Genomic DNA, 143,360 nt, shown 5'->3' on the forward strand with positions numbered 1-143,360 from the left:
GGTGGTGGCAGTGGCATGCTGTGGGGGTGTTTTTCAGCGGCAGGGAATGGGACTAGGGCAAAGGTTCACCTTCTAACAGGACAACGACCAAAAATACACAGTCAAGACATTGCAAGAGTGGCTTCAGGACAAGTCTCAATGTCCTTGAGTGGCCCAGCCAGAGCCCGGACTTGAACCCGATCGAATATCTCTGGAGAGACCTGAAAATAGCTGTGCAGCAAAGCTCTGGAGAGAAGAATGGGAGAAACTACCCAAAGACAGGTGTGCCAAGCTTGTAGTGTCATACCCAAGAAGACTCAAGGCTGTAATCGCTACCAAGTTGCTTCAACAAAGTACTGAGTAAAGGGTCTGAATACTTACAGTACCAGTCAAAAGTTTGGACACCTACTCATTCCATGGTTTTTCTTAATTTTGGCTATTTTCTACATTGTAGAATAATAGTGAAGACATCATAACCATGAAATACCACATCTGGAATCCTGTAGTAACCAAACTTCTTCAAAGTAGCCACCCTTTACCTTGATGACAGCTTTGCATTTCAATTAACAGTTGTGCCTTGTTAAAAGTTAACTTTCTTTCCTTCTTAATGCGTTTGAGCCAATCAGTTGTGTTGTGATGAGGTAGGGTTGGTATACAGAAGACCAAGTCCATATTATGGCAAGAACAGCTCAAATAAGCAAAGAGAAATGACAGTCCATCATTACTTTAAGACAGGAAGGTCAGTCAATCTGGAAAATGTCAAGAACTTTGAAACTTTCTTTAAGTGCAGTCGCAAAAACCATCAAGCGCCAATGATGAAACTGGCTCTCATGAGGACCAACACAAGAAAGGAAGAGCCAGAGTTACCTCTGCTGCAGAGGATAAATTAATTTGAATTACCAGCCTCAGAAATTGCAGCACAAATAAATGCTTCACAGAGTTCAAGTAAGACACATCTCAACATCAACTGCTCAGAGACTCTGAATCAGGTCTTCATGGTCAAATTGCTGCAAAGAAACCACTACTAACGGACACCAATAAGAAGAGACACGCTTGGGCAAAGAAACACAAGCAATGGACATTAGACCAGTGGAAATCTGTCCATTGGTCTGACGAGTCCAAATTTGAGATTTTTGGTTCCAGCTGCTGACTTTGTGAGATGCAGAGTAAGTGAACAGATTATCTCTACATGTGTGGTTATCACCATGAAGCATGGCGGAGGTGTGATGGTGCTTTGCTGGTGTCTGTGACTTATTTAGAATATATGTTTTTCAACAGGACAATGACCCAACACACCTCCAGGCTGAGTAAGGGCTATTTGACCAAGGAGAGTGATTGAGTGCTGCATTAGATGACCTGGCCTCCACAATCCCCTGATCTCAACCCAATTGAGATGGTTTGGGAAGAGTTTGACTGCAGAGTAAAAAGCAGCTAACAAGAGCTCAGCATATGTGGAAAGTCCTTCAAGACTGTTGGAAAAGTATTCCAGGTGAAGCTGGTTAAGAGAATGCCAAGAATGTGTGAAGCTGTCAAGGAAAAGGGTGTTAATTTTACTTTTTTTGGTTACATGATTCCATAGTTTGTCTTCATTACAATGCAGAAAATAGTAAAGATAGACAAAACCCTTGAATGAGTAGGTGGCCAAACTTGACTGGTACTGTATGGAAATGTGATATTTCCATTTATTTTTAATACGTTTGCAGAAATGTCTAAACCGGGTTTGTCATTATGGGGTATTGTGTGCAGATTAATACATTTTGTAAATCAGTAATAAAATGTGGAAAAAGTCAAGGAGTCGGAATATTTGAAACCTTTGGATTCTTTGCCATCTACTGGTCATTGAGGCTTTGAAGCCTCTGGTCAGTTATATTGGCACACCCCAGTAGGACCAGTCCTCCATAAGAAAGCAACAGTATATCAATTAATTGTTAGATGTATTTTGTTGTAGTGGGGACATTAACAATCTCAATAACTATATACTTTAAGGGCAGTTTAAAGTATAAGTACGCATCGTGTCTAATAGAATACATGTGGCATAAACAAATATTAAATGGTTAGTGTTAAGATGGAGGCATGGTGGCTTCAGTGGTTAGGGAGTTAAGGAGACATGAGGGCTTCACAGTACCCCCTATATAAATGTTGTTCGGCATTACCAACTATTCCCAACCAGGGGTACTAGGCCCATCCACAGGTGGGTACTTAAGACCATAACCGCATTGGTGAAAGGCAACTTTGGGTGTACATGGGGCAGATAAACTTTCCAGTTGGCAGTAGGGAACCACTTAATGCGAGCATTAGTGCTCAGACAATACAATATTTCCCAAGGAAATCTGGTTTTCCACCATAGGTGGACGCATTTATGGTTCCGTTTTTAAAAACATGCTCATACTTTAAGACCAATAGTCCACTGCCATTTTCCATCCAAATAATTGTGGAAAGATCTGTCAGACAATAGACGTTTAAAATGACACAATAATGCAATCCCCGTGAACAGCAGGCCATCATGGCACTTGGTGGATTAGAGTCAGGAAACTGGCCCAATAGTCTGACCCATCAATACAAAAAATAAAATGGATCCTTGGCCATCATAGCATCAGTGCCAAATGAATCATTGAGAGCATGGTGGATTGATAAATGCAAGGACAAGCTCTTAAGACAATTTATTAAGACCACCATATTGTCTGTTCAACAAATCACCCTCACCGCGTACACGCTTCAGCCAAACACGGCATCAATACTCACTTTAATCTGCATAGCAAGTCAGAGGCCAACATTTTAAAACAAATCGTCCATGACACTTTATTTAAAAAAAATCAAAACAAAGTTACAAAATTCAAACTATACAGGAGCCTAAAGAACAGGATTTTGAAGGGATTACACTCAAATCATCAGTCCAGTAGGGAGACTCAAGGTCTGGAGGGACGCATTCCTGGGGGTAGTGGGCCTGGAAAGAGAATATTCAGGATTAATAGTAAAAGTGCCATGGCTTGAATAATGAAGCATTAACTCATTTTAACATCAAGTCTCCAAAGACAAAACTCAACCTGAGTTCATGCATCTGGGCTCAGAGTAATCCTGCTTCAATGAGCTTCATCAGCATCAGGTTCAGCTCAAATGAAAATCATCACCGCAACAGAACTGATGTCTCAAAGGCTGAGTGTACACAGACAGCACAAATCTGATCTTTTGCCACTAATTGGTGTTTTGACCAAACAGACCTTTTGCCAATAATTAAGAAAAATATCCGATTTCAGCTGCCTGTGTAAACACAGCCAAACAAATTTTACTCAGAATCCTGAAAGATAGTCACCCTCACCTCTCATGCCTGGGTGTGGTGGCCTCATGCCGGGAGGGGGCATGCCCATTGGACCTCCACGGCCAGGGAGCATTCCCATTGGAGGACCCATGGGAGGCCTCATGCCGGGGGGAGGACCCATCATACCTATAGTGGGCAAAGCATAGATTATGTTAATCCCAGTCAATAAATTAATGTAAGCACAAATACCCACTTCCTAAATACAAATGTTGATCATGCGAAGTTGAGTGAAGGTTCTGGGCTCAGAGTAATCCTGCTGATGTAATGTTTCAGCATCAAGTTCAGCTCTAATTATCAATCATCACTGCAACAGAACAAAAGTCTACTTTCCACTGCGAATGAAGCTAGGCAGCCATTGTGATTCAGTCCTTACCTGGAGGGGGTGCACCACGACCCATGGGAGGGGGTCCTCCTCTGCCTGGTGGGTACTGTGTGGGGGCACCAGCAAGGGTGGCACCAGCTGCTGCTGCAGCGACCGTTCCCCTGCCCTGTGGGGTCATTACCTTGGGAAGGGGGTACCGCATTTAACACTGTGGTCAAACCAAATAGCGTAGTTCCAAGGCCCCAACTCAGACATCAAAATCTCCAGAGATCGATTAATACTGAACTTGTGTAATCAAACTCATGCAATTATACAAATCTCTACAGTAAAATCTCAGACGCAGCAGAGAGAAGACCGTGCTGTTTTAAAGCACATTATCAAGTCTACGCACTTTACCATGACTTTTGTCAAACAAGATCTATACTGCTAAATATAGTGTTTATGGAATTTTCAATTTGCCTAGCATTGTTCCATCCTGAAAACATACAAAAATATTGTTTGGACTTAAGCAAAAAAATAGTACCCACCCAAGAGAAATCTGCAAGCTAATCCCCAGTAATCGTCCACCATAGCACCATTACCTATCTTTAGTTCTCAGTAAGATGCAGATGGGATAAGAGGGAACTTGTGACCCGAGACCTTAAGCTTACCTGTTGCGAGGGGCCTCCTACTCCCCTGACCGGCCCAGCGAGGCCTGCGGGTGCCTGGGGCATGGGTGCTCCGGCAGGGACGCCTCTGCCAGCAGCCCTGCCAACTCCTGGGCCTCCTGCCACACCAGCCAGGGGCACACGGGCAATGCCAGTCTGAGGGGGGGGGGACACTAGGTCAGATAACACCCCTATGAATTTCTAAGTACAGTTAAATCTCAAATGATTAAACGGCTCTGGGCTCAGAGTAATCCTGCTTCAATTGGTTTCAGCATCAGGTTCAGCTAAAATGATCATCACTGCCACAGAACAAACTAACTGGTAAACCTCCCACATTGATCCAATTAAGCCACCCATCGAGTAGGAAACCCCACTGTGATAAAATGCCTTCATTATGACAGACACTGAGCATTTACACTACAGAAACCCTACAGGTGGTGAGGAACGGCTTACATCTTTGGGAGGGGGTCCTTCCACTGTCATGGAGACCAGATTCTCTCCTCTGAGCAGCACCAGGCCTAGTACCCTCTTCTCTTCACGCTCAGGCTGTTTGGAATTCTTGGGCCTGTCAAGGGGAGAGTAGGGGTTAGAGCAAAAAAGATTTGTACCTTCTATTTCCTTGTCTGGAATACAATAGCATGAAGGATCTGATAAGCAACCATCCATTTGCCAGCTCACTTCGACATTTTTGCAGTCAGACCCAGGATTAGAACTGGCAACCATCTAGTTGATGGCTCACCTTTAACCATTAGGCTACCCCCCCATTCAGTGAATGCTTCTGGGCTCAGAGTAATCCTGCTAAAGTAATTTGTTTCAACATCAGGTTCAGCTATAATGGTCAATCACTGCAACAGAACCACTGTCAACCTTTCTAAACCTGCCCTGTTTGATAGCGGCAAATGTAATGATAGAGATCCAAAAGCAATTACTGATTGTTCTTAACAAAAAAACATTACTTACTTTATCTTCCTGAACTCGTCACAGTCACACAAGATGAGGTTCATGTGTTTGTCAAAGGCTTTGAAAGTCCCGATGAAGATACGACCGTCCTGCAGGATGCACCGCATCCTGAAGTCGATGTGTTGCAGCATCTTACTACTCTTTCCAACAGTCTGTAAAATTAGGCATAAATCAATTCTTGCAACACTATACTAAGAATTGACAAACCTCAGTAATCATGCTTCAATTATTTACAGCATCAGGTTCAGCTCAAATGAGCATCACTGACAGATCAACCCAAATTGAACCAAGTTACCCACTGACTATCGGCCATCATTGCTGGCATGGAAATTAATACATTCTTAACTCAGATCATGACCAGACCTCAAGAACAAAAAGGAGGAACCTTGATTGTAGCAACTAGAAAACTAGGTAGGTTGTAGATTGAATATATTAGTCAAGTAATGCTACCTACCAAAAAAAAAAAAACTGGACTAGCAGACAGACAAGCGGCACTTTCGCCACGACAAAGTGGTAAATTGTCAGGTGGACATTTCGATGGCAACATACAATCATGATAACGTTGACGGGCTTGGAGCCTAACGTGAATGAATGAAGCCAGGCATGAGCATGCAGCCAACCAACTAGCGTTAGCTAGCTATGCTACCTAAACAAGTTCTGGTCATGATCAACTACGGCCAGGGTTTAGTTTTGCATGGACGTGCTGGTCAAAACTATTGTATGAAAAAGCACATTACAACAGTATCATAAACGTATGCAATTTGTTTCAAATGGCGAATGTAGCTAGCCATTGTAGTCTTATAAGCTAAGAGTGAAACAAAGGCCTACACGCCTACGTTGTACTGACGTTCGTCACCCGGACAGAAAATAAAGTTTCCACTGAATAAAAAAAACTAAAATATATCATAAAATACGTAAATCATACTTCAATTGAGTCAAGAATAAAAGCCTTACCATGGTTGCAGTTCTGATGGCTCCGATGTAACTCGGATCACGCCAAGCAAACTCAAAAAATTGACCCGCGAAGCTCCCAAACTAGGTGCTGCCAGGTCCGTCTTTATCCGCGAGTTACAGGAAGTGACGATGCACTCGTGTGAACCCGTTAAAAGCGAGAAGCGCTCTTTACACGCCACTTCGATACAAGCTATGACCGGAAGTAACTTCTTAGTAGCGTGTTAGGAGAATGTGCATAACAGGTTAGGATAATTAAGTTAAATTAAGGAAAAGGTTTAGGGTTTGCGAAAATGCTCTCATTCACCTGCTACGAAAATCACCTCCGTTCGTAGTTGCAATCGAAGTTACGTGAAAAGTGTGTCCCCGTTAAAACCACCGTGTGTCATTTATTCAGTCACTCAAAATAACGGACCTTGCTATCGTGGATTTAAAATGGTTAAGGTAAGGGTGAAGGATAGGGTACAGGTTAGGTAAGGCTTATAGTTAAGGTTAGGGGCTAGGGTAAGAGTAGGAACATCCCAAGGATCTGGATAGCACAAAAGTCAAAATGACGTATCATTTATATTTTTGTTTCATAACTCAATTATATATATTTAACATATTTAAAACAGATAATGGTACACATGTATGATAATAATATAATGTACGCTCAGAATGGGTTCTTACGGGAACATAGAAAGTGAAACACAAAATATATTTTTTGCGCAAGCGTAGTTTCCGTTGGGACTCCCTGCATGCCACTTCCGTACAAGTGCATTTTCGCCAGTGTGGACTCGAGTCACATGACTTTGACACATTTTATGACTTGAGACTTCATTTGATAGAAAGTAAAATAACTTGACTTGGAGCCTCAACACTCAGGACTCGACTTTGACTTGAGACTGATTACCGGTTATTGTCTGGCCAGGTTTTGTCACTCATTTTGTGGCACAGAGTCTCAGCCAGGGACATTAATGCCCTTTTCTAAAAGGAAAATAAAAAAACTGATTGGCTTGGGAGACGCACACTCAGCCATCTGATTGGACCAGCAAACTGTCAATCTACACAGGCCGGGGTGAGCTAGTTCAGTGAGAAAGGTTTGGTGGGTTAGTTGGGTCATGTGGAATCGTTGAGGGTAACTAGAAGTGGTCTAGTGATAATTGTTTGTGTTTCTGTTGGGCAGAGGAAGAATGCACTCGAAGTAAAACGAATGGGGGCAAGAAAAGTGAATTGTTTCGTTCTCAAGAAAAGGGAACCAATGAAAGGAGTGATAAGGGGGAGGAGTGGTGAGAGTAGTAGAGATATACCAGTACAGAGGGATAGGCCAAAAAGTTAAATAAGTTAGAGTAAGATTGGATTTTTAGCATTTATAGCAATGGTTATCAATTGTACTGCAGGGATGGAACGGAAGTCTCAGAAAATGGAGGTTGTGGTAGCAGTTGCAGAGGTATTTGGGTGTGTGAGACTTGACAGCAGAAGAGTTACAGGATGTGTTAAGTGGTGATGTCCCATCCTTTCAGGGTGATGGCATGAATTAGGAATAAATAAATTTCATTAGTAGAGTAGGGGGGTGTTAATGTTATTTTATATAATATAGTATAGTGTTAGATGGTAGGGTATTTATTTAGTACATTTTTATTTTTCAAGTAAAGTATAAGGGAGTTGTACTCCAGTCTAGTAGGTGGCTGTAATGCAACAAATTGGATGCCAACCGCTGTTAAACCTTATAGAAGAAGGTTTGGTGTGTGGGTTCCCACTGAATGGGAAACATATTTTTTTCATACATATTGTAATTGGCTACATATAGCCTAACATTTGCATTTTATATTTATACCTTTGCTTATTCGATCTAGTCACTAACATAGGTCTATGCCATTGCACAAAATTCTTGTTTCAAAAACATCTAAACTGTGCTTGAGAACCAACAAGTTGCGTGTCTTGAATGTTGATCAATGACCTGTCAACATCATTTGGCGCACAAAGGAAATGCTGTCATACACTTCGATCCAGAGAATCCCAAACCTGCTCAATGGGTGACATGTCTGGTGAGCAGGCCCGGCACCACGAGGGGGCAATGCTCCCTTAGTTGGAATATTGTGCCCCTTCAGTTTTGTATCACAATCTGCCCCCACCGTCATGCCCAACCAATTTGTTGTGTATGCTTCATTCATGCAACTCCCTTGCACGCATCATACGTACGTCATACACATTTACCAGTTGATTGGCTTTCACAGAGAAGGGCGAGGTAAATTTGACCGTTTAGGTTTACTTTCAAAGTTACATACTACGAAGAAAAAAAAGTTTCACAGAGCAGCTGGATGTAATTTAGCTAAGGTTAACAGTTAGGTAGGTAGCTGATAGCATGATGGATATTAGAAAGTGGCTTCGCCAGGGCACAACGGCAGCATCAGATCAAAGTGGCGGGGAGGGGGAGAACCACAAGGCCACTGAGCCGATGCTAATCACCAAGGCCAGGGTCGTCGAGGCACGCATCAAGCAAATAACATTTGAAATGCATGGTACTTTGGACAGAAAAACAAGCAAGGAATGCACAGGGAGCGGTGATTTCAAAACTTGTGAATTCTGCACAGCTTGCAAGATATCGTATGTATTTATCTTCGATTGTGGAATTTCTTGCTGTCAACGAGCTTCCTACATTTTCATTTTAGTCATTTAGCAGACACTCTTATCCAGAGCGACTTACAGTAGTGAATGCATACATTTCATACATGTTTTTCTCCGTACTGCTCCGTACTGGTTTCTCACATACACACACAGTACCAGTCAAAAGTTTGGACACCTACCCATTCAAGGGTTCTTCTCCACTTCCACTACCTTCCACATTGTAGAACAACAGTGAAGACATCAATACCAAGAAACAGTGTAACTTTGGATGCGATGGACGCAAGAGGGGAAGGGGGCGGTGGACTATTCCTGGTGATGTTAGATTATACGCTCAGGAAAGACAAGGAACTTGCTAGTGCCTTAAGCACAATTCCCTGCAATGCCACATACACATCTCATGACATCCAGAACAAAATAATTGGGCTCATGAGTGAGGTAGTCACAGAGGAAATTGTGAAGGAAGTAGGTGATTCATGGTACACAGTTAAAGTGGATGGGACGGAAGACCCAACCGGGTGCGAGAACATTTCAATTGTACTCGTTATGTGGGCGAAAACAACCGTGTTTGTGAGCGGCTAGTGTCAATGGCAACGAGTAAAGCATGTGATGCTTTATCACTGACTAACTTGGTCTTGTCAGAGCTAACAAATGTTGGCCTTAGCACCGAGAAGATTCTTAGTCAATGTTATGAAAGGTGGTGCAGGACAAACTGAATCGGGAAGTGCCGTATGTGCATTGCTTTAATCACCAGCTGTATTTAGTCATAGTGCACGCTATGTCCTCTGAGGGTGCATTGGATGACTTTTTTTATGTGTATATTTCCCTTTACAAGTTTCTCAGGAAACCAATTGTGTCTGTGCAATATTCAGGAGAGAAACTGGCCACAGTGAGTGTCATTATAAAATCTCTGGACAGCATCATCCACCTGCTCAGAGAAATCGAGAGTACCCGCACCTATGGTACCGAGGTGCGACTTGAGGCTGTGGGCCTATTGAACGCTGTTTACAAACCGAGCTTCAGATTCATTGCCTTCATGGACCACAAAGTACTCAGCCTGCTAGACCCCCCCCCAACAAGTTACTTCAGGCTGATCAACTGATCTGTTCACTGGCATCCGAGTCGTCCGCAGTGCCCACAATTGCGTGAAAAAACTACGACGTGAAAGTGAGTTTGATGAGTTATGGGAGAAATACACGGACACCTCCGCTCCAAGCAAACGGCAAAGAGTAGTGAGTAGTAATCTGAAAGAATATGTGGTCGAAACAACAATGGGCCAGCAAGAAGAAATAAATGAGAGGGAGTCCAAAAGACTGTTTTTCAGCACTCTGGATGCTGTACTGGGAGAAATGTCAGCAAGATTTAACGAACAAAACAGTCAACTTGTTGAGGCCCTGTGTGCCTTGCACCCAGAGAATGAAACATTTATGGATGTGAAAAAGGTGAAACCACTGCTGGACTTAATCTCAGGAGATTTTGTGGAAGCTGAGTTTACTGTCACGCCAGTTTCTACAGACTGAAATCACCTGATCTGGAGAAGAAAAATGGACTACGCAGAGCATTTTGGATCGATACTCCGGGCCTCTAACAGCAATGCTTACTGTAATGACTGGCATTGAAGCTGGGATTAACATTTGCAGCATCCATGGCAACTTGCGAGAACTCTTTCAACATTGAAAAACGTATTCAGTGAGCACAGACGGAGCATGTTGCACAGGAGGAAAGTGCAGCTGATTCAACTAGCATTTGAGAGGGATTTTAGAAGCAAATTCTGTGGGGAGTGGAACGAGACTTTTGAGGAGGTTCAACACAGCATCAAGGCGGCTGCAATTCTTTTGAATCTTGGTACGAACAGGCATCCTGGCTGGGCTTGTATTATTTAGTTATTTTCTAGCTTTTGGAAATGCGTGGCAAATGTCAGAAATAGGCGTAGAAGTGATTTTCTTTATTGGAGTTGTTGCCAAGTTTTCTGCTTGATTTCTGTGATTGGATTGGAAATGTTTGGTTTATAATATAATCAGATTGTTTTTAATGTTGTTTTATATGGTAGAAGAGGTGCTTTGCATTACATTGATAAGGGTGGGCAGACCTTGGCCAATAGCTGAGTAACGATGTAGCTATAGTGTTGCCATAAACAACTAGTTGCCATGGAATACTAATTTCTCTGTTATCATATGCAGCGTAGTACGGCACTCTCGTGGGAAGACAGCTTGGTAGCTGCGTCCAAGCTGCATTGTACTGATAAATCCTGGTAGTGCATTGTACATTATTGTTTGCTTTCCGCTATTGGAAATTAATTGTATTGGCATGGGTTATTACGGTAATTAGCAACTGTTTTGCATTGCATTGATGAGTATTGTGCATCTAGCGTTGTCATAACTTGCAATTGCTCAAGTTGGTTATGAATTGTCCATGTTTGCAAAGTGGTGCAGTAGCCTGTATTCTTGCGGCAAGACAGCCGTGTGTGGCTGCAAATACATTGTGTGTAATTGTACTATCGATTATTATCCATCCTGTGTTATCAGCAAGTGAAAATGGTTGTGCCCCCTTAGTCATTTCTAATGCCCCCTTGCTGAGTTATTCCTGCTGCCGGTCCTGCTGGGAAATGTTCAGCTTCCAGGAATTGTGTACAGATAATTGCGACATGGGCCTTGCATTACCAAGCTGAAACATGAGGTGATGGCAGTGGATAAATGACACGACAATGGGCCTCAGGATCTCGTATCTCTGTGCATTCAAATTGCCATTGATAAAATGCAATTGTGTTCATTGTCAGTAGCTTATGCCTGCCCATACTATAACCCCACCGCCACCATGGGGCACTGTTCATAACTTTGACTTCAGCAAACTGCTCACACACATGACACCATATGTCACACGACACCATATGCCATCTGCCCGGTACAGTTGAAACCGGGACTCATCCGTGAAGAGCACACTTCCCTTCTTGATATGCCACACCTGTCACGCCCTGACCATAGAGAGCCCTTGGTTCTCTATGGTGTAGTAGGTCAGGGCGTGACTAGGGGGTGTTCTAGTTCAATATTTCTATGTTGGTGTTTTGTATGGTTCCCAATTTGAGGCAATTACCAGGTAATTGTTGCCTCTAATTGGGGATCATATTTAGGTAGCCATTTCTCCCACTTGTGTTTGTGGGATATTGTTTTATTTGGTGCTTGTTGCACCACGCAGTCACGTTTTGTCGCTTGTTAGTTTTGTTGAAGAAGTTTCACGTTAAATAAATATGTGGACCTCAACACACGCTGCGCCTTGGTCCGTCTCTTACAACAACCGTGACAACACCTGTCAGGTGGATGTATTATCTTGGCAAAGGAGAAATGTTCACTAACAGGCATGTAAATAAATGTGTAGACATAATTGTAGAGAAATAAACTTTTTGTGTGCATGGAACATTTCTGGGATGTTTTATTTCAGCTCATGACACATGGGACCAACACTTTACATGCTGTGTTTATATATTTTTTGTAATTACATACCTCAGTGGTGGTACTGGCTATATCTAAAGATAGCTGTAACATCGCACTACCTTCAATACTTATGGGATGAAGATGTAACATATTCTGGTGAATTAATTACAATATTTTTGAGGAAGAAAAAGGCTACAGACTGTAACAGACAGATCATGCTTTCCAGTGGTGACCTGTTGTTCAGGGCAGGTTGGGCCAAATAATACAAAATATGTTGCCTATTATGCATGTTATTTTAGGATTAATATGTCACATATCACTTCGCAAACAATGTAAAAATATATATATATATGGTAATAAAGCCGCATATACAAACATGGTCTCTTTTTTGTTTTCTTGAGTGAAGCAGCTCCAAAATACAGGTGTTTCAGCCTAGTTCAGTGCTTTCTGTGGTGGTGGGGCAGGCAGCGGAAAATACAGAGCGTAGGGGTTGGTAATGTTCTCTAATTACGCTGTGATTGGCTTAGTGTTCTGTCACTCATGTGGACACTACGTCACAGCAAAATCTACGGGGAGAGCTTGAAAATTCAAGCCCTTTAGGTGCTGCCATAGATTTATATTAGAAGTGCCCATCCAAGAAGGCTAAGGGCATTTGCCACAGATAAAATTACGTCAAATCACATATCTACTGTAGCTTTGATTGGACTAATCATGTCAACATCATACTTTCAAAATCTTAGCTAGCAAGCTAGACAAGCAGTCATCTTGAATCAAGTCAACAATCTACTGGCAAATCCTTTTCAATCCTTGTCATATGAAGATATATTATAGATAAAACGTATCAGTGCTCATCAGCCATTGGACATAAACATTACACAACAAATAAGAAATCGCAAATTCAACAATGAGTAGTTTGGAAGGAATCATTGGCTAACTGCAAGCGTTGCAAAGCAATCACTAGCTTGCTATTCAGTGGCGAGGGTGTGTGGTCCAATTCTGGGTTTAAGTGTCTCTTTACCAAGCTTAAATGGATAAACATTCACATTCAACACCATGGGCCAGAAAAGGTTGAATACATAGGCCATGCTGTCAATCCAGCATAACTTCTGCCACGTTCAAAACAACTGGAAACTCAGAACTGGGAATTTTCCAATTTCAGTGAGTTCAAGACAACTGGGAACTCTGAAAAAAATGAGCTCCAACTGGGAAAATACCTTTTGAGATTCTCATCACAAAATTGTCAAAGTTCAACTTTTCCCCCGATGCCTTGAGATGGATGAAATCATACCTTGAAGGCAGAACTCAGTGTGTCAGAGTGAGCAATGAGCTGTCGCCCACTCAGCTATGATGTGGGCCTGCCCCAAGGGTCAATACTGGGGCCCTTCCTGTTCAGCCTGTACATTAATGATCTGCATTCTGTCTGTACTGGGTCTGAAGTTCAAATGTATGCACATGACACAGTGATAAATGTGCATGCAAAGAGCAAACAACAAGCTGCACAAGAACTCACTACTGTAATGGTCCAGGTTACAAAGTGGCTCAGTGACTCGTGTTTGCGTCTCAATGTGAAAAAAACTGTTTGCATGTTCTTCACAAAGAGTGCAACAGATGCTCCTGAGCCAGATGTCTATGTGTCAGGGGAGAAGCTCCAGGTGGTATCTGATTTTAAGTACCTTGGCATCATACTTGATTCCAACCTCTCTTTTAAAAAAGCATATTAAAAAGGTCATTCAAATAACCAAATTCAACCTAGCTAATTTCCAATTTATATGAAATTGTTTGACTACAGAGGTAGCAAAACTGTACTTCAAATCTATGATACTTCCCCACTTAACATACTGCTTGACTAGTTGGGCCCAAGCTTGCTGTACAACATTAAAACCTATTCAGTCTGTCTACAAACAGGCTCTCAAAGTGCTTGAAAGGAAGCCCAATAGCCATCATCACTGTTACATCCTCAGAAAGCATGCGCTCCTGAGTTGGGAAAATTGTGTGCAATACACCGACGCATGTCTTGTATTCAAGATCTTAAATGGCCTGGCTCCCCCTCCACTCAGTATTTTTGTTAAACAGAAAACCCAAACATAAGGCAGCAGATCCACAAGGTCTGCCATGAAAGGTGACTGTATAGTTCCCTTAAGGAAAAGCACCTTTAGTAAATCCGCTTTCTCTGTGAGAGCTTCCCATGTCTGGAATATACTGCCATCAGACACACATAACTGCACCACCTATCACACTTTCACAAAAAACATGAAGACATGGCTAAAGGTCAATCAGATTTGTGAACATAATCCCTAGCTGTGTATTGTCGCTTTCCATGTTGTCTGTTGTCTGTAGCTTGTGAGGTGTGGAAACACTTTGTTGCTTTTATGGATTTTGTCTTGTTGCTCTGTCTGTATGCTACGTTTTGCTTGTCCTATGTTGCTCTGCGTGTGCTCACTGCTCAATGATTTTCTATATTGTAATTGTTTTTAATAACCTGCCCAGGGACTGCGGTTGAAAATTAGCCGTCTGGCTAAAACCGGCACTTTTACTGAAACGTTGATTAATGTGCACTGTCCCTGTAAAAATAAAATAAACTCAACTCAACAACTCAACAGTCTTCCAACTCAGAATTCCAAGTCGGTAATACTAAGTGTATGTAGTGTAGTAAGCTCTTAGTAGCCCATGTGCCTCACCATAATCATTTGGTCCCTTTCCCCCTCATAACTTAGCCTACTGTTCTGACTTGGTGGTGCACATGTAGCCTATAGCCTGTTTTAGAGAAATGTCATCATCGAATGTCATAAGAGCTTTGTCTGCTTAAATGCTCCCCTTTATTTATCCTATGGTTCTGACTTGGTGTACTAGGGCGAATACTGTAGGAATGGCCCATGTTCTGAATTCTGTCGCTGTACATTTCAAAAGTGCTGAACAAATAGTTATATTGACTACGTCTACCTTAACTCGCACATTGGTAAAACCACAGTGGTTTAAGCAAGTCAGCCATATCAGCTGTTTTTTTTAAGTCAGTAAATGAGGCTGAATTAACTGTTTCGCTGCCAGACAAGGCTCTGCTGATAGTCAGGTGTAGCAGTGGTAAGGATTCACTCCATGGTGCTGAAAAGAAAGCTCTATTGTTGGGACAGCTTTACGTAGGCCCTAACATTTTGTGGGCACCGTTTGTCACCGTTATAGTGCAATTAATGTATTGTTTAGTGTTCTGTAGTGGCTTTCCTCGCATGCATCTAAAATATTTTTGGGGAGTTTGCCCCACCAAGATTTACATACTAAAATCGCCACTGATGCTTTCCATCCGATTCTGCATCACCCGCTGCATACAGGTTGGCCTTATGATCCTGCTTGCTCTGGATTCCAGAGAAGTGACAATGTGACATATCCCGAGACGACATTGACTGCTATCATGAATGACTTTCAGCTCAAAATGCAGGTGTAAAACTCCGTTTATTTCTGTATCTTGTGTTTTGAAAATGCATCACCGTTTATGGCTGTAATTACAGGCTACATTTGCGCAGCCATTGTGCGCGAGTGCATGTGCATGTGCGGCGGTTCCAAGCTTTGAACCACTCCTTTTTGGGGCTTGTGGGTCAAAAGGTTTGAAAACTACCAAACCGCAAATAAATTGTAGGGAGAGAGTATTGCTATAAATGAAAATGCATCTCCAAAAATGGTTTGGTGATCAAGAATATGAACAAATGGGGCAACAATTGAGAGCATATGTCTACAGGACTTTACTCTAAACTCGAGCGGATCTACTTATGACTGACTTCGAACTTGTGATTTGAGACTTGCTTGTGACTCGAATAATAGTGACGTGTCCCACCTCTGATTTTCGTTAACGCTAACCATTTTCCTAACCTTAACCATATTATCCTAACATGCTACATGTATTCTCCTAACCTGCTGTGTAAATTCTAATTTGCCACAAAAAAAAAGGCGTGTTTTGTTCGGGGCTCGCCTTTCCATTGAGCGATAAAGTGGTAGTTTCCTTGGAAACGGCTCTGGCTGCAGCAAAGGCTTGCGACAAAGACACACAATTTGTATTATTACTCCCGTCTGTAGGCTATTCTTTCAGTTTCTTAGCCCATGTCCCATGCTTTTGTTTGATTTTGTGTGTGTGTGTTTACTTGTAATTTGTTTAACATGGAATGGTTATGTAGAATTTCTTGAAAATGAATAATTCCATTTATACAACCTTCCAGTGATTGGCATTGAAATGAAATGGTTCCACACAGTTCTGCCACAGGTTCTGCTGTCTCCAGCCATCACAGGCCACAGCAAAGCTTGACCGCTGAGGCTCGCGCAGCTTCAGTCGCATGCAGCTGGAGCTTGGTGTTGTTGCCACAGCAACCACTGAAGAGAAATCCGTGCAGGTCCTGATGCTACGGAGCTCGCGCTACCGCATTGAGGGGGATGTAGCAGTCGGACACGGGCAGATGGTACCTCAATATCGACAGTGACTCACCGACAACGCGCGACACTAGATAACAAGGGAGGGAGAAACGTGATGGCGATAAGCCTCGGGTACCTTGGACCTTGACGGGAAGACCTTGTCACACGGTGGGCCAGGTTGTCCTACACTTGCGGATCCAGGGTGAGTGCACCTAACTGCGGCGAAATGTGATTGCTGGATTAGTCTGAATCTAAATTAGGCTTGTTGCGACTGGGCTATATTCAATCGCAATGAGGCTATGCATTACACAATTGTCACACGGCTCACACCTATATGGTTTTGGCAGAAACATATAAAAATATATATATATATTCGTACAATATTATTAGTCTATAAGCTAGTATACAGGAGAATAGGTTACATAATGTATTACATCTTCGGGATGTTGAATTCAAATGAGGTGGTTCTAAATACTATTCCAAAGCAACAGGGCTGGCATTTGTTGTTCTTGTTGGGAATTATAATGCATACATTAATGCAGCACAACAGGCTAATAGAAACAACAACTGCTGTAAACATGTTTTTGCTGAAATAAATATCTAGCCTATCACAATAGGTTCTACGCTAGAATAATATTGGTCAGTTTAATTGCCAAAACTAAATTTGGAGTCCATTTTAAAAGGCATTTTTGATATCACCCGTAGTGATAAAAAACCCCACTTTATTAGAATAAGCTATTGTTTTAAATCCTCACAAGCCTTCAATTGGACATATGTGTTTTCACTCACAAAGTAGTTATTTCATTAGTGCCAAAATAGTGTTAACATGGTAAATATAAACAGCTCAATGTCTTGACTTTGAGAAACGTCAACAGGTATTTATAATAATTTTTTTTACTTAAGACAGGGTTGAAAAATGAATCCCCAAGAACTAGTATAATCAACAACAAAAAAGAAAAAGTGTCATTATTTGACTTGGCCATTTTTACCCCAAAAATGAAAGAAGAAAAAAAATGAAATGAAAGTCAGAGAAGAAGAATTCACTGAATTATTGATGTTTTATTATATATACTCTTTTTATACTATAACTATTTAAAAAGGGGATTTGATTAATGTTCCAAAATGTATACAGGTCTGTCAGTACAGGACTCAAAATGCCTGGCAACAACATGCATCTAAAACAATGTTGTTTTACTGCATGTCTTATACTTTAAAAGCAACAGAGCAACTGTGCATTTGCTGAACATATAGATTGGGCAATGCTGCCACTCTTAACACTGTAAGACAAGAAAAGAAACCTAGTTGTACAGCTTTTAAAAATAATTGGTGACTTCAGTCAGTCAGACCGGGAATGCAATGAGTGGAAACGAATGGTTGACCACCACTATTCCCAGTTGCATTTCTTATCAACCTGTCTGATCACATCAAATCAGAACAGAGTTGACTTTTTGCTGTGTCTAAAACCAGAAAGAAGAAGACACAATAGTGTCTGTCTCATAAAGTATGGATTCTTTTTCACTGTTCACTGCCAAGTGTGCTTATATTTCAGTATAGTTTCCAAAGTAGGAATGAAGTAGTTGGGCTAAGCTATATTTTTACATTCAAAGTGAATTAGCTTCATCGTATTATACAGTACCAAAATGCTCCTATTTTGAATATATCTCAGGTTCAAAGTGAATTAGCTTCATCGTATTATACAGTACCAAAATGCTCCTATTTTGAATATATCTCAGGTTCAAAGTGAATTAGCTTCATCGTATTATACAGTACCAAAATGCTACTATTTTGAATATATCTCAGGTTCAAAGTGAATTAGCTTCATCGTATTATACAGTACCAAAATGCTACTATTTTGAATATATCTCAGGTTCAAAGTGAATTAGCTTCATCGTATTATACAGTACCAAAATGCTACTATTTTGAATATATCTCAGGTTCAAAGTGAATTATTCAGTGTACAGCAGTTTCTTTTGGTTCTTCATATCATCTTGTCAGGTATGTGGATTGTTCCCTGCAGCACATATAACGTCAAAACTGATTGTTTGTTTGTGTTTGTTTACACTATCCTTCTTTGTTTTATAGTTGATTTAAGGCCTGTAATGCGATTGGTGCTTTCTTGTAACGGCGATAGCCCCAGTAATGGCTAAGTGCCTTGAGCAAGGCACTTAACCCTAAAATTGCTCTCCATTCAGGGGCGCTGTACCACAACTGACCCTGTGTGTTTGTCTGGAAGTGTTGGGAAATTTGCCTGACGACTCAAACTGAATTCTTCCCCTGCTCTATGCTCGCTACATACTTCAGTCTGAGACTGTCGTCGTTATAGGTGACGTCAAAATGAGAGGTGTTGTTCAAAACAAAGTGATCAGCCATTTGATCGTCTCTAATCAATCAGAATGTCAAAGCCAATGACACATTTTCTAAACACAGCTTTACCCACTTGTGTTCTGGCTCTGGCCCGACCCATCTGTTTCTGGGACCAATCAGAACAGTTAGAATGTGTTTGCGTTCTAGAAATTGTCGGGGAGGTACTCACATCCAGACTCACTGCGGAGAAGAAACTAACGTCCGTGGGTGTGGTGTATCATTTGGCCGGAGCAAAGAGTTTGGGTAGCCAGGCAATTGGGAAATAGGCAAAAGATGAATGGCCATTATAACCAAATGGACACAACATTTCTATTATATTATTTTATATTCCTTTCAGTTACGTTTCTACATTGTGGAACAGCCAGGCATAGCCTAGTGGGAAAATAGGGGATGTGTAAACATAAACAATATCTGAATGTTACCTGTTTAAAAAATTTAAAAAATCAGTACAATTTTGTTTCTGAATGAAAATATATTGTATAAAAAAAGCAATAATTCACTATAGAAATGATAGCATTTGTTTGTGGATGTAGCGTGTAGGGAACCTTGGTATTGGCACAGTGATGTGTGTCAGTGTTTGTGCCTGCCATAGAAAAGGGGCCACAGATGTTTGCCTGTTGATCTGACATCATGCTGGCTTCATAACAGGTATCTTACCTCTTACCCAGCAGGCCACACCAGCCACCACAGGCAAGGCTTGATGCCATGTAGATTTCCTAGGAAACAATGCCCAAAGCTACATAATCCCTTTTGGAAATAAAATATATTGAATAATTATTGAATTTATATATATATATATATATATATATATATATATATTTTAATAATTTCAAGCATTACATTTATTTTCTAAAATATACAGTGTAAGATATTGATAATATATTTGTGTGCAATATATCTCATGTCATAATATGTTGGAAAAATATATAACTACTTGCCACATTCAGATATTGTAATATACAATACAATGATAACATATATATTATATATATATATATATATATATATATAATATAAATATATATACACATATATATATATATATATATATATATATATATCACACACACACACATACATATATATATATATATATATAACACACACACACACATATATACATCTTCTCACTACATACATACATACATACATACATACATACATACATACATACATACATACATACATACATATATATATATATATATATATATATATACACATACACACACACACACACACACACACACATATATATATATATATTTTTTTATATATATATATTTTTATTTCACCTTTATTTAACTAGGCAAGTCAGTTCAGAACAAATTCTTATTTACAATGACTGCCTAAACCGGATGACGCTGGGCCAATTGTGCTCTGCCCTATGGGGCTCCAAATCACGTCCGGTTGTGATACAGCCTGGAATCGAACCAGGGTGTCTGTAGTGATGCCTCTAGCACTGAGATGCAGTGCCTTAGACCGCTGCGCCTCATGGGAGCTCATATGTAGGCATACAAGTGTGAAATGTTCTAGATAATTATTTGCAGTTTCTTTGTCCACTATAAAAGGCAAGAATAGACTAGCAATAAAAGCAATACTGCTGGTCAAGTTGACATTCAATTAAAAGGCCAGTCCGCAGTTGAAACAATAACAAACTGTCATTTGAGGGATGGGCCTGGAGAAATGTAACCACTCTCAAATTAATAGACTGAGCTATGGATGGAAGGACTGACAATTCATGATATCACAATTATATTTTTAACCATGTTATGAGGCTACAGTGTTTGTTTACATTTACAATGTTTACACACATTGGAGTAAAACAAGCTTATGTTTTGGGTTATGATGGGGTGTGACAGTTAAACTAAGCTCATGAGGCATTTATAAGTTATATTCTTCAAGAATCAATGGGTATATATCTTTAATTTATTTAAGTCCAAACATTTATGTAGCAACTGCAGATGTCCCTTTTAAGGAAATGTTAGGCGATATATATACTGAACCAAAATATAAACACAACAATTTCAAAGATTTTGCTGAGTTACAGTTCATATAAGGAAATCAGTCAATTTATATAAATAAATTAGGCCTTAAACTATGAAGCCGGTTGGACATACTGCCAAATTCTCTAAAAGGATGTTAGAGGCAGCTTATGGTAGAGAAATTAACATTACATTTTCTGGCAACAGCTCTGGTGGACATTCCTGCAGTCAGCATGCCGATCGCACACTTCCTCAACTTTAGACATCTGTGGCATTGTGTTGTGTGACAAAACTGGACATTTTAGAGTGGTCTTTTATTGTCCCCAGCACAAGGTGCACCTGTGTAATGATCATGCTGTTTAATCAGCTTCTTTATATGCCACACCTGTCAGGTGAATGGATTATCTTGACAAAGGAGAACATTTGAGAGAAATAATATTTTTGTGCGTATGGAACATTTCTTGGATCTTTTATTTTAGTTCATAAAAAATGGGAGTAGGACATTTTATGTTTTGTTATTGAGAGGAATGAAATGACACAGTTAGCTATTGTCTTCCTCATAATTCTACCTCTGGTGAGCAGTGATGCCTCCTCCACCTGTCTAGAACCCACCCTGGATGTATTGTCAGCCAATTAGACAAGGAAACATACTATGTATTCCCACTGGGCACACACTGGTTGAATCAACGTTGTTCAGTGAAATGACGTGGAATAGACGTTGAGGTGACGTCTGTGACCAGAGGTGTCTGCAAGCGTGTTAATGCCTTTGCAAATGATCAAACTGACACCAAATGGAAGTTGTTAAAAGCCATGAGAAGAGCTCCATTTTCTACTGGGCTCAGGTCAATGGGAATCCTGAGGATATGAATGCTCATGCATACAACACCAGTAGTCTATTTTCTCTGTGTTCCTCAAACAGCAGTATCAGTCTCTGTGTGGTAACATGAGAGGCACAGTTCCTACAGCGTTGCCGTTTGTCGCTTGGTTTGCTCGGTTTAAAAAAACAACAACCATATAGCTTAGTCTTAGTGCATATACCTATAATCTTAGTGCTAAATGCATTTTTGTTACCCTAGTTCCCCCAAGTTATTTCCAAATATTAGCTTCATAGGGACCAAGCTATATTTAGCTCATGCACACAAGCTTTTTTGAAATGAGGGCAACTTCATTTTATGCTCATTAACTAACCAAAGACACACACTCGCTTCATTAGAGTGATAAAATACGGCTTCATCAAAGTGATAAAATACAGCTTCATCTAAGTGATAAAATACGGCTTCTTCAGAGTGATAAAATACGGCTTCATCAGAGTGATAAAATCAGGCTTCATCAAAGTGACAAAATACGGCTTCATCAGAGTGATAAAATACAGCTTCATCAGAGTGATAAAATCAGGCTTCATCAAAGTGATAAAATACAGCTTCATCAGAGTGATAAAATACGGCTTCATCAAAGTGATAAAATACAGCTTCATCAGAGTGATAAAATCAGGCTTCATCAGAGTGATAAAATCAGGCTTCATCAAAGTGATAAAATACAGCTTCATCAGAGTGATAAAATACAGGCTTCATCAAAGTGATAAAATACAGCTTCATCAGAGTGATAAAATACGGCTTCATCAGAGTGATAAAATACAGCTTCATCAGAGTGATAAAATCAGGCTTCATCAAAGTGATAAAATACAGCTTCATCAGAGTGATAAAATACGGCTTCATCAAAGTGATAAAATACGGCTTCATCAGAGTGATAAAATACGGCTTCATCAGAGTGATAAAATACAGCTTCATCAGAGTGATAAAATCAGGCTTCATCAGAGTGATAAAATCAGGCTTCATCAAAGTGATAAAATACAGCTTCATCAGAGTGATAAAATACGGCTTCATCAAAGTGATAAAATACGGCTTCATCAGAGTGATAAAATACGGCTTCATCAGAGTGATAAAATACAGCTTCATCAGAGTGATAAAATACAGCTTCTTCTGAGTGATAAAATACAGCTTCATCAAAGTGATAAAATACAGCTTCATCAGAGTGATAAAATACGGCTTCATCAAAGTGATAAAATACAGCTTCATCAGAGTGATAAAATACGGCTTCATCAGAGTGATAAAATCAGGCTTCATCAAAGTGATAAAATACAGCTTCATCAGAGTGATAAAATACGGCTTCATCAAAGTGATAAAATACGGCTTCATCAGAGTGATAAAAGTACAGCTTCTTCAGAGTGATAAAATCAAGGAAGCTTCTTCAAAGTGATAAAATACAGCTTCATCAGAGTGATAAAATACAGCTTCATCAAAGTGATAAAATACGGCTTCTTCAGAGTGATAAAATACAGCTTCATCAGAGTGATAAAATACGGCTTCATCAGAGTGATAAAATACGGCTTCATCAGAGTGATAAAATACGGCTTCATCAGAGTGATAAAATCAGGCTTCATCAAAGTGATAAAATACAGCTTCATCAGAGTGATAAAATACGGCTTCATCAAAGTGATAAAATACGGCTTCTTCAGAGTGATAAAATACAGCTTCATCAAAGTGATAAAATACAGCTTCATCAGAGTGATAAAATACGGCTTCATCAAAGTGATAAAATACAGCTTCATCAGAGTGATAAAATCAGGCTTCATCAAAGTGATAAAATACGGCTTCATCAGAGTGATAAAATCAGGCTTCATCAAAGTGATAAAATACGGCTTCATCAGAGTGATAAAATACGGCTTCATCAGAGTGATAAAATACGGCTTCTTCAGAGTGATAAAATACAGCTTCTTCAGAGTGATAAAATACGGCTTCATCAGAGTGATAAAATACAGCTTCATCAGAGTGATAAAATACAGCTTCATCAGAGTGATAAAATACAGCTTCATCAAAGTGATAAAATATGTCCGGGCGTTTTCAGTGTCCCTTCAGGATATGTAGCCGGTAATTGCATTTTTTTTTATTGCAGACCAAGAGGACAACAGTGCTGCTTCTAGTGCCTCCTTGTCCTTAGCATAAACATCTATTTAAATAAACATCTATTCCTTGTCCCTAGCATAAACATCTATGCCTTGTCCCTAGCATAAACATCTATTCCTTGTCCCTAGCATAAACATCTATTCAAATAAACATCTATTCCTTGTCCCTAGCATAAACATCTATTCCTTGTCCCTAGCATAAACATCTATCCAAATAAACATCTATTCCTTGTCCCTAGCATAAACATCTATTCAAATAAACATTTCCTATTGTTTATGCAACCTTGTGTTCTTCTTCCCATCCCCAGATCCCTTAGAGACAACCTGCCACCCAATGTCATCATCATTATCTGTAAGCTATATCTGTCTCTTCGCTCTCCTCTTTTTCAGTCTCTCTATTCCATCAGCATAAAGAGAGGGCTCCCCTCCAACCTTCCTATCGCCCCGCTGTCTTAGAAGGGGAAAAAAGGAGGCATTATATAAAACACCTTGTGTATCCCTCCAGCGCTACAGGTGGGATATTTATAGGCACAGTTCAGATTCTAACAACCTGTGAGCAGGAGAAAAAAGGGAGGAGGAAAGATGAAGGAAGGAAGGAAGGAAGGAAGGAAGGAAGGAAGGAAGGAAGGAAGGAAAGAAGTGTTACATAATGCCAGAACAAGCAGTGAGGGAAATCAGATCTGTGCACTTGTAGTGTGCTGTGCTGCTCCTTCACTCTCAACTACTCTCTCCCACTGACATTCTGGTGTGTGACTCATCGTCTCAGTAAACACAGAGAGAGAGAGCAAGGGAGAGAGAGAGAGCGAGAGGAGAGCGAGACCATACATATGTGCTACAACTTGTTGGCCGATTATTTTGATGGAAGGGAAATTATTTCATGCATTTTAATGACTGATAAAAAAATAAGATACAGTTGAAGTAGGAAGTTTACATAAACCTTAACCAAATACATTTAAACTCAGTTTTTCACAATTCCTGACATTTAATCCTAGTAATAATTCTTTCATCACATTCCCAGTGGGTCAGAAGTTTACATACACTCAATTAGTATTTGGTAGCATTGCCTTTAAATTGCTTAACTTGGGTCAAACGTTTCGGGTAGCCTTCCACAAGCTTCCCACAATAAGTTGGGGGAATTTTGTCCCATTCCTCCAGACAGAGCTGGTGTAACTGAGTCAGGTTTGTAGGCCTCCTTGCTTGCACATGCTTTTTCAGTTCTGCCCACAGATTTTCTATAGGATTGAGGTCAGGGCTTTGTGATGGCCATTCCAACACCTTGACTTTGTTGTCCTTAAGCCATTTTGCCACAACTTTGGAAGTATGCTTGGGGTCATTGTCCATTTGGAAGACCCATTTGCGACCAAGCTTTAACATCCTGACTGATGTCTTGAGATGTTGCTTCAATATATCCACATAATTGTCCTGTCTCATGATGCCATCTATTTTGTGAAATGCACCAGTCCCTCCTGCAGCAAAGCACCCCCACAACATGATGCTGCCACCCCCGTGCTTCACTGTTGGGATGGTGTTCTTCGGCTTGCAAGCATCCCCCTTTTCCTCCAAACATAACGATGGTCATTATGGCCAAACAGTTCTATTTTTTTTCATCAAACCAGAGGACATTTCTCCAAAAAGTACGATCTTTGTCCCCATGTGTAGTTGCAAACCGTAGTCTGGCTTTTTTATGGCAGTTTTGGAGCAGTGGTTTCTTCCTTGTTGAGCGGCCTTTCAGGTTATGTCGATATAGGACTCGTTTTACTGTGGATATAGATACTTTTGTACCTGTTTCCTCCAGCATCTTCACAAGGTCCTTTGCTGTTGTTCTGGGATTTATTTGCACTTTTCGCACCAAAGTACATTCATCTCTAGGAGACAGAAAGCGTCTCCTTCCTGAGCGGTATGACGGCTGCGTGGTCCCACGGTGTTTATACTTGCGTACTATTGTTTGTACAGATGAATGTGGTACCTTCAGGCCTTTGGAAATTGCTCCCAAGGATGAACCAGACTTGTGGAGTTCTACAATTGTTTTTCTGAAGTCTTGGCTGATTTCTTTTGATTTTCCCATGATGTCAAGCAAAAAGGCACTGAGTTTGAAGGTAGGCCTTGAAATACATCCACAGGTACACCTCCAGTTGACTCAAATTATGTCAATTAGCCTATCAGAAGCTTCTAAAGCCATGACATCATTTTCTGGAATTTTCCAAGCTGTTTAAAGGCACAGTCAACTTAGTGTATGTAAACTTCTGACCCACTGGAATTGTGATACAGTGAATTATAAGTGAAATAATCTGTCTGTAAACATTTGTTGGAAAAATTACTTGTGTCATGCACAAAGTAGATGTCCTAACCGACTTGCCAAAACAATAGTATATTAACAAGAAATGTGTGGGTGGAGTGGATGAAAAACGAGTTTTAATGACTCCAACCTAAGTGTATGTAAACTTCCGACTTCAACTGTATGTAAGGAGGGTCCCATAACATAATAGTGGTTTCCAGTGCCACATATCGTAGGGCTTCCATCCATCCCTTTACATACCCAACCCTTGTGATGCACAACTTCTCAGTACTGTGGATTGTATTAAAGAGAGTGTGTGTGTGGAGGGTGGATTGATGTCCGTGACAGAAAGGAGGTGATGAACGGTGACGAGGTAAATTAACAGAGGGGAGGGAGGAGAAAGGCAAGTTAAAGGGGGCTATAGACCCCTTTCTGCGTTTACAAACATTGGCGCATGAGGGCGATGCGCGCAAGTTGGTGACAGAACAAGGGGGATCTCTTATAGAACACCAGCAAAAAAAAAACTCTATTTACATCTTGTTTATGAGTGCGTTTCACATTACTTTTGGATTATAACTGGATTTTTCATTCTCGTATGAATGTCCTTGCTTAATATAATGTTTGTCATCATCGCAAATCAACTGCATAATACTTAAAAAACCTTTCAACCAGTAAAAAGACTCTTTGGTTAGCTTTTTGCTATATCAATGAGCGTTAGCATTCTAGCTAAGTGCTGCCTCCAAAATAGTTATTTTGCAAAGATGACAACCAAATATAATCTTAACGACTGTTCAAGCAAGAATCAAAATATCATTGCAAGCGTATGAGAACCCCAAAATGTTATTTTGTTTAGAAGTAATAAAAACTTAAATCTAGGCTTAGTTGAATGGGAACAGATGGAGATGGCTTTCTTACTACCGCCAAGAGTCGCACACATCTGAGCGTGATGTTAGTGTGTCATGTACTGAAATAGGATCTATTACTGGGGACATTGAGGATCACCACAGTACCTATTATGGATGATGAATCATGATAAGCCCATTTAAGGTTGCAACTGGAATGACATTGGATGACCATAAAGCATGAGATGAACGCTGTCTTCCGATGAAGGATGTAGCTCTGGGGTGTAGACTATATGATAGTGATGAAGGATGTAGCTCTGGGATGGAGGCTGTATGATAGTGATGAAGGATGTAGCTCTGGGGTGTAGACTATATGATAGTGATGAAGGATGTAGCTCTGGGATGGAGGCTGTGTGATAGTGATGAAGGATGTAGCTCTGGCATGGAGGCTGTATGATAGTGATGAAGGATGTAGCTCTGGGGTGTAGACTATATGATAGTGATGAAGGATGTAGCTCTGGGATGGAGGCTGTATGATAGTGATGAAGGATGTAGCTCTGGGGTGTAGACTATATGATAGTGATGAAGGATGTAGCTCTGGGGTGTAGACTATATGATAGTGATGAAGGATGTAGCTCTGGGGTGTAGACTATATGATAGTGATGAAGGATGTAGCTCTGGGGTGTAGACTATGTGATAGTGATGAAGGATGTAGCTCTGGGATGGAGGCTGTGTGATAGTGATGAAGGATGTAGCTCTGGGGTGTAGACTATATGATAGTGATGAAGGATGTAGCTCTGGGGTGTAGACTATATGATAGTGATGAAGGATGTAGCTCTGGGGTGTAGACTATATGATAGTGATGAAGGTTGTAGCTCTGGGGTGGAGGCTGTATGATAGTGATGAAGGATGTAGCTCTGGGGTGTAGACTATATGATAGTGATGAAGGATGTAGCTCTGGGGTGTAGACTATATGATAGTGATGAAGGATGTAGCTCTGGGATGTAGGCTATATGATAGTGATGAAAGTTGTAGCTCTGGGATGGAGGCTGTATGATAGTGATGAAGGATGTAGCTCTGGGGTGTAGACTATATGATAGTGATGAAGGATGTAGCTCTGGGGTGTAGACTATATGATAGTGATGAAGGATGTAGCTCTGGGGTGTAGACTATATGATAGTGATGAAGGATGTAGCTCTGGGGTGTAGACTATATGATAGTGATGAAGGATGTAGCTCTGGGGTGTAGACTATATGATAGTGATGAAAGATGTAGCTCTGGGATGAGGCTGTGTGATAGTGATGAAAGAGTGTGTGGATACAATTCTTGGATAAAGACAATAGGCTGATATTGAAGAAATGCTTAGACTCATATTCATCGAATTAAGTATTGGTAAACTGGTGTTGACATTACCAACATTTTGACAACAACCTGACACCTTGTTCGTTCATGCACTCTGAAATGAAAAATAGAATTCGGTCAAGGTTGGTCATCTGTCGTAACTAATGTGTATTTTTTTAAGGAGTGGGGCAGTCCCAAACTGAAATAGCAGTAGGCTGGATTCAAACCCATGCAGCAACGTTATACTGTATATGCAGCGGCTTAGCCCGCAAGACAATCAAAAGGCCACTAGTGTGCGGGTTTTACATATATTTGGGATTTCCAATGTTCCCTGACATATATTCCCTTGTGTTCTTTCCACAGAGGAGGGACCATGTTGCTGTACCAAGGTCCTGGGAATACCTATACTGGGAATACCACTGCCCCTCTCTAGCTGGATCATCTGACACCAACTCCCCCAAGATTTCCTGACGGATATAATCCAATTCATCCCTCCATATTTTGGATATTCCGATCGAAGCAATAGTGGCATTGGCACATGTAAACATGGTTCCCGCCTTCTATACACTTGTGTATTTTTTCTGTTTACGCATTTTACACATAACAGGCACTTTCAAAACCGGAATGTTCTCTCATTAAATTGTTCAAATGTTTTTGTCATTGGAAACTCATCTGGAGATGAACATCTCTGATCCGAGTTGGGCATGCACTACGTTTGGGTAGCGACCAGTCATACAGCATTGTTGAAGATGTAAAGCTGTCTAACCTCAGTCCTATGCCCTCAAATGCTAATTTAGCACCATACATTGTTGTGAAAGTAAAGCCATACTCAGCATGCATGCTCAACTGTGAATACGAACTCTATTATTCAGGGTGTTCAGGATCAACCATGAACATATATCAGAGCATGATCGTTACCTGTGCAACATAGGTGTGAATATTTACAAAGTAATACAGTACGTGAATGTATTTTTACTGTGAAAAGGTGTACAAAAGTATGAGCCATCATATCAGTGTCTTAAATCATCATTTGGATTCCACTTCTTGTGAGCGTCAACGCGGACAATACCAATTAATAACATTCACTGTATCTTCATACAAATCTTTTACAAAAATCGTACAAATCTTGGGACAAAACTTTACCGGAGAGACCGCAGCTGTTGTTGAAAGTGCAAGGTGTCTCAGTGCAGGGTGTCTCTGGAACATAGCACTGCTGCATTAGTGCCTACATTTCTGGCTAGCTGGGCATCCCTCCCTTCTCTCTCTCTCTTACAATGAGCCAGAAGTTGGAGAAGTTGACCTTGGAGACGGACCAGAGCTTCCAGCCTCTGGTCTACACCGTGGAGGAGCTGGAGTGTAAGATTTGCTACAACCGTTATGACACACGCACCCGCAAGCCCAAGGTGTTGGGCTGCCTCCACCGCGTCTGCGCCAAATGCCTGAAGAAGATCGTGGAGAACTCGTCCCCCAGCATCGTCAGCTGCCCCTTCTGCCGCCACGAGACGCACGTGTCCGACGATGACATCTGGCTGCTGCAGGACGACAGCAACATCCTGGCCATCCTCACCTACCAGGACCGCGCCAGGAAGAGTGGCGGTTCCATCACCCCGAGTGGGGAGGTGCTGCTCACTCCGGGCAGCCTGAGCGGGAGCGGCGGTGTAGAGGGTGGCTGTGGTGGTTCTGGGGGCGGCTGCGTCACAACCAGTGAGCAGTCACACAGCTCCTCCGACTGCCTGGTCATCACCATCATGGAGGTGCCGGGCGAGTCACAGTCATCAGACTCCATGAGCATGCTCAATATGGTGCGCCTGTACCGGCCCGCCAGCCTGGCCTCGCTGCCCTGCCACCTGCCCGCGCAGAAGTGCGGCGCATGGACCTCTCGCACCTTCCCCAGCTTCCTTATCGGCGTCCTGTGTCTAGTCTACTTCTCATCGCTGCCGCTGGGCATCTATCTTCTGATGATCCAGCAGCTCACCCTGGGAATTATTCTGGTCAGCCTGGTCCCCTCCACCCTGGTTCTGTGTGTCTTCTACGGCTTCTGTCAATGCCTGTGCCATGAGATCATGCAGTCCATAGCCACATAGCCACGTCTCCGCTTTACTCCCCTCCCCCATCCTAATACCAATGTATTTCTATCAGTGGATGTGACATAGCAAGACCTGTAAAAGACAAAGCCAAATCACCAATGCAAATCTATACCCCCTGTCCTTTTGTAAAATACACCCCCACCCCTTCCTTTTACCTTCTTCAGATAATACCAGCACTAAAACTTCCGAGTGACCACTTGGATTTGGATGTATGGCTTGACTATTCAAGACAAATTGTGAAAGGCCCACGGCCTGATGAATGGTTTTCTAATTACACAGCTCAACCTGCATCAGATTGCTGCCGTTTGTGTTCATGCAGCTCACCGGAATGGGCTTCAGTTATTACTGTGATGATCACCAAACTGTATTGTTCAAAACGAATATGATCCTCTTAGTGTTAACCGTACTGTGGTAGAATACCCATCTGCTCGACCTATGGGCAACGGACTATGAAAACCCATAGTTTTAAGGATGTATTCAGACACTCAGCATAGTCACCATGTATACGCCATGTTCCTAGTTGCCTTTTAAAGGCATGTCTGTTTGTGCCCCTACAGTAACTTAACGTTGTAAAACCTGTTTGTGTCATTGCATTGGGAACGGACAAACCGCCTAAACTGTTACTAGATATTTCAATAAAAGACTCAAGACACTTTTGTGATCTTTGCCATTCTTTTTTTAATTTCCCCCATAACCCACATTTCCTGGGCAACTGATTCCAATTTGGACTATTAATAGGATACAATCACATTCCTTATACTTAAAAATGAAGATGGAATAAGTTATGTAAAAACGCAAAACATGCAAGTTATCATATAGGAACACGACACACAGCTACATAAGAAGCTTCATGAACACTACCCACAAGGGACTGGAGAAATCAATGTATTATCCACAGTAGTCGTTTATGCTGAAGAATTACCCGCAGTGAAAAGTGTACCATTTTGTGACGTGTGAATCAGTCGGTTCCAGCCCCACAGACCCATTCTGCTAAAGTGCTGACGTTTTGCTAACTCAAGCTAATTTTAGTGTTGTTGCTCCGGAGACCTGGCACATGGGAGCACCCCCATGGCATCGAAGGACCTCAGCTCCTAAAAGCTTCTTGTTAGCTATTACAGGAGAGCAACTCAAAGGAATATCTGGCTGGCACAATCAAATGCTGCTAATTATAAGATACCTTACCTAGCACTAGACCTTAGAAATAGCATTAATCAACCACTATATGAACATGTTAGAACCACACACTTTGTGCAGAACCTGTGTCTAATGGTAACACTCCCAGTCTATTAGATCATGTCCACCATTTTTTTACCTTTATTTAACTAGGCAAGTCAGTTAAGAACAAATTATTATTTACAATGACAGCCTACACCGGCAAAACCCGGACGACGCTGGGCCAATTGTGCGCCGCCCTATGGGACGCCCAATCACGGCCGGTTGTGATACAGCCTGGATTTGGTGTCTGTAGTGACGCCTCAAGCACTGAGATGCAGTACCTTAGACCGCTGTGCCACTTGGGAGCCCAAACTAGCAACCCTCCAGTTGCTGGCTGGCCTCTCTAACTGCTAGGCTACCTGCCACCTCAACAATAATAAGCATCCAAAAACACAACTTTAGATATGATTAGGGAATATGATTTGTCAAAATGTGTTGACATAAACCCATTTTATTTATGGAAGAAGAGCAAGGGCACAGATGGTTCCATTGGCCTCAGCTGCTAGGGTTGGCCTAATTGAATAGAGTCTCCCTGAAGACCAGTTCCTGCCAGTGCCAGCAAGGAAACAGTAAGCATGGGGGTGTGGAGGAGGAGCCCAATACTGAGGGCTCACCCTGAAGTTGCTCAGTTGTTTTCAGTCGTGTTGAAGGTTGTCAACTTGGCCGTAGGCTATAAGAAAGCATGAGACCCTGAGGAGACTTCAAAACGGAGGTGGGTTCTTAATCTAGTTTGATTGTTTGGTGATGAATAAGATGAGAAGTAGCTAATAACTCTTGATTCCTAATTCCTTTATTTTGTGTTTCATATGTGGTCATTGTAATATTTGGTGGAGTTAGTGGCACAATATAGATTTGGAGTACTGATAGTTATGCAAAGTATAAATGTTTATTGGAATATAAAAAAGGGAGACAATATAAAGCAAATACAACTTTATATTTTTACTTTGAAAATCATATGCCAATCATCAGAGATTACATTATCAATACTCAGGTCTATATTGGTTTTATAATACCAGTCCATTTACCTGGTTTAGTTAGACTGTGTGAAGAAATGTATTAATTCCAGCACAAGGGCTATTGCTTGATGGGCTTAAAGATGTCCACCAGTGATTTTTGTACTTTTACTGTTGAAAAGCAATATCCCAAATACAAATACAGTAAAGCACACACACTAAAGGGTCAAAAATATGTTTTGAGCAAAATAGTTTTTTTTTTTTTTTCTGACACAACCACAAACATCAAGGAGTATGGAATTCAAGGACTTGGTCTGATGGTAATCGGTGATGTCGACAGCCTCCCCCCTTGCTTGAGGAGCAATAAAGAACAAAAGCCACCCCCACCCACACAACTTCTGCTATGTCATGACATACCTGGACGACCTATTGAGATGTGCCTTTTGTTAGGTAAATCAGTTAAATGAGGTGAAAAGGAGACTGGAGTGCCACATTAAGGTCAGTGGCAGGGCTGGGTTGGTTACTTTCTAAACGTAATCAGTTACCTAAAAAAAAGGTACCTAGGCTGTCCAAAATTGAAATCGGTAATTTAGTTATCTTCCAAGGTTCAGATGAATCGGTGGCGGAGATCAGTGGATGAGATCCAGGCCAGGAAACGGCAGGTCACAGAGTGTGAGCGTGCCCTGGAAGCCCTGTGCAAGGTGACTGCCTGTTTCCAACAGATGGCCATCTCTATCGGAAGTAACTCAGACGGCAGCTTTCTGAGAGAGGAGATGGACGAGACCAGAGCACTGGCTCATAGAATCTGCACAGGTAAGGCCACTATAATGCTGTTGAATGTTAATGTGAGGTTCATGTCTGACCCCTTCTTATTCTATCATTTAATGGGGTTCCACAAACAAAAGGTGACTGTGATCTGACCCCTTCCACTCAAATTCAGGTCAAATCTTTAAGTGAAACATTCTCTCAGCCAATTGGTGTCTAAAAAAAAAAAAAATTGTTGACAGTACTGTCTTTTCAAAATCACAAGTGCAAGTACTTTGTAGTGTAAATCATACGCAAATTCCACTGTGAATAATTGTGTGTCGTCTCTTAATCCAGGGTTGCACAGACGTCTGGTCCCTCTATTGACAGAGAGGGTGACTGAACCTGGACAAGAGGATCGATTACAGGTGGAGCGAATGTGGGTTCTTTTCCTCACTGGGTTAGAGAACCTCCAACAGGACCTGCACAAAGCCAGTGACTTAATAGACCGCTTCCCTTTGAAACAGAGGAATGACCGCCGGGCCCTGGTGAACACAGGAGCTTCAGATGGTGTCACTGGGGTGTCTGCCCGAGCAGCTTCAGTCCAAACCCCGTGGCTAGCAGTGGAGGTGGCGCAAAACCCTGACCTAAAGACGCACATCACCCAGATTGACGCCCTGGTCAAGGAGATGCTCCAGAAAGTCAGCATTCCTTTCTGGGCAGTGGAGGCTACCCAAGAGGCCTGGGTGGAAGGCGCTCAGTCTCAGGATGCTGCACACGATCAGGATGAGACTCTGGAAGAGATGATGGTGGTGTCCGAAGATGACCAGATGTCTGGGTGTTGTCAACCTCTAAACTGTAAGTTGGGGTGTATGTTTTGTCTATCGACCTGAAGACTGGGGTGTACTCTTGAAAACGGTTAATGGTCAGTAAAACTTTGAATAAAGCCTCTTTCATACTGTACATACACTGTGCAATAACTACAAGTAGCTACGCAAAATGGCGTTCCTTTGTAAAAACTAAAATGTGCAGTCCTGCAATTTTAGAACGACAGTACACAGGACCGCCATTTTGCGTAGCGTTCTTGTGTTGCGTACAAATGGTATAAATTAGGTTTTTACATGCACAAGTCATTTCTATTTACTAATGCAAACTATGAACGTTAGACAAGTGTCTTTAGATGCAGTCAAAGAACTAACAAATGCTTTAAAGTATGATCAACTATAAAGATCTCCTTGGTAAAAGGATAGATGTTTATGGTCAAAGACCTTGTATATCTAGGTTATTGATTCATTTTGTAATATGCTGACTACACCAGGTGGGTGCATCCAGCCACACATGCAGGTTGAAATAGCAAAACAAACTATTAATTTGGTGACCGGTCAAAACAGTCACGGACATTTAGCTAGCTAATTGGTCCTGGGATATAACAATTGCGTTTTATCTGAAATACATCATGTCCTTTTTCCCCCTTGGAATTTTGACCCATTGAGTCACAAAATCATGTGTCCTCGACACAGAAAAGGGGAAACCTAGTTAGTTTCTTGTAACCGCTCCTTCTGTGGACTTTATACTGCGATTGGCAACCAACTTTAAGGTGCATTACCACCACCAACTGGACTTGAGTGTGGACCTAAATTCAGCTTTCAATCACCCACGTGGGTAAATGCTCCTAAAAACCAATGACGAGATGAGGGACTTGTGACACAAATAGAACCAAGTTCTATTTTAGCACCTGGCTACAGAGACGAGCGAGCAGTTTGGGTAAAATGATTGAACATGTATTTTGTAACAGAGCCCGTGTGGTCAGCATGTTAGAATGAAAATTGTATTGATTGAAAATGTATTATGCAAATTAAATAAAGTCAAATGTTGATTGGAAAATAACCAACAAAGCCACGATTAAACTTTATTCACATAAAGTTTATACAAACATAAAAATATTGTACAGACATACCCAGTATTTACATAATCAGAAAGAAAGAAACACTTAAAAATAAACCGCATGGCAGGATTGTAGGATCTCGGGTCAGTTCTTGTAGGTAGAGTTCAAATGGGCTTTGAATGCTATAAGAAAGACAAACACCTTTGTTCAATACCGTACAAGTTTAACAAAACGGTTTGATTCATGACAAGTATTTACAGGGTGCATCACAAATTACCTATGGGCCCTGGTCAAAATGTGTGGGGGCTATTGCAACAGACATTTGTCCATCTACTAACCTTCCTGGTTATGCCAAAGCTCAGCAGCAGCAGTGTTCAAGGGACTCTCATTGTTGGGCTCTGGACAAGACAGATTTTGGTACAAGGTTAGCAAAAACTTGACAGAGGCACATAACCTAAAAAAAATGAAATAAACGACAGTGATTTGATCTCTGTGTTGATAAAATCTGATCAGACCCAGTTATGAAAATGGTTGGGTGACAGACACCTAATAAAAAGACACCTCACCTCCTAATAAACTCTGGATGGACAGCAGGATGGAACGCACGTCGTACAGGGCTGACCATTTGTCTTTCAAGATATCCAGACAGATAAAGCCCTGATCGTCAACATTGGGGTGGAAACACGATGTGATGAACTTCACGCGTGGGGCTTTATAAGGGTAGCCACTAGGGAATTCCATCGACAGCTTGTACCTCAGGCCTTCGTAAACCTAAGAGATGGAAGAAGGCTGACATTCTTTAATATACTTTTTTTTAACTGTACAAAAGCTAATCAAGGCGAGCATTTGAATGTTGATGGAAGAGATGCGTCCGTATAACTTCTATCCGAAACAGTTCATGCATATATTCTGACGACCTTTTGGTCACCGGCAAGAGCTTGGCTGTTCATGCACACAAATTTCTGTTCAGAGGCAAGCCAAAGTCCAAGCCCCTTCGTCGGTGATTGGTCAAAAGTAGGTTAAGTGTTTGTGGTCTTTCAACACGAGACAAAAAAATTAATTCCACTGCTTCTTGACACACTGCTGGCTTAAACTGGAAGCCAGATGCACAAATGTGGCGGAGGAAACACCGTACAGCTGGCGACCGAAGTCAGCATGCATGTGCCCAGCCACCACAAGAAGTCGCTAGAGCTCGATGGGACAAGGACATCCCAGCCGGCCAAACCCTCCCATAACCCTGATGAAACTGGGCCAATTGCACGCTGCATCATGGGTCTCCGGGTCGTGGCCGGGAGTGACACCTCTAGCACTGCCTTAAACCGCTGCGCCGCTTGGGAGGCCCTGCACCAAACAGCTTAGGGTCCTTTCATAAATTCACTCTGGCTATCTACTCCAAATTTAGAGCAGTCTCGTCCGAGTGTGCCAGAGCGCAGAGAAACTGTCAGTAAACGTCAGCAACAAAGCGTAATTAAATTGTTGCCAGCAGCACAGTCACCAACGCTCTGGATAATCAGCTCTGCTAGGGCAAGTAAAATGGTCAGTGAAGCACTATCATTTGTGTCTGGAAGTAGCTAGCAAGCTAGCCAACGTTAGCCAGTTAGCTTGGGTGCTTGACTGCCATTGAGGTCAGAACGCTCAGATCAACACTACTCCTCAGCCAGAGCATCCACTCCGGCACTTCAGATTGAATTTACGAACACACCCCTAGTTTGATGTAACATTTTGTGACCAAGATCTCCTGTGCAATTTTTTTTAAAGTAATGACAGATTTATGGAGTCATCTTACATTAATTATATTTTGAGGAAGTGGCTACGCGTCTCAAGTTCGACAAACTTGTATTGTTTTTCAAGCAAAGGTCTTTTAAGGGAGTACGCAAGCACACGTGGTCTGTACACCTAGCCGAAGCATGCCGACACCTTTACCCATGTTCATCTGGCAGGGTTACACACCATCTACATTACTGGACTTACAATCTGAGCCCCTGCCAAGGATGCACTTTTTATGGTGAAGTAGAAAGAAACCTTTACTTACTGTTCCCTGAGCGCCGTCTATCGTTCCGATCCACTTAAAAAGGTTGTCAGACTCTGGGAAAGCCGAGATCCCCTTATGTCCAGACATCTATATGACATGTGCAAGAAATAACCTTCAGATCTAAAAGTAGCAGCTATTTTCCACAATAGATCAATTGACATCTCCAATTGTGATTAGGACATAGCCCTACACAGGGAACACTTACCATTAGTGTCATCAGCTCTTGTTGAAGTCTAGGGAGTAAAAAAAAACGACCTTTAAAATGTACCCAAATTTTGTGCAATGACTGGCCCATATCCCAATGTAAGTAGTACTAATCACCCATCTTAAAATCAGCTAGCATGCAGGCTATTACAGAACAATACTGTTTGGTTCACTTAACAGCTAAATGGCCATTTCTCTAGGACCATTTGTTAAGACCCAGCCTTAGTATAAAAGTAAGCAGGGAATAAATCTAGAGTATTCAAGGTAGCCTAGCATTTAAGTGTGTTGGGCCAGTAACCAAAAGTTGCTGTTTAATTCCTGAGACAACTAGGTGAAATAAATATGTCGACATGGCATTGAGGAAGGCACTTAACCATAATTGTTCCTCTGTCGCTCTGGATAAGAGCTTCTGTTAAACGACAAATGTACTCCGTTCTGCCACCTCTGCCCCACAACCACTAGCGGAGGACAGCGCTCGTTTAGCCCATTGGAAGAGCATGTCCTGGCACCCCGATGGTGTAACCAGCTTCCCCTTGAAGCTAGGAAAACAGAGTCCCTGCCCAGAAAGGGTATCCTAAATAATTACACATCCACAAAAAAGCCTTTCGTGAACAAACAGTTGCACTTAACCCCCTCCCCACCAGCCCTGACTTTGCTGATCGCTACTTTGAGGAACAAATTACTTGGACAGATGGTTGTCCCACCTAGCCATCTTAAGATGAATGGACTAACTAAGTCGCTCTGGGTAAGATCGTCTGCTAAATGACTAAAATGTACATGTAGATGACGGTAACAAATGTCACAAACCTTTTAGTGACTGAGCCCTTTGCGGCACTCCCACCGGTCTCATTGCCTTTCAGAGCGGCTGTGGATGAGGAAGCTGCAGGGTCCATATTTTGAGAGGCCATACTTGTAACTTATTGGAGTAACAGAATTCGAGAGGACGGTAAGTAGTTAGCAAAGTAGAAGGTACCAAAAAAAATATATGTTACTTGGAATACTCAAATGCACGTCGTATCTGGCATTTTGCTTCGTGCTAGCAAGCCACTAACCACAAGGGTGTTGTCATGACGTTACCTAAACAGTTACAGTTAGTTAATGTTTGCTAGCTAACTACAGTTAGAGTAGTTACCTAGCAAACATTGGATTTTAAGTTGCCTTGGCTAGTTAACAGTAGTTAGGTTTGCATTGGCTAGCCCAGAGATCCTATGACCTAGACATAACTGTCGAATTCACACGACAAGCCAATAACACATATGTGTATATTTGCTAATCATGTTAGCGCATAGCAAGCTAACGTTAGCTTAGTTAACGACGCAGTTACCCGAGTGTCGTCTCTTTAGCGTTATTTTTGCTGCAGTGCTAACTAGCAAGCGGAATGACTTTTTTGCCAAGCTAAAGTTTTTTTCGACTAACCAACACTGCCTATCACATACTTCTGAATGAATAATAAAATGTCACCATACTTGCCTGGTGTGTCGGTTCTGTCCACCGACTCTATTCTTCTGCTACTGAGTTTTTCAAACTGTATAGCTACCCGCCCACCCGTTTAAACGTCCTTTATCAAATCGGTGTCACCACCCCGTTTACGAATATGACCAATCGCAACTTCAGGTTTAAAACAAAGCAACGCTGTAGCAACCATTTGGAAGAACGCACTTACAAAACACTTCGATGTCATTGGGTGAAAGATCATTCGGAAGAGAGGTTTGCCTATGGTTGTACGGTCGCATTGAGTCTAAACACAAACTCTTGTGATTGAAGTCGCTTTCACATGCTAGTCGGAACTAGGAAATTCGGAAATGTCCGACTTGCTGATTCGTTGAAAGCGGCACGTGTGTAACTACAACCAGTAAGCAAGTAGAACTTTTTTTTTTAGTTTTATAGTTCCAATTAGCACTTAAACGCGGCATGAGCAATTGTAGGTCGGCCAGTCATAATTATGGCTAAACCGCGCCAATTTCTACAATGTATATTCTTAAAACCTAACGATACTAATACCGCTAGCCGTGTGCCTACCCCGAACCTTAAATTGAGACCAACAAGCACATTTTTGTAGTCAATTTTAAAATGTAAACATGTCACAATATATATTTACCTACACTATTATGGAAGAGGTGAGGTGACGATAGAGCCTGTACGTTAAAATATCTCACACATTCGCGTCATTATTTTAACGCAATAAACCATATAAAAAGGTAGACATACAAGGGATATTTGAATAGAATGGCTGTAGATACAATGAAAACGTTCTGACAAACATACTTAATAAATCAGACATAGACAAATCAAAACCTTTATTTCTAAGTGAATAAGGTTGATTCACGTCTTCACTAGGGAAAAAAGTATATGGTCTAAAAGTTCATGGTCTGTATGCCATGAAGTACAATGACATCAAAGCACCTGACATTGTAGAAACATATTACAATATAAAATTGAGAATACAGTTCAAGATGGGAAAACAAAATGACTGATTTTACAAGAACAGTAACTCTTTATAGAACTCCTTATATTCAATGTGGGGGGGAGGCACCCCCCCTGGCCCCAAGAACCGTTCTATTACCAAGGGGCCATAGGCTGCCATAGAGCCCCTTTAACAATTAGAGTACTGTAGGGATTGGTTAAAAATAAAATTAAAAAGGGGGGGGAGGAACATTTCTTCATCAAATAGAACTGATCAATTCCTGACTTGGCTAGTTAAATAAAGGTTACATTTAAAAAATATATATTAAAAAAAAAAAAATCTGTAATTGTATACAATGAGATCCAAAGCCACACGGGCAGAAAAGACATTGGCACTCTTGTACAGTCTCTCGTGATTTGATACGATTGATATATTCATTATTTCCGTGGTTTTCTACGGCTGTGTCAGAAATGGACATTTTACATTTGAGTCATTTAGCAGACTCTTACAGAAGAAATTAGGGCTAAGTGTCTTGCTCAAGGGCACGTTGACAGATTTCTCACCTAGTCGGCTCAGGATTCAAACCAGTGACCTTTCAGTTACTGGCCCAATGCTTTTAACCGTTAGGCTACCTGCCGCCCACAAAATGGCACCCTATTCCCTTTAGTACACTACCTATGTCCAGGGCCAACAGGGCTCTGGTCAGCAGTAATGTATTATATAGGCTAGGGAATAGGGTGCCATTTGCCGAGGTAGACTAGGACTCTATTCCTTCCCTGAACTCTGGACCTCCATGGCCTTCTGCATCTTCTCAATCATCCACCCGGGAACTGTGAAAGGCTTCAACTCAACTGGCGTCATTTTCAGGTCAGGGCAATCTCTTAGAAAATAAAAATAAAAACACACAACAGAATCATAATCTCACCCTGAAAACAGTGTAACCCCCTTTATGCTTGATTTTAGCCTGGTCATCCCGGACCTATTTGAGCTGTAGGCTATAGACAATTTATCTGGGGTGACCAGGCTAGGCATGCCTGGTTTAAGAAGTGAATATCCATCGAAGATACTCCATTCAATGACAGATGAATTGACACTTGTTGAATAAAATGGGGGCCAACAAAACATCTTCCTTACTTGTAATCATTACTCAGAGAAAGGTCCTGGACATCCTCTTCAATAAGGAGATAGGCCTATAAAATTATAAAATGTTTAGATCATGTTAGATTAGCTTACATTAGTTCATACATTTAGCATATCATACTTGTTTTTAAAAGGTGCAAATATGTAAAAAAATCTCTCCTCCATTACCTGGTTGTTCAAATTCTATAATTTTCGCCTAATTTCAGTTTGTGATAAAACAAGCAATTTATAGTGTAAAGGATCACATTACAATCTTTTCAATAATCAAAAATATTGTATTTTAAGCTGATGGGCATTCACTCACTGCTCTAGAATGTAGTGAAATGAGGGTTAAGAGGGTGCTACTAAATTAATGTCTAAACGTAGTTCTTTGCCCTATGCCATTATGAATCAAATTCAACTAATCATTAGATTGGTCTCTAAATATTATAACATTAGGGGCCTCCCGACCGAGTGGCACAGTGGTCTAAGGCACTGCATCGCAGTGTTTGCGGTGTCGCAGTGTTTGCGGTTTGATCCCGGGTCAGTATTATAACTTTAATACTCTAGTACTTAACAGTGTTGATTAAATAAGAAGGTAGACTTCACTTAGAAAAACCCAATTTTTGTCACACAGGAACCTGTAGCCACTAGCTAGCTTGTCAGTTGACGTTAGAGCCGTTCTGCCCGCGGAGCATTGACAAAGTTCTATTGACCAGCGACCACTTTCACTCTAATCATGCTAAATTCCCTGAGTAAATAGTCTAACTTATGAACTGTATATGGTAGAGAAATAGGGTTTGGACAATTGTTTTTTTTTAATGCAATTCTATATTGAATGGATATATTTTTTTAACATTGAAATAATAATGTTATGGGTGAACACCCTATAGCTGTATGAAGCTGATGTGTACAAAACTGAAAGTAAAAAGACACAAAGCTAAACTTATGGATGGGAAGCATAGAAATTACCACTTAGACTTGCTTTCAATGAGAATGACAGATCTATAACTCACATTTCTATGTGAATTTGGTCAGGTCGCCCACAAAAGATCGGTTTCTGCTTTAGCCTACTCTGCATGAAAACTAACATGACAGAGGAGTTTGGCTAAAGCAATTCTTTAGATCTAGAGATCTGCGACCAGGCTGGAGATCTGCGACCAGGCTAGAGTTGGATACAGAGCTCTTACCATCTTTCCACCTGTAGCTCTCATATGCTGTCTCTCTGCCAACCAGTGTTTGTCCTGGGCATCGGCCGCATACTGAAAACACACACAGACACAGTATTTTATTACTTTGCTCTAAGCTTTGTAATGGTTTATGGTAGGGGAGATGGGATGGTCATCTCACTCACAAGTTGGTTAGCATAATATAGCAGACAGTGAAGAAACCGTCACAGAACATGGCCACTCCGGGTTCCACATTTATTTTTGACTTTTTGATATAATTGTATGTGCTCCTTTAATTCAGTTATTAGCTCCCAATGTACAAATGAAATACAATTTATGAAACAAATATTGCATACTTTTAGAGGTTGTTGTGTAACCATAAGATAAAACATTACAAGGGGTCATCCACCTACAGGTAAATGCCAAATAAAGGAAACACCAACATGAAGTGTCTTAATATGGTGTTGAGCCAGAACAGCTTCAATGCACCTTGGCATAGATGCTACAAGTGTCTGAAACTCTATTGGAGTGATGCGACATCATTCTTCCACGAGAAATTCCATAATTTAGTGTTTCGTTGAAGGTGGTGGAAAAGGCTCCAGAATCTTCCATAGTGTTCAGTTGGGTTGACATCTGGTGACAGACGGCAGGGCATATGGTTTAGATTTTTTTTATGCTCATCAAACAATTCCTTGACCACTCGTGCCCCTGGAAGAGACCACTCCCATCAGAATATAAATTATTCACCATAGCTGATCTCTCAGAATGGCTGTGTATTTCTTGGGGTTTACCCTGCCCTCTAAACCATGCTTGGAAAATGCACTCCACACCATCAGAACCTTCATTTCCTCAAGTGTTTCCATTATTTTGGCAGTTACCTGTAGGTCACCTATCAAGCTGAAGAGATAGCAGACCTTGGCTGTGCAGAAGCTTTTTTCCAGCCGATTATGACTGCTGCCCAGATGTCCAAAGGGTGGTTTTTGAGTTGGATTATTTGTTTGCTGAGAATGTGTGCTTTCCACAGAACCTACCTAAGGGTATATGCCATAGGAGATCCGCAACAGGATCCCTACGTACATCCAAATGAAGACGGAATGATTCTGACATGGAAATGCCAGCCAACATGCACTACATGACCAAAAGTATGTGGACACCTGCTCGTTGAACATCTCATTTATAAAATCATGGGCATTAATATAGAGTTGGCCCCCCCTTTGCTGCTATAACAGCCTCCACTCTTCTGGGAAGGCTTTCCCCTAGATGTTGGAATATTGCTGCGGGGACTTGCTGCGGGGACTTGCTTCCATTCAACTACAAGAGCATTAGTGAGGTTGGGCACTGATGTTGGGCGATTAGGCCTGGCTGGCAGTCGGCATACCAATTCATTCCAAAGGTGTACGATGGCGTTGAGGTCAGGGCTCTGTGCAAGCCAGTCAAGTTCGTCCACACCGATCTCGACAAACAATTTCTGTATTGACCTTGCTTTGTGCACGGGGACATTGTCATGCTTTAACAGGAAAGGGCCTTCCCCAAACTGTTGCCACAAAGTTGGAAGCACAGAATCGTCTAGGATGTCATTGTATGCTGTAGCATTAAGATTTCCCTTCACTGGAACTAAGGGGCCTAGCCCGAACCATGAAAAACAACCCCAGACCATTATTCCTCTTCCACCAAACTTTACAGTTGGCACTATGCAGTCGGGCAGGTAGCGTTCTCCTGGCATCTGCCAAACCCAGATTCGTCCGTCGGACTGCCAGATGGTGAAGCGTGATTCATAACGCCAGAGAACACGTTTCCACTGCTCCAGAGTCGGAAAGGTGGCATCCTATGTCAGTGCCACATTGAAAGTCACTGAGCTCTTCAGTAAGGCCCTTCTCATGCCAATGTTTACCTATGGAGATTGCATGGCAACGGGTGTGGCTGAAATAGCCGAATCCAGTCATTTGAAGGGGTGTCCACATACTTTTGTGTATATCGAAATGTTCAATCAAACTGAAGTGAGCTTGTTTATCTATAATGGCAGGATTAAATTGGAGTTGATGCTTTAAGTCAATGTTTTCTACTGGTTATGCTCTTTTCAGTGTACCGACACATGTATATATCTTTTTACAATTAGTGTATATCGATTTGGATTCTGCATTTAGTGCTTATTAAACCTTCTAGATGATGCAGAGCAAATTCATTTATTTACAACTGTTTGATATACAACCACATGTACATCCTGCATTTATTATCACCTGAGAGAGAGAGCAAGAGAGATAAAGCGAGAGAGAGAGAGCGAGCGAGCGAGCAACACAATTAGACCCAACCAAATCATGAGAAAACGAAAAGAAAATCACTTGACTTTTTTGGAAAGAAATAACAAAAAAAACCAGAGGAAACTAGAACCCATATTTATGTTTATTTATTTTCCCTTTTGTACTTTAACTATTTGCGCATAACATGATATCTGCAAAGTCTTTTTTATTTTGGAACTTTTGTGGGTGTAATGTTCACTGTTAATTTTTGTTTATTTCACTTTTGTTTATTATCTACTTCACTTGCATTGGCAATGTTAACATATGTTTCCCATGCCAATAAAGCCCTTAAATTGAATTGAGAGAGTTACCTTGAAGAGGTCAGCATGTTTGATGTAAATCCTTCCTCTGGTGCCACCCATTCCTAAAGCCCTACAATGAAGCAGGGATTTCAGGTTTCATTAGGAACATAAGATACAAACAACGTAGATGAAGACAGTTGTTGGACCACGCCCCCATGTAACTCAAGTTAATTATCTTTTTTTTGTGTGTGAGTCAATGAAACATTGTTAATACTCAACTTCCAATTTCCACTTACTTATTTGCTCTGGACCCAAGAACAAATGTGCTCCCTTCATTGAGTCTGGAAGGGTCCCACTAGAATATGAAAACATTGTATTATATAGGGAAAATGTATGATACTCAAATCCATGGAACAGAATGAAAAAATAAATAAAAAATTATTATGTTGATTTCACCCAAAAAATAGTTTTTGATCTTTAAAGATGCTAGAATGCACGAGGGAAACTTGTTATAAGTGCATTGTATAATTGATAAATGACTATTGCATTCAGCCATTATCATATAATTAATAGAAGCAATAACATATAAACTCTTACCTTTGGTCCTTCACGCTTTACGGACTCTGATGTCTTGGGCTTAGGCCTAGAGAACATGCATATGGATCACAGCATTTTACATCATACATGATAAATATTCACATTAATCTAGATTTCCATTGAAGAAATATGGGACGACAATTTTTTATTTCACCTTTATTTAACTTGACTAAGTAGCATCACTTGCATGTGAATAAGAGTTTGAGCATTCATGCAGCAGTGATTTTACATGTAGGTTTTGACAATGAAAACAACTGCTCACTGACAGCAAGGTGAAAACACGTGTTGTCGAACAGGAGCGCATACTCACACATTACTATACATAGTAGGCTTGACATAGGAACCGACAGGAGCTGTCATGCGCCCTTTCCGCTGGAAAAAAGACATTGCCATATTGTCAGTTACTCTGCGTTTTGGGTTTATTATTTTTTGATGAAGGTTTATTCTACAAGAAGGGCAGACTAGTTTACCTTCTTTGGAACAGGACTGGTTCTTTGACTGGACTCATCCTCTGGTTTCACCCGCTGCAAGAAAAGAGATATTGTCGCTGAAGTGGGAGAGACAGCGATAGCATTATATCCTTATTTTCCCTCCAAGAACTTCATTCAAGATGTGGAGGCAATAAGACTAATGCAATGAGGAAAACACTCATACTTCTAGCCGGCATCCTCACTTTATTTTGGTTTTAATTTTACCTTCATTTAACTAGGCAAGTCAGTTAAGAACAAATTCTTATTTACAAAGACGGCCAAAACTCGGACGACACTGGGCCAATTGTGCGCCGCCCTACGGGACTCCCAATCACAGCAGGTTGTGATACAGCCTGGGATGAAATGAGACGCAGTGCCTTAGACCGTTGCGCCACAACATCCCTTTTTGAAAGCGTAAATCAGTGTCACGTTCACTTAAAATCTGCAACTTCCCTTATGATGACAACTACATTTAAGTTATATGAGACTTGGACTCATTCTAGATGAGTCTTTCTGCAATATATCTCACATCCTATCTCCTCGCCTCCTTCTAAACCATATTGGAGGAGAAGGGCCAAGGTTCCTACCCTCCCCTCCAATGCACTTTGAGGTAAAGAAAGAGGAATGTGAGGAAAGATGGATTGAGAAAGAGCCATCATGATCTTCACTCATTTAAAATCTTCCTTTACCTTGACTGGAGGCTCAGGGCCGGGTCTTGCCACTGCCGATTTCTCCCCGTCTGAGAAGAGCTGTTTGGCCTGACCATGGAGAGGAACATTACTCATAGATGTCTCTGTGCATTAACCACAGAACCGAAACAGTGACACTTCTTGAAACACGTTTAGTTGGCATCTTACATTTTCCAAGCAGTTTCTGCAGACTTCTCGGATCAGCTGCTCGGTCTGGACGTCCTCTTCGAAGTTCTCCTTCACGTTGCTGGCTGCTTTCTCGAAAAACTGTTGCAAAGAAAGAAAAAAAGATTCGCACCCGTTTTCAGTACTCCAGCACCTTACCCGTTTGAGGATAACAACAGAGGCCTTTTCATTTTATGAGATTAGAGAGCACATTGGAAGGGATTATAGACCATTCCTCCATACAGAATCTTTCCACATTCTTGATCTTCTTCGTCTGTACTTATGGACTGCTGAGAACTCTATTTTCATGTAATTTGACCACAGCACTGCCTGGAGTTTGATAAAAGGCGTTGGTGCTTGGACTGGAATCGGTGCTATGATCAGATGACATCTTTGGCTACACACCAGTGGTGGGTTTGGAAGCATACGGAGAAAAGTACCTCATACTTACGGTAAAATATGGTGGTGGGTCTTGTACGTTATGGGGCTATTTTACTTCCACTCGTCCTGGGGCTTTTGTTAAGGTCAACATCATTAACGTGACCAAGTACCAGGACATTTTAGCCCAAAACCTGGTTACCTCTAACAGGTGGCTGAGGAGGGTGCTAAAGTATTGAAAACAGAGGTGCCAATAATGAGGAGGGTGCTGGAGTATTGAAAACATGGGTGCCAATAATGAGGTGTGTCAAAGTATTGTAAACAGGGGTGCCAATAATGAGGCGGGTGCGAAAGTATTGAAAACAGGGGTGCCAATAATGAGGGTGCTAGAGTATTTAAAATAGGGGTGTCAATAATTTCGACTCCTATCTTTTTTTAGATGTGTTTACTACTTGCCAAACAAAATATATTCCTTGTTAGTAGAAAATATAATTTCCCCATTTTTTTGGAGCACACATATCTCAGTATTTGCATTATGTTATACAGTATTCTTTTCCTCATCTTGATCAAGGGTGCCAATAATTATGGACCTGACTGTATGTATGTACAGTGGGGGATAAAAGTATTTGATCCCCTGCTGATTTTGTACGTTTGCCCACTGACAAAGAAAGGATCAGTCTATAATTTTAATGGTAGGTTCATTTGAACAGTGAGAGACAGAATAACAACAAAAATATCCAGAAAAACGCATGTCAAAAATGTTATAAATTGATTAGCATTTTAATGAGGGAAATAAGTATTTGACCCCCTCTCAATAAGAAAGATTTCTGGCTCCCAGGTGTCTTTATTACAGGTAACGACCTGAGATTAGGAGCACACTCTTAAAGGGAGTGCTCCTAACCGCAGCTTGTTACCTGTAAAAAAGACACCTGTCCACAGAAGCAATCAATCAGATTCCAAACTCTCCACCATGGCCAAGACCAAAGAGCTCTCCAAGGATGTCAGGGACAAGATTGTAGACCTACACAAGGCTGGAATGGGCTACAAGACCATCGCCAAGCAGCTTGGTGAGAAGGTGACAACAGTTGGTGCGATTATTCGCAAATGGAAGAAACACAAAAGAACTGTCAATATCCCTCAGACTGGGGCTCCATGCAAGATCTCACCTTGTGGAGTTGCAATGATCATGAGAACGGTGAGGAATCAGCCCAGAACTACACGGGAGGATCTTGTCAATGATCTCAAGGCAGCTGGGACCATAGTCACCAAGAAAACAATTGGTAACACACTACGCCGTGAAGGACTGAAATCCTGCAGCGCCCGCAAGGTCCCCCTGCTCAAGAATACATATACATGCACGTCTGAAGTTTGTCAATGAACATCTGAATGACACAGAGGACAACTGGTGAAAGTGTTGTGGTTAGATGAGACCAAAATGGAGCTCTTTGGCATCAACTCAACTCGCCGTGTTTGGAGGAGGAGGAGGAGGAATGCTGCCTATGACCCCAAGAACACCATCTCCACCGTCAAACATGGAGGTGGAAACATTATGCTTTGGGGGTGTTTTTCTGCTAAGGGGACAGGACAACTTCACCGCATCAAAGGGACAATGGACGGGGCCATGTACCGTCAAATCTTGGGTGAGAACCTCCTTCCCTCAGCCAGGGCATTGAAAATGGGTCGTGGATGGGTATTCCAGCATGACAATGACCCAAAACACACGGCCAAGGCAACAAAGGAGTGGCTCAAGAAGAAGCACATTAAGGTCCTGGAGTGGCCAGGACCTATATCCAAATCTCCAGACCTTAATCTCATAGAAAATCTGTGGAGGGAGTTGAAGGTTCGAGTTGCCAAACGTCAGCCTCGAAACCTTAATGACTTGTAGAAGATCTGCAAAGAGGAGTGGGACAAAATCCCTCCTGAGATGTGTGCAAAAATGGTGGCCAACTACAAGAAACGTCTGACCTCTGTGATTGCCAACAAGGGTTTTGCCACCAAGTACTAAGTCATGTTTTGCAGAGGGGTCAAATACTTATTTCCCTCATTAAAATGCAAATCATTTTATAACATTTTTGACATGCGTTTTTCTGGATTTTTTTGTTGTTAGTCTGTCTCTCACTGTTCATATAAACCTACTATTAAAATTATAGACTGATCATTTCTTTGTAAGTGGGCAAACGTACAAAATCAGCAGGGGATCAAATACTTTTTCCCCCTACTGTATATATGTATGTACAGTACCAGTCAAAAGTTTGGACACACATATTCATTCAAGGGTTTTTCTTTATTTTTACTATTTTCTACATTGTGGAATAATAGTGAAGACATCAAAACTATGAAATAACACATATGGAATCGTGTAGTAACCAAAAAAAGTGTTAAACAAATCAAAATATATTTTCTATTTGAGATTCTTCAAAGAAGGCATCCTTTGCCATGATGAGAGCTTTGCACACTCTTGGCATTCTCTCAACCAGCTTCATGAGGTAGTCACCTGGAATGCATTTCAATTAACAGGTGTGCCTTGTTAAAAGTTAATTTGCGGTAGGGGTGGTACCGCAAAGGGGTGGTATCAGAGGTGTGGACTCGAGTCACATGACTTGGACTCAAGTCAGTCACAAATATGATGAATTGCAACTCGACTTTGACTTTAACACCAATGACTCGTGACTTGACTTGTACTTGAGCCTCAAACTCTTCATTTAATGGATTACAGTTTGAATCGGACAGCAGCCAATCAAATTGTGCCAGCTGAGAAAAAGTTGTGCGTGGCAGTGCAGAGGAACATCAGCGGGTGAATTCAGATGGAGCCCTTGGAAAGATGATTATGATTATCACCCAAAATGATTCTTTTCGGATATAAAGACGACGCTGTATCAACAAAAAACGGATTGCAACTTGCAAAACATGCTGGAAGACAATTACAGACGGAGGCGCCACAATTTCCAACTTTGTTCTACATTTGAAGCTGCACAAAGAATGGTAAGTCGTGGCTAATATAGCCGACAGCTATTTATTTTATTACTTTACTAGTGTATCATGTAGGCTAATGTAACATTAAATAAATGAGCCCCCACACAGTCAGCCAGTGCGGGAACATGATAATTGCACCCAAGATTAGCCTAAATCCTGCCTGATGTTACTGCTGTTCCTAAAACCATTGAATACGTTAGCGTACTGTAACCACACAGAGAGAGGGTGTGTGTGTGTGTGTAAGGATGGGCGATTGTGTACAAGCCTACATCGCCCGATTGCGCCCCATAGCGATCATCGATAGTCAATCACTATGGGGGGGGGGCGGGGTATTTCTCAAGGCAACCCATGTATTTCCATGGAAATATAACGTTTATTACTTTTGATTTTGACCCCCCCTTTATTCAGGGACACATTATTCCATTTCTGTTAGTCACATGTCTGTGGAACTTGTTCAGTTTATGTCTCAGTTGTTGAATCTTGTTATGTTCATACAAATGTTTACACATGTTAAGTTTGCTGAAAATAAATGCAGTTGACAGTGAGAGGACGTTTCTTTTTTTGCTGAGTTTATAAGCACCCCCCCAGAAAAGGGATGTATATACAGCAGACTCACCTTCATGTATTTTCTGAAGACTCCCATAATGTCCTCATTGAAGCTGGGCTGTAGAACTGTTCGCAAGAGGTCCATGGATATAACAGGGTCTGTGTAGCTAGATGCACAATGACACTACCAGCTATAGCACACCTTGTGTATAATCGGTCTGGAAAGTCACTCAACAAAACACATCTCATCACAGTTTCTGCTCTAACTTGACAATATTACACAAGCACAATATTTGGTTTTGTAACAAACAGATTCTCCTGTTAGTGCATCGTGTGCATCTTGCTAGCTGTCACTCATATGTCGAGGGGCTGATTGCTCATTGGTTGAAATCGATGTGGGGAAAAATACTGCAGTACATCTTCCAGAAAAACAGTCGCTTTTAAAACTTGGGCTTTCGTGGCTAATTGAGGTAAGACAGTAATTATTCTCATAGATGATGCATGTATGAACTACACATTGACACACCCAGCTCAAAGCGGGAGGTAAAAAAAAAAAACAAAAAAACGAAGTAATTGCCAAAGTTTAGGAGCATGTCTTTAAAAGCAGACTAACAATACTCAAATGTGTTTTTGTTGGTTTACTATCCCTTTAACAGTCAGTCAACTTACCTCATGGTCATCTGTGAGCGTCTGCCCCGGCGGTAGACCTGTCTATGTTTTATCATGATGTTCCAGGGATTCTGGAAGAGGCCAAAGGACGCCCAGTCATTTAATGCCAGCTGAGTCATCATCCCATTCCCATCACATGAATTAGGGTGTGTCGACAACTACTTTTCCGATTTTTACACATTCCCCTATGTTAAGTGACATTTGAAATGTTAGATATACATTTGAATGACAACTATAACTTGCTGAACTTGTCAACTAGCTGATAGTTAAAACGACCGCGCCACCTCATCACTTCCAGGCACGATCGGAATGAGCTCGAGCGGTCAATCCGCGAAATGTCACATTCAGTCGTTAACATTGTTTCTCGTAACATAGCTATGTAACGTTAATTGTGTAGGAATCACACTTCGTAACGGTAATAATTTAGCAATTTTAATGCATGCTCAGAGCTCACCATAGTTTGTATGGGCGGCTGTTCAACAGCATCTTGTTGAAGCCAGTCCCTCCGTCCCTCGCCTCGATGGGCACCCATTTGGCAACAGCCCTTTTGGAATCTGGCTGGATGAAGTGTGATGATTGATCCAAGCGACGGCGACCAGGACAACTATTTTTTTATCCCTTTTGACGAGGTTGTTACATTAGTGTGCAATGCTCAAATTGGGCTTACGTATTGTCTGATTATTTTTATTAAAACAGGCTAAAACGATCCAAATGCTTATTTAAAAGCGCGCTGGCAAATTACTTCCTGAGTATTCTTTTTTTTAACAGAATATTCTAGCATTCAAAAGAAACCATTAACCTCTTTTCTAACCACACTGTTGTTTTAAAGAGCCAGGGTGTTTTTCAAGAAACCAAAGTGAACTCTTTACCGCCATCTATTGCACGGGAGGTACAAACATGTATTTAGCGCAGGCGTAGAAGCTACGTGGGCGTGTCCGCGAGACGAAGGCTTTGAACCATTGCAGCCGCCATATTTGTAGGGGCTTTCAGAAGCAACTAATGACCATCAGCGTTTGGAATATACTGACTATTGCGCTCTATAACCTGTTTTATCTCTTAACATTTAGGTTGTAGTGACGCAGTATACGTTTTTCTTTCACTAAAGTAATATGTAGTAATGCAACAACTATGGCATAATGTACAGATATGTAATATTTTCCAAGAGATGGCTCTGGGGAACCTTTAGGGGGTTCAAAGCCCAAAACATGGGATGTCAGCAGACCAGTCAGCATCTTGAAGAGAGCCTAAAAAGCACAGCTACAGTATGGTAGTTTATTAGAAATGCAAACAACATACATGGTTTGACACATTTTACTGGGAACAAATATGATTCAGCGCATCTGTATGCTTGTTCCAATGGAGAAACATTGATAATCTACTCAGAGAGAAGACTAGGAAGATTAATGAATGAATTCAGCACAGACAGTATTTACATTCTCCTTATTCTTGCCCATCACATTGATAAAAACATTCATGGCATTACAAATGTTCTACAGACAATAAATTACCATAAGGGTAAACAGGGATAAATACATGTATTCATACTTTATGTAAAAAGTCTATGAACTGATTTAAGAATAAACATTTTTATGATTTAAGTGTCAAAAGTGTCATGCAAAATAAATTCCAAACATACAATCTGCTCTTACTAGAACAAAAAAAATTATACGAATTATAAAAATAAACTCAAGGAGTAATTTTGCTGGTTACACCTTATCCATTACTGATGCAATCATACACAAGTCTACTTTTAGATACAAGATAGATTTTTTTCTTCTTTTAATAACACTTTGGTTTAGATTAAAACGATTTCTATGTGATAAACTGTATAATACATAAAGATATCTTAAAATTATGTTAAATGAACTCAAATTAAAAAAAACATGGAGAAACAGACAACATTCAATTGTTTTTTTTTTTCTTTCATCAGAGCTCAATACAATTGTGTAACAGAGAAAAATAACACAATTCATACCAATTTTCTGTACAATATGTACAATTTGTTTTGCTGGTGACAGAAACATACTAGGATCAGGGTATGTGACTGGTGCTCAATGCTCAAATGACAAAGAACGAATTGCTAGAGTTTGTATCCAGGTTCTGGGGCGCGATGCCAGACTTACTGTAGTACGTATTATGTTCAAAGAGCAAGATGACCATCATACAGTTTCAACAGCATAAACAGATCTTTGTCTTATCCTACAGCCTTATGCCTGCAATCATTGTAGTTCTCTATAAAAAAAACTCACTACTAAGTATATACAAATGGGGCAAAGGCAAGTGATGCTATCTAGAAGAAACTATGTCTAAGCTCATTGTACAAAGCATTCGTGCTATAGATGAGCATATGCTGAGATGACAGTCAGTGCCTGATAATCATAGTTTACAAGGACAGAGACGCATTTGTCATACGATGGAGGAATTGTACAATAACATTTGTCTTTCATCTTATTTTTTTATACATTAATTCTCTCCCCTCGATGACTGAGGCCGAAGTGAGGCTCTTGGGGCTGCGTCCCAAAGGGAAATCTAGTCCCTATATAGGGCACTTCTTTTTGACCAGAGCCCAAAATTAGGGCACTACAGAGGGTATAGAGTGCCATGTCGGACGCAAGGCATCATGACCTTCTGTTTTGCCTTTTCAATTTTACATTCATTGTGCTGCCCAGTGATGCGTTCTAATCTCATACTGGTGTAAACATATACAAAAAATACAATTGAGATTGGAGGGATTAAAAACAACGTAACTGAATGTATTTTTCTATGCCATACTACAATGTGAAAACACCTCAACCAAGGTTGAACACAAATCAACATTTTTTCTGTTTAAAGAGGCAGATATCATTTGATTTAGTGCTTTTCCTTATTTTATAAGAGGTGGGACAGGGCTCTAAGGGAAGGGACACATTTTGCTCAACAAGCCAGTTCAACTCCTTTCGTAGTTGTTACTTTGGACTTACATATAGCGCAGGGGGAAAATAAGAATAATTCAGCTGTTGTTCGAGCCAATGATTTACAACATATTGCCATTGTAAGATGTATTAAAGGCCTGTATTTTGCGTGTATCGGGAAAGTGGTTAACAATTTGATGAGCTTTCTTCAACCGCAGATATGGAAACGGTGCCAATATGGAACTACTACTCTCAGGCATTTCTGACCTGCATAACAGTAGTCCACAATGCAATGCAGCAATATAAAGGCCTGAATCTCTCTCGTTCAGTACTCTAACTTACTGCTGGCTGTCGTATGTACAAGGGTTGCCTCTAAACTGTTTGTCGGCTTAAGGGGGTTAGAAACATAGCTGCCTTATTACCCAACGGCACCTCCACCCTGTACCTATTTAGGATTAGAAGGGATTTGGACAAACAAAACTTAAGTCTTTCAAAATACACATTTTTCAATTCCACACATCAAAACTGACAGCCAAGTCCCGCTGCTCGGGAGCAGATCACTATCTGTGCGTTCCAAATAGCAGCCTATTCCCAGGGTGCCATTTGGGACAAACAGTACTTCAAAAAGGCCAATGAACAATGACTAGAATTACCCAATAATTACTGACGACGACAGCACCAATGATAGAAAAAAGGAATCCTAGTAAACCACAACCACTAGCTACATTGATAAAAAGCAACAAGCGTTACTACAGTAAATAACGACCAGAATTATAAAAACCTAGTAGAACTAATATTAAATAGTTGAGAAAGTAAACTGATTTTAAGGGAGGAGGCCCTCCTTCGTAGTCCATTCTAGCAGTCCAGGACCAAATCCCCCCCCACACTCAGCACCATTTGTGGTCTACCCCCACCACCAAACGCTCCCTATCCTTACCTACGTCCCCTCCCCTGCTTTTAAACGCTGGCTGTTTCGGAAGGTGGTGTAGTCTTTTCCACAGGATTACTACTACTGCTGTTGTCCTGGCGAGTGGGTGATGTGTCCAAACTGGCTGATCGTTCGGGTGCCGTTTTGGCGGCAATAGAGTCTTTGTCGCCTGACCCCCCTGCACTGGCCGGGGAGGTCGTAGTAGGAGCGGAGGAGGGACCTGGGGAGCCCAAGGCTCGCCTGGAGACCTGGTAGGCTGCCAGCAGCTCCTGGATGCGCTCTGGCGTGGGCTCCCACTTGGCAAAGCCGGCGGCATTCTGCAGGAAGATGACCACCGTGCCGTGGACGGCCTTGTAGTACATCGCCTCCCTGAGAGAGAGATAGCGAGAGAGATCCATTTAAACTCCCTTCATACAAATCAAAATGCAGCTATGCTTGTGTCCTCTGTAGAGTGCATCTGGAAGCGTCATTTCCCAAAATACAGCAATGAGCACTTGGGCAAAAACATGAAGCACATTACACTTGTTGGTCCTTTATGTCAAATATTGTGCGCTATAGCTTGGAAAATGAACAGAATGTGACTCTGGGTGACAAAAAAAAATTACTGTTTCAAGCATCAAGAAATGAAGTCTGCATCATGTTTTTTTATTTTCCTTCTTCCATGCCCTGAGTATCACGACAACGGTAATGTGACAACCCTAGCCTTCTTCCATGCCCTGAGTATCACGACAACGGTAATGTGACAACCCTAGCCTTCTTCCATGCCCTGAGTATCACGACAACGGTAATGTGACAACCCTAGCCTTCTTCCATGCCCTGAGTATCACGACAACGGTAATGTGACAACCCTAGCCTTCTTCCATGCCCTGAGTATCACGACAACGGTAATGTGACAACCCTAGCCTTCTTCCATGCCCTGAGTATCACGACAACGGTAATGTGACAACCCTAGCCTTCTTCCATGCCCTGAGTATCACGACAACGGTAATGTGACAACCCTAGCCTTCTTCCATGCCCTGAGTATCACGACAACGGTAATGTGACAACCCTAGCCTTCTTCCATGCCCTGAGTATCACGACAACGGTAATGTGACAACCCTAGCCTTCTTCCATGCCCTGAGTATCACGACAACGGTAATGTGACAACCCTAGTCAGAACAATGGACCCTGTGCTGTTGGACACACTCACTTCTTGCAGATGTGCTGCGAGCCGCTGCGGTACTCATGCTCGAAGGCGGGCACCGACATCTGGTAGCGGCGGAAGGCGCTGGTCTCCATGCGGTGGAGGGCCGGGGTCAGCGGGTCTCGCCACTCCGGGACGAAGATGATGAAGGACAGCGGCTCGCTGGACTTCTCCAGCAGATTCTACAGGACACAGTACATTTGTTCAATACAAACTCTCCCAGGAATTCAAAAGTGAACAGTTCAGTTGAAAGTTAAGCTGGAGTTAAATGGTGCTAATTGTCCCCCCTGTTCATGTAGGATTTTTGTACTGCAGATTTTCTCCTAATACATTCGATGGGATCTACACAGCACGTGGTATATGGACTCATACCACTTTTGAAGTATAAACACATCGGACAGACTTTGAGGGGTGAACCGTCACTTTAAAAGCGTTTTAACGAGCAATGAGTAAATGACTAAAGAGGAGCACCTCAAAGTGTGTCACCATGGCATCCATCAGCTCCTCACTGAAGGGAGGGTTGGCCTCAAAGGAGCCACTGGCTGGTGAGAAGTCCAGGAAGGGCCTGGGAGGCAAAGAACATTTTTGAACAGGCTCAAACTAGATAACCATAGAAGAACAAATTACTAAAAGTACACGGACCATGTCTGGGGGGTCTCGGTTTAGTTGTGATAGGTTAGACCAGTGTTTCTAACATTTAAACTAGCATTGTAAAATAGACAAGAGTCCCTGGACCAGAGGTTGAGAAACACTGGGATGAGAAGCAAATATTTCTTTCTGTCTCTAAACCTACCCCCTGGATCCGAAAAAGCCATCTGTGTCGGGGAAGGCAGAGCAGAACTGCTTGAAGTAGGAGTTGAGCGGCGAGGCAAAACACTCAAAGGTCACCCCGAACTGCTTGTTGAGGGCCTCAAAGACGGGCACGGGAAGAGCCCCCTGTAAGCCCGTCCCCTCATTCACCCCGGCACCAAACATCACCTGCACGACAAATAGTGACATCAGCACAATAAAAGATGACATCAGCACAACAAATGTCAAGACGTAGCCAGACAGAAGAGATGGCGAGAAAGAGTAACGGACGGTGGTTGTCATCACGAAATGGAGGGAAAGTGGACTATAACATCGCCTCCCGACAGATGGTTTCATACTTTGGCAGTGAAGAGATTGAAAAAAATATATAGAAAGAGCAGTGAGTCAAAAAGGCAGGAGCAGAAGGGGTGAAGGAAGGGGTGAGAGGGGTGAAGGAAGGGGTGAGAGAGGTGAAGGGAGATAAACGGCAGGGGTCTAACCCCTAATTTACCAGGTATCTCTTGATAAGGCACCACACTCGTGACAGGAACTTCTCGAACCTGGGATCGTCGATGGAGCTGTATCGGTATAATAGCTCCTGAAAGAAAGCATGGTGTGGATAGAGGAGAGTCATTTAGCAGAGGTCACGCCATGTGCCAGAAGGCAATGCTAGTCAATTATATCTACCACACCTTTCAGGATTACGTCCTGGCAGTTTCTCAAACAAGAGAGCAATTCATCTCTCTGGTCATGTAGGACTTCTGATTGCATGCATTACAAACACTCAGTGGTACTGTGCTAGTATCAACGCCCAACCAATGACACCTCAGTGCACCTGCAAACATTAAGAACACCATATTGAGTTGCCCCCTTATCCCCTCAGAAGAGTCTCAATTCATGGACTCTACAAAGTGTCGAAAGCGTTCCACAGGGATGCTGGCCCATGTTGACTCCAATGCTCCCACAGTTGTGTCAAGTTGGCTGGATGTCCATTGGTTGGTGAACCATTCTTGATTCACACAGGAAATTGTTTAGCGTGAAAAACCCAGCAGCGCTGCAGTTCTTGACACAAACCGGTGCGCCTGGTACCTACTACCCATACACCGTTCAAAGGCAGTGAAATCTTTAGTCTTGCCCATTCACCCTTTGAATGGCACACACAATCCATGTCTCAATTGCCTGAAGGCTTAAAAATCCTTCTTTAACCTGTCTCCTCCCCTTCATCTACACTGATTGAAGTGGATTTAACAAGTGACAATAAGGGATCATAGCTTTCACCTGGATTCACCTGGTCAGTCTATGTCATGGAAAGAGCAGGTGTTCATAATGTTTGGTACTCAGTGTATATTTGTACTTTTAATAATATACACATTATCGCTGCTACAACATTCCTCACCAGCTTGGTGAAGTAGCTGCGGTTGACCTTGACCATCTCTCCCTTGTAGCGCAGGCAGGCGATGTCGTTCTCAAAGTGCAGCTCCACGCGTGGCTGAGCCGGCGAGGGCAAGGCCAGCCGGATGGGGTAGCAGTACACTAGCCTGTCCTGCACATCTGCTGCCTCTGGGTCTTGGAGAGGGAGGGAATGAAGGATAACAGTAGAACAAAAGGAAGTAAAAAAAACCAGTAAGTTGGGAAGTAAGAAAAACCACAACACAACCAGTCCATCATGGATATTGAACGGCTTAAATTCAGAGTAAAACCACAATATCAACGACAGACTTTGGGGATTTTTAAGTAGCTAAATTAGTTGGGCGCAAAGATACTGAACAATCAGAAAGGACATCGGCATTCAGAGTCAATCCATTTCTATGGTTGTGCACAAATGTAATCAATGTGGTCCCGTATGAGTCAGTTGGTAAAGCACGGTGCAGAGTGCGAGGCGATTTAGCACGTCTCACCCGACACGTTGCAGTCCTTCAGCAACGTCTGGTGGGCCTGGTGAATGCGTCGCACGTACTCTGCTGAGATGTGGTAGATCTTCGTACAGATCCCCTCCACAGAGTCTTTGGCCACTGCTGCTACGTGGGGACCGCACTGTTTCCGCAAGTGCTCCAGACGATCCTGAGGTGGAGGAATTGTTTTGGGATCCGTTTTTTTAAACAAACATGTGAGTGTACATTCCGTTGAAGTGAAATTTATACAGCCATGGATTATTTTGTTGTTGCCACATATACATACAGTACAGCACACTTCTAAACCACACACACACACCATGTAGTCCTCTTTACTGGCCGAGTGGTCCCTCCGTAGCCAGTTCATGGTGTCCTCTGCATTCCATTTCACAACCTTTCGGCTGTCTGGTGTGGCGTTTCTATCAGGACATAAGAGACACCAGTCATTCTTCAGGCAAGACAAAAGTATTTCAAAGCAAAGTGCCGTTCAACTAGCCAAATCAAGCTCCCATACACATGCTATGTTCAACAAGCCCAATCAAGCCTTCTTTTCTTTCCAGTAAGACAGCTGGGGAAAGTGAACGGACTGGTTTTGGTTTAGGATCTGAAGCCACGGGTTTCTGATTCAAGTTTATCAGTGGATGCACTTATAAATGCTTTCTGTGTGTGATGGCAAGACATGGTGTTGCTTTTTATGTTACGATCTGGATCTTGCCTTCAAAGCGGTGGGTGTTAAAAAAGGCTGAGCCATCACTTGAGTTATATAACGTACTTATATATATATATATATATATATATATATATATATATATATATATGTGTGTGTGTGTGTGTGTGTATTCTAAATTGTCAAGGGGAAATACTGTAAAGGTGTGCCAGCAGGTATTAGTAGCTGGAATTCTTTGAGAGCTTCTCTGACTTCATACTTGGAACAATTTCAAAGATATCAGGTCATATAAAAATGGAATTTGTCCAACTAACTCTAATGTGCCAGAAACACCTACCTCGAGTCAATCATTTTCTTGGCAGCTTCGGCGTATTTGAATAAGAGCTTTCGGGCCTCCTCTTTGTACTTGATGCGGGACAACCTGGTGTAAGAAATGACAAAACTGGTGGTCAATAAAACAAATTGTTGAAAGGAGCCACTATTGTCCAAATTAACCATAAAACCGGGTGAATTGTTAAGATGACATTTCAGTGTGTTGACAATTCACATACTAAAATGTAATCAGACAATTGTGCAAAAAGTAAACATTATTTTTGACAAGATATCGTATAATTTGACAATGTCGCAATATTATTTTTGCGCTAGTTGGCATTACCTGCACCAAGACTCAGTATTTTTCCTTCATAGCTTGTTCTCCATCTTATTTTTAAATAGGGAGACAATTTGGTTTCAGCACTTTTATTTCCATGACTGATGAAAACTTGTTTTCTCATGGCTCTCTTGACCCTCTGCAGCAGACATTTGGTGAAAAATGTGTTTGGAACATCGAATCACAATAAAATCACAGTATCGAATCGCAATAAATATTGTATCGGCATCAAAGTATTTTGAAAATATCGTATCGTGTCGTCCCTGGCAATTCTCAGCTCTATCAGACAACATAATTCACAATGAAGACCTGAACGGAATCTAGCCATACCAACCATAGTGAATCAAGTCCACCACAGGGTAGACTAGAATGGCTATCTAGATATACGGCCTTGGTTCAAAAAGTTCATTTTAAATCTTTTGAATCCTTTGAGTATTTGCGTGTCTGATGGGTGGGGTTAGCAGTTGTTGGGACTATTCCATTAGTTCCTTTACATCAGGCATGATCAATCAAGATTTAACCCTAGGACTAATACAGATTCTCTTTCCCACTGACCTGATGGGGATGTCGTTCATGACCTCTCTGAACATGGACGGGGAGATGATGGGGTCACACTCGCTGGGCAGTAGGGGGTCTGGCCCTTTGTCCAGCACCTTGCGCTCCAGCAGCCAGCGGTTGAAGGACTCCCGTGGGGGTTCGATACCTATTAGATAGGGAGAAAATCATTGATCATCAAGATCAGCCGAGAATAATAACCCCTGGGTTGTGTTCACTAGGGCATGCTTTAGGGAAAACATTTGAATCCATTTCAAAATGAGAAAAGCAACACCTGGGGCCGGGGTTGCAAAAGTTGGGCAGGAAAGAAAAAAAAAGGCTAAAATGCTTGGACGGGCGTAGCTACGACCGACTTCGGGATCAGAACTGACACCTGTTGCATTAACATTAAGACTAATCGTAGCTAAGTCCGGCATCAGCAATGCGCCTTCATGAGATTTAATGCTTCGTAAGGATGGTTGCTAGGCAGCGCCCGTTAATCGGCTATTACCATTCTCGTGGCAGTTCTAAACATTGCGAGGCATTTCGCGTCACCCACCACCACCACAGCTGGATGGATCAATCTGTAATTACTGTGGGAATTGATATCACTGAACAATGAAAACATTAGAAGAAAGTAGACTAGAAAATGTTAGCCAAATTGTGGTGAGCGTTTATGATCTTCGGTCTAGTTATCAGAACATTTTGCTAGCTAGGTATGTAGCCTACACTAGCCTAGTATAACAGGTGGGTTATTTTGCTCTTCACCCTCTTAGTAGCCTAGTCTATATCACGACTAAAAGCCCTTGACTTGTCTGATAATCAATCAACGTGATTTTGTTTGACTGAATCTCCGTCTGTATATTTGATCTCTGCCTGGGCAAACAAGTGGCGGCAGCTCATCATTTTGTTTGCCAATATCTGATCAGACACATTCAACATGCTATGTAGCATAAATCAAGTGTATTATATTGTTATTGACTCACGCATAGGTAACTCGAAAAGCCCAGAGGTTATGAAATATGAAAACTGGGCTCACATCCTTCTGAAAATATAGATAGATATTTTCTGCGCATATCATGAAAGGAGATTGTCCCAATTTATCACCCTAACCCTGCTCCCTACTAGGTGTAAAAATCTAGTCCCAATTTATCACCCTAACCCTGCTCCCTACTAGGTGTAAAAATCTAGTCCCAATTTAACACCCTAACCCTGCTCCCTACTAGGTGTAAAAATCTAGTCCCAATTTAACACCCTAACCCTGCTCCCTACTAGGTGTAAAAATCTAGTCCCAATTTAACACCCTAACCCTGCTCCCTACTAGGTGTAAAAATCTAGTCCCAATTTAACACCCTAACCCTGCTCCCTACTAGGTGTAAAAATCTAGTCCCAATTTAACACCCTAACCCTGCTCCCTACTAGGTGTAAAAATCTAGTCCCAATTTATCACCCTAACCCTACTCCCTACTAGGTGTAAAAATCTAGTCCCAATTTAACACCCTACCAGGTGTAAAATCTAGTCTCAATTCAACACCCTACGCCTGCTCACTCCTAGCTGTAAAATCTACACCCAGGTGTAGCTCAGAGAAGGGCATCGCCCAGGTGGTGCAACAAGTCAAGTTGGTCGTAGAGCTACGACCAACTTACCACCAACTGGTGCAACCGGCCCCTGGGTTGTGTTCACTAGGGCATGTATTAGGGAAAACATTTCAATCCATTTCACAATGGAGAATAAGTGGTGCTTATAGGAACATTTCAGCGAGAGCCTCGCCGTTTCAGTCCGTGGTCTCCGCTCGGTGCCTAATGAACATGACCCTGGGCTAGAGTGAAAACCTGCCCACCCTGCTGCACTCCAGCAGCAGGGGTGGATGAGTGACCACAATGGCTTAGAAAACATACACTTAAACATCTAGCTGCCTAATGGGGATGCACCTCGAAAAGTAAGACTTTTATGGTAACAAAAGCAAGAAATAAAAAGGTTTAAAAAAAAGTTTGACTTGACACAATTGCAGTTGTATGGGTAATGTACCTTCTCGTTGGTAGCAGAGCTCTTGGTAGTGCTGCCGTAGCTTGGTGGTGAGCTGGGCACGTTGGAGCTCCATCTCCGGGTGGGGCGGTAGATGGTTGGCAGGGGGTCGCTCTCTGATCACTGCGTTCGTCTGAATGTCCAGGTCCCAGTATATTCTACCACAGGATCAATAGAACTGGTTATTTCAACTTGACAGAACTGTATTATAAGCTACGGTGCAACATAAAATCCAAAACAAGACAAAGGAGACCCGCCTGCCCTGTATATTGCAGAGATCACCCACAGTTCACAACCGTGTGCACTATAGGCTATACAAATTAGGGATAGGTATTGAATCGTTTTGAAAGGGAAATATACACATCTAGATACATGGGCTCTGATACGATACAGGAACGGTACGTTTTAGTTTGAAGCGATTCGGTTTGATTGGAGAACGAATCAGAGTGAGCCGTTTCAACGCATAAACACATTCATTTTCAAAATTAAAATCTGCTGCTGAACGGAGCTCACGAGCTGACTTCTGTCGGTCCCTGTGTGGGAATGACATGTCTATGATGTATACTATGTAGTCACCTCATATGAGTCATAAGGGAGACTAGGCAACTACCACTATCAGATTAGGGCAATGTAGCCTGTTTTTTTGTTTCCACCACTTTAGTTCTGAAATCACCATCGGCCACTAATGAACTTGTCATTTTTTCGATTAAGTGTTGGAGCTTGTAATGTATCAACATTTATCATTTACAAATCAGCTATGACATAGCCAATGAATATATAGCATAACTTTGGATTTCAACACATCTGAAAATCGAATGGTTTTGACCGGTTAGAGAGCTTATTTTCTCCTCCCGCTTTGGCCATGCAGTGCGCCTCGCAAAAGTGATTCCTCGTAATGAAATGATCAGCTTTACCCTGTATATCAAAACATCACACTGATTGTTGGGCTCCCGAGTGGCGCAGCAGTCTAAGGCACTGCATCTCAGTGCTAGAGGAGTCACTACAGACCCTGGTTCGATACCAGGCTGTATCACAACCGGCCGTGATTGGGAGTCCCATAGGGCGGTGCACAATTGACCCAGCGTCGTTAGGGCTTGGCCGGGGTAGGCCATCATTGTAAATAAGAATTTGTTCTTAACTGACTAGCCTAGTTAAATAAAGGTTAAATACAAAATAAATTGTTTAAAGCAAAACTTACAAAACTATTGCTGATAGTGAACCTGAACAATCAAAATATAATCTATTGTTTCCGGTAGCTTACTTTTATTCCGGTAAAACACACATTTTCAACAGCGCATAGATAAGAACCTAGCAAATTACATAGGTTGTTACTCAACTAATGAAGCCTAATATCGAGCAAGCCATTTTAGCATTTTAATGCTTATGGTGCCGCGCAGATGTGCAAGAACCAGAAGAGGCCACCCACCATATGTTGGTCAGCACGCCAAGCTGGGCACAGTGCGCAGTTTGACTAGGCTACTGATATTCCCTAGGGTTGTTTGGCTTGCAAAATGACTTGTAGATCAATGACTGACTGTCAACACAGTTACATGCTTAGTTCCACACTGAAGGAGAGGAAGCAGCAGTTGTCACAGTAGATTAGGTATTTTCGGAATGAAGAAAGTAATATGAGCAAAACATTTTAGTGAATCAGCGGTTTGTAATGTTTGAATACTTTTTATGACCAATGCATGCTACATTTGGATCGGTTTGGGGTCCACGGACCGATGTAGTCGTATCTTAAACATCTGAATCTGGACCAATGCATACAGGTGAATCGTTACATCCCTAATACAAATATTTACAGACATGAGCAGATCAACATATGTTACAGCAGGACCCCCACTGCAATGCGTTTCGACCAAAAAGGTCTTCTTCAGCTAGTGTCCATGAGATGTCGACCGATTCTGATTTTTCAACGCCGATACCGATTATTGGAGGACCAAAAAAAGCCGATACCGATTATTATTTTATATATATATATCTATATCTATATATCTATATATATCTATATCTATCTGTGTGTAATAATGACAATTACAACAACTGAATGAACAATGAATACTTATTTTAATATAATACATAAATAAAATCTATTTAGTCTCAAATAAATAATGAAACAAGCTCAATTTGGTTTAAATAATGCAAAAACAGTGTTGGAGAAGAAAGTAAAAGTGCAATATGTGCCATGTAAAAAAGCTAACGTTTAAGTTCCTTGCTCAGAACATAAGAAAGCTGGTGGTTCAATATTCCCAGTTAAGAAGTTATAGGTTGTAGTTTTTATAGGAATTATGACGAGTCGACTATTTCTCTCTATACCATTTGTATTTCATATACCTTTGATTATTGGATGTTCTAATAGGCACTGTAGTATTGCCAGTCTAATTTCAGGAGTTGATAGGCTTGAAGTCATAAACAGCGCTGTGATTCAAGCATTGCTAAGAGCTTCTGGCAGACACAGTAAAGTTTGAATGAATGCTTACGAGCCTGCTGCTGCCTTCCACCACTCAGTCAGACTGCTCTATCAAATCATAGACTTAATTATAATAAACAGAAATACGAGGCTTAGGTCATTAATATGGTCAAATCCAGAAACTATCATTTTGAAAACAAAACGTTTATTCTTTCAGTAAAATACAGAACCGTTCCGTATTTTATCAAACGGGTGGCAACCCCAGGTCTAAATATTGCTGTTACATTGCACAACCTTCAATGTTATGTAAAATTCTGGCAAATTAGTTCGCAACGAGCCAGGCGGCCCAAACTGTTGCATATACCCTGACTCTGCGTGCAATGAACCCAAGAGAAGTGACACAATTTCCCTAGTTAATATTGCCTGCTAACATGAATTAAATATGCAGGTTTAAATAAATATACTTCTGTGTATTGATTTTAAGAAAGGAATTGATGTTTATGGTTAGGTATGGTTAGGTACATTCGTGCAACAATTGTGCTTTTTCCACAAATGCACTTTTGTTAACCCATCACCCGTTTGGCAAAGTAGGCTGTGATTCGATGATAAATTAACAGGCACCGCATTGATTATATGCAACGCAGGACAAGCTAGTTAACCTAGTAATATCATCAACCATGTGTAGTTAACTAGTGATTATGTGAAGATTCATTGTTTTTTTATAAGATAAGTTTAATGCTAGCTAGCAACTTACCTTGGCTCCTGCTGCACTCGCGTAACAGGTGGTCAGCCTGCCACGCAGTTTCCTCGTGGAGTACAATGTAATCGGCCATAATTATTGTCCCAAAATGCTGATTGTTATGAAAACTTGAAATCGGCCCAAATTAAAATCGGCCATGCGAATTAAATCCGTCGACCTCTAATCTACATATCAATTCCAGCGATTGTGATGTGGCTGTACTCACACGCTGGGACGGTATGGGGCTGGTGCGGGCATAGAGTGCTGCCCTGGCTTGTCTTCTGTGCCGGTCGTAGAGTTCCATGGCTTAGCCCCGGGAGTAATGGGTGAGATGGGAACTATCGGGGTCGTTGGGGCTACAGGTATACCAACCTCAATCTGTCAACGACACAGTCACATATCGGATTAGAATGACAATTAAGACAGTGGAAATATTCAAATAATAAATGTATGAAACAATCTACAGAGAAAACGAACTCCAGTAAATTCCAGTAAAACATGACTTTCTTCATGTCAGGCAAGACAGCACTGCGTAGTCTAATAGATAAGCTCGAAAGTGAATCACATTGGTAAAGAAGCGTGAAAATTGTCACGCTTGTATAATTTTACGGCATTGAAGTTGTAAAAAACACGTTCTGCTCAATGACTCACCTTAGCCCTCTTGAAGCTGTTAGGACCCCCCTGGGCGGCCTCCTCCGACAGGCGCCTCTTGCGCTGCCCGTTGCCCACGCCAGCGTCGCCCGTCCCCTCGGCTGGGGCAGCGTTCAAACCCAGCGGGTCAGACTAAGAAAGACAGGAACAAACAGACCAGCCGCCACGTTAGGAGCAGAACAGGAAAACAAGACAAGTGATGTCGATATAATAAAAGGAGGTTTAGCCAAGCTCCATCAAGAGACAAGATAACCTGAGGTACTTGGAACAGAACTTGAGAAGGATAATTATCCCTTCTGTCCCAAATCATTTTCTTCGATGAGGTTTAACAGCGGTTGGCATCCAATTATTGTTGCATTACCGCCACCTACTAGACTGGAGTACAACTCCCTTATACTTTGCTTGAAAAAAATAAATACCCTACCATCTAACACCACACTAACAAACAAAAACACCCCCCCCTACTCCACTAATTAAATGTATTTATTCCTACCTCATGCCAACAACCTGAAAGGATGATGGGACACCACCACTTAACACACCCTGTAATGCTTCTGATGTCAAGTCACACACACCCAAATACCTCTGCAACTGCCACCACAACCTCAATTTAAATTATAAAAATCCAACCTCACTGAAACATATCACTTGTTGGTTTATCCCTCTGTACTGGTACAGATCTACTACTCACACCACTCATCTCAGGACCCCCCCCCATTTCTTCACTGCCTCAGCATATGTCAACTTCTGCACTACTCTAACCCTGGAAACCTTAACCTGCCTCTCTCGCACAGGACATTTCTGATCCCCAGCCCCATGGGCACACCTACAATTAACACATACCACTACTTTCCCCAATGCTGCACATTCCTTTGTCTCATGCCCTTCTGCATTTCTCACACCTTATACCCTCCGTCCTACACACTGATGCCACATGCCCATAAGCTTGACACCTGTAACAACGTAATGTATTTGGCACAAAAGCTCGTACAGGATAAATTATATATCCTAACATCACTTTGTTGGGCAAAGACTAAACATCAAAACTCAAGAACAGACAACGACTCTTGTTTCACCACACACGCCACCCTGTCTGCATCTCACCAAACGACGAGCATCACAAACACCGGAAATCTTCCCCTTTAGTTGGTCAACTTTTACATTTACTGCTACCCCAGTTATCACTCCTTCAATGACGCCCTTTTCTTGAGTGAAACAATTCACATTTCTTGCCCCCATTCGTTTAACGCCGACCGCCTTTTCCCTCTGACCAGCAGAAACAAACAATTATCACAAAACCACTTCTGGTTACCCTCACCGATTCCACAGTACCCAACTCTGTTTTCATCCACCCTGAAACCACAAATAGTTCAGCCAAAAGGCAAGGGTCTATTTTTTCCAAAAACTTCACTCCTAATGTCACAGACTCATCTTTATCCTGACCCTCGATGCAAGCCTCGGGCTTTGAGAACTTCTCACCTACCACCTCCGATACATCGACCTCATTGACTTCCATTTCTCCTCCTTTCTGAAGTGCACTCTGCTTACACTTTCTACCATTCTTCTTTAACAAACCATCTCCCTTTTCCCCACCATTTTTAACCAACTCAAGCGCATCGTCGTCCTCCCCCTCTCTCTCTGACCTCCTCTCCCTCTCTTTTCCCCCTCCATTCCAAGTATAAGTCTCCTTATCATAATACTGCACTTCTCCTGACATATATCTTGTTCTTGCTTTCTCAAGGGACGCCATTTAACCAGCTGTCACAATCTCTGTACAATCAGCACGAACCCCTCGAGGATGTAGCGCTCAACAGTGCATCCCACTTATACATTTTTTATTATTCTTTTTTATTTAACTAGGCAAGTCAGTTAAGAACAAATTCTTATTTATAATGATGGCCTACCCCGGCCAAACCCGGACGGAATAATTGTGCGCCGCCCTATGGGACTCCTAATCACAGCCGGATATGATGCAGCCTGGAAAGGAGCTGCTTCGTCTTGATGTTTTTCTTTATCGAAAGTTACAGCAACGCTTTTCCATTTCAAAACAAGCACGCTCTTCCAACAACCCATCTGTCACAAAACAAGAAGCTATACCCATTTTTCACTCACAATGACATCATGCTGCCCCAGGACTGGCATCTCCCATAGCGACTGATTGGTGAAGCGGTTGAACCAGTAGGGCCTGTTCTCCCGCTTGCTCCAGCATTTCGACCAGCCTGCCTGGACGAGTTCGTCTGCACAAACAGGAAAGGTGTCAGAAATGTCGAATCTATCTCCATTCAGTTGCATGTCGTCATAGACAGAGCCAGCAATCTTTCCTTCATCAGCACTGATCTCAAGACTAGGCCTAATTTATACCCTACATATATACACATAGAACACAAAATGGCGTTGTGTAGCAAAACTACGGACGTTTGTAGCCCGCAATTCATAACTCAATGCAAGAACATAGGATCCCCATTTTAGGTAGTTTACTTGCATTGCCTACTTAGGGTATACATTAGGTTTTAAAATAATTGTATGAATGCTTGGTAAGCAGAGTGGAAAGCTGAGTTATGCCATATATATCACCAGGGCTATCTTCAGTGCTGGACTTGGGCAGGAGTACCGGCACCTCAAATGTTTTACTGCTTCAGCTCCTGTTCCACATATCGAATATTATCTCAAAAGTATTGTGGAGCTCCTACACCTAAATGTAAACAACACCAGCACCCAAAATGAGTACACGCACCTATTTTAGTCCAAGTCAAGCACTGGCTATCTTACCTGGCAACTCTGGCATTGGTTTGCTGGTTGAAGGTGAGACAGGAGACCCCTGTGTGGCAGAGCCTGTGGGAGACATCACCATAGAGGTGTCCACCTTCACTGTTGCGTGATTCTCACTTGTCATCTCTCCTCATCTGTCCTGAAAATAAAAAAGGTTGCATATTAGTAAAGGGCTATTCAGTTCACATTGCCAGGTAAAAATACTGTGGAAGTTACTTTTTTTTTTAATGACAGAACACTGTCTAAATAATTACTATTATTTTATGTGCTCAAATGTAAACATGTTCCACAATCTCCAAGGTAACCAAGTGGTGATTGGACATGCTTACCCGAAATATGACAATCAAGCAAGTTTTGATCCTCCCGGCATTTTAACAACCAGACCCTAATGGACATTTCTGCGGTTACAGTCTGGGTGCGAATGGTAGCCTAATACTACTTACTACTCATTAATTCCCTAAACGATAGATTCATCCCAGAGCCGTTGCGTGTTTTGCTGTAGAAAAAATAACAGTTGCTCCCGCGACACGGTTGAACGTTTAACAGTGAAACGTTAATGAGCGCATGATTAGTCTACAGTAGCGAGCTACAATGTGTTACTGCCAACATAGTGCAGACAAGATACCATAATATCTGGATAGATAGTCCCTATGAATAACAAAAGTGAAACCAGCGGTGGGGATTACACTGGTGAACATTATATTAGCTAGCTAACTAGTTAAGCTAACACGAATGTGTTACGTATGGGACGTGTAGCTAGTAGCTAGCTATACCTATGCGTTGTAGCTACGTAGCTTGTGGTTCATGATTTATTTAAAATGTGATTTAGATAGAACATCCCAAATTGACATCTTGGAGATGCGTTTTCTATCTTTGTCGTTGATAACACAAATGGGCAAAAGAAGGACACGCATGCGCCTGCTACACCGCCCACCCCAGTTCGAGCTGCCCGAAAACAAACACGAAGGAGGAGGGGAAATCGCTGGGTAGCTGCGCTACACAACAAAAGGCAACTGCATCATCTCGGAACCGAGGCGGGGGAGACGTGGAATAACATTTAAAATACGGTAGGATACTGTACGAAACGGGGTTAATGAGACATAAAAAGGACGAGAGTTAGTAAGACTACCCGTGTATGCTGTCAAAATAGAGATTGGAGGCGTATCTGACCCCCTTATTTCAAACACATACACAATTTTGGGCGCGCACTTTGGTTAAGACAAGATGGCGCGCGCGCTCTCGAGTCATAGCCACTGCACCCCTTGCAGGCAATATTGTTTGTTTATTTCGTGCAATGACAATGCGTGCATTTTGATTAGATAATATGATACCCCGCATATTCCACCACCTACCCATGCCCTTGCTGTAGCGCTAAATTGGTTATTCCCCTTACCTTGTAGAGGTTTGTTGAGAACACTGTATAGGCTTTGCTCTATTCAATCCGTACCCGCCTCCGCCTCTCCCTCCCCACCTTCTCCGCCATCTTGTATCGGGGACTCGGGCCTTGGTATTGCGCACGCGCCAGTTTAGTTGTCGTTTCAGGAAAACATTGCCATTGAGAAGTAGCCATATGTAGAAGGGCATTTGTAGGTAGGCATACAGAAATACTTCTTCACAACATCGCTTGTGAAAGTAATCATGCAAAAACACATTTGCAAACTCGTCTGAACTTTTTAACCAGTAATAACTTCGATGGCATGTTTTGTGCTGTGGCTACTTTTCACATTAATAGCCTTCAGCTACATGCTCATTAGTCTATGTATTTATTCTCATATTATTAGAACACTTTATTATGCCTGTGTGATATGTCCGTTATTTATGTATGTGAAGAATAATAAATGAACAACTTTCAGTTCATGTTGCTGTTCTGTCTCTTATTATGTGTGCACTGAATGGTAAATATTATTAAAAAAATAATATACATGTTATAAAAATAGAAACACATTTTGGGTCTTGGAAAAGTAGAAGTTGTAGTCCTAAAAACTGGAAGTTACCTCTGATTTGTTCAGCCATTACCTATGGGGGAAATTAATGTGGAAAGAATGGAGTTTTGGGATAACAATGAAAATAAGGTCTGAGTTTAACACAGGCTTAGGAGATCTTATGTTTTGTTTTATGGGATAATATCAGTCAGTTAACTTGACCTTTATGAATTATGAAGCCTTTATGTGCTTGTTTTGATTACATAAATGCTTCAATGCACAGAAAGTGATAGTAGCTGATGAAGATGATCTCCTAGAACAAAACGTATATGATCTCCTAAGCCTGTGTTTACCACAGACCTTCTTTTCGGGGGTTTATCCAAAAACCCAACAAAAATGTAATTTTCCTATAGGCTTTGTTCAACTAATCATTGCGGAGTTAGTGCCTACGAAAAGACGCCATTTCTATTTCAGAGGTTTCTAACAACCAACGCTATCTGTGCCTTGCACATGATCTCAATAAATAGATTTTTATGATAGTTACTGTGTCTCAGGTGTGACTGGGTTGTTTGAAATGTGTAGGCATACAGGGTTACATAAATTCAGAAAAAAAAGAAACATCCCTTTTTCAGGACCCTGTCTTTCAAAGATAATTCGTAAAAATCCAAATAACTTCACAGATCTTCATTGTAAAGGGTTTAACACTGTTTCCCACGCTTGTTCAATGAACCATAAACAATTAATGAACATGCACCTGTGGAACAGTCGTTAAGACACTAACAGCTTATAGACTTTGGTCAATTAAGGTCACAGTTATGAAAACTTTGGTCACTAGAGAGTCCTTTCTACTGACTCTGAAAAACACCAAAAGAAAGATGGCTAGGGTCCCTGCTCATCTGCGTGAACGTGCCTTAGGCATGCTGCAAGGGGTCATGAGGACTGCAGATGTGGCCAGAGCAATAAATTGCAATGAGACGCCTAAGACAGCGCTACAGGGAGACAGGATGGACAGCTGATCATCCTCGCAGTGGCAGACCATGTGTAACAACACCTGCACAGGATCGGTACATCCGAACATTACACCTGCGGGTCAGGTACAGGATGGCAACAACAACTGTCTGAGTTACACCAGGAACGCACAATCCCTCCATCAGTGCTTAGACTGTCCACAATAGGCTGAGAGAGGCTGGACTGAGGGCTTGTAGTCCTGTTGTAAGGCAGGTCCTCACCAGACATCACCGGCAACAACGTCGCCTATGGGCACAAACCCACCGTCGCTGGACCAGACAGGACTGGCAAAAAGTGCTCTTCACTGACGAGTCGCAGTTTTGTCTCACCAGGGGTGATGGTCGGATTTGTGTTTATCGTCGAAGGAATGAGCGTTACACCGAGGCCTGTACTCAGGAGCGGGATCGATTTGGAGGTGGAGGGTCTGTCATGGTCTGGGGCGGTGTGTCACAGCATCATCGGACTAAGCTTGTGGTCATTGCAGGCAATCTCAACTCAGTGCGTTACAGGGAAGACATCCTCCTCCCTCATGTGGTACCCTTCCTGCAGACTCATCCTGACATGACCCTCCAGCATAACAATGCCACCAGCCATACTGTTTGTTCTGTGCGTGATTTCCTCCAAGACAGGAATGTCAGTGTTCTGCCATGGCCAGCGAAAAGCCCATATCTCAATCCCGTCTGGGACCTGTTGGATCGGAGGGTGAGGGCTAGGGCCATTCCCCCCAGAAATATCCGGGAACTTGCAGGTGCCTTGGTGGAAGAGTGGGGTAACATCTCACAGCAAGAACTGGCAAATTTGGTGCAGTCCATGAGGAGGAGATGCACTGCAGTACTTAATGCAGCTGGTGGCCACACCAGATACTGACTGTTACTTTTGATTTTGACCCCCCCTTTGTTCAGGGACACATTATTACATTTCTGTTAGTCACATGTCTGTGGAACTTGTTCAGTTTATGTCTCAGTTGTTGAATCTTGTTATGTTCATACAAAAATTTACACATGTTAAGTTTGCTGAAAATAAACGCAGTTGACAGTGAGAGGACGTTTCTTTTTTTGCTGAGTTTATGATATTGTACAACAGACAGGTCAGGAGAAAAGTCATGTCTCACTTGTTCACCATAAATGATGTCATCACTGACATCTGGTGGTGCATGGATGTATGGATGATCTGTTCTACTATGGCCATTAAAGGTGTTACACCTAGAATTTCTCCCCTATGCGGAAGCTAGGTGAATTGCAACAGCACTAGGCTGCACTCACAACAAATCTCCCCCTCCCCTGCATCCCATAAAATGGCAGACTCTCATTTAAAAACAAAATTTGTTTTAATTAAAAATATATATTTCACAGCGATTTAGATGGTACAATGATTCCCTACACTATTCATTGCTTGTTTTCTCACATAAACTGAAATTGAGCGAAAAGTATAGAATTTTAGCAACCAGGAAATGACAGAGCGATTTCTACATTGGCCACTTGACCCGATTTCCACTAGATAACACAGCCACAAAGTAAAAACAGCATTCCCATTTTGACAACGGACGTCGCTCCGGCGGGAGAAATCAATAGGCGAATATCACAGCAAATCACAACACTGGTGGGTAAATAATACTTTGAAACACTATCATTGCACTATTACTACAGATAATACTGTATTATGGCCATTTTCTGAAATTACAATGCAAAAATTCACCATCACATTTTATGCTGTAGTCTACAATTGGTGCAGAAGCCTCACGCCATATACTTAATAAAAAAGCTCTTTTATGTTGTGTTTTTTTATACGTCAAAGAAGTGGGCTGAGCCATCATTGTGGCACGGAATCGGGAACCACTATGATCTGTGTGGTCCAGAGACTTAAATGGCACTTAACGCTGTGAACCAACCCTGGCCCTGCTGCTCCCAATTTGCTCAGTGCATTCCTGCACAGTTCAGGAGTCTTGTGCAAATGAACATGTGGCATGGCATTAAAGTTACCTAAATCGACATGACATAGCACAAAACTTACCTAACAATGCACCAGGGTAATAAAACTGGTAAAAAAGTTAAATAGAGAGAGATATGATATAGGCTTACAGTAGAAGCTTTCTGGAAATTCTCACTTTTTAAAGAGTAGGCTACAATTATATCCGACCAGTGGTTTAGCCCGATCTTTCCAAAGGTTGGTACAAGCTATTTTTAGCATTTCACCTCAGTCAGAAGAATGCAAAGGCTAACCTATTATTTAATGAACCTCGTGGCATGGAGTACCTCAAATTACCTTTGAATCATCATACTTTGAAAAAGCAAAAATGGAATTCTAAGAAGAGAACACCCATTTATAATAGAGGTCCTCACACAAATTAAAGGACAGCCTTGCCAAAAAAGTTGTCTGCAAAATGGGACTCTCAAATTTGTTTCAGGTCATGAACATGAATCACAATTTTATATTTTACATTCACACTTATTTTTCTCATGTGTATTCTGCAATTGGTACAGTATTTTGTATGATAATGATTCACTAGTGAAAATAAGCCCTCTTCAATGTCAATTATTTGGTCATTGAATGTTCTGGACATTTTACCATGATTGAAATCCGTGGTTTGGAGTTTTTAAAAAGTTGCCCTATGTCCGAAAAGTATTGTATCACATGTTTTTATTGGTATCAATCCTCATTTTGGAGCGGCTTTTGACATTGCTAATAATAATGTTATTTAAAGAAATTACCCACTGGGCACACAGGTTGAATCAAAGTTGTTTCAAATTACATTAAACCAAACATGGAAAAGGCTACATGTTGAGTTGACGTCTGTGCACTGTGGGTACTGTCATCACAATAGCCACGAGAGTCATGTGACCTATACAAAGAGAGTCACTCCCCTTTCTCCACAACTTGCCTATATAGACAAAGAATGAAGAAAGATAGAGTGTTTGTGTAGATTAGAGGGAGAGAGTCACTTCAACATCCCTCCAGTCATTGAAGCTGAAAGCAGGAACAAGTATTTGAACCGGGGAAACCCTTGGGAGCCGAGTCAACTCATTTGCCACAGAGATATTGCCAATAACACACTGTAAGTATTGCAGTTTATTGTGTAAGCCCATTTGGGGGGAAAGGAGGGATGGGGGAAGGAAAATATATTTTAAATGATGGAAAGTCTGCACAAAGGTGGTAGACAGACCAAGCAGGCTCAGAATTCACTGTACCCAGGATTTGTTGATTTGAGTTGCGAGGACAAAGACTTCTATTATTTCTTATTGTTGTTGCATCGTTGAGAAGGAACCTGCAAGTAAGAATTTCATTGGAAGGTGTATCACCATACATACGACTAATAAAACTTGAAACTTCTCTGTGCCAACTCCACAATGGCACAAGTAAAGGTGAGTGGGTATGACTTTCAGGTATAGTCTACTAACAAAAACTTGAAAGAATTTAATCATCGTTAGAAACGTATATCCTGCTGATTTTAATTGAGGTAATATGAGATGGAACAGAACTCAATGCTGCACTTTTTCCAGACTAGTTTGGATTTGTGTTTTATGATTTGGGATGACACAACAGACCGAACTAGCAAGGATTCACAAAAGTAAGGGGCTACAAAGTGGTTGTTATTAGTCAATTCAAAGGGTATTAAGTGGATGTTGAAAATACTGTTTATGTACACACTGGTTAAGCAGTCTGTATTTAAATCCTATGGTTACTGTAATTATGTCTAATTATGTCTTCTTGCATTGATTCCAACACTGAGATGACAGATGTTTGGTAAAATCTCAATACATTCTTCTGTGTTTCAATTTAGTGTATGCGACTGTGTAAGTTAAAGCTTAATTGATAAGGACAATTGATCACACCAGTGAAAATGAACATGCTGTGTTTGACTATTGATAAAATGCTAACTTTGAGATGGTCCATGGAAGATGTTGAAAGTTGAAAAAAAGAGACTGATCACTTGAAAAAGAATTAAACGCTACCCCGGCAATAACCAAAGATGGCAGTATTGCAGTTCTTCTTTGCTCAACAAAAGTAATAATTTGACCAGCAAATTACAAAGCATAAGCTATGAATAACTTTTTAGGCCTATGTTCCATCAATAAATAATCAGATCTATACAGAAACAGAGAGCTCCTTGTTTTACATTTTATTTTCTTGTATTGTCACCCCGTTGAAGTGTCCTGGGTGAAGGAATGTTTTTTGGATAGTCACCGCGTTGAAGTGTCCTGAGTGAAGGAATGTTTTTTGGATAGTCACCCTGTTGAAGTGTCCTGGGTGAAGAATTTTTGGGGGGATTTTCAAGTCTCTAAGTCGAGCACCTGATTCACTTTTTGTTCAAGCTGGGCTCAAGTGCATTTGGGGACACTTTCCTTCCATTGAAATAGGAGCTGAGGCTGTGAGTCCTCATGACTCATACTCACAGGGCCGGACCTAGCCTTTTGGGGGCCCTAAGCGAGATTTGGTTGGGGGGCCCTCCCACCTCACTGGCAAAACATTTTAGTCCCCCCCTTGACAGCGGAGAGAACATTTTGGCTTTAAAATACATTTCCTGCAATTCTCAACATTTTGCCATGATGAGTAGAGAAAATGTTAACATTTAAAAACAACTTTCTGCAATTCTACACATTTTGCCACGGGGCAGAGAGAAGTTTAGCAATTTAATAACATATTCCAGGCAATTCTACTAATTTAGCCATGGGGTGGAGAGAGAAATGTTTGCAGTTTAAAGCAAATTTTCTGTAATTCTACACATTTTGCCAATACGTATTATATGTTAAAGATTTCTGAATGAGATTGACTAACAAAATCAAAGGGGTCCCCCTAGAGATCAGGGGCCCTGGGTATATATCCTGTGTGCCCGGTTGGTATTCGGGCATGATTACTACAAATTTTAGATAGCGGGCTAGACTAACTTACCAATATAAAAATTGTTAGCTGACATGAGCTAATTGAGTGACTGCCAGTGACTGACATAACAAGAGAAAAACTGCTGATGCATAATCAAATTTCAAAATTGCACCTTGTGTATTCTACTATTCTAACACTCTAACACTGAGTTCATAAAAATATATATGTTTTTTTGGGTGGGCCCCCTAGCGGCCAGGGGCACTAAGCAACCGCTTATGTAGCTTTATGCCTGGGGCCAGCCATGCATACACATCCTTATATAGTTCTGCAGCAGGTGTTGAATCCGTCAACTCTGACATGCTCTGCAGAATGTCTTATTCAAGTGACGAAACTTGATGCAAAACACACTGTAACATCACTCGTTTGCTTTGCTAGTTAGTTGAGGGTATCTAGCAAGTTTGTTGTTTAGTTTCGTTTTTTGGCTGCTCTTTCTTGAGGGGCTGCTCTTGCCTATGTGTGCTGATTACCTGTAACTACATGAGTATGGTTAACTTTAACTAAACACAAAAGGGCATGAATACAGCACCTCTCATGAAGCACAATATGGGCTGTTGTTTGGGTTTGCGTCTGGCACACACACGTGCCTTGTTCGCAGATCTCTTCACTCAGAGTTCTCTATTGGTCACTGGCCTGGATACGACCGTACACTTATCAAAACAAATCAAATAAAAATGTATTGGTCACATACACGTGTTTAGCAGATGTTATTGCGGGTGTAGTGAAACTCTTGTGTGTATGAACTGAAGTACCCGCACTCTCCTCCATTGCGAAACACTTGTTTCCCATCAGCCAAAATAGTTGCCTGGAGTGAGATAACTGGGGGATGGTGGATAATATACAATAGATGACATGGTTTCAACACAATAACAAAAATCTGATGTTGGGAAAATAGCCTGTGTCAAACTGACACTGGAATATGTGTCATCTTGCCATCACCCTCAATAATTCTCAAACTTTGGCCACCAGCATTTTACCATTCATAAATGACTCAATTACTAACGCTTTTAAACACTTGGTGGTTTTATGATGTAGGTGCACTTAGCTTTGTGTGGTGGTCACTGTTGTTGTGAAGAAGACACTGTTTATGATCAAAATCACCTTTATTCGCCAACTACATTTACACATACTTAGTGATATGATTCTGCTAGTGATATACAACATTTAGAGACGGAGTACAGGCAGGAGTTTACACAAAGTTTCTCCCCCACACAAGCTGTTTCTTCTGGGAATCCGCAATCTTTGGCCCCTGTACAGATTCTAAGAAAGTGGTGAGGAAATTGTAAATTGTCCTTTCAAGGGGAAAGGTCTTTAGGGAGATTGAGTTTTTGTCCACTTCGATTGTTGAGTTAACCGTTTGTATGAGTTTAGACTGTGGAGAGCCTAAATTAAATTGGGTTGGCAGCGGGGTTGGGTTGTCCAGCAGTCCCTCCTAAAATCTTACGGGTCAAGGAACATCCTGCTCTCCTTCAAGCCTTTTAGTTCCTCACTGTCGGGGGTTACTAGAACTAACTGCTGCCCATGCTGTTAAACAAGACAAAGAGCTGTGCAGACACACACACACACACACTCTCTCTCTCTCTCTCTCTCTCTCTCTCTCTCTCTCTCTCTCTCTCTCTCTCTCTCTCTCTCTCACTCACTTACTTAGCAACCATACATGTTACAGCAGGACAGGGAATTAGACTGCAGCATTTGAATTGCACACTGTGGAGATACCGTAAAGAAGACAAACATTTAGGGATTTCTTTGTTTTTCTCTTTTATTTGGCTTCCACAGACCCTCCGTTATCGAGGTAAGAGATTTTGGTGCAGGATTTTGTCAGGGAGGAGAAATGCATCTTGGAATTCCTGCTTGTGATGGAGAGAAAGAGGGCTAAGAGCATGAATGATGTACAGGACAAGAAGGAATAACTACATTGACATCTGAATTACTATAAAACATCTGTAAGCAAGGTTGATGATATGAATACACAAATTAGCTTAAAATAAGATATGTTATTGTAAATACAAGGGACACAATGAGTGTAATTGTTTGAGAGGACTTTATTACTCAGAGCAGTTCGATAGTGTGTACATTGTCCCAGTACATCTTAACTGCCTATCTTTGTGAAAATGTAAGGGGGGGAAATGTACATGTTTATAAGCGACTAATAATCATCTATGTCCATTTTGTTTTGGATTCTGTGTATTTTCACTGTTGCAGGACAATGGTGAGAGAAGAACATTGAGATACGCAGTGCAAATAGTTTCTCTAAAAGGCATTCATAACCTTTAAATTTAATATGAAATGTTGTTTGAAATGAATACCCATTTATTAGATGATATATAAGTTGATGACCTCGATGACTTCTGGATAATATTGTGTAATTCAGTCTCATGGAATAAAGCACCAATAAGGTTCATAGGAACTGAATGAATTATGTTATCCCTCTAGTTTCGAGGGAGATTGATGCAACCCCAGAAAGCTAGTCACCAAAAATAAATCACTCATTTTCATTTTCACATGTGGTGAAAGGTGGCAGAGCTACATCGCTGTTTGTCAGACCATGAGACATCCCGAAAATAGTTTTTCTCACGAAAATGTCCCACAACCGTCATGAGATTCGTCTGAAGTCGGTACCACCGATCTGCCAACTTCTGTCTGTAGCATCCAAACAGTTTGGGCTTGGTTGTTTTGCTCTAGGATGCCCACAAGCTGCAACAGAATCGTCTGAAGACAGCCCGGTACCAGTTTAAAAAATGAATGGAAGCATATAGAAGTAGTTTAGTGCCTAAAAAAAGGGTGAAATATGTGTAATTTTAAACCGAATAGCTAAATTATCCTTGGTATGACCATTTGAAAACAATTCCATATGTTAGTTTAGTAAATAACCCACCCCACCCCCCGGCTTGGACTCTAGGGGGTTAATTCAATTGAAACAAAATGTATTAAAAATGATCTTAGTGCTATGATGCTTTTGGGAAACCCTGCCCTAGTATTTAGTGTTTGATCTTTGAAGTGGCTGGATCCTTCCCCACTCTCTCTTTGTCTGTCTGTTTTGACCCCCTGCAGGTTGAGTGAGTCGTGATGGCTTCCTGCACGGTGTCTATCCTCTTCCTTCTCATCGTTGCCATGTCAGCAGCAGAGCCGCCAGGCTGCAAGATCCGGATCACAAACAGAGGCCTCGAAATGTGTAAGAAATTCACAACAAAAACACTCAGTGCCTTCACAAAGAATTCATACCCTTTGACTTATTCCACATGTTGTTGTGTTACAGCCTGAATTCAAAATAGATTAAATACAGAAATATCTCATTTACATAAGTATTCACACCCCTGAGTCAATACATGTTAGAATTACCTTTGGCAACGATTAGAGCTGTGAGTCTTTCTAGGTAAGTCTCTAAGAACTTTGTACACCTAAATTGTGAAACATATTTGCACATTATTCTTTTTTTAATTCTTCAAACTTTCAAGTTGGTTGATGATCATTGCTAGACAGCCATTTTCAAATCGTCATAGATTTTGAAGATGATTTAAGTCAAAACTGTAACTCGAACATTCACTGTCTTCTTGGTAAGCAACTCCAGTGTAGATTTTGCCTTGTGTTTTAGGTTCTTGTCCTGCTGAAAGGTGAATTTGTCACCCAGTGTCTATTGGAAAGCAGACTGAACCAGGTTTTCCTCTAGGATTTTGCCTGTGCTTAGCTTTATTCCTTTTCTTTTTATCCTGAAAAACTCCCTAGTCCTTGCCGATGACAAGCACACCCATAACATGATGCAGCCCACCCCCATGCTTGAAAATATGAAGCGTGGTACTCAGTAATGTGTTGTATTGGTATTCATGACAAAAAGTTAATTGCTTGGCCAAAATGTTTGCAGTATTACTTTAGTGCCTTGTTGCAAACAGGATGCATGTTTTGGAATATTTGTATTCTGTACAGGTTTCCTTCTTCTCCTTCTGTCAATTAGGTTAGTATTGTTGAGTAACTACAATGTTGTTGTTCCATCCTCTGTTTTCTCCTATCACAGCCATTATCTCTGTAACTGTTTTAAAGTCACCATTGGCCTCATGGTGAAATCCCTAAGCACCGCTTGCCTCTCTTCCCAGACTTATCAATGAACGGTCCGGGTCCCACCTCGGTGATCCGGTCCTACATAGACTTTCAGGGCCAGGCTAGCTAACAAGCGCTGCACAGCATGCTAGCCAGGTTAGCTAACTCGCCGAGACGAGCTAGCTACTTCTAGCTATTCTGGCTTCCTAACGGTGGAATTGCTTGGGTAGCTATCTTGTTTAGTACACGTAGCTAGCGTTAAGTCACATGGTTATTCTAAATGGACCGTGCTGCAGTCAAATATTCTAGCTAGCCTAGCATAGACTACAAGCCTCTTGGCTAACATCAACTAACATGCATAACTTCTGGCGAATGAAGCTTACTAGCGTTCCCCTGGCATTAGAGGCAATCCTATTCCTATTTACAATTCCTGAAGTTGGAGGGAGTGGAGGAAGCAGGGCTTGCATGCACCTCCGATAAGTTAGCATGCTCCGAGCACTTGCACGGGTAACCCCCCGGAGCGAGCGACCAGTGCTCTTCCCTGGGTCTATTTTGTTTGTGTGCGGTTCAGCGCTGGGTTCCAGGTCGCATCTTAATAATAATTTGGGTGTTGCTTATATTTAACTTGTTACACATGTGTGTAATGGAAATATGTATTTTGTGTATCTCAACTCCCCCTGAGGGAGTGGGGTCACAGCCAGGGTCCCCATTGTACAGCGCCCCTGGAGCAATTAGGGTTAACTGCTTTGCTCAAGGGCACAGCGACAGATTTTTCACCTTGTCGACTCTGGTATTCGAACTAGTGACCTTTCACTCTAACCTCGAGGTTAACCTGGCTAGCACGCTACGGAACACTTGTAAGCTAGCCTGGTCTCAAAAGTCTACGTAAGTTCGGATCACCGAGGTGGGACCCGGACCGTACATTGAGAAGTCTAGGAAGAGAGGCAAGTGGCGCTTAGCCAAGGCAGATACAGGCGACAGGGGGATACCCACAGAACCTGGTCGCCCTCTTTCTTACCGCTTAAACCGAGTGAAGCTTGTTGTGACAGAAGTAACTCTAAGTGGGACTGCCAATCAGGGTACGTCATTGATTGACGGAGCCCCCGAACCCAGACTAGACCAGGCTTCAGGCAAACACAGTTGTGTCAACCCAAAGTTCCACAGTGTGCCCGGGTGTCAAAAGTGTTGCGTCTCCCACATGTGGCTTCAATGAAAAGTGTCCCTTCTCCACATTCAGACACATGGTGGCCGTGAGTGGTGGAAAGGGAAAAATAACCAATCTCTTTCTACAAGGTGGCGTTCCTCCCCATCAGATGGCACTTGGTGCGCATGCGCGGTATTGATCTGGATTGTGCGAACATGATTTTCCAGCGCTGAGTGCTACTCTTTCACTTCTCTCACAGCCTAAACCGTTCACTTCGGGTGTCCTTGTCAGGCCTACGGGCCCGGGCCCACAGGTGGGACCCTCTGCTTTTGTCAGAGGGTTACCATGGTTTCAGTTGTACCCCACAGAGAGGTCACGACAGACACATTCACCCCGAGGATGGCGTGAAAAGATTTGGCATGGGACCTCAGATCCTCAAAAAGTTCTACAGCTGCACCATTAAGTACATCTCGACTGGCTGCATCACCTCTTGGTATGGCAACTGCTCGGCATCCGACAGCAAGGCACTACAGAGGGTAGTTTGCGTATAGCCCAGTACATCACTGGCACCAAGCTCCCTGCCATCCAGAACTTCTATACCAGGCGGAGTCAGAGGAAGCACCTCAAAATTGTCAAAGACCCCAGCCACCCAAGTCATAGACTGTTCTCTGCTACTGCATGGCAAGCTGTACTGGAGCGCCCAGTCTGGGACCAAAAGGGTCCTGAACAGCTTCTACTCCCAAGCCATAAGACTGCTAAATAATTTGTTAAATAGTTAACCAAATAGCTACCAGGATTATCTGCATTTACCCTTTTTGCACTAACTTTTATGACTCATCACATACTGTTGAACTCGGAAGTTTGCATACACTTAGGTTGTCAGTGTCATTAAAACTTGTTTTTCAACCACTCCACAATTTTCTTGTTAACAAACTATAGTTTTGGCAAGTCGGTTAGGACATCTACTTTGTGCATGACATAAGTAATTTTTTCAACAATTGTTTACAGACAGATTATTTCACTTATAATTCACTGTATCACAATTTCAGTGGGTCAGAAGTTTACATACACTAAGTTGACTGTGTCTGTAACCAGCTTGGAAAATTACAGAACATGATGTCATGGCTTTAGAAGCTTCTGATAGTCGTCTAATTGACCTCATTTGAGTCAATTGGAGGTGTACCTGAGGATGTCTTTCAAGGCCTACCTTCAAACTCAGTGCCTCTTTGCTTGACATCATGGGAAAATCAAAAGAAATCAGTCAAGACCTCAGAAAAAAATTTGTAGACCTCAAGTCTGGTTCATCCTTGGGAGCAATTTCCAAAGGCCTGAAGGTACCACGTTCATCTGTACAAACAATAGTATGCAAGCATAAACACCATGGGACCACGCAGCCGTCATACCGCTCAGGAAGGAGACGCATTCTGTCTCCTAGAGATGAATTTACTTTGGTGCGAAAAGTGCAAATAAATCCCAGAACAACAGCAAAGGACCTTGTGAAGATGCTGAAGGAAACAGGTACAAAAGTATCTATATCCACAGTAAAACGAGTCCTATATTGACATAACTTGAAAGGCCGCTCAGCAAGGAAGAAGCCACTGCTCCAAAACCGCCATAAAAATGCCAGACTACGGTTTGCAACTGCACATGGGGACAAAGATTATACTTTTTGGAGAAATGTCCTCTGGTCTGATGAAACAAAAATAGAACTGTTTAGCCTTAATGACCATCATTATGTTTGGAGGAAAAAGGGGGATGCTTGCAAGCCGAAGAACACCATCCCAACTGTTAAGCAGGGGGGTGGCAGCATCATGTTGTGGGGGTGCTTTGCTGCAGGAGGGACTGGTGCAGGAAAATTATGTGGATATATTGAAGCAATATCTCAAGACATCAGTCAGGAAGTTAAAGCTTGGTCGTAAATGGGTCTTCCAAATGGGCATTGACCCCAAGCATACTTCCAAAGTTGTGGCAAAATGGTTTAAGGACAACAAAGTCAAGGTATTGGAGTGCCCATCACAAAGCCCTGACCTCAATCCTATAGAAAATTTGTGGGCAGAACTGAAAAAGCTTGTGCGAGCAAGGAGTCCTACAAACCTGACTCAGTTACACCAGCTCTGTCAGGAGGAATGGCCCAAAATTCACCCAACTTATTGTGGGAAGCTTGTGGAAGGCTATCCGAAACGTTTGACTCAAGTTAAACAATTTAAAGGCAATGCTACCAAATACTAATTGACATTCTGACATTTCACATTCTTAAAATAAAGTGGTGATCCTAACTGACCTAATACAGGGAATTTTTACTAGGATTAAATGTCAGGAATTGTGAAAAACTGAGTTGAAATGTATTTGGCTAAGGTGTATGTAAACTTCCGACTTCAACTGTATGCTGTTGCTACTGTTTATTATGTCACTTTATTCCCAGTTAGATGTACTTATCTACCTCAATTACCTCATACCCCTGCACATCGACTCGGTACTGGTTCCCCCTGTATATAGGGAAAGTTATCGTTACTCAGTGTGTATTTATTATTACATGTTTTACTTTTCTATTATTTCTCTATTTTCTTTTTTGGTTCACTGAGATCATTTGCCTTTTAGGCGATGACCTGTGACAACTCCGGTTGTGCAGGGACCTTTTGTCCCAGGGGCACGAGCAGGTTTGGAACGCAAAGCCGGAGATTTTATTTTTATCGGCCTGGCCCCTAGGAGGGCCAATCAAATGACTAGATCTAGAGCAGGCCTGGGCAACTCCAGTCCTCGGGGGCCTGATTGGTGTTACAGTTTTGCCCCAGCCCCAGCTAACACACCTGACTACAATAATCAACTAATCATGATCTTCAGTTAAAAATGCAATTAGCTTAAATCAGGTGTGTTTGCTAGGGATGGGGGAAAAGTCTAACACCAATCAGGCCCCCGAGGACTGGAGTTGCCCAGGCCTGACCTGGAGGGTTACCGCTGAACGTTATTGCTACTATTTAGTCTGCAAGGGCGCCCTCAACAGGGGGCTGTGAATGTATAAAGTGGCAGGGGTTGTAGCTCTGGTGCCAAGATAAAGGGCTGGTTCCTTTTTCAGTGCTATGTGAGGGACATCTTTATGTTCCTATAGGAGCTTTTCGAGCAAAGGGCGGCCATTCTCCACACTAAAAGTGTACATGACGGCTATTTCAGCATGTCATGTGAGAATTGATGTTGCCACTCCCCTAGTAATGCGGTTTCTAAAAGGGTGTGGTCTCTAAACCTATTGCGCCCACTAGGGATTTAGCTTTGGTTTTGGATGCTCTGTGAGGCCCCCTTTGAACCACAGGAGGCTGTGGATCTGAGTATCCTCTCCTACAACACCTCCTTGCTTGTGCCTTTGCCTTTGGATACGCGTGTTGGTGACCTCCACGTGTTATCTGTACACCCTTCCTGTACTCAGTTCACCTTGGGTGACTCTAAGGTGACATTGCGTCCAAATGGGTCCTTCAACCCCAAAAGTCATGGCTATGTCCTACAGGTCCTTAACTTTTGAGTTATTTCTCTTTTCGCCTCCTCTTTTTGCTTCTGAAGAGCAACAGAGGTTACATGCCCTGTGTCTAGTACGAGCTACAGATGTAGGTTCATAATTTGAGCCAGTTTACTACAGCAGGAAAATAATCCTACAGCAATAGGATATGTGAATTATTATGTGGATTATAATTAATGGGCATTTTTTTCTAGGGGTTGATAATTTTTTGTTACGGTAAATAAAGTCTACAATTTTAAAGTGGAAATCACTAACTTTCGAAGCCTTTATAAACCTTAATACACGACAAGTTTATGTTTCCTGCTGTGCAGGAAAATACTTAGCAACAAAAGAGTGGTCAAATTAAGATCCTACATCTCTATACGCACGTACATTGAGGGACCCGGGATATCCGGTTATGTGACCAGATTTATGTCTGTTTTGCTAATCCAAGTCGAGGCAGGGCAGCATCTCCCGCAGGATTGTGGAGGCTATCTCCCTGTCATATCGCAACAAGGGGCAAGGGTTACCTAGCAGTGTATGCGCTGACTTCACCAGGGGTCTGGCAGTGTCTTGGGAGTTTGGTATTTTGGAATTTTATTAGGATCCCCATTAGCTGTTGCAAAAGCAGCAGCTACTCTTCCTGGGGTCCACATGAAACATAATACAGAATGACATAATACAGAACATCAATAGACAAGAACAGCTCAAGGACAGAACTACATAATTTTTTTTAAAGGCACACGTAGCCTACATATCAATCCATACACACAAACTATCTAGGTCAAATTTAAGGGTTGACTGTAGGAAATACAGTATTTGTGCTGTGGCGAGTTGGGCATCACCACACACTGTTGTGAGGTTTTATCGCTTGGATGTCACTGCTACCAGTGTAGCCCACAGTGTGCTTACAGCTGGGACAGGGGAAAATCACTAGGCAGCATGTCGTGTACACAATACCCAGGTCAGTTCTGGGTGGTCTGCAATGGGCCGTTTTATTTACTATCCATTGGGGTCGGCTTAGGGTGGGATTCCATTTCCCCATAGTATGTTGTACCGTAGTTGACTGACTGAAAGGGAACGTAACGTTATGACTATAACTACTGTTCCCTGGAGGAGAGGTAAAATCCCTGTTTGGCCCCGCACCACCCGTTTCTGGGCTCTGTGAAGAGCTTCCAGCGAGGTGCAGATTCATTGGCCTTGTCAGGCATAATTTTAGTTCCTTCAGTGAACAGCAGCTATAGTCATAACATTACGTTTTCAACAGTACTGAATGGTCCTGGAACGTCTTCAGTCTTGACCAAAGGAAGACATCACCTCCACTGCATTGTCACTATCAGGATTTTGCTCTACTTTAGCCTCCATTACCCAAACAAAGCACCTTAATCCACTTAGTTGTGTGGGCTGTCTTCTTAAGGCATTGCCTATGTAGCTTTAGACTCTAAACTTAACTCTTTCAAACCTGCCTTTCAGTGAAGTACGAGACCCAGAAGTTTGTGGTGGAGGAACTGAGCAACATCACCATGCCAGAGATGAAGGGCAATGAGGGCCGCTTCGAGTACACCATCAATGAGTAAGCCCTGAGCTGGGATTCATCCACCTTAACGATCCAAAGTTGCTGCCGCTATGTTACATTTACATTTTAGTCATTTAGCAGACGCTCTTATCCAGAGCAACTTACAGTAGTGAATACATTTCATACATTTTTTTTTTTTTTCCCCCCACGGGTACCCTGTGGGAATTGAACCCACAACCTTGGCATTGCAAACACCATGCTCTACCAACTGAGCCACATGGGACTATGTTCCAATGGCTCCAGATCCTTTGATATCTGTGCCTATTAATGAACTGTGGGTAGTGTCTGCCTGGATTTCTAGAAGATGACCTATAAAGCTCAGCAACTGAATACTCCCTTTTGAAAGATAAAGACCAGATGGCTTCGCTCACCACATGAAGTGAAAAAAAGGGAACTTCTAGTGAATTTCAAATAAATTTCTAGCATCAGCCCAAGCATTGATCCAATTGTCTTCCTTCCTGTGGTTCAGGGTGAAAATAAATGAGTTGAACCTGACCTATGCAGATCTGGCATTTCAGCCTGGTCTGGGACTGCTCTTCGAGGTGCAGAACTCGTCCATCGCCCTCAGCTTCCAGAGACGCATCCTATACTGGTTCTTGTAAGTCCTTCTCTCTGTCCTCTACGGTCTCTCTAGTGCATTTTACAAGAAAATAATGGGTTTGTATACAAAATAATGCCCGTGGTGAAATACTCACAAGAGTATATTGTATAGCCTTGAGGAGTTCAGTCATACAGAGGTAGGCTAGATTGATGACTTATCTTCTTTGACGTCAAACTTCAGAGATAATCGATGTCCAAAAAGAGTGTCTTCAGAAATTCTTTCCTTTTGGTGCTAAATATGGTTGAGATGATGAAGTTGATGATGATCTGAGAAGGTTTCTTCTCTATGGTCTTGTAGCTATGACACGGGAGCCATCAACGCCTCTGCAGAAGGCGTGAACATCCACACTGTCCTGCACATGACCAAAGATGAGTTGGGCCGTCTCAAGATCTCCAACATCACCTGTGATGCGTCCATCGGCAAAATGAAAATGAAGTTCACTGGCACCTTGGGGTAAATCATGTTGATAGTTTTTTTTGGGATACTTGAGCTGCTTTCTTGACCAGAGGCCATATGTATCAAGCATCTTAGAGTAGGAGTACTGATCTAGGATCAGGTTATCCTTGTCTATACTAATTGTATTCATTATGATCTAAAAGGCAGAGAACCAAATATTGCGTGCAATGTGGAGCTATTAGTCTGTCATGAATCAAGAGAGACTAATTGCAGTGATGTAGGCTAGTAGCAGTATTTTTCAGCTAGTGAATTTTTTGACATGAGTGGGTGTAATCAGAGCCATGTACTTAGATATACGTCTCTGGGTGTAATTAAACTCTGCTTTACTCCTTTGCAGGAGGGTGTATGACTTCCTGGCGACGTTCTTGACCACAGGAATGCGCTTCCTTCTTAACCAACAGGTGCTGACAGATCAGTTGATTTAATTCTAGAACGCTGGTTACTACAACATGGCAACACCTACGACTAAATACTCATTGGCTGAGCTGGCAAATCAGCTGTTTACTGATCATGAATATGTATGATGACTGTCACACCCACACCGTTTTGTTCAGATTGAATATGGCAAATAGGGGTAGACATAAAAGCTGCTTTTTAACATACTGAATTATAATTCTTGAAAGAAAATGTATTTACCTCATCTTGTAATGAATTATAGGTAATGTTTCATTGAAATGTGGACCACTGGACTGTTAATTTAACACACTGTTTTCATAGATCTGCCCTGCCATGAACCACGCTGGTTTGGTTCTAATCAACTCTTTGTTGGAGACAATTCCAGGTAACATAGTACAGTGGTTCATTGGCAAATACCTTGAGAGATTGGTTATAAACATCTTTGACCATAAGTTACTTCTCTGACCATAAGTGTTGAAAATAACTTTTGCACGCCGAAAGATAATTGTGTGTTTGTTTTGATTTGAACCTATCCAGTGCGAACTGAAGTGGACAAGTACGTGGGGATCGACTACTCTCTCCTAAGTGACCCAGTGGTGACTTCAAGGAGTCTTGACATGGATTTCAGGGTGAGTGAGATAGTCTAGCTAGCTATGCATTAGTCTCATGCATTGTGGCTATATCATGTCTATATTATGTAGGTATGTTTTGGGTATGAGCCACAGTCTTCCCTGTGGCTCAGTTGGTAGAGCATGGTGTTTGCAACGCCAGCATGGTGTGTGCAACGCCAGGGTTGTGGGTTTGATTCCCACGGGGGGCCAGTACAAAAAAAATGCTTGAAATGAAATGTATGCATTCACTACTGTAAGTCGCTCTGGATAAGAGCGTATGCTAAATGACGTAAATGTAATGTAAATGTATTAAACGCTTTATTGGAAGGGTAACACACTCAAATTCACACATGCATTCATAAGCAGTGCATACAAGTTGATATTTTCATAATGTCACTGATACTGCAGTTATCAACATGCAGTTGTTGACATAATTGAACTGCTTCGTAATGTGTTATGAAACCTTTATGTAGGTACCCCCTCAAATAAAGTGGAAACCTATTTTTGCATCTCTCACTCTCTTCTCTCATCTCTCTTTCTGGGCCACGCAGGGCATGTTCTTTGAGCTCGAGAACGAGAACAACACCTTGGTCAACTATGCCGTCAACCCAATCGTGAGAGAGTACGATCGAATGGTGTACCTGGGTCTGTCTGAGTACTTCTTTGACAGTGGGTTGTACTCCTATTATAAAGCCGGCATATTCCAAATGAACATCGCCAACGAGCGTGTAAGTATGAGACCGGAGTCCGCTGTTATGTGTTGCAACCCTATTCTCTCCCCTGCACTTTAGCCTACACATGGCATTACTTAAGTTATTCTTAGCTCCAAGGTGTAAATGATTCTATATTGGCCTAAGAACTGGTGTATGCATCAGAGGTCCAGTCAGACATGTTGACACAGATTTTAATAAGCAGTTGAGTCATGATTGGTACTGCACCTCTTCACATAATTAGGTGATCTGCCGCAAACCCAATCATTAAGCAAATCTATATAGTAAAAAATGGAATTTACGAGTGTTTATTTTACCAGTATTGTTCTGGTAGTAATATGACATGAATATAGTAATTTCAAATACATGCAATTATATGGCTGTTGAATACTATGTTCTCAGATGCCAAAGGATCTGGAGATGCTCCTCAGGACAACCTATTTTGGCACCATTATGATGATGGTGAGTATGTATGTCAGGATTGTGACCTGATGCCTCCACAAATAGGGCCAAGACATTAAATTCTACTTTTGCATTCCACTCACAAATAATAATAATTAAAACAATTATTATACTTTTTCACTGGGAAACAGCTAACTTCCTACAATTCTACTCATTTTTCCATGGGGCAGAGGGAACAATTTGCAGTTTTACAGCTAATCTCATGCTATTCTACACATTTTGCAATGTGGTTGAGATGATGTAGAACATTTTTGATAATTTCGTGCTATTCTAAACATTTTTGCCATGACTTATGACATGTTCATATGCTATCTGTGGTGGTTTATGGGGGTGTGTGGTACGCCAGTGCGTCCTGCTTGACAACGTACCAACCGATTGATCTAAACAAAAGATACCAATTGGATAGCTCGGCGACATTTCAAGTTAGCTGTGGAGTGAGTTTACAGCACATTCTTAACTCTGTTACACACGGGTGTGTGCATGCTTGTGGTCGTTTGTGTGTGTGTTTATCTCAGAACCCAGCCCTGGTGGAGTACCCTATCTCCCTGCGACTGGAGTTGAACTCTGCCCCCAAGACTACCATCAAGACCTCCGGGGCCACTGTGGCCGTCACCGCCATCGCCACGGTGATGGTGCTACCGCCCGGCACGGCGCCCGTGCAGCTCAGCAGCATGACCATGGTGAGGTCTTGTCTTCTCATGTTGTTCATTTGTCAGTTACTGATTTTAAAAAGGTTCCAAAGGAAGTCCATTAGAATGGTTGACATTTAGACTAAGGATCTGGAGGACGGAAGGATACATATGGTTTTAAATGCGTCCTTCCTCCGTTCATTGATGTAATCACTGATATGGAAGTGAGTGGATAGCTCATTGCTCTCATCAGTGTTACCCTGTCAGAACTGTGATTTCCTCAAGAAAAGCAGGGAGGAAGGGTGAAGACCAGCACGCTGATAAAGCTTCTTTTTCTGTTCCTTGCAGGAGGCCAAATTCAATGCCAAGGTGTCCATGAAGGGCAAGAGACTGGCTGTCCTTGCAGACTTGAGGAGGTAGGCATGCATGCATGCATGCATTCGCACGCACGCACGCACGCACGCACGCACGCACGCACGCACGCACACACACACACACACACACACACACACACACACACACACACACACACACACACACACACACACACACACACACACACACACACACACACACACACACACACACACACACACACACACACACAAAAACACGGCACATAGCATCACAGGCAAATTCAGAAAGTATTCTGTTTTTATCGACAGGTTTAAAATCTTCTCCAACCAGTCTGCTTTGGAATCACTGGCGGTAAGATTCTGTGCGCTGTCCTCCTGTCTCTCTCTCTCTCTCTCTCTCTTACAATTCTGACCATATATACTGCATAGAGCCTTCAGAAAGTATTCACACCCCTTGACTTTTTCCATATTTTGTTGTTACAGCCTGAATTTAAAATGGATACAATTGAGATTTATTGGCACTAGCCTACACACAATACCCCATGATGTCAAAGTGGAATTATTGTTTTCTATATTTTTACAAATTAATTTAAAATTAAAAGCTGAAATGTCTTCTGTCAATAAGTATTCAACCCCTTCGTTATGACAAGCCTAAATAAGTTCAGGAGTAAACATTTGCTTAACAAATCACATAATAAGTTGCACTGACTCACTCTGTGTTCAATAATAGTGTTTAACATGTTTTATGAATGACTACCTAATCTCTGTACCCCACACATACAATTATCTGTATGGTCCCTCAGTCGAGTAGTGAATTTCAAACACAGATTCAACCAGAAATACCAGGGAGGTTTTCCAATGCCTCGCAAAGAAGGGCACCTATTGGTAGATTGGTCAAAATTAAAAAGCAGACATCGAATATCCCTTTGAGCATAGTGAAGTTATTAATTACACTTTGGATTGTGTATCAATACACCCAGTCACGACGAAGATACAGGCATCCTTCCTAAATCAGTTGCCGGAGAGGAAGGAAACCACTCAAGGAATTCACCATGAGGCCAATGGTGACTTTAAAACAGTTACAGAGTTTAATTTTGAATTTAAAAAATATATATATTTCACCTTTATTTAACCAGGTAGGCCAGTTGAGAACAAGTTCTCATTTACAACTGCGACCTGGCCAAGATAAAGCAAAGCAGTGCGACACAAACAACAACACAGAGTTACACATGGAATAAACAAACGTACAGTCAATAACACAATAGAAAAGTCTATATATAGTGTGTGCAAATGAGGTAGGATAAGGGATGTAAGGCAATAAATAGGCCGTAGTGGCAAAATAATTTCAATTTAGCAGTTAAACACTGGAGTGATAGATGTGCAGAAGATGAATGTGCAAGTAGAGATACTGGGGTGCAAAGGAGCAAAAATATAAATAACAATATGGGGATGAGGTAGTCGGATGGGCTATTTACAGATGGGCTATGTACAGGTGCAATGATCTGTGAGCTGCTCTGACAGCTGATGCTTAAAGTTAGTGAGGGAGATATGAGTCTCCAGTTTCAGTGATTTTTGCAATTTGTTCCAGTCATTGGCAGCAGAGAACTGGAAGGAAAGGCGGCCAAAGTAGGAAAAGGCTTTGGGGGTGACCAGTGAAATATACCTGCTGGAACGCGTGCTACGGGTGGGTGCTGCTATGGTGACCAGTGAGCTGAGATAAGCCAGGGCTTTACCTAGCAAAGACTTGTAGATGACCTGGAGCCAGTGGGTTTGGCGACGAATATGAAGCGAGGGCCAGCCAACGAGAGCATACAGGTCGCAGTGGTGGGTAGTATATGGGGCTTTGGTGACAAAACGGATGGCACTGTGATAGACTGCATCCAATTTGCTGAGTAGAGTGTTGGAGGCTATTTTGTAAATGACATCGCCGAAGTCAAGGATTGGTAGGATAGTCCGTTTTACGAGGGTATGTTTGGAAGCAAGAGTGAAGGATGCTTGTTGCGAAATAGGAAGCCGATTCTAGATTTCATTTTGAATTGGAGATGCTTAATGCGAGTCTGGAAGGAGAGTTTACAGTCTAACCAGACACCTACAGTGAGGGAAAAAAGTATTTGATCCCCTGCTGATTTTCTACGTTTGCCCACTGACAAAGAAATGATCAGTCTATAATTTTAATGGTAGGTTTATTTGAACAGTGAGAGACAGAATAACAACAAACAAATCCAGAAAAACGCATGTCAAAAATGTTATAAATTGATTTGCATTTTAATGAGGGAAATAAGTATTTGACCCCCTCTCAATAAGAAAGATTTCTGGCTCCCAGGTGTGTTTTATACAGGTAACGAGCTGAGATTAGGAGCACAGTCTTAAAGGGAGTGCTCCTAATCTCAGTTTGTTACCTGTATAAAAGACACCTGTTCACAGAAGCAATCAATCAATCGGATTCCAAACTCTCCACCATGGCGAAGACCAAAGAGCTCTCCAAGGATGTCAGGGACAAGATTGCAGACCTACACAAGGCTGGAATGGGCTACAAGACCATCGCCAAGCAGCTTGGTGAGAAGGTAAGAACAGTTGGTGCAATTATTCACAAATTGAAGAAACACAAAAGAACTGTCAATCTCCCTCGGCCTGGGGCTCCATGCAAGATCTCACCTTGTGGAGTTGCAATGATCATGAGGACGGTGAGGAATCAGCCCGGAACTACACGGGAGGATCTTGTCAATGATCTCAAGGCAGCTGGGACCATAGTCACCAAGAAAACAATTGGTAACACACTACGCCATGAAGGACTGAAATCCTGCAGCGCCCGCAAGGTCCCCCTGCTCAAGAAAGCACATATACATGCCCGTCTGAAGTTTGCCAATGAACATCTGAATAATTCAGAGGACAACTGGGTGAAAGTGTTGTGGTCAGATGAGACAAAAATGGAGCTGTTTGGCATCAATTCAACTCGCCGTGTTTGGAGGAGGTGGAATGCTACCTATGACCCCAAAAACACCATCCCCACCGTCAAACATGGAGGTGGAAACATTATGCTTTGGGGGTGTTTTTCTGCTAAGGTGACAGGACAACTTCACCGCATCAAAGGGACGATGGACGGGGCCATGTACCGTCAAATCTTGGGTAAGAACCTCCTTCCCTCAGCCAGGGCATTGAAAATGGGTCGTGGATGGGTATTCCAGCATGACAATGACCCAAAACACACGGCCAAGGCAACAAAGGAGTGGCTCAAGAAGAAGCACATTAAGGTCCTGGAGTGGCCTAGCCAGTCTCCAGAACTTAATCCCATAGAAAATTTGTGGAGGGAGCTGAAGATTTGAGTTGCCAAACGTCAGCCTCGAAACCTTGATGACTTGGAGAAGATCTGCAAAGAGGAGTGGGACAAAATCCCTCCTGAGATGTGTGCAAACCTGGTGGCCAACTACAAGAAACGTCTGACCTCTGTGATTGCCAACAAGGGTTTTGCCACCAAGTACTAAGTCATGTTTTGCAGAGGGGTCAAATACTTATTTCCCTCATTAAAATGCAAATAATTTTATAACATTTTTGACATGCGTTTTTCTGGATATTTTTGTTGTTATTCTATCTCTCACAGTTCAAATAGACCTACCATTAAAATTATAGACTGATCATTTCTTTGTCAGTGGGCAAACGTACAAAATCAGCAGGGGATCAAATACTTTTTTCCCCTCACTGTAGGTATTTGTAGTTGTCCACATATTCTAAGTCAGAACCGTCCAGAGTAGTGATGCTGGACGGGCGGGCAGGTGCGGGCAGCGATAGGTTGAAGAGCATGCATTTAGTTTTACTTGCATTTAAGAACAGTTGGAGGCCACGGAAGGAGAGTTGTATGGCATTGAAGCTCATCTGGAGGTTAGTTAACACAGTGTCCAAAAGTAATACTACAAAATCTTTGGCAAAGCAATTAACTTTTCTTTTTTACCCCAATTTCGTGGTATCCAATTGGTAGTTAGAGTCTTGTCTCATCGCTGCAACTCCCATACGGACTCGGGAGAGACGACGGGTCAAGAGCCGTGCGTCCTCCGAAACACAACCCAACCATGCCGCAACTGCTTCTTGACACAATGACCGCTTAACCCGGAAGCCAGCCACACCAATATGTCAGAGGACACACTGTACACCTGGTGACCGTGTCAGCGTTCACTGCGCACGGCCCACCACAGGAGTCGCTAGTGCGCAATTGGAAAAGGACATCCCTGCCGGCCAAACCCTCCCCTAACCCGGACGACACTGGGCCAATTGTGCACCGCCCCATGGGTCTCCCTGTCGCAGCCGGCTGCAATAGAGCCTGGTCTCAAACCCAGAATCTCTAGTGGCAGAGCTAGCACTGCTCCACTCGGGAGGCCCAGCAATTAACTTTTTGTCCTGAATACAAAGTGTTATGTTTGGGGCACATCCAACACAACACATTACTGAGTACCACTCTCTATATTTTCAAGCATAGTGGTGGCTGCAACATGTTATGGGGTATGCTTGTAATTGTTAACATTACATTTACATCATTTAGCAGACGCTCAGGAGCAATAAGGGGTAAGTGCCTTGCTCAAGGGCACATCAGCAGATTGTTCACCATGTCGGTGGCTCTGGGATTCAAACCAGCAACCTTTTTGTTACTGGCCCAACGCTCTTAACCACTAGGCTACCTCCCTAGTGGTTACGAGGGAGTTTTTCAGGATAAAAAAGAAACTGAATTGAGCTAAGCACAGACAAATCCTAGAGGAAAACCTGGTTCAGTCTGCTTACCACCAGAGACTGGGATATTAAATTTACCTTTCAGCAGGACAATAACCTAAAACACAAGGCCAAATATACACTGGAGTTGCTTACCAAAAAGACAGTGAATGTTCCTGAGTGGCCGAGTTACAGTTCTGACTTAAATCTACTTGAAAATCTATGGCAAGACCTGAAAATGGTTGTCTAGCAATGATCAACAAACAACTTGACAAAGTTTGAAGAATCTTGAAAGGAATAATGTGCAAATGTTGCACAATCCATGTGTGGAAAGCTCTTAGAGACTTACCCAGAAAGACTCACAGCTGTAATCACTAACAAAAGGTGCTTCTAGAAAGTATTGACTCAGGGGTGTGAATACTTACGTAAATTAGGTATTTATATATTTTTCAGGGGATTTATTAATGAAAATGTTATTTTGTTACGGTCTAGAATCAAAATGTATATATTTTGACAGGCATTTCCATGTCATTTGGATTTACTTGGGAATGCCTTTGGAGCTCTCCTATGGCAGGGGTGTCAAACTCCTTTTTGCCCGAGGGGCCGCCTTCGGTCTTTCTTCGAGGTCCGGAGGGCCGCACTGGAAATTGGTTATATTTCCTTGGTGTCCACATTTTCAGAAAAATAGTCCTCTATCGTTTTTGACATTTTCGACGCTCCTTGAATGTCAAGCTTTCATTTAGGTGATTATTGGCGAGCTGGACACAGTCAAAAAAACTGTATGAATGTAGGTACATCATAATTTCTCCAGTTTCACTTTGGTTTCAGTCATTTTAAAGTATATTGAAGTATCTATAAAGTTAGTTTCCCCCTGCCACCCAAAAAAATATTGTTGCTCAAACTACCCGCCGGCCAGATAGGACCCCCTCGTGGGCCGCATCCGGCCTGCAGACCATATGTTTGACACCCCGTTCAATGGCATATGCCTAACTTTAAGGTGGAGAGAACACATTTTCAGGGAACAATGAGGAATTCAACTCTATGTAGGAATAATTCAACTCAGAAATCCCCCTTTGGACATCTGGGCAGCAGTCATAATCAACTGAAAAAAGGCTTTCCGGCAAGCCAAGGACTGCGATCTCTTCAGCTTGATAGCTAGGTGACATAATTGGACCATGATTTAGTATTGGTCTGAGGAAACGTGTTCTCTTCATAAGCACACCACATAGCAGTGGTCTGTTGCATTATTTCCTCCTCCCACCAGGATCCATGGGATGGCTGTGCATTGAACAGGAACTTTACTGACCTCAACAGTTATGTTATCCTCCTTGTTTCTTTCACTGGTCAATGCATCAGAAATAGAACCAGCAGAATAGAAGCCCTGGCTGGTAGAATAAGGTTGTTCAACTGAGCTGGAGTCATTAACCACAACAGCCTCTCCCTCAAAGGGAGTTTGCCAAGTCCTTCTCATCCCTTACAAAGTCATGGACTTTTTCAGGGGCAGAGTCCTAATTTGATGGGTGATCCCTTCTTGATTTAGTGATGATCACAACTGGTATATAAAACTCATACAATTCAAGGCTGAATGTAAAATAACTGGCATACTCATCGGACATCATCCACAGTGACATATTTTAGAATGTATTCCTTACATTCCACAAAATTGTCAACATTTTGAATGTTTTCATCAACCTTCTTGCATTGAGGTAGTTTCTGGTAGATGTAGTATGAAGGTACAGCATCGTGGTGTGATGGACCTGCATGGAGATCAACATAGTAAGCTACTGGAGCTGTACAAGGAAGTTATCATTTGATGAAATACCTTTTAAACCTTTTTCATTTCACCTTTGAAAAACAAACAGTTCCCCTTACCTCAATGTTTTGTGATGCAGACATGAACTGGCCAGATGGATTTTAATGTAAATTGTTACAACAATGTACACATTTGACAACCAACCTGAGTCAACCATGCCCAGTATCCCCTACCCTGTTACAACGCTTACAGTTACATAATACAGGTGATCATCTTCCTCTCTCTCAATATAATGAATATTCACTATCGAGTCATTTTGAAATATTACACCGAGTGTACAAAACATTAGGAACACCTGCTCTTTCCATGACCCCTAGACTGACCAGGTGAAAACTATGACCCCTTATTGTCACTTGTTAAATCAGTGTAGATAAATGGGAGGAGACAGGTTAAAGTAAGGATTTTCAAGCCTTGATACAATTGAGACATGGATTGTGTATGTGTGCCATTCAGAGAGTGAATGGGCAAGACAAAAGATTTAAGTCCCTTTGAACGAGGTATGGTAGTTGGTGCCTGGCGCACCGGTTTGTGTCAAGAACTGCAACGCTGCTGGGTTTTTCATGCTCAACAGTTTCCTGTGTGTATCAAGAATGGTCCACCACCCAAAGGACATTCAGCCAAATTGACACAACTGTGGAACGCAATGGCGTCAACATGGGTCAGTATCCCTATGGAACGCTTTCGACACATTGTAGAGTCCATTCCCGACGAATTGAGACTGTTCTGAGGGCAGGGGGGGGGGGCAGCAACTCAATATTAGGAAGGCGTTCTTAATGTTTGGTATACTCAGTGTATATCAAAACCCTTTGGTCTGTCTCTTTAGCTTATTCCCCTACAAGGCCCTCTGAAGACCATGCTGCAGATCTCAATAGTACCCATCATCAATAGTAAGTATCCTTTTATAGCAGATCAGTTTAACCCCACAGTACATCATCAATATACATAAAACATGAATTCAGGTAACAAAAACAGAACCCCATGTAATTCCTTGTAAGACATGACTTTAAACGTTTATATCTCTAAATCTTTTATCCGTAATTCAATTTCAGACTGGACCAAGAGAGGCGTCTCGATCCCTCTTGCAGATGGTTTGGACTTCATAGAGGAAGTGGTGGAGTATCATAACGTAAGTCTCAAGGCTTCTGTTGCTTCTGTTATGGAAGAACACATTCAATATACTTATCAAATTGTTGCTAGTTCAATATATTTTCTGAAAGTGGAAATTGTCATAATTTGACAACCGTAGCCACCTACATCATCTCAGCCAATCCCAACATCATGGAGCGTTAAGATATAAACTACATTGTGTAGAATAAAGTCATACTTTGGCTCTCATTATTTCACATCCGGAATGTTCCACACAATGTTTGGCTTCTGAACATGGCACTGTTGATGTACAGCAGTCAATCAGCTTTCCCACCCTTGACCTTTCAGGGTTACCTCATCATCGGGGCAAACCTACATTTCAGCAAGGGCCTGAGGGAGATGATCGAGAGGAAAATCCAGGCTGATCCCGAGAATGCCATCTAAAAGAGGTTTCTCCAACTGAAATAACCAAGGATATATATCTCTTAGATAACTCTATCCAATCCTGCATTTCTATGTCACTTCCCCATGTTCAACATGTAGACTTGTGTAAAGTCTACAAACTATGCAGATCCCACATTTTAAGGCTCCAAGATAAGGCACTAGGCTACCTGTCCAATTTGAGAAATTGGAAAAAAATAATGCTCATTTATAACAATCACCATAATACCGCAACTTACATATTTTATATCCATTTGCCATTTTGAAGTGCTTTACAGATATTTATACTGTTGCCTGTATAGAGAAATCTGGTTGACTTACCAAGTCATGTGCCTGCACTACTCAAAACAATGTTTGACCTTTGTCATGTCAATGCTTCTTGTAATTTCATAGGAATAGTGCAGCTCTGAACTCTCCTTTTAAAAAGGACAATGCTTTACTGTGTAATACTCAACTTCAAAGAATTTCAGATGTTTTTACAAACCAGACTACCTTCCTTACCATTAGCCACAGAAGTGCTAGCTGGTAGGAAATACTGTATAAGAAATGAAGTGTTCAAAGGAATTATGGCTTTATAACTACAGAGTATTCAATGATCAACATGCTCTCCTTACATTCAGCACAGCACTGTTAAGTCAGTCAACAATTAATAAAATAATGAAACACCATTCTTGTCACTGCCAAATCATACACAAGTATACAAAATTGGTCAAGTTTTATTATAAAACCATGGCAGAAACAATGTGAATACAGCTAAGCATAGACATGTTCCCTTTTGATCAAAGTGATTACAGTATTCATTTCTGTGATGAGGCACTAGTAACAACTTCAGATTATTATATTTTAATGACTTAGAGCACATCTAGGTGTTTTCTTCCAAAAGACAAGAATTCCTGACAGTGAACAGAAACTCCCTAGGCAGGTATTTTAGGGGCAAATCCTATTTAATAGCTGAACTTCCACTTAAAGCTGCAATATGAACTTTGGGTGACCCAACCAAATTCACAGAAACGTGCATTATAGATCTGTCACTCTTTAAAAGCAAGTCTAAGAAGCATAGATCAGTTCCATGTGCACCATTTCTATACATCCTGGTCTTAAGTTCCATTTTTGCATCTTACTTTGAAGCTTGTATACAAAACAATAGTTGGTTATTGAAAAGAATTCACAGCGGTTTACATGGTACAATGATCTACACTACCTGCTCATTTTGTCAACCTTTGTCAGACAAAACTATTATGTTAGTAACCAGGAAGTGGTTTCTGCATGGTGCATCTTTAATGGGATAATTGACTAATTAAAAAAACACAATAGAGCAGAATATTTTGACTAAGGTTTCATTTTGTCATTATAATAAAGGTCGGTAGAACAACTTAGTCCCCCATTGATGGCAATGAGAGACTAAGTGAATTTCACTTAAAGCGTCACCCCACAATTGCCTTGTGTCCCATGGAATGCTAAATATATACCCAGTGCAAACAGCTCAAGCCAATGTGAGTGAATATTTAAATGATTTAATTTATCCTAATTAACAAATAGACTGGATTCAATCTCAGCAGAATCAAATGTCTGAGGCAGACACCATACAAAACACTAGCCCTGGTCTCAGATCAGCTTCTGCTGTATAGCCAGCCAACTCCCATGGTTGACAAAACTGCATAAACAGATCTGGGACCAGGCTAACAAAACACTTGGAGGTTATGTCAGTGGTCTTTTGGTACAAGCCAGTGCTTTTCATCATAAACTAGTGCAAATCAAATTATACAGCAGGTCCCAGATCAGCTTCTGCTGTAAAACTAGCCAAATCCCATGGTTGACAAAATTCATAAACCGATCTGGGACCAGGCAAAAGGATTAGTTCAGATCAGTAGGGCTGTTTCTTGATGAAGTTAGAGAACATGGTGAAGGCAGCGATGGGCTTGTCTGTGGGGACCATGTGACCTGAACCCTGTTGATAAACGAGAAAGTTGATTAGCACTCTCCTGTCAAACTGGGTCATGTTCACTAGGGAACGCAAAGGAAAACGCTTTAATGTTTCGAAAAAACCCAGAACTCACAGTTTGTTTTCATCCATTTGGTGTCTAATGAACACAACCCTGGTTTAAAGCACTCCTGTATTTTTGCAGACAAGACTGAACACAAATCTGGACATTCTCTGAAGCTACATGTTAAGATAATGGTGTCTTACCACAGTACCTGCTTCCCCAGAGAGGAATGTTAAAAGCTTTTCACTGCAGTGATTGGGATGCAGGCTACAATGTACTGTATACCTGACAGCAAAACCGACTTCTGTCTGGTCGGAAACATCAAAAACCTCCAACAATCCCCTATTCCTTTGGTCTAAGAGACCGGAGGAAGCAGTTTGGTGACCAAGACTGTTATGTGAATTGTTGTCTTGCCTGAGATCTGAAGCCTTGCCTAGCATTCAGCTCAGTGATCTAATACAAACTCTTTTGGGGTTACAATTGCTCTACCTACTGGAGTTAGTTTGCCACAGATCCACAAACAGGCTAGAGACTGGTGGAGAGGGCGGGGGGGTAGAGTTTAGTGTGTGTATAGCATGTTAATGGAATTTATTCTAAATGATAGTCCTTGCAGCTAGAAATCCATACAGTCACAGGTAATGATGGAACACAGGTTCAAATGTTCTATTTGGTTGAATCGTTACCTTGACGGTGAGGAAGGCCAAGTTGGAGAACTCCTTGACGAAACCGCCCACCTGCTGGCTCTTGCCGGTGTAGTAAAGCCAAGGCCTCCTCTTCACCTGGACCTGGGGAGATGTGCCAGAGGTCAAAGGTCATGCCACAGCATAGAACAGGGGGAAGTTGTTGCTGATCTTGCATCAGTTTAGCATTTCCCACTAAATTGATTGTGAGAGGGGAATCAGATTCTAGAGCTGTACTCAAGGGAAACTTCCCATGGTGCATATAGAACCAGACATGACACCAGCAGCCTCATTTCTGTTCAGTTTTTCTATCCGGTCATGTAGTGTCTTTACTTCGTGCAAAAAGGTTACCCTACCTCCTGCTGGAGAGACTCCACGAACCACTCGTCCCCAAGGAAGTTGCAGGCCATGTCTACATCACCGTTGTACACCAGCACTCTGTACTTCTACAAGACAGAAAACATTTATAGCACTACTGCCAAGACCACTAATTACAGTCAGACCTGGGTTCAGACACATACAGTACCAGTCAAAAGTGGACACCTACTCAGTCCAGGATTTTTATATTGTATAATAGGGAATCATGTAGTAAGCAAATTGAATAAAAATGTTATTTGAGATTCTTCAAAGTAGCCACCCTTTGTCTTGACAGCTTTGGCATCATCTCAACAAACTTCATGAGGTAGGAAAAAAAATGCATGAAATGTATGAATTCACTACTGTAAGTCGCTCTGGATAAGAGCGTCTGCTAAATGACCAAAAATGTAGTCACCTGGTATGCATTTAATTAATATGGGTGCCTTGTTAAAGTGAATTTGTGGAATTTCTTTCCTTCTTAATGCGTTTGAGCCAATCCGTTGTGTTGTGACAAGGTAGAGGTAGTATGCAGAAGGTAACCCTATTTGGTAAAAGACCAAGTCCATATTATGGCAAGAACAGCTGAAATAAGCAAACAGAAATGCAGTCCATTTCTTTAAGACATGAAGGTCAGTCAATATGGAAGATTAAGGACTTTGAAAGCATCTTCAAGTGCAGTCGCAAAAACCATCAAGCGCTATGATGAAACTGGCTCTCATGAAGACCGCCACAGGAAAGGAACACCAAGTTAACTCTGCTGCAGAGGATAAGTTCATTAGAGTTACCAGCCTCAGATTGCAGCCCAAATAAATGCCTCACGTAGTTCAAGTAACAGACATCTCAACATCAACTGCTGACAGGAGACTGCGTGAATCAGGCCTTCATGGTCAAATTGCTGCAAAGAAAACACATCAATAGATTGGAGATGTTGGTTAGAGCTGCCCTATAACTTATAAAATGTGCTATTCACAAGAAGCATTGCCTGATGTGAACCATGCCTCCAACAAAAGATCTCAGAAGACCTACGAATAAGAATTGTTGACTTGCATAAAGCTGGAAAGGGTTACAAAAGTATCTTTAAAAGCTTTGATATTCTTCAGTTCACGGTAAGACAGCTATAAATGGAGAAAGTTCAGCACTGTTGCTACTCTCCCTAGGAGTGGCAATAGTTGATGTCTTCACTGCTATTCTAAAAAATTTTTTTTGAATAAGTAGGTGTCCAAACTTTTGACTGGCTGCATGTACACACACACCTTAAGTGATGAAGCCTGCCTGGAGTGCCATATATGGTGCAGGGTTTGCACTTTTAGAACAATCATATTGGCGCCATTGTTCCAGGCAAGCTCAAACACAGTATATGGAAGAAAATAGTGTAACAAGCTCACCAGAGCTCCCAACAGCTTCAGGTACTGCTTCCTCACGTCCATGTACAGGCGGTTGTAGTTCAGATTCACCTCAGCACTGTAACAGCAGAGAACACATAGTCCAGTGAGCGCAAGACCTAAACCTACAGTCATTTATATTGATGCAGTGATGGGGGAAAACAGGTCAAGTCTGAACCACAAAACGGCACTGTTATAAATTAAACAATTTAACCCAACGGAAGTTTGTTGCTCTGCGAACCAATCACCTTTTATTGGCCCCAGTCACTCAGTGAAACCCTTTTCACACTATCGTGCCGACCCAAAATGACAGGTTCCAACAACTTGGGTGAATGAGTAACCAACAGTGTGCAGCGCTGCCCCACTCAGTATTACAGAAATTGGTATTGTATCAAAATAAAATACATTCTCCTAGGTAATCTAGAGTATAAACCCACCCACAACACCTTGTCCTGTAAAGGGTTAAAGGCCTCAGTGTCAAGACCTGGATGTAGGACCTGTATCTTGCCCATATTACCTACCCTCTGAACATTAGATAGCCCTGAGTCAAGTCTCCTCATCCTTGTATCCAACATAACGTCATCACTTACCTGCATATCACCCAGGGTAGAGCAGAGGGGGAGATGTGGAGGGCTGTTTTGACGTAGGGGTTGTTGAGGTACAAGGTAGACGGGGTAGAATTGGTGCAGGGAGGGTCCAGCCTCACAAGCTTGTACAGAGACGCCACACCCTTCAGCTTCTACGAGATCAGAGAGGTACGCAACTAAGGTCAGATATACAGTCTCCTACACCAGGGTTGGGGTCAACTTGAATTGAAGTCAGAAGGATTAGAATTTAAAATTCATAATGAAAGACTTGATTTGCAGTCAGAATATATTCTCTGCCCTTGATCAACCCTGCACTAGACATACTATGATGTAATCATGCATCGAACAGATGGGCTCCTTATGGACATTTTGGTACATGTATGTTGAATCTATGCTTGCTCTTTATGTTCTGCTACAGAGACCGCTTGATGGAGTATATACACCCAACCTTACTGATGAGAAATTCTAACTAAAGAGACTGGTAAAATACCATAAACTAAAAATTACCATTGTGTACAGCTAATACATAATTATAACAAATCAGCTAGATTGTGAACATCCAAAGATTCGAAAAGGCACATTTGAAAACTCAGCCCAAAGTATTCCTTTACAGTAAATTCATGTACCTGGTTCCAGAGTTGAGTCCATTCATGGTTAATGAAACTGTTACCCAGATCTCGAATCACCAGGTGCCCATTGTCAATGCTGCACAGAGAACATCAACACGTCAGAGAAGAAAGCAAGAGGACATTAACACATCTGGAGTAGAAGAGGGACACCTACTAGCTTAATCTATGCAGAGCCATATACGTGGTGAGAGAATTTACTATAGGGCTCTGCTTACAGGAGGTCCTATGTCATGACTCGGGTTCAGATCTGAAGGATCAGGTTACAGTGGGTCCGCTCAACAGCGCCCTCTCCCACAGAGGGGGTGAGGGGTGAAGCTGCCCGTTTTATGACAGTCGTAAATACCTGCAGGGAAACTCGCCCATTCTCAGAAATGGAAGTTAAATCCCTTTGTTAAATCCCACAGAGCGACGTTGCATCATGGTAACATCCAAAGGTTGAATAAAACAATATTTCTGTATTCCAAACAGTTGGAAGGGTCAGTGGGTACTTAAAACAATGATATTAAATTCATTACTAATTTGTGGAGCAACTAAGGACAGGAGAACTCTGAATGTGTTTATTTCCAGGTGATCAGATTCACATCCAAACGTTGGGGAACATGATTAAATATGAAACTCAGATGTAATGTTGGCCTTCTAAATGAGAGAAATGGTTTTCCATTTGAAAAATTAAGTCAGTGGCCACGCCCACGTGAGCACAGACATTACAAAAGGAGTGAACACCCTTTCTTTCGAATGAGCGGCTGTTCATGTGCAAAGTATAAGCATTTCCATGAGCCTAGTTCTCAACTGTATGTAATTCGTCCATTCTGTCTTACCCGCCCTCTGTCCCCACCCCTTTCAATTGTCTACCAAGTCATCATAGGGTTTAGTCCACAAGGGAATTTGCATTGCATTTTGTAGTAATCAATGTATAAGCCATTCTGTGCGATTATTTATTTATTGGCCAATTCGCATATCGCTGATTCATAATTTACGCTAGGGTTTGTGTAGATAAGCAAGGATTTAACGACATTTGGAATGAGACAGGTCAAATGTAACAATTAATTGATGACTAAAAGACTTTACATTTAAGAGTTAATTCAGAAAATGGTAACTTAAACTTGTGGTGCCCCAAGACTGCTAATGAGTTAATTGTTACAGGATTAATTTAAATCATAATAATTAAACAGTTAGGCGATTTGATAAAACCATCATAACATTAATGATAGCCAAGACAACTACATATGTGGGGGAAAAACTACCTGCCCTCCAGGACACCTACACCACCCTAAGTCACAGGAAGGCCAAAAAGAGCAAGGACAACTACCCGAGTCACTGCCTGTTCACCCCGCTATCATACAGAAGGTGCGGTCAGAACAGGTGCAGCAAAGCGAGGACCGAGAGACTGAAAAACAGCTTCTTTCTCAAGGCCATCAGACATCACTAACATTGAGTGGCTGCTGCCAACATACTGACTCAAATATCTAGCCAATTAATTTAAAAACATTTATTACATCCATTTTATCACTAGCCACTTTAAACAATGCCACTAATATTTACATACCCTACATTACTCATCTCATATGTATATACTGTACTCTATACCATCTACTGCATCTTGCCGATGCCATCGCTCATCCATATACACTGCTCAAAAAAATAAAGGGAACACTTAAACAACACAATGTAACTCCAAGTCAATCACACTTGTGAAATCAAACTGTCCACTTAGGAAGCAACACTGATTGACAAATTTCACATGCTGCTGTGCAAATGGAATAGACAACAGGTGGAAATTATAGGCAATTAGCAAGACACCCCCAATAAAGGAGTGGTTCTGCAGGTGGGGACCACAGACCACTTCTCAGTTCCTATGCTTCCTGGCTGATGTTTTGGTCCCTTTTGAATGCTGGCGGTGCTTTCACTCTAGTGGTAGCATGAGACGGAGTCTACAACCCACACAAGTGGCTCAGGTAGTGCAGCTCATCCAGGATGGCACATCAATGCAAGCTGTGGCAAGAAGGTTTGCTGTGTCTGTCAGCGTAGTGTCCAGGGCATGGAGGCGCTACCAGGAGACAGGCCAGTACATCAGGAGACGTGGAGGAGGCCGTAGGAGGGCAACAACCCAGCAGCAGGACCGCTACCGCCGCCTTTTATGCAAGGAGGCGCACTGCCAGAGCCCTGCAAAATGACCTCCAGCAGGCCACAAATGTGCATGCTCAAACGGTCAGAAACAGACACCATGAGGGTGGTATGAGGGCACGACGTCCACAAGTGGTTGTGCTTACAGCCCAACACTGTGCAGGATGTTTGGCATTTGCCAGAGAACACCAAGATTGGCAAATTCGCCACTGGCGCCCTGTGCTCTTCACAGATGAAAGCAGGTTCACACTGAGCACATGACAGACGTGACAGAGTCTGGAGACACCGTGGAGAACATTCTGCTGCCTGCAACATCCTCCAGCATGACCGGTTTGGCAGTGGGTCAGTCATGGTGTGGCATTTCTTTGAGGGGCCGCATAGCCCTCCATGTGCTCGCCAGACTGCCATTAGGTACCGAGATGAGATCCTCAGACCCTTTGTGAGACCATATGCTGGTGCGGTTGGCCCTGGGTTCCTCCTAATGCAAGACAATGCTAGACCTCATGTGGCTGGAGTGTGTCAGCAGTTCCTGCAAGAGGAAGGCATTGATGCTATGGACTGGCCTGCCCATTCCCCAGACCTGAATCCAATTGAGCACATCTGGGACATCATGTCTCGCTCCATCCACCAACGCCACGTTGCACCACAGACTGTCCAGGAGTTGGCGGATGCTTTAGTCCAGGTCTGGGAGGAGATCCCTCAGGAGACCATCCGCCACCTCATCAGGAGCATGCCCAGGCGTTGTAGGGAGGTCATACAGGCACGTGGAGGCCACACACACTACTGAGCCTCATTTTGACTTGTTTTAAGGACATTACATCAAAGTTGGATCAGCCTGTAGTGTGGTTTTCCACTTTAATTTCTAGTGTAACTCCAAATCCAGACCTCCATGGGTTGATAAATTGGATTTCCATTGATTATTTTTGTGTGATTTTGTTGTCAGCACATTCAACTATGTAAAGAAAAAAGTATTTAAAAAGATTTCATTCAGATCTAGGATGTGTTATTTTAGTGTTCCCTTTATTTTTTTGAGCAGTGTATTTATATGTACAAGGTAGTTGTGGTGAAATAGTTAGAATACTTTCTAGATATTGCTGCATGGTTGGAACTAGAAGCACAAGCATGCCACTACACTCGCATTAACATCTGCTAACCATGTGTATGTGACCAAAAAAAAAGTGAAAAGGAGTTAGGACCTACTGTATGCAGAGCCCTATACCTAACTCTGCAAAACAAAAGAAACGTCCCCACTGTCAACTGTGTTTATTTTCAGCAAACTTAACATGTAAATATTTGTGTGAACATAAGATCAAAGAAATTGAACAAGTTCCACAGACGTGGGACTAACAGAAGTGAATGAATGTGTCCCTGAAGGGGGGGGGGGGTCAAAATCAGTCAGTATCTGGTGTGGCCACCAGCTGCTTTAAGTACAGCAGTGCATCTCCTCATGGACTGCACCAGATGTGCCAGTTCTTGCCGTGAGATGTTAACCTACTTTTCCACCAAGACACCTGCGAGTTCCCGGGCATTTCTGGGGGGGGGCTGGGATCCAACAATGGGATTGAGATCCGGGCTCGTTGCTGGCCAAGGCAGAACACTGACATTCCTGTCTTGCAGGAAATCACACAGAACGAGCAGTATGGCTGGTGGCATTGTCATGCTAGAGGGTCATGTCAGGATGAGACTGCAGGAAGGGTACCACATGAGGGAAGATGTCGTCTTCCCTGTAACTCAGCGTTGAAATTGCCTGCAATGACAACAAGCTCAGTCCGATGATAGTGACACACCACCCCAGACCATGAGACCCTCCACATCGATCCCACTCCACAGTACAGGCCTCGGCGTAACGCTTATTCCACTGACAATAAACACGAACCTGACCATCCCCCCGGTGAGACAAAACCATGACTGGTCAGTGAAGAGCACTTCTTTCCAGTCCTGTCTGGTCCAGCAACGGTGGGTTTGTGCCCATAGGCCACGTTGTTGCCGGTGATGTCTGGTGAGGACCTGCCTTACAACAGGACTACAAGCCCTCAGTCCTACCTCTCAGCCTATTGCTGACAGCCTGAGCACTGATGGAGGGATTGTGCGTTCCTGGTGTAACTCGGGCGGTTGCCATCCTGTACCGCAGGTGTGATGTTCGGATGTACCGATTCTGTGCAGGTGTTGTTACACGTGGTCTGCCACTGCGAGGATGATCAGCTGTCCATCCTGTAGCACCGTCTTCGGCATCTCATTGCAACCTATTCCCCTGGCCACATCTGCAGTCCTCATGCCCCCTTGCAGCATGCCTAAGGCATGTTCACGCAGATGAGCAGGGACCCTAGGCATCCTTCTTCTGGTGTTTTTCCAGAGTCAGTAGAAAGGCCTTTTGTGTCCTAGGTTTTCATAACTGATCTTAATTGCCTACTGTCTGTAAGCTGTTAGTGTAACGACCGTTCCACAGGTGCATGTTCATTAATTGTTCATTGAACAAGCATGGGAAACGTGTTTAAACCCTTTACAATGAAGATCGGTGAAGTTTTGGATTTTATGAATCATCTTTGAAAGACAGGATCCTGAAAAAGGGACATTTACAGACATGGTAAGAGTTAAAGGCAACTTTGGTCAACCTGGAATTCAACCGGTACCAAGTGGTTCACCTTTCTAACAGGTATATTTCTATGGCAACGAAACCTTCAGAATGAACCTGTTGCCGGGCAGACCAACTATCCTGAATGAAGTGTGAGCTGCAACCAATGAAATCACAACAGTCACTCGTAAAGATGGCTTCAGAAGCCACTTCATATGAAGATGACTGATTAAATACAGGTTAAAATGACAATGCATTTCACGCACAGTAAATAAATATCGCCATGTATTGCGTGTGAATTGATAAGCAATACACTGACGATAAAATAAAGCCAGCACGTCTAAGAACCCATTTCACACCAGAGCCTGCTGAATTTGCAAGTTGGTGTTCCGTTTTGATTTCAGCACAAATTACAATGCGGCACTGACTTATCAATTTATGGGAGTTTCACATGGTCCCAATTAAGTGTTGGGCGTTCGACTAGCATGCATGACATGTACGCGCCTGCTAGAGTTAGCAGCAGACGGAAGACTAATAACCACCGTAGTAGTATGGCTGAAGCCCGAGCTGGAATGTGAAGCTAACTGAAGCTGGCTAGCTTTAGAAAACAGAGTACATTACCTAAAATTGTAGGATATCCCTCAGGTCTGAGATTTTCAGTTTAATTACCATAGCTTGTGTATTAAGCAGGGTAGGGTGTACAGTCCAATCCAGGAAGTAAACAGAACATCTAATTCCAAAATAACTCAAATTTCAAATGTTTGCTTCCCGAATTTAATTGACCCCAACTTCGAACTCTTCTTTAGTGCCTTTTCATGTAGAAGCAGTTATGCTGTTTGTGTGAAGACAGTGAAATCTGTCAAGTAACTGGTCTTACCTGACTCTCTTGCCAACTCCTCCAGGACAGGGGGCATACAGGTTGTAGATGTTCAGTCCAGAATTGTAGACAACATGCTGCACCTCATTAAGCTAGGTGTTATAAAGATAAAATTAATATATGTACCAGAGAACTTTGGACACCTACTCAAGGGTTTCTTTATTTTTACTATTTTCTACATTGTAGATTAATAGTGAAGACATCAAAACTATGAACCCTTATGGAATCACATAACACTTTTTGGATACTAAAGCAAAACATATTTTAGATTGTAGATTCTTCAAAGTAGCCACCCTTTGCCTTGATGACAGCTTTGCACTCTTGCAACCAGCTTCATGAGGAATGCTTCTCCAACAGTCTTGAAGGAGTTCCCACATACACTGAACACTTGCTGCTTTTCCTTCATTCTGCAGTCCAACTCACCCAAAACTATCTCAATTGGGTTGAGGTCAGGGGATTGTGGAGGCCAGGTCATCTGATGCAGCACCCGCACTCTCCTTGGTCAAATAGCTCTTACACAGCCTGGAGGCGTTTGGGTCATTGTCCTGTTGAAAATAAACGAACGATCGTCCCACTAAACGCAAGCCAGATGGGATGGTGTACCACTACAGAAAGCTGTGGTAACCATGTTGGTTAAGCGTGCATTGAATTAAATAAAATCGGACTCATCAGCAAAGCACCCCCACGCTTCATGGTGTGAACCACACATGTGAAGATCCGTTCCCCTACTCTGCGCCTCACAAAGACACTGCGGTTGGAACCAAAAATCTAATTGACTCACCCGACCTAAGGACAGATTTCCACAGGTCTAGTGTCCATTAGTCATGTTTCTTGGCCCAAGCAAGTCTTACTGGTGTCCTTTAGTGGTGGTTTTTTTAGAGGTCGACCGATTATGGCTTTTCAATGGCAATACCGATTAAATATATAACACACACCTGTAATAATGACAAGAATACTGAATGAACAACGAACAGTCATTTTAACTTAATATAATACTTTTAAAAAAGTATTTAGAGAACGCAAAACAGTCAAGGGTGGCTACTTTGAAGAATCTCAAATATATTTTGATTTGTTTAAAAACACTTTGTTACTACATGATTCCATAAGTGTAATTTCATAGTCTTCAGAATTTTACACAAACTATTCATTGGAACTACTGAATATACATCAACTTAATAATTTAGTGCCTTGTTTCCATTGAGAATCAATGTGACCGAAGACTGTTGTCAATAAATCCAAGACGTATTAAAAATGGAGAATCATAGTAAATGGACTCACATTGCTGGAGCAGTTGGGGTTCTGATTGTTGTAGAAATCACATTTTCCACCGTCGCAGCAATAGGCCTGCAAGTCACCCCACAACCTGCCAGGAAGACAGCACCACGTTACCAGTGTGCATTCATTCTGTGCATGTAGGCTTCACTTAAACAACGAGCCTGACTAAGTGCTAGTCTGTTGGTGCCATCACACCCAGCATGCTTAGCTTTGACAAAAAATGTAAGTGTCAAGGGCACAAACAGATCTGAGACCAGGATATGCCATTAAGAAAACGCAATAACAGTACCTTGTCCCAAGGAGTCCATGGTAATAAGCAAAGTAGACGAGAGAGTTGTCGTTCATCTCATAACTTGACATCCCATTGCCAACTGCAATACCCTGGGAGAAAAAAAAAACATCTGTATTAGGGATCACCATTAGTTCCTTCCAAGGAAGCAGCTACTCTACCTGGGGTCCAAACACATTAAGGCACTTAGACCACTATAATACAAAATGTATAATAACCCCATACAACAATATTACCATTTACATGTAGGGAGTGTGTGCTAGCGCTTGTGCGTATGAGTGCCTCTTCACTAGAGGTCGACTGATTAATTAGGGCCGATTTGAAGTTCATAACAATCGGTATTTTTGGCCACTGATTTGCCGATTATTTTTTTTTTACACCTTTAACTAGGCAAGTCAGATTAAGAACATATTCTTATTTTCAATGATGGCCTAGGAACAGGGGTTAACTGCCTTGTTCAGGAGGGAGTAGGGTTAGGTTTTGCAACCTTCTGGTTACTAGTCCAACACTAACCACCTGCCTTACATTGCACTCCACGAGGAGCCTGCATGGCAGGCTGACTACCTGTTACGCGAGGGCAGCAAGAAGCCAAGGTAAGTTGCTAGCATTAAACTTATAAAAAAACGATCAATCTTAACATAATCACTAGTTAACTACACATGGTTGATGATACTAGTTTATCTAACGTGTCCTGCGTTGCATATAGTCGATGCGGTGCCTGTTAATTTCTCATCGAATCACAGCCTACTTCGACAAACGGGTGATTTAACAAGCGCATTTGCGAAAAAAAGCACTGTCGTTGCACCAATGTACCAAACCATAATCATCAACACAAGTATATATTTTTAAACCTGCATATTTAGTTACTATTGCCTGCTAACATGAAATTGTGTCACTGCTCTTGCATTCATTGCGAACTAATTTGCCAGAATTTTACTTTATTATGACATACCATTGAAGGTTGTGCAATGTAACAGGAATATTTAGACTTAGGGATGCAACCCGTTAGATAAAATACGGAACGGTTCTGTATTACACTGAAAGAAAAAAAGCGTTTTGTTTTCGAGATGCTAGTTTCTGGATTCGACCATATTAATGACCTAAGGCTCGTATTTCATGTTATAATTAAGTCAATGATTTGATAGAGCAGTCTGACCCAGCAGGCTCGTAAGCATTCATTCAAACAGCACTTTCATGCTTTTTGCCAGCAGCTCTTCGCAATGCATTGCGCTGTTTATGACTTCAAGCCTACCAACTCAAGATTATGCTGGTGTAACCGATGTGAAATGGCTAGCTAGTTGCGGGTGGGCGCTAATAGCGTTTCAAACGTCACTCGCTCTGAGACTGAGTAGTTGTTCCCCTTGCTCTGCATGGGTAATGCTGCTTCGAGGGTGGCTGTTGTCAATGTGTTCCTGGTTCGAGCCCAGGTAGAAGCGAGGAGAGGGACGGAAGCTATACTGTTACACTAGCAATACTAAAGTGCCTATAAGAACATCCAATAGTCAAAGGTATATGAAATACAAATCGTATAGAGAGAAATAGTCCTATAATAACTACAACCTAAAACTTCTTACCTGGGAATATTGAAGACTCATGTTAAAAGGAACCACCAGCTTTCATATGTTCCCATGTTCTGAGCAAGGCACTTAAACGTTAGCTTTCTTACATGGCACATATTGCACTGTTACCTTCTTCAACACTTTGTTTTTTGGCATTATTTAAGCATGTTTCATTATTTATTTGAGGCTAAATTGATTTATGTATTATTAAGTTAACAATAAGTGTTCATTCAGTATTGTTGTAATTGCCATTATTACAAATAAATAAAATATTAACAAAAAGCCGATTAATCGGTATCGGCGTTGAAAAATCATAATCGATCGACATCTAGTTAGGCAGGTGACAATCTTGGGTTCAAAAATCAACCCATTGGCTTTATTTTGGACGGATTTTAGAGAGGGAAACTCACTTTGCCTCTAAGGTTTACACACCAAGCCCATCCCCCTGCCACTCACGCCAACAAAGTTGTGAGATCATCTCTGACAAGCTGTTAACTTGGTCCAACAGAATCGGTCATATGGAAAGGCTAAGATGCTTTTCAAACAGTTGGAGACAGACAGGTGTTCCTGATGGGTTCTGACTTCTAAACTAATATATCCTTATTCATGTCACTGTGGGATAGAGGGGATTGCAGAACGTTTACGTTCCGTCATAACATGTTAGACATCAGGTATCCTATGGAAAGGTGAAGGGCCAGTCTGGTTTCATTGTTAAATTGTAATACACCCCAGAAGTTAATGTTATATGTAGGAGGAACATATACGGTGGGGTCAATTAAGGATGGATATGAGCCAGGAATGTCACTGAGTAAGGGAAAGGCAATCACATGGTTGCAGTCACTGATAAGGTTGAGAGCTGTGGATTAGTGAGGAATGGGGACTGAGATCAGGTCACATTAAGGGAGAAGGAACAGTTTATTACACACATCACTACATTTCCTGCCTAGCAATAAAGATGTAATGTTTAGAGGGAAGGAGGAGACTACACCTAAAGTAGGGTGTGTATACACACACGGGCTGGTGGCAAAATGTTAATTCAGCCGTTTGAATTGTTGGGTGAATAAACTTTGAGCTTTTCATAGCCGTCTGTCAGGTTCTAAATAAGCTGAAAAACAATTCAACTGTTGAACTTTGTCAGCTAGCAAATATAATCCAAGCTAGCAAATATAATCCAAGCTAGCAAATATATCCAAGTTAGCTGAACTTGAAATATAAAAGATTAGTTGGCTTACCACTAGCACTTGGGCTTGTTTATGAGACCTGTTAGTTTTCTATAGCCTAATGCCCGCTACAATAGGTTAAAGAGCATTATGCATGCTTCTAGTTACATTTGTAACATAAAGGGCATTTTCATAGACTTGAAAGCCAGATCAGTGATTAATGCAAGAAAGTCATAATTAAATTAGCAGGTCTTATATTTAGCCTAGGTATAACTTAACAAGCCCTGAATTCATTAGATTACTGACTGCTTGAAATTCAGTGTATTTGACTTTGTACAAAGCTTAGAGTAGACATTACACACTAACATTGCTAAACATTTCTTCCTGTTTTTGCTTGGTATTACAGGGTATTGTGTGTAGATTAAAGAAAACATTTCAATCAATTTTAGAAAAACTATAATGTAGCAAAATGTGGGAAAAGGGGTCTGAATGCAATATACTTGATGTAGTGTTGGCTTGTCGCTGGCATGTCGAAATTTGCTCATTTCGCCAATGAAAACCGTGGGTTGTGATTAATGAGCCAAAGCTTCATTCAAGGAGCGCCAATGCTTTTTACTATGATTTCTTAGTTTCGTATAATTACTTATTTTTTTCAGTTTAGTCACATGATCTATTTGCCAATCAGTTGTACAGCCACTTCATTGACATAACTTTCACCTCATCCCGCAACCATACAATTTTCTAATTCCTCAATCCACAGGGATTGAACTGTTTTTAAAGTCACTTTCTAAAATAGATGTATGCTTATTAGTAACTGGAATAAGCAATTCCATAAATGTGTTAAGTGCACATCTGGTTGCTCCTCATTACAAGCCAGCAAATATTCTTTACAACATAAGAGTCACTAGAAAACATATGTTCTCTTCTACACTATATTAGGCCCAGCCTTTGGAACTTTGGTTTATGGCTATTATATTGTGATCACTACATCCTATGGACACTGCTTTAAAGCTAAAGATGTGATCAATACAACATTTAATTCCTGTGCTGTTTGTAACTACCCTGGTAGGTTGACTGAACCTGAACCAGGTTGGAGGCACTGGTTACAGTTTGAAGCTTTTTCTTGAGTGGGCAGCTTGATGAAAGGCAGTCAATATTGAAATTACCCAGAAAATAAACCTTTGGATAATGTGTGATAAACCGATAGACTTAACACTTGGTGGTCTATAGCAACTTCCCATCATGAGCCAGATGAACCTGTAGCCATTAAACTGCAACAGTATTTGAAATGATCCTCTAAGCTTTACATGAATGTGGTTATGAACAGACAGCATGATTAGGAGACCTCCTGAAAATAAATCTATGAAATTACCTACATTAGCCTGGAGGAAAAACATTATACATACATTCTTACTTAAGATTTAGTAGGTGAAAATGTACCACAACTAGTGCTATTACAATGACAAACAATTTTAAACACAGCGGTGCGCATTAGGCTAAACAAGCAGAAAGCATGTCCTCAAAGACCAGTGTTGAGGAAAACCCCTGCAATGCGACAACGGTCAATGGGGGAGCGTGTATGGCTAGTAGACGTTGCCAAACATACAACTTGATCTCTCCCTTCTACCCATGGTAACTCAACCTCCTAGATCAGGAGGGGCTGATTGACAGGCATTACAGTGAAGCCAGCTCAACCTAGCACGCAAATAGGCCAACAACTACTTATTTTACTCATTCAATTTATTCTGATTTGGCAGGGGACGAGAGTTACTGAAGGGAAGAAGTCCTACAGATGCATCCCAGTCCCCATTGAGTGCACTACTTTTGATCATGGGATAGGGTGGCATTTGGGATTGCAGGCCATCTTTCTCACCTGCAGGTTCATGCTGGCGTCCTCCATCACTCTCTCTGCCAGGGTGGGGATGTAGATGCCTCCGTAGCTCTCCCCCGTCAGGAAGAACTCATTCTTGATGTACTCTGGGAAGGCTTTGAAGAACTCTTTCAAGGCCAGGTAGTTATTCATGGACACCTAGAGAAACAATATAGAACTCCATGAGCTTATGTACAGTCCCAGCAGTGACTCCACTCATAGCAAATCGGATATTCATAATGCATGTGTAAACATTTGGCTTTATGCGTCAGTCTTGATGGGTGGTCCTTTGAGGCCCAGTTGGTAAAGGGTCGTGGGTTAAATTCCAGTTAGAGCCACCAATACAACAGTGACGCCATACACGTTTTGTAAGTCACATTGGATAAAAGCATCTGATAAATGGCTTTACATTAGGTTACTTAAAAATCAGTGGCTACGAGCAATCCCAATGAATTCACAAGTCAATCAGGTCCTGGGTTCCTCAACATGTCACGTAACTTGTTAAACAGTGGTTCTTCAGGTAACGCGCATATTGATAACTCACCTCAGTGTCATTGGTGGTGTAGTGGCTATCATCTGAGTAAGAAAATCCAACACCTGCTGGGGACTCCAGGTACAGCACGTTGGCAATCTAAAAACACCACAGCTGCTATAATTCTTCAATGTGTATAAATGGAGCACTGACACCCACTGGAATGGTTAATAAGACACTTACTCATACAAGAGTTGATTTTTACTATTTTCTACATTGTTGAAAAGACAGCAAAACTATGAAATAACCTAGGAGCCAAAAACAAAAAATGAAATAAAGGTGTTCAACAATTGATGGTTTGGGATTAGTTGGACTGTAGAGTGAAGGAAAAGCAGCCAACAAGTGCTCAGAATTTGAGAGAACTCCTTCAAGGGTGTTGGAAAAGTTTTCCAGGTGAAGCTGGTTGAGAGAAAACCAAGAGTGTGCAAAGCTGTCAAGGGTGGCTACTTTGGAGAAAAAAAAATATATACATCTAGTTTTGTTGAACACCTGTCTTCACTATTATTCTACAACATGAAAAATAATATAAAGAAAAACCCTTGAATGAGTAGGTGTCCAAACTTTTGACTGGTACTAAGATATCTTTCTAGTGTTAGTGCCAGTCTGTGCCATCAAACAACGGCTTGACAACTACAGCAATGTAGTTGGCAAGAGCACAAACAGATCTGGGACCAGGGTAGGGAAGATATGCTAGAGGAAAGAGACAAACCATGTTCCAGGAATAGGGGTTGTACTCCAGTGACATGCCATCGTTCTGAATCTGAAATGAGAACATTAGACTGTGTTCAAACATTACAGAACCACTGGCATGGCAACAAGACAAAACTGATCCAAAACAATGCAAATGGAAGACAATGTTAATTTCAGTTTAAGATTGCCCTCTGATCATTTACACTAGCAGCATCTAATCTCTCATAGACAGATAATGTGCATAAACCAAAGATTCTGTCACGACGAGATCGAATGCATAGGATAACAAGCAGTAGTTGCAGTGTTTGGGTTGTCACTGATTATTTGGACATAAAGATGTGGAAAAGGCCGTGCTTAAACTGAAACTGCTTTGGCATGTGTGGTGAAGTTAGCGGAAGGGTTGGTGGTACTTTGGCTGAGGGTATCCTATTGAGAGGGAAGACTTCTCACAAGCCTCGATTTTGAACAGGTATGGACCCAGAACTAAGTCACAGCTGAACAAATAACCCAGAAGTCTAAACTGAGACTGTTAGTTTTATTTAACTAGGCAAGTCAGTTAAGAACAAATGCTTATTTACATCGACAGCCTAACAAAAGGCCTCCAGCAGGGACAGAGCTGGGATTAATTCTAAACGTAGGACAAAAGCACATCACGACAAGAGACCTAAAACAACGTATTGCAGCAACAAAGCATGGTAAACATTGGGCAGAGACAAAAGCAAAGGGCAAAAAGAGAGACAACAATAAATCACTGATAATCTAAAGTGTAAGAGACAGCTAGATAGTTTTTTGGGGTTCTCCTTACCAAGAAAGGCCCATGTTCTGTGAGCAGACCGTCAAGGGAGCTGCAGCCAGGGCCACCATTCAGCCACAGAACCACTGGGCTGGCAGCTGGATCCTTCTGAGACTCCACAAACCTGCATGACACGTTCACATGAATGGAAGCGGTGTAGGACATAGTCCCACATGAATTCTGTAGACATAACTTGAGGAACTGTTCAAATACAAAACTGGATGAGTGTCAAATTAAGCTGTGTACGTGGTATGGATATTTCCTCATACAAACCAAGACACTTCCTCATTGTTAAAGTCATGTGCCCTACACAAAATGCTCCCTTTAGGTTTGAAATACATATGTAAATAGTTAGTAGGACACTACTAAGCCATTATAATGGCTAAAAAGAGAAGGCTACCCACTCACCAGTAGTGAAGGTGTTTGTTATCGGCCACATTGAAGTATCCTGAATACTGTTTGAAGTTAGGCTGCTTTTGAAGCCCAGGGAGAAACTTTATTTCATCTGCTTCAGGTGCGCCGAGAGTCCCCAAGGCTCCGAACAGCAGGGACAACACCAAATAAAACATCTGGGAGTAAAATTAACTGACATTTTAATCAGTTTACTAGTAACAAGTTATGACACGTCTAGACTTGAAAAACAATCTAACGTTAGCTGGTTAAAGTCCGAAAATATGTCAACAGTGATTGCAACAGGCTAGCCAAGATTTAAGTAACCAAGGGTAAACTGGTATTTGAGTACACTGCATTATTAATGAGCGAGATGAACCAACACTGGCACTTACCTTTTTCGTCGAATTAGGCCGTAAGTAGCTACAAAACAGCCACAATACTTATGCACTCACAGATCACGGAAGGAGTAGTCATGTGTTCACTTTTGCTGCTGGAGCTCGTGATGAGCTGGTCACATGACAACGCATTAGCTCGCTTCAAATTGCGCAGACGTTTGGCCTCACATGGTTGTCACTAGTTACCACAGCCACAAAGTCAAAATTTGGCTAAAGTGTAAAAATTCATGAAAAACAAGTTAGGGTTAGGCATAAGGTTAGCAGTGTGGTGTTGTGGGTGAAATTACAAGATTATGTTATAATACTGTTATTACATCAAATGGTTGTTTTATGCAACAGACTAGGGTTCTTATAACTCTATTGTGTCTGTGTGAACTGAGAGGGGCATTTGAGATGGGGGTATCTGGAGCTGACAATTGATTTATGCCATAGAATGAGTTGATGTTTCTGTGCTGTGAGGTACCAGTGATGAGATGGGAACCTTGTCTTAGGGGATAAACTCTGGTTTCCTTACAATAACAACAGTCTTCATGGCAAATGCTATCTGGAGGATGCCCTTTGCTATAAAATGCTGTGGCTCAAATCCACTCGTTGACCTCTCAACTCAGCTTCATTATTGCAATAATTAATCAATGTTATTTATACGTTTTGAATAAAGTAATATCCTGATTGGTGATTGACCTTGTCTCTCCTCATTATTGATGAGCATTTCCACGACATTGATTAGACTTAAAATTGTAGAAATAGGTAGAAATATGTGACTTTGTGGCTGTGGTAAGCAGTTTTGATTTTGGATATTGGTTTGATATTTGGAGTTTGCTCATCAGTACAGCTTCAACGGAATGATTAGGATGATATATCTAGAATCAGATGATGTCAGAGAACAAGGTACAGCATTTTTTTCTCTGTTCTGTTCCGTTTTCAAAAAGTGACTTTACATTGATTTCAATGGGGGAGTATTATGCACTGGCAACTAAGGGATCTTGTGCAATCATGGGACTGCAGGTAGCCTAGTGGTTAGAGCGTTGGACTAGTAACCGCAAGAATGCAAAATCGAATCTCCTGAGCTGACAAGGTAAAAATCTGTCGTTCTTCCCCTGAACAAGGCATTTAACCCACTGTTCCTAAGCCGTCGTTGAAAATAATATTTTTTTCTTAACTGATTTACCTAGTTAAATAAAGGTTTAAAAAAAATCACAAAAACCTGTTTTTTACAGAAGAAAAACGGTATTTTTTTCCTAAATTAAATGATCTACAGATCTTAAACTTACTTTATGTTTTTTTACCACAACAATGACATTTTTAAATTGTAACTTGGTTATTTTTAATGGATTTTATGTAAAAAATAAGAGCTCAGCAAACATAAATAGACCTATGATCTTTCTTTCTCCTACCCAAACTACTGTAGCCTACTTGCATGACCTAGACTAGCGAGCTAAAAATCACTTGTCGCAAGGTCACTGATGTCCCTAATCCATGATACACCAATAACAATTCCCATTTTAAAGTTCCCTGATTATAAAATGAATAGTTAATGTCATAATTATCATTTTGAATGACTTCCAAGCCATATGTACTAGAGATCTACAGACAAGTTCAGTGTGTTCCCTGACCTCTTAACAAAGCGATTTAGTTTTTCAAAATTCCTCCCCTTTTTTTTCTCCCCATTTTTCCTATTACAGTTGTAGTTATTAGTTCACATACAGAGCTAATTTTCTATAGCTTCCAGTCCAAATGTCGTATACATCTAAAACCATGGCAGGTAGCCTAGTGGTTAGAGCGTTGGGCCAGTAACCGTAAAGGTTGCTAGATCGAATCCCCAAGCTGACAAGTAAAAAATCAGTCTTTCTGCCCCTGAACAAGGCAATAACCCACTGTTCCTAGGCTGTCATTGTAAATAAGAATTTGTTCTCAACTCACTTACCTAGTTGAATTTAAAGAAATGTTAGCTCTCGCCTCTCCAAAGTACACCCATTAGAATTGCAATTTAACAGATTTTACATGAATATTTCCTGTGATAGGACAAGTGTTCAATATTTCACCGTCCATATGAGCTACAGATCTACAGATACGTGTGGTGGGTTCCTTAACTTCTCTAATAAAAGGTACACCTTATATTTTTTCAAAATTCATCCCCTTTGATTTTCTAAAATAATGTCTCCTATTACAGCTGTGGATATTGATTTTATTAATTTTATTTAACCTTTATTAAACTAGGCAAGTCAGTTAAAAACAAATAATTATTTACAATGACGGCCTAGGAACAGTGGGTTAACTGCCTTCTGGGTTAACTGCCTTAACAGATCAAATTTTCTATACTTTCCTGTCCAAATTAAAAGCCGAATGTGGAGGCCCTGGGCACGTGGTCTGCGGTTTGTGAGGCCGGTTGGACGTACTGCCAAATTCTCTAAAACAACGTTGGAGGTGGCTTTTGGTAGAGAAATGAACATTCAGTGAACAGCTCTGGTGGACATTCCTGCAGTCAGCATGCCAACCCCCCAACTTGAGACATCTGTGGCATTGTGTTGCGTGACAAAACTGCACATTTTAGAGTGGCCTTTTACTGTCCCCAGCACAAGGTGCTCCTGTGTAATGATCATGCTGTTTAGTCAGCTCCTTGATATTGCACACCTGTCAGGTGGATGGATTATCTTGGCAAAGAAGAAATGCTCACTAACAGGATGAAAACAAATTTGTGGACAACATTTGAAAGAAATAAGCTGTTTGTATCTATGGAACATTTCTGGGATCTTTTATTTCACATCATCTAACATGGGTTTATATTTTGTTCAGTATAAATGGAGAAAATCTGAGCATCTGGCATCCTCACACAAAACATATAGTGCAGGTCTATGATGTGCTTCTCTCTATATTAACTATTTAGAGCTATGGTAGATGGCATGTACAAAAATATATAATTGCCCCAAGGGGTGAAATAAACTCTGTCCCGCAGACATAGGCCAGGGCTATTATGTTTCATGTGAAGATGGCTTACCCAGTCAGTGCCCTCCCAAACCCTGAACAAATGTTATAAGCACATTTTGTCTATTTTGGAGGCCTGCCAGCCCTTCACCCAGCACCCTGGGGTGATTCAGGAGAAGACAAGGGAGCTTGTTTTCTTTATTGTTCTACACAAGCACCATCAACACCTCTAGTGGTGTCAGGTTACATACTGACTGCTGCTGGTCCACTGTCCATCAGTTTAACCTCGGCTTATAAGAGAATGGAGTTTGACTTTTAACATTGTAGCACTGAAGAATTCAGATAGGTGTTTATTGTATTATTACGCATTAAAACATAGATTGACCTTGCAATAAGCCCTCCTATACAGCAGATGGCAGTGTTGACATAACACAAACACGAGGCACGAGCCCATTGCTTTAAAAACTACACAAGAAGAAGCCGGACGGCCATTATTGTGTGGCGAAGAAGGGGAAGCTGTTACGGGTGGTCAGAAGAACTTACTGGAGGACATCAAAGCACTGCAGATTTTTGGAAACCTTAATGTTGAAGGTAGGAGTACAATGCTGATTATAATAAACTACACCGTGTTCGTTAGTGAGTAGTTACAGCCAGTTACCGTTATCTCACGGCCCTAAGCTGACCAAGTTAGCCAACATGGCGTCCTGTCGCAGAACCATCTCTAGTCCCGTGTTAGCATCTTCTTGGATAGTAGTGGGCCATGATATGTAGCTAGCTAGGCCTACGCCCGCCGTCATTCATTCAAGCGCTGTAAAGTAACGCTAGTTAGCTAACGTTAGTCAGTCGAGCTAGGGTAGTTAACGCGGAACTAGTTAGTTAACATTACTACTTTAGTTAATGAGTTAGCGAAACCTGCTTTGGGTTCAGTGATTCATTAAGTCTAGTTATTAAATACAGTAACGTTAGATCGCTAACGTTTATAAAGTTAGCTGTCGTTTTCCATCATTAGCCAGGCAGGGCATGACGACCAGCTTGCTGTAGCCTCCCGCCAACAGTGAGCAATAGTAATGGCGTCTTTTTGTAAGCGCTAACTCCGCCATGGCTCGTTGGTCAAAAGCAAAGTGGGTTTTGGATGGTTTTTGGATAAACACAGGCTTAATAAAGATGTCTTACGTTTTAATCGATGATATAATCGTTATAATTTAACGTGTGAATTTTGAAGTGCTGAGCGGCCCAAATATATCACGATATTTTTCGTATTTTATGTTTTTGAATATGTTTTATAATTTGCTTTGAGTTGTGCATGACCGTAGGATGGCATCCAATGATATATCTATATATATATATATATATATATATATATATGATATGTCTATCACACACACTAGATGACTGACGGGGAGTTGTTTGGAAGCCACCACGCATCCATCTTGGCGCTCTCCCACCGTTGCAAAAAAATATTTTGGAAGCTTTAGAAATGTATTTTCTAATTTACCATTTCTTTTGCCACGTTTATTCTATTGGACAGCTTTAATGCATACTTTGAAATATGTGACCTAAACATGAAACATTTCCTTAAAGTATATATTTTTTGATGGTACTAATGTAACTCCCCACTAAAACAACATACTTTTGTCCTTTAAAATGTTTAAATAAAATACTGTACGTCCCCACTAAAACAACATACTTTTGTCATTTAAATAAAATACTGTACAATTCCTTTCATTCCTATGGGCGGCTGCTTTTCTGAAGAGTGCCATTATGGATCAGCAATCCAGGATTTATTTAAATCATTGGTAGCAACACATATACTGTACATTCTAAGTAATTTCAAGGTGCCTTTCTCCATTCTGATTCTTTATACTGTTCAATCAAACTTCAACCAAAAGTTTATAATTTCCACACTGCCATATAGGGCTGCATGATATTGGCAAAAAAAAGTCTAGGCTTTTTTTAAACAAATATTGCGATTTGGCTTGCGGTTTAGATCAAAACACTTGGGTGAACTGTTGGATTCATGGAAATAGAATGATTATTCTAATTTTACATGTACTAGTGGGCACTTTGAATACAATGTTTGACATGACAACGAATTAGAAAGCCAGGGTGGTTTTGATGATAGAATTAGGTACAGAATACTAAAAGAATCTCTATGGAGTTATTGTGACAGGGTAGGAACAAAAGTGTTGGTCAGTATTTCCCAGGGGAGTGGGACCCTATAATCTTTGGCTACATTAAATGTTTTCTCTTACTTCATGTAGCTAACATTCGTGCTTTGCCTATACCTCTGATTTAGAAGGTACTGTTTCACAAACATGCTGATATAGGCTTACACAATCACTGGTATCGGGCTGTCTTAGCTAGCTATGTTAGCATTAGCGGCAAACGCGATTAATTTTAGCCACAACTTGCTAAGAAAAGATAAACTCGCAGTTTGCAGACAGTAAGATACACAAACTAATATTGTAATGATAGAACGCTTGTGGATTTATATTAAGAAGCAAAGTGGAACACAGCATCGTTGTCATCAACATATTGATGCATCTGTTTCATTGACCATGAAGAGTGAAGGTCGGCAAATGATCTTGTTGTCGAACAACAACTGCGCTCCTTAAGTGACGGTGCGAGACTGGGTGAGCGAGGAAGTGAGATGACTCAACTAGCGTAAACTATAAACTGAGTGGCTTATCACATTTAACAAACCAAACATTGAAATACCTCTATAGAAGGTAATGTAAAAAACGCAAACCGGTCTGTGCATCAATACCGGTGTAGATGGTAGAAAATACCTAGCCCTAATTTGATGCATATATGTAATAAAGGTCATGGTAACAGACTGATTATCTCATAGAACAAAACGTAGATCTCCTAAGCCTGTTTTAACCTCTGACCTTATTTTTGACGTTTATGCCAAAACAACATTCATTTCGCTCATAGGAATGGCTGAACGAACCAGAGGTAACTATTTTCAGGTTTTAAGGACTACAAGCTGGCGAGCTCTATTAGCTGCTTTTAGCAATGCTGGTGTATTTACACACTAACGTTGGGCTGCAAAAAACTGAGCAGTCCACGGGATGCCAGAGGTTAAATACAATTACATTTCAACTTGGTCCCTCACAAGTTATTCCTTTTGTTTGTTGTTGCACATATTAAGCACATGCAGGACTTTTATTTTGACATGCGGTAAGCTGAGTGGACGTGGGTCTACCACAGACCCACATTTGAGTCTGTTGAATAATACATTCCTTTACCTATTTTGTCTAAACCCCCCCCCCCATAAGGACCAACCACAGGCAGAGTAAGTTTTAAATGTTATGTATTTTTGCAACGCCAAGTGTGTAAAAAACTATTTTATTAGCTAGCTAGCAAGCAATGACCTCATATGACACTAAGAATGGTTGAAGTTTAGAAGTTAATTTGCTTGCTAACAAACTGTAGTTATCTCGCTAGAAGGCATATGCATTAAGCCAGATGGCTACGCCTTGAGGAAGGTATATCCACTGCCTGCAGTTACATGTATGTGTATACTTTCACTCTGACCTGTAAATATATTGGCTAAGTGTAGCTAATTATACTACCCAATTTCTGTGTAATAAACAGCAGCAGTAATGGAGGACCAGTAGATATAAATGAGGTGGCCTACATGAAAGCAATACAGGGAATTATTTGGCTGAAATATAAACCAGTTGTTCTGGAGGAATAAGAGTACAGGTGTAACCTATGGTTGCTAGGACTGAAAGATGCTAGGAAGAGCCCAATCATGACTTGCCAACACACACATTGCATACAAAGGGTGTACAATCCCTAGTCTTTAGCCCTTTTAACAACGCCAGAAAACACTTTACAGTAACCTTTCCTACCTGTGTCAACCCCAATCTGGTGGAAACTCCCTCCAGACTAGGCCTATGCTTTTAAATCCTGTAGGCAATTTTGTAGATGGTGACATTTCATTCCTAAGAACAAAAAAACTGACTACAGGCGGCCTTGTCTGCCCAAACATTTCTGTAAAGGAATCGGCTGTTTCATTTACAGCCTGTTGTCATTGTATTTCAAATGGATAAATGTCTTTCAGCGGATATACAGAACTTACACTTAATTATCCAAATAATCATTCTGAAAGACTGGCAACTTCTTTGCATTCAAAGAAGACTAACCTAAAATATGATATGATTCACCCTTCATTTATTCAACAGTTTATATCATCAGAGCTTCTCAAAGTAACAGTTGTGATCATAATAACCAAACGCAACAAAGAGGGCATTGAATGACTGTCATGTCCTAATTTTGTTGAATTTCGTAGGAATTTGTTTTCTCTTCCTTAGAGTGCAACCTAGGCGTAACTATTTGGGGCTCTGCTGTGCTGAAACATTTGATCCATGGGATTTCTCTTCTCTTTTTCTTTATCACGCTGACATTTTTAGGACCTTGGAAACAACTTTTGAGCACACGCGCAAAAAAAGGAAATTGAACAGTACCCCCAAAAAATTTGCGCCAAAGAAAAGAATCACTAAGGTTGGGATCGAGCCGAGTAGCGCCATGTCTCACAGAAGAAGCCGCAGTGGATCACCGTCTGGCCCTGTTCGCTCATGCACCAACAGCCAAAATCCCCGCGATATGGAGAGGAGGATTTTTGTGGGGAATTTACCGACATCACTGATGGACAGGAAGGACATGGAGGAACTGTTCAGTCCCTACGGGAAGATTCATGGTTAGTACTTAGGCTACCTACTAGGAAGGAATACACATTTCATCCTCAATTTTTGAGCATCATTCGTCTTATTGAATTTAAGGAGTCATCATTTTTTAAATGTAACTCTTATCTAGCCTAATTACGATTGTTTTTGGTTACAATGCAGTAGCCTAATATTAAACTTGCCCAAGATAAAGCTGTGATCAATTCAAATGTAGATTCATCTTAAAGAATCACAACATTTTTGGGATAGTTTTGTAACCTTGAACCAAATTCTGAACATTGTACATTTCTATTTCAATGCATAACATTTTTATAATATCACTTAAACTACCCTTAGAGAGGAAATCATAAGTTTTAAACCTGGCCCTTGTTTCCTTTTTATATGAAATCAAAACAACAAAAATGTTCCTTTTTCCAGCCTTGTCCATGTTCCAAGGGTACGGATTTGTGCAGTTTGAACGTGTTGAGGATGCAGAGGCTGCAAAGGCGGGACAAAATGGTCGCCCTTATAAAGGTTATAAAATAGGTAAGAGTTCACTGTATTAGATGTGACTGTCCAGCTAACAGTCTTAATTACTGAAGGGGAGCAATTTTGTCATGGTGTTCCTGTCACTGTAATGCCGAGAATACGCTGTACGATATTAGAATGATTAACTCATCCCAGATCATTTGATAAGATCAGAGTGAAATCTTAAGGTCGGCGGCGAGGACGATGTCTAACTGCTCCTACGTGCTCCCGACAACACTAGGACCCGTGGATGTTTTTCCTATCATTGCTCGTGCAGTGTAACAGGTAATGTGTTCAAATTCCCAAAAAAATACAGCACAAGCCCATAGAAATGCATAATGTGCGGATGACCTGGTCAGCTACGAAGACTCGTGCCGTAGGAGACAACAGCCTACCAAGTTCTCCAATTAATACTTTTCTGTTTGTACAGCACTGTCAATATTTGCTATAATAAGGTGTTTTCTCATTTCTTTGAAATCACATAACATATATTAGTTTAATATTACAGTAATCTCAGTTAACCCATAACTAAAGTCTTGCGTAATTGGTCAGATGCTTGATTTTTATGTTCTGGGTCCATATGTGTTAAGCGACGAGATTGGAACCGTAACGATGAGCTCCACCTTCTCTTCGCAAGTCTATGGGTCAAATGCCCCATCCCCTTCTGAAATTTGAAAGATGCCAACACCTGCAAAATCATGATTTGACCAAGGCACCAGAACTAATGCCTGTTTGATATGTCATGCAACCCGTTGTATCATGACAGATCTACGCTACCATTTGTTTACGTAGTCTGTCAACGAGAGATTAAGCATAGTTAAACTGTAGTCCTATTGTGCAGTGTGGGGTCTTCCACCACACAGTGTGTATCCTCTTCTGAAAGTGTTATGTCAAGATTTAATCGCTGTAACAACATTCAGTGGCTTATTTAAACATCAGGATTTTAAATTACTCAATGTATTCCCAGCAGAAGCCCCAGACCACAATTGAGCAGCTTTACTTAAGTTATAAAACTGTAGTTTTGTGAATAACTATGAATGTCTAGCAAGTGGGGCAATATACAATGTAATTTAAAAAAAATTAGTCTGCTCCATCCATTGCGCTTTAGCCAAGAACATTTTTGTTGTATACATTACATTTTAGCTCCGCATTTGCAATGACATTTAAACAAAATAAATGATTTAAAACTTGAAATTGGTACAATGTCTTTTGACTACCGAAGGATACACTTAATTGTCTTTGAACAGTTGGAAGAAATATTGCGAATTTGAACAGACTTCAGAACGCACACACAATGCTTCTTAAGAGTGGAAGATTAACGTGTTCGGCTTTGTCATCAGTGTAGTGTTAATGTTCTCATTGACATAAATTAGATTTTCCTTTGAACGCTTCATCTCAACTTGATTTTATTTTAGTAGCTGAGTCAAAGCATCCAAGATGATTCTCTCATTCTCAACTAAAATGGAAATCATCCTCTCCTCAAAAAATACCCATCAAACCTTTCATGCAGTATAACAAGGGAAGCCATGTAAAGACAACTTGGAACCTGGAACATTTTCGCCCTCGTCCAATTTGATATTTTTTTTTTTTTTTGAGCAATCAATTTGGATTTTCATGCTTGGAAATCTGGAACTCAATTTATGGATCGGGAAAGTGAGCGGCGGGGTTACATTTCATGGCACTTAAAACCTTTCGCTTCATTGAGTTAATATCTGTAAATGTCATGTTGAACGTTTTTGATTGGTTTATTTTCAGCTATAAATATGGCAGCGGAGCGACAACGACAGAATAAAGCTCAATCCCGGCCGAGCCCTCCAAGAAGGTAAAGTAACGCTAATGGGGTATGAAGAAGTACCAACGTTTCAGCTGCTCTTGTAAAATATGTTTCTCATGTCATTTGCCCCGAAGCACATTGGCAAAAACAGCTCGTTAAGAGTTTCTCAGCGTTGTTTTCAGTTAGCGGTAACATATTTCACATCACACACAAAGGAAATCATGAAATAAAACAACATTCTGAATTTAGTTCTGTGTCCTTTGTCTTCTAAAGATGTCTGTTTTCACAATTTCCCTGTTCTGATTAGCACATATTTAACTAGACAAAACAATAATGGCGTCCCGTTCATTTCAAAGGAAGTTGCTTAAAAGCTCTTCAGCATAAAATATCACCTGTACGTGCGGCGCCATCTTGCTTCACCGGACGGTTGAACAAATGCTACGCCATGCCTCACCCTTGTGATCGGCTCGGCTGTGTTGTCAGCAGCATGGCAATAAAGTCAACTTAAATATCGATTATTGTTTGCGATGGGAAACAATCGGTCTCAATACTTTGACAACCTGAATTATGTTTTGAGCACAAAGATTTTGGCTTTTTAAAATTCTGCTTAAAAATGGCCAACAGACACATGTTTTTCTAGACTAATACCGCCCCCAACCACCATGTAGTTTCGCTGTGGGACGATTCTGGCAACGCCTGGGGTCTAGATAAGACTGATTTAGTTGTCATGTCTGCTTCTGCATAGTTAATCAATGTTCATAATTGGAAAACGGTTGACTTTGATACGCAATATCGACATCGACAATATCAAAATATTTCTGTGATCAGTTATATTCTGTTTTAAGTCTTTTATTTCAATCTAGTTAGCCCGTTTTCGAAAACATTTCAAAGTAGGTGCCAGTTGTCAGTTAACAAAAATCTGTATAGACAATAAAGAATATTTAAATGTGTGGTAATTTTTTTTGTCTCAAGTGTTTCCTGTTGTGTTTAGCGTACGCTGATTTCATTGCCGATTTGCTTGGTAGGAGCTCTTGAGATTGCTTGATACTCGAGTATTAATGCATTTCTATAAATTTATTTTTTACCTCCGAAAACAGGACCTTTAATCAAAAACACATTTTAATATGGAGCATGTGTACGTTTTCATGTGAAATATCACTTCTCAAATTCGAGCAAACCCGATGTCAGGGATTTTTTATTTAAGGTTTTCATTGCGTTAAGTATTATTTTGAACTCCCTGGAAGTTTTTACGAAGACTTATGTTAATGGGAAGGACAATTTCAGTGGAAAGTTGTTTCTGCTGTGACTTGGAATTGTTAGCGTTTGAACATCACCGGCCATCAGTTCATTGTGATAAATGTTAGGTGTTTTTTTTTTTTTCACATTTTGTTTTCCGGCTTGGAATCAGACTTGCCCCAATGTCAAGGGGAAATTATGCATTAATTCGTGGAGTCCTTGAGAGGAGCACCTTCACTGCTTTGTGTGCATTCTAAATAATTAACACATTTCATTTGATTCTAATGTTGACATTAAAACCAAACCACTATGTTAAAGTAACCCAATCATTATCCAACATTTTTCACAAAGGCTTTATTTGTTCTTACAGGGATCCATATGGAGGTTATGGAGAAGGCAGGGAGCCCCGTCCTCGCTCTCGCTCGCCTATGCACGGGCGCGATTCTCGTGCGCACCGGGGTAGCCGAGAGCACTCACGAGAGCCTGGCCGTGAGCCTCGGCACCCTCGTGACCATCACGAACCGCGAGACCCCAACTTTGACCGCTACCGCACACCCGAGGGCAGGGACAAGGATCTCAGGGGTGAACCTCGTGGAGAACCTCGCGGAGACCCTAGAGACCCCACATTCAGGTGACCGGTCTGGCAAAGGGCCATCCTGAAGGAACATTCTCTGCCCTATTCCAAGCAACCTTTAACCAACGATTGGTCACTTGTGTATTACAGAGAGGAGGGTTATGATAGATATTACCGTGGTGGCGCAGATGAGCACCACCGCAAGAAGGATGACCCGTACAGGGATCCATGGAACGGCCGACGAGAACCTGAAGGTAAAGGTAGTAATGCAATACTCTTAAACGCATACAAACGGCATCAGTTTTTGCTCTGTACTAAAAGTGCTCCATATTGACTGCTGACATGCACACTTTTATGGTATTAATGGGATAGTTTGCGATTTGGCCAATTTAAGCCTGTTTTCTACTTACCCAGAGTCAGATGAACTGATGGATACCACTTTTATGACTGCATGCAGTTTGAAGTAAGTTGAATGTAGATTCTGGAGTGATTGCTAACAATCACTGGAAGTCTATGAGATCAGCTAGCTGATTTCAACTCGCTCCAGAAACTACTCACTCCAGAAACTACATTCAACTTACTTCAAACTGCATGTAGACATAAGTGGTATCCATGAGTTCATCTGACTGGGTAAGTAGAAAACTGCTTCTCTACCAAAATCTCAAACTTTCCTTTTAACAGCAGACAATTGAAATAAATTAAATACTAATAGATACTTTCTGATTGAACTATCCCTTTAACTTGTATATAAATTGAACTGTCAGTGGTAAAATAATGTGAAGACTGGTCTTTTTCAGATGACCGCGTGCGGGTTGAGGAGCGGCGGCGTAACGAGCTCTACCGTCAGTACTATGAGGAGGTCCAGAGACAGTATGACCGAGAGCGTCCAGTTGACTGCTCAGTCATTGTCGTCAACAAGGCACAAAAGTAAGTCCATGATTAAATCCTCCACATTAGCACTCAGATTAAGTGTGAATTGAGTATGTGTAATTGATTAGAGATTATGCATGCAGCAGGGCAGGCCAGATGCAGCCCACGGGCCAATTTTAATGTGGTTGTCTTTGTAAAGTCAATATCTGAAACCAGCCCTTTTGACAAATGAGTTGTGTAAGGGTACACAACTCATTTGTCAAAATACAGCCTAATTGTCACACAAGACCTTCCATAGTAATCTTCTTTGCAAATTGATTGTAGCCATCTTATTGTAAACATGAGTGGATAAGCATGTGGCGTGTTTCCTGTAGTATCCGCTTTGTCCTTGCAGTAGGGAGTATGCGGAGACGGTGGGGCGGAAGGTGCGTGACCTGGGCATGGTGGTGGACCTCATCTTCCTCAACACGGAGGTGTCCCTGACCCAGGCACTGGAGGACGTGGGCCGGGCGCGCACTCCTTTCGCCATAATCATCACTCAGCAGCACCAGGTGCACCGCTCCTGCACAGTCAACATCCTCTTCGGCACACCCCAAGGTAGGACTTCTGGTTTCTGCTGCCGGGACTGACTGGGATCAGTGCAGCTTCTTAATCCTGCTTTGGGGGGGAATGACAGGTGGACATTTTTTGTTCAGTGCTCAACTCGAGCTTTGAAGGGATGTAAAATGTACTTGTTTAAGATGTATTCTTCTAGACACTTGGTCAAACTCATGTTACCTACCTGATTTCCTAGTGTTGAGGCAGTAATTAAGTTAACCTCTATGGGCTAGGTGGGACGCTAGCGTGCCACCCGTGGTGCACTCCATCAACAGCAGGTGCATTTCAAGAGCGGCAAATTTGAATCCAAATAAATGTCAAAATTCAAATTTTTCAAACATACAACTATTTTACACCCTTAGAAAGATAAACATCTCCTTAATCTAACCACGTTTTACGATTTCAAAAAGGTTTTACGGCGAAAGCATAAATTTAGAGTATGTTAGGACAGTACATTTACAAGAGTTGTGTGTAATGTTTTGTCAAGTCAAAGACAGGGTCACCAAAACCATAAAACCAGCTAAAATGATGCACTAACCTTTTACAATCTCCATCAGATGACACTCCTAGGACATTATGTTAGACAATGCATGCATCTTTAGTTCTATCAAGTTCATATTTATATCCAAAAACAGCGTTTTACTATGGCATTGATGTTGAGGAAATCGTTTCCCTCCAATAACCGGCAGTCAAGTCAGCGTCACAAATTAAATAATTAAAATTAGAAAACATTGGTAAAATATTATATTGTCATTTAAAGAATTATAGATTTACATCTCTTGAACGCAATCAACTTGCCAGATTTAAAAATAACCTTACTGGGAAATCACACTTTGCAATAATCTGAGCACTGCGCCCAGAAAAATACGCGTTGCGATACAGACTAGACGTCATGTTGGGGAGATCTAAAATCGAAAATACTATGTAAATAATCCATTACCTTTGATTCTCTTCATCAGATGTCACTTCCAGGTATCACAGGTCCATAACGAATGTAGTTTTGTTCAAAAAAGCTCATCATTTATGTCCAAAAATCTCCGTCTTGTTAGCACATGATCTAAGCCAGCCGGACTTCTCGTCATGTACGAGGGGGAAAAAATATTTACGTTCGTTCAAACATGTCAAACGTTGTATAGCATAAATCATTAGGGCCTTTTTTAACCAGAACATGAATAATATTCAAGGTGGACGAATGCATACTCTTTTATAACGTATTGGAACGAGGGTACCCAACATGAACTCGCGCCAGGTGTCTAATGGGACATCATCGTTCCATGGCTCTTGTTCAGTCAGATCTCCCTCCAGAAGACTCAAAACACTTTGTAAAGGCTGGTGACATCTAGTGGAAGCAATAGGAAGTGCCAAAATATTCCTCAGCCCCTGTGTTTTTCAATGGGATAGGTTTAAAGGTAATACAACACATCAGGTATCCACTTCCTGTCAGAAAATGTCTCAGGGTTTTGCCTGCCAAATGAGTTCTGTTATACTCACAGACACCATTCAAACAGTTTTAGAAACTTTAGAGTGTTTTCTATCCATATATAATAAGTATATGCATATTCTAGTTACTGGGTAGGATTAGTAACCAGATTAAATCGGGTACATTTTTTTATCCAGACGTTCAAATGCTGCCCCCTAGCCCTAACAGGTTAAAGCCGAAACCCAGGGTTGTTTTTCTAATGTGTCGTAGGTAAGTGTTCTGTCTAAAGAACAGGGGCAAAAGTATGGGACTTTTGGTCTTTTGTCCTATATATATTCTCACACACACATCTTCACATACCTTGTGAAATTGCCTGTAATGACAAGACTTTACAAACTGCTTTTATCATCAGAATCAATTGACCTTTTGTCAAATCCCACACAATTACTGTGATGTCCAATAAACTTTTGCCGTGAAGGGAAATTGAGCAAAAGGAGGAAGCCTGTCAAAATGCTAAAACAGTTGAATGCAGACAACCACTTGCTGATCAGACTCATGTTTGTTACAGTGGGCTGTTATTACAGTCACTTCACAGGAAGGTAAAATAGCTAGCGATGAATGACTCGTACTCTAAAAATGTGCCCAGATGTAACTACTTCATTGTGCCGATGAAGTATTTAATAACCAAGAGCCCAAAATTCTTTGACAGTCTATTGACAAGAAGTCCATGCAAACTAGATGAGCGAAGGCTGATCTAAAAACTACTTTACACTTAGTAATAGTCACAGCCCTGCCATGTCTTAGGCCTGTATCCTACATTTTTAATAACTCCTAGAGCATCGCAACATGCCCATGGAGGATGCCATGGTCCTGGTGGGCCACAACTATGACTCCTTCAAGGTTGAACATCGTGAGAAGGAGCGTGAGGAGATCGCTCAGAAGGCTGCCAAGATGGCTGACGACGTGCTGATGAGGGAGCATGAGAGGGAGGGCCACCCAGTCACCCTGCTTCCTGCCATCACTCTGCTGTCTGAGGGCAGGTCAGTCATTCTGCTTACACGCACACTCTCCTTATTTCAATACTGTATATTATACTGTCTTAACAGCCCGCTCTCTTTCCATTTCACTTTAATCCGTCTCGTTTTCTACAACTGGTCTCCCTTCATCTCTCTTGTAGACTGTCTCATTGCTTATCATTGTGCTGATGTTACACATGACAATGCTCTTTGTAAATTCCCACCCAAACCGGTATGAGGAGAGAGGCTCGGAATGGTGCAGTTGGGATTGTGTGTCAGTGGGCTTTGTAGCTGTTCATGTGTCTGACATGAAGTGTGTCTTCTGTCTTCGACACCTAGGTTCCTGACTCCAGAGGAGCTGGATAGTCTTATAGAGTATTTGAGGGTCAAGAGGGAACGCATCGTAAGAGCCGACCCACTTGCAGGTAAGGCTTTCTCAACTTTGCCTTCAAGTTGGGTTTGAAAGAGGTCCCCTAAGCCAATGCAGGTTTTTCAATATTTACTGTAGTTTACAGACTTTAACTCATAACAGAAGAACACTGACTGTTTTCTTCCTCTGCAGCAGTGCATCCCCCGGCGACGGCAGCCACCCACGATCCTCCTCTCCAGGCCCAGACCATGCCCCCTGCAGTCCATCCCGGTCACGCACCACCCCCACACAGTGCCCACTCCACCCACATGAGCATGCCGCCGGCCCCCAACGCCACCAACAACCAGCAGGAGCTGCAGGCTAAGATCCTCAGCCTGTTCAACAGCGGCGCCGGTGCATCGGCCTCCGCTGCCAGCCCCGCCATGGTCCCCCAGTCCTACGGCTCCACCATGGGCATCCAGTCCACAGGCCTCCCCATGTCCTCAGCCTCTCCTGTCCCCAAAATGGCCCCCACACCTTCCCAAGTCCCCAACATGATGGGTGCCCGGCCCCCCATGCGCCCGGGCCCAGTGCCCCTCGGCATCCACCAAGGCTATGGGTCGCCCACAGGCCGCATGGCTGCCCCTCAGGGGGGGCAGAGACCCCCTGTCTCAGGGGGAGCGGGCATCAACTTCGACAACCCCAGCGTCCAGAAAGCCCTGGACACGCTCATTCAAAGCGGACCCTCTCTCAACCACCTGGTAAATGCTGGGAATTCGGCATCCCCCAGACCAAGTCATGGCATGGGCCAGGGCATGGGCCAGAACATGGGCCAGGGCATGGGCATGGGCCAGGGCATGGGCCAGCCTCCGCCCATGGCAATGTACCCTCGCCATTACTGATGATTCCCCTCATAATGTGACCACACCCAACCCCCGAGTCTGCAAAGCAGCTTTTGTTAAATTAATTTACCACAGTAAATGTTTAGATGTAGACTGATATTTTCTGTTTCATTTTATTATTTTTTTGCATTTGTAAATGCTTTTAGAGGACCCTTTTTTACCCTAGGTATTGTAATGACAGACCTTGGTTATTTGGTAAGACTATTTGAAAGTCAGACATTTTCGGTTGTAACCAGTCTCTCCATTTTCTGGTTAGTGTGATTTGTTGTAAAAAGTTAATTGCATGTCCGAAGATATTCAGGATTGTGCTGAACTTGTTGTTCTCGGCTCAACCGCAATGTTTGATGGCTAGATCTGGTGTCGGTGTGGGCCAGTTCTACACAGCAAAACTTTTATACAACTTCCTGTGTGATTGTACTAGCAGTGCTCCTGAAATAAACCATTTTTGAATGTGACATTGTGTGGTTATTGCGTAGTCCTTGAGTAGTTTCAAACATCAAGGCCGGGATTCAATCAGATAGCGTGTTATATGCTTATACAGCTTTTAAAGGCAATTTCCGAGCGAGCTGACATGCAGCGCGAATGGGATCTCCGTGAATGCGGGAACGTTCCCTTTTAAAACCCGAGATCCTATTGAAACCCGGCCAAAGATCATTATTCCAATGACTCGCAAACAAAGCTGTAATAAAATGGTATTGCTTTATTGCATTTTGTGCTGACAAATCTATAAAATGGAACAGGTATCGCCAGAAGCTATAGAGATGTAAGATAACTATTTTTTTTCTTAATATATCATTAAACACAATAGCGAATAGTTTTTATTTAAAATATTTAACACTGACACAAAATTAACACTGACACTTTTTGGGTTTATGCACAGAACCCCCCCCCTGTTTACAAGTGCACATTGTGTACACACACCCACAGAACTGAAAAAACAGGAACACTTCTGCTCTACCAGAATACTTGTACAGTACCAAGGAAGAGGACTAAGTTTTGAAAAGGGAAAAACAGGTTTGCTTTGTGATTTAAGAGTTGTATGTGTATATATTCTTTATCTACATCCATTCCTTTTCCAAACATTTATACAACATTTCTTGCACAACAGGAATTGACGACAAGCCAAAAATGTATTTTAATGCTTTGTTGATCTGAATTGGTGGAATTGTTTTGTAATTAGTTTCAAAGGGACATTCATGCTAAGATTGACACCATAGTAGAAGCTTACGGGTCAGAAAGCTAGACCATTAGAAGAACATGGAGAATGCTGGTCATGGCTCATTGGATGTTTGTTGTATTTGGACAAATACATGATCATTGTCTTTAAGTGTTTGTGTTTTGTAATGTTTACCCTTCACATTTTTGTTTGACAAAATCAGAAAATATTTAGTTTTTGAAATGATGGTGTATTTCATGTTTTTGTGTAGGGAGTAGCTGCTAATTTCTGAAACACGTGTGTGTGTGTGTGTGTGTGTGTGGAATCAAGGCAAAAAGATGATTTGTCATCTAATCTGAGTTTGCATTTAATTCAGTGGTACATAATTTCACATGTGTTAACTGAAATATACTTTGGTAATCCGTTTATCTGTAGATATATATTATATATGAAACGATTGATATAAGATGTGGAGGGACCTCTTCGACAAAGTGAAGAAAAATAGAATCCTGTAACTGATATATTCATTTATCGTAGATGCAAACAATTGTTATCCATTCAGTCTAAAGAAAGGGGTCGATCTAACTAAAACAATATGAACAGAACACAGTATACCACAAACACTTCAATATATTCAGTACTACACCTTGTTCAGGATAATGTGCATGCATTGAGTTACACAACAGACCTGGAGTGGGGCTCTGCTTGCACAGCATGGACACTATCATGTACATGATCACCAATTTGAAGTGTATAAACACGTTTGGTTCGGGATAAGTAGGTTACAGACTGAGGTTGTGGCGGGGATCACAGTTCAGTCTTGTTGACTAAAACCACGGTTATGTTGAGGCACTACACTCCAATTTGTGGTTTCTTTGTTTCGTCGTTTTTTTGTGTCCCGATTGTCCCCTCGAAAGGACAACCTCTTTAACACAGGAGCAGATATGTTTTGGAGCCCTTAATATCCATTCGAGGATGGAGAATCATTCACAATGATTACCAGCCGACTCGTCTCATGCTACACTTGTGCAGGCGATCGGTCGGATTTAGGAGTGGTTTGTGTATCTGCCCTAGATGAGATAGTTATATCTGTGTTGGTGCTCCCGAGTTACCCTTAAGCCGTCCAAGCAGAGCCAGTACCAGAAGTGGAAGCGCTTGTTTTATATTCTTTGATTCAATATTCAGAAATATACTGAAATCACATACGTATAAGTACAGGGCTTGGGTGGGTGGAGATTTGTGACCCGGGGGGTTACAATTCTCCACGAAATCTCACTGGACGAAAATAAAATTAACAGGAAGGATATAATTGCAGTGAAAAACTGCAGCGTGATGGCGAAATGTGATCTATGTACGTCAACTGTCTGCAGTACTCACTTATAACCACAGGAGGGCGCTATGACTCAGCGCTTAAACTGGCCAGCTTTGTTTCTATTAAACACTGATTAGGTCCTCAAACCTTCAATCACAATAAGTGTTTCTCTGTCGCAGCAACCACAGTCGAGATGAACACAAGATAACTTTACGGTCCTTAAGACCTGGTTCAAAACATTCTGATGAGCAGAACGCCAACTTGTCAGTTGTTAATATGTTCTAATGAAAAGCGATTATCCAAATAAAAACAATATTGCACATCATTTTACAAAACGCCAAGACTTTGTCCACAGTGATAAAACAGTGTACAACAAAGGACAACATCGTTGGCTACAGTGTCTTTGACTGCAGCGTTATATACAAAGCAAAATGATCTCTATGGCCCATCCATTCAACTAATAAGTTATCATATTACGTTAACCAACATGAATTTAGCAAGATTGAAATATGACAAGTAATAATATTGTGATCTCAAACTTCTTTTCCAAAATACTTTTTTTCTATGTTTAACTAGCAACGTAACCATGAGGAAATCATTCTCAGGGTCTCTCCCAAAGGGAGCCCTCGTGTTGCTAGAGGACGTTCCCCTTCCAAAAAACCTGCCTTGTTCATGTCATAAAGCACTGAAACAAATATTCCCACATAAGACCATGCAAACAGTAATTATAAAACACTGACAATTTCCCATGAATACTTTTTTAACCAACATCTAAAATTGTTTCTTTATAGATAGAATTGAAGAGTTTATTTCCATAATGCTACATCCACAAATTTATCACATTTGTGTTTTTTCATCAGAAACTATTTCTTATGGGTACCTTTATGTGTGTGTCAAATATTATTGTTCTCAGATTTTTTAATTCATAGATTTTAGATGTGTATGAAAATGTGTTTATTTTTGCCAAATGCAATAGAGTATAACCATTGTTTAGCTGGAATGGAATGTTCATATCCTGTATATTTGACTGTGATATGTGGTGGTCTCACCTAGATATCTTAAGATGAATGAACTTACTGTAAGTTGCTCTAGATAAGAGCACCTGCTAAAAAACGAAAATGTAAAATGTAAATGTGTTACAAGTAGATATCATATTACTAAATTTAATTATTATAATAAAATCTCTCTCTCTCTATATATATATATATATATTTATGTCACAGATGTATCATTTGTTCATTTATAAAAAATGTAGTATTTGTTACATTTGACTGTGTTAAACCTAGCAGTACTACTTATTTCTATGAGAGTGCGGCAGTAATTTAGCATTTTGCCCAAAAAACAGTATTATTTGTCTCTCTGAAATGAAACCATCAAGTGATAGATTTTATACGTCTTGTCATTGAACAACCCCATGTCATGATTAGATAGTGAAAAAACACACCAATCTCTTTCATAATTTCTTTAAACAATAAAAACAAATTTACCAACATTTCTGAAAATGGATATATAGCATTTTGGTATTAAACTCTTCAATTAAAGGCTCAGTCAATGCAGGCAATGTTCTAGTAAGATCCCCAAATAGCCACATATTTTTAAAGTTGCTATGAGTGTCTATTAATCAAATTGTGTAATAACAGGAGAGAATCATACATCATATTAAGTAAGGAAAAGTGTTATGATAATCTATTGTCCATTTGTAAAAACTATCAGTGGCTAGATCAGTGACCAGAGTATTTTCTAGTAAGAGATATGATGTAACTGATAGAGAACTTTCGTTACATTGCAGTTAACATTTTAGTCAGCGCAATCAAAATGTAAAACAAGTAACTTTACTTTACTTAACTTTAAGTGCTAACAACACTTTCTTGCACTACTGTTGGCAATTCAACTCGATAAAACATTCAAACCTGCAGTCTGGGCTCAGAGTTCCTCTAGAATAAATGTGAAAATAAGGGGATGGGATAATTGAGTGCCATTCCATTTGTGAAAAGAGAGGGGAAAATACGGGGGAGGGGGGGGAACTGCCCCCGGACTCTCCAAAAAAAATTGCACCCTAATGGTCTAAGTATTGCCACAAAATATTGTATAATATCTTCAGGAGAGTTCTCCTCCAAAGCGGACAATGACTCCTGTCCAGAAAGACTCTCGGGCCAATAGTTAATAGGTAAAGCCGGGTCATGTCTTGGAGGAGACAAACCACCAGCACTGATATGTATTTCTATATATGCCTACCTCTTTTTCTGATATCTTTTGTATATATGTTCCTTTAGACATGTTTATTTACAGTTCAAATAAATCTAATAATACTAGCAGCATTCACAACATCTGAGTCTGACTTTCAAACGACATTTTAAACATAAATACTGTGTTCAATATCTCTATAAACTAGTTTCATCAATTGTTTTATTCTCTCTATTGTATATATATATATATATATATATTTATTTATTTATATTCATAGTTCTAATACAAGTGCAAATGACCAAAAACTGTTTCTTTCACAACAGAAAATGAAAACATGATGATAGCTGTCCTTGGTCAGTGTGAGATTATATGAATAAATCTACATAAAATATATGGTAAAAAACCAAACATGAATATGTGAGACAAAATGTCCGGTATTGCACATTCCTTTCAAAATGCACTTTATAAGGTTTTATTCTAATTCGCTAATCATTCATTGTCAGGACATAAATATTGGCTCACATCTGTGCCAATTCTGTGGATACAAAATCACATATTTGGATTCTACTGCAAAGAGATCCATTTTATGGACAGGGTGAGTTTCATACCTTTTCCATTAAATCACTGTACATCTATTACTAGTTAGTTGCACGCTAACGCATCAACCTAATGTACAATTTGTACTCTGTAATTTAATCAATATTACACTTTCATAGATCTATTTGTCATTTAAAAATATTTTTTATATGGCACATGGAACATATCTAAATTTGGCAAAACATAATATATTTTTGAGCAATAATTTTAATTATATCTGTATTATATAAATATGTTAAACTTTTGTCTATAAACATAAACATTTTGTTTTCTAGATGTAAAAATAACATTTTTAAATCACTTGTTGAACAGTGGCGGACAGTGCAGTGCAATACTCATCAAGGATACAGCAACAGTTACCATAGTGATAGGAGCCTAAGCCATCCAAAAGCAGTTTGGAGCTGACCCTTTGAGAGAAGGAACATTTTCTCCACTAGAAGCTTTTTAGTAAGTCACAAAAATACTACAGTCATACTTAACAACGCGTCAGAGCTTGTACACTATTTACAGTGATCCACACTGAGATCAGGTGCCTGACAAAGATGTCACTGCTTATAATCACTCCCTTGCTCTTTTTCAATGGTCTTTCCTCAATTCCTTAGCTTTGTTCGAATACCCATACTAACATACTGTATACTACATACTTAATATGCTAGCAATATACTACATACTATAAGTTCATTTTAGTATACTGTAAAGGAACGGTATCCCTTCAGTTGAGCGTATTAGTGCTTTGCCTGTTTACCGGAAGTTGATGCTGTTGCTATGCAACCTCTCGCTAGCTTGTTAGCATTACAAGCTAGATGTTTTACGACTTCGGGTTTGTTATCAAATTCAATCTGGAGTGCCAGAGAGTGTTCTGGGCATTTGTAAATTCAGAGCGTTGTCAGATTGTCTGTTTGTAAATTCAGAGCGTTCAGAGCGCTAACTGGACGCTCGGGTTGATTCAAGCGTTCTGAAGTCCCAACTGCAGTCAAGCACCCAAGCTAACTGGCTAAGTACTTCCAGACACAAATGAGAGAACAGCTCACTCTGACCATTTTACTCCCCCTAGCAGAGCTGGTTAGGCTGTTTTCATATTATCCAGAGCGTTGGTAACTGTATCTGTGCTGCTGGCAACAATTTAATTATACTTTTTTTGAGGATGTTTACTGACACCGGCCATATTGAACTGGTGTCGAGCGTTAGTAAATTCATCAGTTATTCTGTGCTCTGGCACACTCAGAGGAGAGCGCTCTGAAATCGGAGTAGATAGCCAGAGCGAATTTACCAACGCACCCGAATGTCCATTGAGAACGCACAACAACTATACCACTTAGCTAAACTAACAATGATGGGAATAATCAAGTCAATAAATGTTGGGGAGTTAGTTAGATAGCATATAGTTAATATACTAGCAAGTTTGATGTATTAGTAGCCAACTAACGTTAGGTAGCTAACGTTAGCTAACATACGGGTACATAC

General features: G+C 41.5%; 9 protein-coding genes across 24 annotated transcripts; 4 read left to right on the forward strand and 5 right to left on the reverse strand.

Moving 5' to 3' along the window:
• Nucleotides 1-2,624: 2,624 nt before the first annotated feature.
• Nucleotides 2,625-6,290, reverse strand: snrpb (small nuclear ribonucleoprotein polypeptides B and B1). The gene is made up of 7 exons (NM_001141050.1): nt 6,179-6,290; nt 5,225-5,376; nt 4,718-4,829; nt 4,268-4,420; nt 3,669-3,798; nt 3,296-3,421; nt 2,625-2,923 (listed from the first exon to the last, which is right to left on the reverse strand). Exons 1-7 carry the CDS (start codon nt 6,179-6,181, stop codon nt 2,886-2,888), a joined length of 714 nt encoding a protein of 237 aa, NP_001134522.1. The 5' UTR covers nt 6,182-6,290; the 3' UTR covers nt 2,625-2,885.
• Nucleotides 6,291-16,257: 9,967 nt separating this feature from the next.
• On the forward strand, nt 16,258-31,107 carry LOC106583675 (E3 ubiquitin-protein ligase RNF182). Its single transcript, XM_014168161.2, has 2 exons — nt 16,258-16,801; nt 28,732-31,107. The coding sequence occupies exon 2, from the start codon at nt 29,643-29,645 to the stop codon at nt 30,450-30,452; it is 810 nt and encodes a 269-aa protein (XP_014023636.1). The 5' UTR covers nt 16,258-16,801; nt 28,732-29,642; the 3' UTR covers nt 30,453-31,107.
• A 2,124-nt stretch (nt 31,108-33,231) lies between these two features.
• zgc:109913 (regulator of G-protein signaling 9-binding protein) lies at nt 33,232-35,179 on the forward strand. The gene is made up of 2 exons (XM_014168171.2): nt 33,232-33,436; nt 33,725-35,179. The coding sequence occupies exons 1-2, from the start codon at nt 33,235-33,237 to the stop codon at nt 34,258-34,260; spliced, it is 738 nt and encodes a 245-aa protein (XP_014023646.2). The 5' UTR covers nt 33,232-33,234; the 3' UTR covers nt 34,261-35,179.
• A 60-nt stretch (nt 35,180-35,239) lies between these two features.
• On the reverse strand, nt 35,240-39,057 carry ube2c (ubiquitin-conjugating enzyme E2C). 3 transcript variants are annotated; one of them, XM_014168153.2, is made up of 7 exons: nt 38,955-39,057; nt 38,296-38,404; nt 37,490-37,517; nt 37,285-37,371; nt 35,819-36,023; nt 35,591-35,650; nt 35,240-35,434 (listed from the first exon to the last, which is right to left on the reverse strand). In XM_014168153.2, the coding sequence occupies exons 2-7, from the start codon at nt 38,394-38,396 to the stop codon at nt 35,397-35,399; spliced, it is 519 nt and encodes a 172-aa protein (XP_014023628.1). In that variant the 5' UTR covers nt 38,397-38,404; nt 38,955-39,057; the 3' UTR covers nt 35,240-35,396.
• A 711-nt stretch (nt 39,058-39,768) lies between these two features.
• dnttip1 (deoxynucleotidyltransferase terminal interacting protein 1) lies at nt 39,769-52,051 on the reverse strand. Its single transcript, XM_014168170.2, has 13 exons — nt 51,661-52,051; nt 51,207-51,277; nt 50,608-50,704; nt 46,644-46,742; nt 46,476-46,544; nt 45,787-45,840; nt 45,627-45,688; nt 45,317-45,362; nt 45,016-45,074; nt 44,789-44,849; nt 42,202-42,273; nt 41,027-41,082; nt 39,769-40,772 (listed from the first exon to the last, which is right to left on the reverse strand). Exons 1-13 carry the CDS (start codon nt 51,736-51,738, stop codon nt 40,658-40,660), a joined length of 939 nt encoding a protein of 312 aa, XP_014023645.1. The 5' UTR covers nt 51,739-52,051; the 3' UTR covers nt 39,769-40,657.
• Nucleotides 52,052-52,464: 413 nt separating this feature from the next.
• On the reverse strand, nt 52,465-70,868 carry LOC106583676 (mRNA (2'-O-methyladenosine-N(6)-)-methyltransferase-like). 3 transcript variants are annotated; one of them, XM_014168162.2, is made up of 16 exons: nt 70,731-70,868; nt 69,338-69,476; nt 68,681-68,805; nt 66,569-66,700; nt 66,144-66,295; nt 62,769-62,923; nt 60,761-60,908; nt 59,894-59,977; nt 59,209-59,308; nt 58,896-59,058; nt 58,394-58,563; nt 57,509-57,595; nt 57,002-57,186; nt 56,680-56,773; nt 56,215-56,390; nt 52,465-55,394 (listed from the first exon to the last, which is right to left on the reverse strand). In XM_014168162.2, exons 2-16 carry the CDS (start codon nt 69,459-69,461, stop codon nt 55,055-55,057), a joined length of 2,235 nt encoding a protein of 744 aa, XP_014023637.1. In that variant the 5' UTR covers nt 69,462-69,476; nt 70,731-70,868; the 3' UTR covers nt 52,465-55,054. The 3 variants fall into 3 exon arrangements, with proteins under 3 accessions (XP_014023637.1, XP_014023639.1, XP_014023638.1); XM_014168164.2 differs by lacking the exon at nt 70,731-70,868 and adding an exon at nt 69,667-70,003 and having other exon boundaries at nt 69,338-69,471; XM_014168163.2 differs by lacking the exon at nt 70,731-70,868 and adding an exon at nt 69,667-70,003.
• Nucleotides 70,214-100,302, forward strand: pltp (phospholipid transfer protein). Of its 4 annotated transcripts, none has more exons than XM_014168167.2 (16): nt 70,214-70,404; nt 80,194-80,314; nt 87,276-87,375; nt 87,848-87,976; nt 88,277-88,432; nt 88,773-88,836; nt 89,153-89,216; nt 89,369-89,460; nt 89,994-90,170; nt 90,555-90,614; nt 91,130-91,294; nt 91,592-91,659; nt 91,909-91,951; nt 98,931-98,994; nt 99,157-99,233; nt 99,542-100,302. In XM_014168167.2, exons 2-16 carry the CDS (start codon nt 80,209-80,211, stop codon nt 99,635-99,637), a joined length of 1,461 nt encoding a protein of 486 aa, XP_014023642.1. In that variant the 5' UTR covers nt 70,214-70,404; nt 80,194-80,208; the 3' UTR covers nt 99,638-100,302. The 4 variants fall into 4 exon arrangements, with proteins under 4 accessions (XP_014023642.1, XP_014023641.1, XP_014023643.1 ...); XM_014168166.2 differs by lacking the exon at nt 70,214-70,404 and adding an exon at nt 75,107-75,319; XM_014168168.2 differs by lacking the exon at nt 70,214-70,404 and adding an exon at nt 75,348-75,626.
• ctsa (cathepsin A) lies at nt 100,303-119,842 on the reverse strand. The gene is made up of 15 exons (NM_001140182.1): nt 119,781-119,842; nt 119,404-119,564; nt 119,008-119,119; nt 118,222-118,272; nt 117,525-117,611; nt 116,984-117,139; nt 112,392-112,483; nt 112,106-112,190; nt 110,828-110,919; nt 105,252-105,330; nt 104,629-104,777; nt 104,042-104,117; nt 102,656-102,745; nt 102,303-102,404; nt 100,303-101,582 (listed from the first exon to the last, which is right to left on the reverse strand). The coding sequence occupies exons 2-15, from the start codon at nt 119,562-119,564 to the stop codon at nt 101,499-101,501; spliced, it is 1,416 nt and encodes a 471-aa protein (NP_001133654.1). The 5' UTR covers nt 119,781-119,842; the 3' UTR covers nt 100,303-101,498.
• A 3,292-nt stretch (nt 119,843-123,134) lies between these two features.
• ncoa5 (nuclear receptor coactivator 5) lies at nt 123,135-137,099 on the forward strand. 9 transcript variants are annotated; one of them, XM_045705000.1, is made up of 11 exons: nt 123,142-123,296; nt 127,127-127,413; nt 127,817-127,924; nt 129,662-129,728; nt 131,287-131,547; nt 131,641-131,750; nt 132,273-132,417; nt 132,755-132,957; nt 135,213-135,417; nt 135,733-135,818; nt 135,956-137,099. In XM_045705000.1, exons 2-11 carry the CDS (start codon nt 127,242-127,244, stop codon nt 136,642-136,644), a joined length of 2,046 nt encoding a protein of 681 aa, XP_045560956.1. In that variant the 5' UTR covers nt 123,142-123,296; nt 127,127-127,241; the 3' UTR covers nt 136,645-137,099.
• Nucleotides 137,100-143,360: the final 6,261 nt, after the last annotated feature.

Source organism: Salmo salar, chromosome ssa22 (assembly GCF_905237065.1).
Source record: "Salmo salar chromosome ssa22, Ssal_v3.1, whole genome shotgun sequence".
In the NCBI taxonomy this organism is placed as follows: Eukaryota; Metazoa; Chordata; class Actinopteri; order Salmoniformes; family Salmonidae; genus Salmo; species Salmo salar.

What these genes read in the sequence shown, in the direction of transcription:
- dnttip1 (XM_014168170.2), bottom strand. Translation starts at nt 51,738, where the DNA reads ATGGGTGCCCATCGAGGCGAGGGACGGAGGGACTGGCTTCAACAAGAT. An exon ending in AGCCGCCCATACAAACTATG is followed by an intron (nt 51,278 to 51,660) that starts GTGAGCTCTGAG and finishes GGCCTCTTCCAG; the next exon opens with AATCCCTGGAACATCATGAT. An exon ending in GCAGAAACTGCTTGGAAAAT is followed by an intron (nt 46,545 to 46,643) that starts GTAAGATGCCAA and finishes CTCCATGGTCAG; the next exon opens with GCCAAACAGCTCTTCTCAGA.
- snrpb (NM_001141050.1), bottom strand. An exon ending in TAGGAGGCCCCTCGCAACAG is followed by an intron (nt 3,799 to 4,267) that starts GTAAGCTTAAGG and finishes CCCCTTCCCAAG; the next exon opens with GTAATGACCCCACAGGGCAG. An exon ending in ACCACACCCAGGCATGAGAG is followed by an intron (nt 2,924 to 3,295) that starts GTGAGGGTGACT and finishes TTCTCTTTCCAG; the next exon opens with GCCCACTACCCCCAGGAATG.
- LOC106583675 (XM_014168161.2), top strand. Translation starts at nt 29,643, where the DNA reads ATGAGCCAGAAGTTGGAGAAGTTGACCTTGGAGACGGACCAGAGCTTC.
- pltp (XM_014168167.2), top strand. Translation starts at nt 80,209, where the DNA reads ATGGCTTCCTGCACGGTGTCTATCCTCTTCCTTCTCATCGTTGCCATG. An exon ending in TTCGAGTACACCATCAATGA is followed by an intron (nt 87,376 to 87,847) that starts GTAAGCCCTGAG and finishes CCTGTGGTTCAG; the next exon opens with GGTGAAAATAAATGAGTTGA. An exon ending in AAGTTCACTGGCACCTTGGG is followed by an intron (nt 88,433 to 88,772) that starts GTAAATCATGTT and finishes ACTCCTTTGCAG; the next exon opens with GAGGGTGTATGACTTCCTGG.
- zgc:109913 (XM_014168171.2), top strand. Translation starts at nt 33,235, where the DNA reads ATGAATCGGTGGCGGAGATCAGTGGATGAGATCCAGGCCAGGAAACGG. An exon ending in GGCTCATAGAATCTGCACAG is followed by an intron (nt 33,437 to 33,724) that starts GTAAGGCCACTA and finishes CTCTTAATCCAG; the next exon opens with GGTTGCACAGACGTCTGGTC.
- ctsa (NM_001140182.1), bottom strand. Translation starts at nt 119,564, where the DNA reads ATGTTTTATTTGGTGTTGTCCCTGCTGTTCGGAGCCTTGGGGACTCTC. An exon ending in AACAAACACCTTCACTACTG is followed by an intron (nt 119,120 to 119,403) that starts GTGAGTGGGTAG and finishes CGTGTCATGCAG; the next exon opens with GTTTGTGGAGTCTCAGAAGG. An exon ending in TGAAGCTGTTGGGAGCTCTG is followed by an intron (nt 102,746 to 104,041) that starts GTGAGCTTGTTA and finishes TCTGTCTTGTAG; the next exon opens with AAGTACAGAGTGCTGGTGTA.
- LOC106583676 (XM_014168162.2), bottom strand. Translation starts at nt 69,461, where the DNA reads ATGACAAGTGAGAATCACGCAACAGTGAAGGTGGACACCTCTATGGTG. An exon ending in TGGGGCAGCATGATGTCATT is followed by an intron (nt 66,701 to 68,680) that starts GTGAGTGAAAAA and finishes TGTCTTTCTTAG; the next exon opens with TCTGACCCGCTGGGTTTGAA. An exon ending in GCCCCATACCGTCCCAGCGT is followed by an intron (nt 62,924 to 66,143) that starts GTGAGTACAGCC and finishes ATCCTGTGGTAG; the next exon opens with AATATACTGGGACCTGGACA.
- ube2c (XM_014168153.2), bottom strand. Translation starts at nt 38,396, where the DNA reads ATGGCCTCTCAAAATATGGACCCTGCAGCTTCCTCATCCACAGCCGCT. An exon ending in AAGGGCTCAGTCACTAAAAG is followed by an intron (nt 37,518 to 38,295) that starts GTTTGTGACATT and finishes TTTACTCCCTAG; the next exon opens with ACTTCAACAAGAGCTGATGA. An exon ending in TAGACGGCGCTCAGGGAACA is followed by an intron (nt 36,024 to 37,284) that starts GTAAGTAAAGGT and finishes TCCATCTCTTAG; the next exon opens with GTTTACGAAGGCCTGAGGTA.
- ncoa5 (XM_045705000.1), top strand. Translation starts at nt 127,242, where the DNA reads ATGTCTCACAGAAGAAGCCGCAGTGGATCACCGTCTGGCCCTGTTCGC. An exon ending in TTATAAAGGTTATAAAATAG is followed by an intron (nt 127,925 to 129,661) that starts GTAAGAGTTCAC and finishes GTTTATTTTCAG; the next exon opens with CTATAAATATGGCAGCGGAG. An exon ending in CGGCCGAGCCCTCCAAGAAG is followed by an intron (nt 129,729 to 131,286) that starts GTAAAGTAACGC and finishes TTGTTCTTACAG; the next exon opens with GGATCCATATGGAGGTTATG.